This window comes from Pseudophryne corroboree, chromosome 10 (genome assembly GCF_028390025.1).
Source record: "Pseudophryne corroboree isolate aPseCor3 chromosome 10, aPseCor3.hap2, whole genome shotgun sequence".
In the NCBI taxonomy this organism is placed as follows: domain Eukaryota; kingdom Metazoa; phylum Chordata; class Amphibia; order Anura; family Myobatrachidae; genus Pseudophryne; species Pseudophryne corroboree.
This window is the reverse complement of record NC_086453.1, coordinates 316,111,853-316,256,031: the sequence shown is the minus strand read 5'-3', so window position 1 is coordinate 316,256,031 and position 144,179 is coordinate 316,111,853. Positions and strand designations below refer to the sequence as shown.

At 45.3% G+C, this 144,179-nt stretch overlaps 1 protein-coding gene across 2 annotated transcripts; it reads right to left on the bottom strand.

Annotated features, from left to right (window-relative positions):
- Positions 1-24,454: 24,454 nt before the first annotated feature.
- Positions 24,455-127,503, bottom strand: TRIM29 (tripartite motif containing 29). Of its 2 annotated transcripts, XM_063943508.1 has the most exons (10): positions 126,690-127,503; positions 99,785-99,880; positions 69,474-69,707; positions 61,633-61,819; positions 43,946-44,038; positions 38,297-38,383; positions 35,601-35,684; positions 32,798-32,890; positions 30,470-30,546; positions 24,456-27,218 (listed from the first exon to the last, which is right to left on the bottom strand). In XM_063943508.1, the coding sequence occupies exons 1-10, from the start codon at positions 127,290-127,292 to the stop codon at positions 27,159-27,161; spliced, it is 1,614 nt and encodes a 537-aa protein (XP_063799578.1). In that variant the 5' UTR covers positions 127,293-127,503; the 3' UTR covers positions 24,456-27,158. The 2 variants fall into 2 exon arrangements, with proteins under 2 accessions (XP_063799579.1, XP_063799578.1); XM_063943509.1 differs by lacking the exon at positions 35,601-35,684 and having other exon boundaries at positions 24,455-27,218.
- Positions 127,504-144,179: the final 16,676 nt, after the last annotated feature.

The following is a 144,179-nucleotide window of genomic DNA, read 5'->3' as shown; positions in this document are numbered from 1 at the left end:
ATTACTGCAGAGCCAACTAGAGACTTGTTGGAGGTACTGTGTCCCCGGTACCAAATACCATCTAGGTTCCATTTCTCTAGGCAGGCGATACCGAAAATGTACACAGACCTCAGAAAAAGAGTCACCAGTGTCCTAAAAAATGCAGCTGTACCCAATGTCCACTTAACCACGGACATGTGGACAAGTGGAGCAGGGCAGGGTCAGGACTATATGACTGTGACAGCCCACTGGGTAGATGTATGGACTCCCGCCGCAAGAACAGCAGCGGCGGCACCAGTAGCAGCATCTCGCAAACGCCAACTCTTTCCTAGGCAGGCTACGCTTTGTATCACCGGTTTCCAGAATACGCACACAGCTGAAAACCTCTTACGGCAACTGAGGAAGATCATCGCGGAATGGCTTACCCCAATTGGACTCTCCTGTGGATTTGTGGCATCGGACAACGCCAGCAATATTGTGTGTGCATTAAATATGGGCAAATTCCAGCACGTCCCATGTTTTGCACATACCTTGAATTTGGTGGTGCAGAATTTTTTAAAAAACGACAGGGGCGTGCAAGAGATGCTCTCGGTGGCCAGAAGAATTGCGGGACACTTTCGGCGTACAGGCACCACGTACAGAAGACTGGAGCTCCACCAAAAACTACTGAACCTGCCCTGCCATCATCTGAAGCAAGAAGTGGTAACGAGGTGGAATTCAACCCTCTATATGCTTCAGAGGTTGGAGGAGCAGCAAAAGGCCATTCAAGCCTATACAATTGAGCACGATATAGTAGGTGGAATGCACCTGTCTCAAGCGCAGTGGAGAATGATTTCAACGTTGTGCAAGGTTCTGATGCCCTTTGAACTTGCCACACGTGAAGTCAGTTCAGACACTGCCAGCCTGAGTCAGGTCATTCCCCTCATCAGGCTTTTGCAGAAGAAGCTGGAGACATTGAAGGAGGAGCTAACACGGAGCGATTCCGCTAGGCATGTGGGACTTGTGGATGGAGCCCTTAATTCGCTTAACAAGGATTCACGGGTGGTCAATCTGTTGAAATCAGAGCACTACATTTTGGCCACCGTGCTCGATCCTAGATTTAAAGCCTACCTTGGATCTCTCTTTCCGGCAGACACAAGTCTGCTGGGGTTGAAAGACCTGCTGGTGACAAAATTGTCAAGTCAAGCGGAACGCGACCTGTCAACATCTCCTCCTTCACATTCTCCCGCAACTGGGGGTGCGAGGAAAAGGCTCAGAATTCCGAGCCACCCGCTGGCGGTGATGCAGGGCAGTCTGGAGCGACTGCTGATGCTGACATCTGGTCCGGACTGAAGGACCTGACAACGATTACGGACATGTCGTCTACTGTCACTGCATATGATTCTCTCAACATTGATAGAATGGTGGAGGATTATATGAGTGACCGCATCCAAGTAGGCACGTCACACAGTCCGTACTTATACTGGCAGGAAAAAGAGGCAATTTGGAGGCCCTTGCACAAACTGGCTTTATTCTACCTAAGTTGCCCTCCCACAAGTGTGTACTCCGAAAGAGTGTTTAGTGCCGCCGCTCACCTTGTCAGCAATCGGCGTACGAGGTTACATCCAGAAAATGTGGAGAAGATGATGTTCATTAAAATGAATTATAATCAATTCCTCCGCGGAGACATTGACCAGCAGCAATTGCCTCCACAAAGTACACAGGGAGCTGAGATGGTGGATTCCAGTGGGGACGAATTGATAATCTGTGAGGAGGGGGATGTACACGGTGATATATCGGAGGGTGAAGATGAGGTGGACATCTTGCCTCTGTAGAGCCAGTTTGTGCAAGGAGAGATTAATTGCTTCTTTTTTGGGGGGGGTCCAAACCAACCCGTCATATCAGTCACAGTCGTGTGGCAGACCCTGTCACTGAAATGATGGGTTGGTTAAAGTGTGCATGTCCTGTTTTGTTTATACAACATAAGGGTGGGTGGGAGGGCCCAAGGACAATTCCATCTTGCACCTCTTTTTTCTTTTCTTTTTCTTTGCATCATGTGCTGATTGGGGAGGGTTTTTTGGAAGGGACATCCTGCGTGACACTGCAGTGCCACTCCTAAATGGGCCCGGTGTTTGTGTCGGCCACTAGGGTCGCTAATCTTACTCACACAGTCAGCTACCTCATTGCGCCTCTTTTTTTCTTTGCGTCATGTGCTGTTTGGGGAGGGTTTTTTGGAAGGGACATCCTGCGTGACACTGCAGTGCCACTCCTAGATGGGCCCGGTGTTTGTGTCGGCCACTAGGGTCGCTAATCTTACTCACACAGCTACCTCATTGCGCCTCTTTTTTTCTTTGCGTCATGTGCTGTTTGGGGAGGGTTTTTTGGAAGGGACATCCTGCGTGACACTGCAGTGCCACTCCTAGATGGGCCCGGTGTTTGTGTCGGCCACTAGGGTCGCTAATCTTACTCACACAGCTACCTCATTGCGCCTCTTTTTTTCTTTGCGTCATGTGCTGTTTGGGGAGGGTTTTTTGGAAGGGCCATCCTGCGTGACACTGCAGTGCCACTCCTAGATGGGCCCGGTGTTTGTGTCGGCCACTAGGGTCGCTAATCTTACTCACACAGCTACCTCATTGCGCCTCTTTTTTTCTTTGCGTCATGTGCTGTTTGGGGAGGGTTTTTTGGAAGGGACATCCTGCGTGACACTGCAGTGCCACTCCTAGATGGGCCCGGTGTTTGTGTCGGCCACTAGGGTCGCTTATCTTACTCACACAGCGACCTCGGTGCAAATTTTAGGACTAAAAATAATATTGTGAGGTGTGAGGTATTCAGAATAGACTGAAAATGAGTGTAAATTATGGTTTTTGAGGTTAATAATACTTTGGGATCAAAATGACCCCCAAATTCTATGATTTAAGCTGTTTTTTAGTGTTTTTTGAAAAAAACACCCGAATCCAAAACACACCCGAATCCGACAAAAAAAATTCGGTGAGGTTTTGCCAAAACGCGTTCGAACCCAAAACACGGCCGCGGAACCGAACCCAAAACCAAAACACAAAACCCGAAAAATTTCAGGCGCTCATCTCTATTGGAAACCTGATCATTCAAATTGTAATGTCACTCAGGTGCTAAAAGGGAGGGGTAATTCTGAGTAAGAAAAAACATTTTGCTATCCCTAATGCACACTGAGTGAAAAATAACACTACATAATATCAGATAATACAGAGATCTTGGTTGCATATATCTGCAGATATAGGGCTAAGCCCCCAGGCCGAACGGCAAGGTGTCTCTGTCACTGGGGGTCCCCAATACTAGGTATGGGTCCAGGGCGTTGGACCCCATCATGTCAGCACAGGCTGGCCACCCCAGGGCAGCACACAGGTGAAAATTAGTAAGGGTAATAAGAAGCACATAAGTGCTATGTAAGTGAGAACTGTGATTAAAATAATACAAAAATAAATAAAATGTGATAGTGCAGGGCCATAACTAACTGTGTGCAGATGGTACTTTGCCCACAGCATATTTGCCCTCTGGGCGCACCTTCCACATACACCCCGACTGGCCGTCTGTTAACTCTGCAGTATCCACCATCTAACGCCCACAGTCCCAAGCTCCCACTGACAGAGCCGGAAGCCTACGCCCAATGTTTGCCGCAGCTCGCTGTACAGTATATACAGATGGGTCCAATTACATCTTTGTTATTTTGCTCATTTTGGCACAACATGCAAAACACGGCTAAGCTGTTTTTCACGAGTAGCGAGTGGATGGATTTTAAAAATTTTGTTTGCCGTAATAGAATATGTATAAAGTAACATACCGTATTAAAGAAGCAAATTAAGAAAAATCACAAGGCATGGCAAAATTTCTGAGTCTATGGCATGCAAAACCGTGCCATACATGGCGGGATATAGCAAAGATGTATGTGGACACATATGTAATAGAACAGTCAGTGCTGGGCAGTGTTGGTGGCCAAGTCTCTCCCCTGTGTGCTGCAGTCCTGCCCCCTCTCTTGTCCCGCAGTATACAGAGGGATTTCCGGGTCAGGAGCCGGCAGCAGAAGGGAGAAATAATGTAAGTGTCTAACACACTACACTACACTACAGTACACCCTAAGGGTAGGGGGGATGTAAGCGGATCTACCTGGCATAATGTGTATAGGGGGCTCTGCCTGGCATAATGTGTATAAGGGGCTCTACCTGGTTAATGTGTATATGGGCTCTACCTGGTGTAATGTGTATAACATGCTTTACCTGGCATAAGGTGTATAAGGTGCTCTACCTGGAGTAATATGTGTAAGGTGCTCTATCTGGCATAACATGTATAAGAGGCTCTGATGGTGTAATGTGTGTAAGGGTCTCTACCTGGTGTAATGTGGATAAGAGGCTCTACCTGATGTAATGTGTATTAGAGGCCCTGCTTGGCATAATGTGTGTAAGGGGCTATGCTTGATGTAATGGGTGTAAGGGGCTTACTTTGTGTAATGTGTATAACATCCTATACCTGGTGTAATGTGTATAAGGGCTCTACCTGATGTAATGTGTGTAGGGGGCTCTACCTGGCATAATGTGTATAAGGGCTCTGCCTGATGTAATGTGTGTAAGGGGCTCTACCTGATGTAATGTGTATAAGGGCTCTACCTAATGTAATGTGTATAAGGTGCTCTACCTGGTGTAATATGTATAAGTGGCTTTACCTGGTGTAATGTGTATAAGGGCCTCTACCTGGCAAAATGTGTATAACATGCTCTAACTGGTGTAAAATGTGTGTAAGGGACTTTAACTGGCATAATGTGTATAAACTGCTCTACCTAGAGTAATGTGTATAAGGGTCTCCACCTGGCATAATGTGTGTAAAGGGCTCTACCTGGCATAATGTGTATAATGTGCTCTACATGGCATAATGTGTGTAAGGGGCTCTACCTGGCAAAATGTGTATAAGGGGATCTACCTGGTGTAACATGTAATAGGGGATCTACCTCATGTAACATGTATAAGGATCTCTACCTGGCATAATGTGTATAAGGGTATCTACCTGGTGTAACATGTATAAGAGTCTCTACTTGGCATAACATGTATAAGGGGATCTACCTGGCATAACATGTATAAGGGGATCTACCTGGCGTAACATGTATAAGGGCCTCTACCTTGTGTAAAATGTGTGTAAGGGGCTCTAACTTGCATAATGTGTATAAACTTATCTACCTAGAGTAATGTGTGTAAGGGGCTCTACCTGGCATAATGTGTATAAGGGTCTCCACCTGGCATAATGTGTGTAAGGGGCTTTACCTGGCGTAACGTGTATAAGGGGCTCTATGTGACATAACGTGTATAAGGGGCTCTACCTGGCATAATGTGTATAAAGGGATCTACCTAGCATAACATGTATAAAGGGTTCTACCTGGTGAAAATTATATAAGAGTCTCTACCATGGCATATTGTGTGTAAGGGGCTCTACCTGGTGTAATGTGGATAAGGGGCTCTACCTGGCATAATGTGTGAAAGGGGCTCTACCTGGCATAATTTGTGTAAGGGGCTCCTCTGGTGTAATGTGTATAAGTGGCACTACTGTGGGGTGTGATTTGAATAATGGACACTACTGTGGGGTGTAATGTGCAGTGGTACTACTCTTTGTCCTTGCGCCTTCCCCAGCGTGGCTGCGGCTGGTTCGAGCAGTTGTGACAGTCTGTGATTGGCCACAGACTACAGTGACATCATGACGCCGGCCATGGATATCCAGATAGCAGATACCCGACCTGTATATATATATATATATATATATATATGTGTGTGTTCAGTTTTTAGTGCTAGTAAAGCCTAGTAGAGGATAAGTTTAAACTAATCAAGCATTTTAAAGAATATCAATCCATAATCACTAGTAAGAAAATAGAGTTCATTTCAAATAAGATCATGGCAGCAAACAAAAGGCCAGCTCAGCATTTCCATACAGTGGAGATGCTTTGCAAACCAGCATGCTTGCAGACTGATGAAAACCACTCCCAGTGAAGATGGAACGAGTTTGCAAACAACTTTGCAGATGAAGCACCCTCCATCTGGGCTGAAATCCCTACATTGCCATCAAAGGAGTGGCAAATTTCCAAGCCTGCCAATGTAAGCTACATGTCTTCATGGACCAGCTTTGACCCGATGGATATAAAAGACATTGCTGAAATGACCCAAATGTTGTGTCCCACCGCCTGTGATCTGGTCCTTGCCTCAGCCAAGCTTCTAATAGGGTGCATGGACATAATTGGCACTGCATTTGCAAAATAGCTCAGTGCTTGTTGCAGACAGGCATTTTTCCTGAACCACAAAAGGTAGCAATTGTTAGACCTCTTCGTGATAAACCTAATTTAGATCCTGACTGCATGACCAACTACAGACCAGTATTAAACCTTGCTTGTCTAGAAGGTTTTTGAGAAAGTGATTGCAAGTCAACTAGAAACCCATCTTTTTACCCATGATATTTATGATCCATTCCATTCAGGATTTAGGAGAATACATACTGTAGCACTGAAACAGACCTGACATTTGTGCTTTATTATCTTCTCATGGCAAGAAACAGAGGTGAGATTCTGATTCTGTGCACTGGATGGCACAGTCCATAGCTGGTTCAAATCACATCTCATTCCCAGGTCACAGGGAGTTTCTTCTGGAGTATACTCATTGGCACCAGTACCATGATGTGTTCCACAGGGTTCTACACAATCTCCCTTTGCAGTATACAAACTGCCACTGGGTATAATATTCAGACGTCATGCCCTGGTCTGCCACTGCTATGCACATGATACAAATTATACTTGTCCTTTGCTCCGGTTACTGAGAGCCCAATAACAACATTAAACAGATGTCTTGAGGAGCTCCAGGAGTGCCAGCTTGCTGCGACTGAATTCTGATAAAACAGAGGTCCTTATGATAGGCCAAAGGACAATGCTCTAGCATAGCCAACAAACTTGACTTACGCATGGAGGTTCAGAAATACAAAACACTGATCATGTTCAGAATCTTGGCATTGTCCTGGATGGTGGCTTGACACTAAAACATCAGTTATCAGCCACAATCAAATCCTCATTCTTTCATCTGAAGAACATGGCCAGAATCAAGCAATTAATTCCCTCAGAAGATCTGCATAAAGTCATACATGCATTTGTATCACTACATTTAGACTACTGCAATGACCTCTACCTGGGTCTCCCAGCAAAAGAATTACACAGCTTGCAGCTGGTTCAAAATCCAGCTGTCAGGCTTTTAATAAACCAGCCCCATTCAAGCCGCATAACTCCCATTCTTTACTGCCTCCACTGGCTGCCTGTAAGATGATACATCTATTTTAAACAAATAAAGTATATCCGCGCTATGGGGGTCATTCCGAGTTGATCGCTCGTTGCCGATTTTTGCAACGGAGCGATTAAGGTAAAAATGCGCATGCGCATGGTACGCAGTGCGCATGCGCTAAGTATTTTAACACAAAACTTAGTAGATTTACTCACGTCCGAATGAAGAATTTTCATCATTGAAGTGATCGGAGTGTGATTGACAGGAAGTGGGTGCTTCTGGGCGGAAACTGGCCGTTTTCTGGGAGTCTGCGGAAAAACGCAGGCGTGTCAGGGAAAAACACGGGAGTGTCTGGAGAAACGGGGGAGTGGCTGGCCGAACGCAGGGCGTGTTTGTGACGTCAAACCAGGAACGAAACGGCCTGAGCTGATCGCAATCTGTGAGTAGGTCTGGAGCTACTCAGAAACTGCTAAGAATTTTCTATTCGCAATTCTGCTAATCTTTCGTTCGCTATTCTGCTAAGCTAAAATACACTCCCAGAGGGCAGCAGCCTAGCGTGTGCAATGCTGCTAAAATCTGCTAGCGAGCGAACAACTCGGAATGACCCCCTATATGTGGTGTTAAGCAGCTCAATATTGTATAGCGTAAATTATAGATATATAGTGAACGCTATTTGTAAATTAATGTAAAAACCTGGCACCTGTAAAAAAAAGATATAGGTTAGTATATATGTTTGCAGCTCCTTTTAGGAAAACACAGTGGTTAGTGGATGATGCTATTGTCCTGCACAGTTTTTCTGCTTGCCTTCACTCTCCTTACCTTAGATCTTTTAGCGCAAGAGATTCCAAGGATGAGTCTGGTGTGCAGCCCTGGTCTGGCTGGTGTGTCAGGTTCCCAATACACATGGTGCCAGTGCTGTATACAGCAGCGGCGGCCTCCAGCTGATGACAACACTCCAGCGGGCAGCACAAGTCCAGTCGGAGGACGCCATGGCTGTAGCGTACATAAATTGACAAGGCGGCACCAGGAGTCGAGCAGCTATGAGGAAGGTAAGTCACCTCCTTCACTGGGTGGAGGAATAAGCGGTGGCAATATCAGCAACATTCATTCCTGGCGGAGACAATTGGGAGGCTGACTACCTAAGTGGTCAGGACATACATCCCAGGGAGAGGGCTCTCCATCCTTATGTGTTTTGACATCTGGTCAATAGGTGGGGCCTTCCACAAGTTGACCTCATGGTGTCCAGATAAAAATATCAACTGCTGCTGTATTGTTCTTGAATAAGGGACCTGGCAGCTGTGGCGGTAAATGCACTCACGACATCCTGGTGGTTCTGGTTTATCTACCTGTTTCCGCCATTTCCTCTGCTGCCTTGTCTTCTTCAACGCATGTAGAGAGAAAAGGCCATGCAGAGCTTGGTATACCAGGCTTCGGCCGCTTCTGATTGATGATCTGTGGCCTCTACTGATGCGACAGGATCTGCTACAACAGGGGCCTTTCATCTGTCCAGACTTAAGGCGGCTTTGTTTGGCGGCATGGCTGTTGAAAGGGCAATCCTAAGGCAAAGAGAGATTCCGATGGCAGTCATCCCTAATATGCTTGGAACCGGGAGGAAGTTACTTCCAGTTAATACCACTGCATCTGGAACGCTTACACATCCTGGTGTGAACGCCTTGGAATATTTCCCACTACCTTCAAGATGTCACGGCTCCTCCTTTTTTCCTACAAGCAGGTTTCTCAGCTACATTATGTCTAGGATGGTGCAAGTGTCTAGTCACAGTGGGTCCTGAAGATTGTCGTTTCGTTCTTACAGTCCTCTCTGTTCGCACGATTGGAGAAGGTGGAATTGAAGTATCTATCATGGAAAATGGTTCATCTACTCGCACAAGCCAGAAAAATGTTTGAGCTCTGAGCTCTACCTTGTTGCCCTCCATTTTTGATCTTCCAGGAAGATAGGGCTGAACTCCGCAAGGAAATATCAATCCTTTCAAGGGCGGTCTCGGCTTTCCACATTAACCAACCTCTTGTGGTACCGGTTCTTCCAGAAGACTCTCCTGCTTTCAGATCTCCGGACATTTTCAGGGCTCTCAGGCTCTACAGTATATGGACAGGGCCACTTCTCTGAGGAAATCAGAGTAATTGCTTATCCTGCATAATGCCACCCGGCCTAGTTGGCCGGCATCAAAGCAGATGCTTGCATGTTGAATACGTCTGCCCATCAGACAGGCCTATGTGGCCTTATCCAGGTAGCCTCCCACTTCCATTACAGAGCATTCACTCTCGGTGGGTCCCTCATGGGTGGTTGCCTGCAGGGTTTCCATGGATCAACTTTGCTGAGCAGGTACTGGGTCTGGCTGGCATACTTTTGTCTGGTTTTACCGGTTCTACAGGTTCGTGGCCTCTGTTTTGCAATACAGCCATGCTGTTTTGAAGGGTTCTCAGTGCTCTCCCGCCCATGATTGGAGCTTTGGGATCTCCCCATTGTAAAGAGCACTCCAGTATCCCCTAGTGGATGGAGGAGAAAACAGATTTTGGTAATTACCAGTAAATCCCTTTTTCCAATTCCACAGGGGACACTGGATGCCCACCCTGCACTGTTCCTTCCTGCCATGGTTATTGACATTATGTGTTTAACTGTTTTCAGTTCTTCTTATGTTTCCCACCTGTTGTGCGTTGTGTTTGTTGTGTGTACTTGTTTCACTCCTCCTCTGAAGCTTATTCTTCTAGCTTTCCTCGGGCACAGTTTACTAAGAATGGCTTGTGGGAGGGGTATAGAGGGGGAGGAGCTAGTCACACTTCTAAATTCTTAAAGTTCCACTCTATACCCATTGTAAAGAGCGATCCAGTGTCTCCTGTAGAATTAGAGAAAGGGATTTACCGGTAAGTACCAAAATCCTCCTTTCTTATCACTTGAGAAAACATGACATATATTTGGAATGTTTTTAGTTGAAGTCACAAATAAAGATAAAAGCACTGAATGAGAGGTGCTAAGTAACTGAGTGTTATTGCTTACCTAGTACCTGCACAAATTATAAGTATATGAGAATTTTCTTGTAAATATGTACTATTTACTAATATACTGCAAGTCTATCACCAACAACTCAAGCCAGGATGTGGTCCAACTGCCAGCCCATCACCAAGAGATCAAGGCCTCGATGTGGGCCAACTGCCAGTCCATCACCATCAACTCAAGTCCTAGATGTGGTCCAACTGCCAGCCCATCACCAACACCTCAAGGCCTAGATGTGGTCAAACTGCCAGCCCATCACCAACAGCTCAAGACCTAGATGTGGTCCAACTGCCAGCCCATCACCAAGAGCTCAAGGCCTAGATGTGGGCCAACTGCCAGCCCGTCACCATCAACTCAAGCAATAGATGGAGGCTAACGGACTGCTCATCACCAATAACTCAAGCAATAGATGGGGGCTAACAGTCAGTCCATCACCAACAACTCAAGGTATCCAAACTCCCCTCCCAATCACACAAGAAAGGTTCACTTGGAGTGGTGGTGCCACTGACATCAGTAGGGTAAAATAAGTCTAACCCATATATTCGCAGTGAAAGCAGATGGCCACTGCTACCCTTTTTTCCTGCACACACAGCAAAAGGCAATAACTAAAACATAGTGGGAGGGAGGGAATTTCCATTGGAAAGAGAGTCAGAAACCTTATCGCAAAAGATAGATAAATAAAAATCCCCACCCATAACCCCACTACCCAACTAATACCCACTAACAAATCTGCCCAGAAACCTAGAAAGAACTGCTGCAAAGTGCATCCTGAGCAAGCCTTTTAGTTTAAAGTAAACCCCACCATGCATATACAATGCCTTATATAATTATATAGCATTATCAGTTTTTGTGGTCATACTTCGATAACAGCCATACTACTTTCAATATTTTCTGAAGTTTGCTATTAAAGTTTTTTATAATTAATAAAAAATATTGTTTAAAAATCCCACATTTTTGGGTCCCCTACTGAGATAATGAAATATGTATTACAGAATATACATTATCTATAAATATATATATTTATAAATAATATATATAATATATATAATAGTTATGTTATTATCTCAGTAGGGGACCTACAAATTTGGGATGTTGGATAAGGGATACTCAACCTGTATATATTTTATTTGCTGGGAGCAGAAAAGTGCCTTAAGACGTGTTGCCAAGCACCTGTCCAGACTGTAGAGTCCTGTTCCACTACACTAGCCTGAGAATGCTGCAACTAGGGCAGGAACCTTGCTGAACCCTCAGCCATGTGCTCTGGGAGGTGGCACCAGTCGGACTTTTACATGTATATGGTCAGTTAGATGCTTGCGAAAATTGGTTCAGCTCAATAAAGAAACATTTGCGCCAGACATATCAGGCATACAAGTGTGTATACATTACTTATACCCCACAGTTGCATAGACAAAGGGCCTAATTCAGATTGAAGAAAAAACGCACATCTTCGATCAGACTCTCTGACATGCGGGGGGGGGGGACGCCCAGCACAGGACTATTCTGCCCCGCATGCCAGACCCTACCCCCCTTCAGAGGTGCAAAAGCATCACATAGCGGCGATGCTTTCACACCTGGGGAGTAGCTCCCTGCCTATGCAGCCTAGCAGCGGAGGCAGGTGGCTACCCGCCATGTTTTTGGCCACAGCGGCTGCGTGTAATCTCACGCAGCCATCCGCAACCCGCCCCAGCAACTGTCCAGACACGCCTGCATTGTCCGCACTGCACCTCCCCCCCCAATGCCATCCGAACACCGCTGGTATGCCCCCTCCCGCTCAGCGGCCATCTCTGCCTGTCAATTAGGCCCGGTTCTGGGGCTCTGTGCGCCCCGGGTGCCAATAGGAGGCGTGGCTTCGTACAGGGGGCGTGGTCATTTACGCCCCCTGTACAGACTACTGTAGCGCTGAAATGTGCGGTGCGCGATGACGTCATTGCGCACCGCACAGTAAAGGACCTCTCCACGAAGGGAAACTAGACGCGTACGCGTCTAGTTTCCCTTCACAGCGGCCAGCGGGGGGCACAGCAGCAGCGGATCTTGTCCTGGTGCGGCGCCCTCCGGGAGGCGGCGCCCAGGGCAAAAGTCCTGCTTGCCCGTGGCAAGATCCGCTACTGCTGTCAATCAGGCAGAGGGGATGACACCAGTGAGATGCTTTCGCAGAATAGTCTCTGAACAGTCATTAATCAATGTGAGCATCATGTAATTAAAGACAAACACAAATACAAACTAAATTAATTACATTTAAACATCTGTTGTTTTCCCATTGTTTCTTCCAGTAGTCCAAAAGTCAATTAATACATTTGAATAGACAACTGCACCTTGATACAATATCGCTGTAACACTAATGATTTAGGTACTCGCTGGAGGTGTCGATACAGGAGCGCCGGGATAGTGCAGTAAATACTGTAGACATCATCTTAATTTTGTATTGTTGCATCTGTTCTCTAGAACCCCTAAGAAGTACGCTTCCTCAAAGACACAGACCCTGTCTTATTGTGTCACTTTAACGTGCACATGTTCTTATTATACAATGAATTCCTTTGTCCAGCCTCATTCAGCCTCACCAAACATAAACAGATGCAATATATGGACACACGCATCTTATGCAAAACAACTGTTTTCACTGCTAAATGGGTTCTTTATATTTACTCGTCATCATAATAGAAAACCAGCCATTTGCAACTAAAATGATAACAAACTTTTCTTAAAACAAACAAAAGTGCAACATATAAAGTAGTCCAACATAAAACATCAAAATTACGGCAAAAGTTACAGTACAAAGCTTTTTGTTGTTTGAATTACCTTAAAGAAAATTATGAACTTCTAATACAAATAGTTAATATTTTGCCTGGCTTTCCCTGTAAATAAACATTTTATCTAAACGCTGTCCCCTATTAAAGTGACAACTTAATGACAAACATCAATGCAAAAAGCTCCGTAGAGAATAACAACTAAGTTAAATCATTTTATATTTTTGAATTCCTTTTATTTACTTTTCTCCAATTTAAAATATATATTCTTTTTTTTTACATTTTTAACACAAAGTCTACTTTAATGGAAAAACAACCTAAATATAATAAATCCATTCCTCCAAATGAAGATTTGTTTGATAGACCCTGCCATGCAAGGGTTATCCACTGTATGTCTCCGAGGATTAATTTTCTTCCATCAGTCCAAAAAGTAAACTCAGCTGACAAAAATTAATTGCTCTGAGATTGCGGTCAAACTTCTCACAACAGGGACACGGGACCTCTGCGGATTTACTAGTTCAGAGGAACTCTGCAAATATTACATATGTATTCTGTAAGATTTTCTGGTATTTACCCAAATAAGCCAGTACTGTACCTCTTCCAAATACAGAAGAGAAAATGTGTTAGGATGCTATTCTACTGTATGTTCATATTCAATATTCATAGGCAAACGCAGGGGGGTTTCTGGTTGCCCCAAAACCTTCCTCCTCTTGGCAAGTGTCTCAATTTATGACAATAGCAATGGTATATAGGCCCTCATTCGGCTTGGATCGCAGATCACCGAAAATTGCAAACAAGCACCCTCAATCAGTGCACTGGACCAGAGAGTAGCTAGCAGGAAGAAGAGACAGGAGCCTTACCATAATGTGGGAGAATGTGATCTTAGAAAGTGCAGTACTGGTTCTATTATATTTCTGTATTTATTTATTTATTATGGTATGTTTAACCTTTTCCTGACCACTTATATTTATATGATTTAAATATGTTTGATACAGCCTATACTATAGACAATATATAGTGTAAAATATTAATACTGTATTCAATACAATATCCAGTGTATAAAAAGACCATTGTTTACATTAATGTCCAGGGTTGGTACTAGATTCTTTTACCGCTCCCCCAGACTCCCGCACTTGCTACAGTGTTCCGCAGAGTGGGAGATTGTGGATTGCATTTGGAAACCCTCCTCTAGAAATTCTGCATTTGCCATTGATATTATAACTAAAGATGGTAGAAGGACATCCCATGTGACCAAAGGAAATTGATGGCTGTCATGGAAAATATAAATTGAATTAGATCTTAATACATAAATCACACAGACGGATGTAATCAGGTACAGTATAATATTCTTGCTGGGAGGTTAGCTCAGCAAACAAACTGTTCTACCAGCAGCTCTAGGGGATAAAGCAGACATCCAAAAAAACCTGCTTATAGCATGCATCCATGTTCCATTCTAATTACTTTGGGCTTATTCTTTTATTAGTGCTGTGTGCTGGAGATGTGGAGATGAGCAAGTAGCTTGCCTCTGATTTAAATAGCATTATTCAATCCCTCTGTTCCTTCCCATCTTTAACGGCTAGTAAATTGGAATTTCTTTATTATTTCAGTGGAGTCTTAGAGAAGCCGCATTTCAGGATCCTACTGACGCCGCTGCTAAGATTATGTTTGATTGTTTTTTAATCACAGTAATAACTGTAATGCATTCAGCCGGTTGAACCGCTATACACTTTTTGGTAGAGACAGTGCACTCTGCTGCATTAATTTAGAGATAAAAATAGTTATTGTACTGAGTGCGTACACCAATATAATATAGCAATATTATGTTGTATCAGATGTCTAAAATCCTTTCCAAACAATAATCTATGTTAGCAATAAGTACCTATAAAATACATAAAAAAAAATCTCTTGTGTTCTGTTAATTTCTTTTACTGGCAATTTATAGTCGTATACAGATCTGAGGTTGAAACAGAGCTTTGACATAATGGGGTCTATTCAATTCAAGCTGGAATTGCCGTCAAGTCGAAAAGACAGCACTTTTTTAGGTTGAATCTGGATTTGACCTATTCAAATAAGTTGCCATTTTTCCGACTTGTCGGAAAACACGTTGATCGGCGGATTAGCCACGGATCCACGTGTTTTGCAGAATTTGCATGCATTTTCAACAGAATTTTGGCCCGCTTTCGACAATGCCAGTTCGACTTTAAAAAAAAATCGGATCGGCATTGTCGAAAACAGGCTATACCTGCCGGAAATGCCCAGAAATTGAATAGTGTAGTGTCGGATCCTCTCCGTTGGAGAGGATCCGACACCAATTAAATAGACCCCACTGTATCCTAGCCTGCATCCTCATGTTTGCTGGACTTTTGCACTATGCAGACCAACGTCAATATACAGCGGGTTTGCCGATATTACTAATATAGCAGATCATGAGGATTTGGCCATCTGTCATAATGAACACATCTTAGATGCACACACATGTAAATGCAATCCATAGTGAATTGGGCCCTGTATACTGAGAAATGCCACTTGGTAAGCAACTCAGTACAAACAGTTTTTGAGGGCATTTTGGCTTCTGGTCTTTCAGCTTGTCTGCAAAGTAGGCATCATTTTCTTTTGGATTACACGTGATTATGTGACAGTTTCCCAGTACACTATTAATGATACTAACCATGGGAGTCATTCCGAGTTGAACGCACGCTGACGATTTTCACTGCGCTGTGATCAGGTCTCTACTGTGCATGCGTATGCACCGCAATGTGCACGCACGTCGTACGGGTACAATGCCTATCGTTGCTGAGCTATGGATTTAATGAAGAATCCATACGCACAGCCGATTGCAAGAAGATTGACAGAAAATGGGTGTCAACTGACCGTTTTCTGGGAGTGGTGTGGAAAACGCAGGCGTGTCCAAGTGTTTGGAGGGCGGGTGTGTGACGTCAATTCCGGCACCAAAAAGACTGAAGTGATCGCAAGGACTGAGTAAGTTCAGACCTACTCTGAAACTGCACAAAATGTTTTTGCAGAGCTCGGCTGCACAGGCATTCGCACACTTGCAAAGCAAAAATACACTCCTCCGTGGGTGGCGACTATGCGTTTGCACAGCTGCTAAAAACAGCTAGCGAGCGATCAACTCGGAATGAGGGCCCATATTCGTAAATGACACATTTACATCCCTTAAATTAGAATTATAGAAAACCCTGAAGAAGCTAATATTTGCTGAAGAGAAACGTGACTGATCTAGGAATATGGGGTTATACTGTATATATAATGGCAAGGGAATATTGTAAAGCAGAAAAGGAAGATTGGTTGTAGAGATTGGTAATAGGGGGATATGTACAGGGGCGTTTTAACAGAGGAGGAGGCCCGTGTTCAGCCTCCTCCGTTCGGGCCCCCTCCTCTCTGACCGGAGCGCTGTAGAGTCTGAGCTCTAGAGGGCTCAGACTCTACTGCGCATGCGCAGATCTCCGGGAAAATGGCGCGGCAACCATTTTTCCTGAGATTTCTCTACTGCGCATGCGCTGAACTCCGTGAAAATGGGCGCAGAGCCATTTTCACTGTGTTCTAAGAGCGCTGCGGATGCCGACGCTGGACTTCGGAGGGGGGGGGTATTTTAAAAATGGATGCAATGTGTGCGGTGGGGGCCCCATCTGGACTCAGGGGCCCGTGTGCACCGCAAACACTGCACCCATTATAGAAACGCTAGTGGATATGTATCAAAGCCTTAAGAGAGATAAAGTGGAGATGTTGGCCCTTGCAACTAATCAGTTGCTGTCATTTTATAAACTGTGCTAGATTAATGAGAGCTACAAGCTGATTGGTTCATCCAAAGTGAGGTTTTGTATGGTGAAAATAGGAGGAGCTTTCTCAGCTGGTAGTGTGTGGAGATATCATCTACATGTATTATTGCATTTTGTGGGTGAATCATTTCAGTATGGATGGTGCTGAAGAAGTGCGGCCCCAACTGCAGGTGAAAGCCAAGGTGTGAGGAGTCAGTGGGTCCGTCAACATGTGCTTGTTAGTAAAGACCCCGGGAGCATATTTATACTTAATTTGGTATGGTGATGGGGCTCAAATGAAGAAAAAAAGGGACGAGGTCAGGATCTCTGTGCGAGAATGGAGATTGCCTGGCCCTTAGTAGCTCCTGTGGTGGTCAGCTTGAGCGACCCCGTTAATCACGCAGCTGGCCGATGGTGCCGCAGATGATCCAATACTAAGTTTGTGGCGCCCCCTGCTGCATTACCAAATTAGTGCTATCGCTGCTGCTTCTATGCACATTTCAAGGAGGAAGCCCTCTGCACGGCCACAACATCGGCCGCAACACGAGCAGAATAAACACCTGCTGCACCTGAAGTCGGGATCAACATCACGCCAGCGTACAGCCCGCAGGACATAGCGGGACACACAAGCGCTGCCAGCCCAGGACACAGCGGGACACGTAAGCGCTGCCAGTCCCGCCAACAACCAACAGCCGCAGAGGAAAACCATCAGAGCCGCAGTGCTCCCAGCGGCTCTCAGCGGCTCTCCCAGCGGCTCTTAGCGGTCTCAGCGCTCAGTGCTCTCAGCGGCCCCAGAGCAAAGCATAGGGAAAGGTAGGAAACCACGGCAATTCAGGACAATTAAAGTGTTGCTGGCTACCTCCTTCACCACATCCACTCAAAAGAGTGTAAACATTGTATCACTAATAATAATTTTTCTTTTTTACAGGTACCGCTTTTTATAATTTAATCACTATACACCTAATGCACACATTTAATTAACATCCACAGCGCTTTCTTTTAAACATCACATCTATGTAAGCAGCATCGATAGCACCTCCAGCCACATGTGAATCAGGCCCAATGTATACTTGTCTTTGATGGTTCTCTTCCAATGTCTGCATGATTTGTTGTGATTGACTCCGCCAGCTTTGGCCCACCTACTTTTTCTTTCCACACGTTTAGCATGAGCAAACATACTGTAGCGCCGCAACTTCGCAGTGTTGGTGCTATTTGCAATTATTCTGACTGCAGGTTGGGTCACATCAGTCAGGTGACCCAATTTTATATGTGTATATCTTCTATAAGGTCCTAAGGTCCGGGGGGAAGATGTATCACAACTTGAAGAGAGATCAAGTGGAGAGAGATAAAGTACCAGCCAAACAGCTTTTAACTGTCATTTTTCAAACACAGCCTGTAAAACGACATTTAGAAACTGATGGAAGGTGCTTTGTCTCTCAAAACACTACCCATTAATAAATCAATCATTTCTGGAATCTAGAAGCTTTTAGTAATTTGGCTTTCTGTATGACACTGACTGTTTTCTTATAACTAGATTTTTCCTTGGCCAAATGTCATAGACACAGCTGGGAATAGGTAGGACCTACATTTTTGGGGCCGGAGAGGGAGAGAAGAGTCCCCCCCCCTCATACTGCCGGGTCCTGGCATCCATGCAATTAATCTAACAAGTGCCTGGACCTGCACAAGCGGCTGCTTGAGTGCACATGCACAAGCCCCGGCTTCTATGGACTGCATCAGCTGCAGCCTATAGAAGCCGGAACGAGCTGACGATCAGGCATGCGGAGACTGGAAGCCAGCTGTCTGCTAACCGCAGCCCGGTATGGTAGTCCCGAAGGGAGGAGACACCTCCCAATAGGAAGTCACTGCCAGTCACAGGGAAGCCACTGAGCTAGTGCAGTCACACAGACTGCAACTGGATGTACTGCATTATTCAATATATATGTTCACGTATGATAAACACACAAAAGTATGACCATTCATCGATGAATATATATGAAATAGGATTAATACTAACTGATGAGCCCAAGTTAGGTCAGTACAGAATGTACAGAATGTGGGGAACACAAGTTCATACCTAACAACAGTTGAAAAGGTGTATTCAGGGCAGGGGCGCGCCTACCACACCAGGGTGGGAGTGTGCATGTTGTATATGGCAAGGCCACAAAACCAAAGTAAAAAAATGTAATTGTATTACTACTGTATATGTGGCAGGTGAATACTGTCCAACCCCTCCCCTGCACATAAAATAGGACAAATGTCCCCTCAGATTGGAACTGTCCTGACAAAAACTGTAATGTTAGGAGGCATGTAATCTTACATTTAAAAGGCAATAGACATAGGGTGTCATTCCGAGTTGAACGCTCGCTAGCTACTTTTTGCAGCTGTGCAAATGCATAATCGCCGCCCACTGGGGAGTGTATATTTGCTGTGCAAGGGTGCGATCGCATGTGCAGCCGAGCGGTACAAAAATCGTTTGTGCAGTTTCTGAGTAGCTCAGAACTTACAAAAAATGGTGAGCTGCTCAATCAGATAGTGATGTCACTCAGGTGCTAAAAGGGAGGGGTAATTCTGTGTAGGAAAAAACAATGGTTCCCTAATGCACACCGAGTGAAAAATATTACTACATAATAGTCAGATTATACGGAGATCTTGGTTGCGTATATCTGCAGATATAGGGTTAAGCCCCCAGGCCGATCGACAAGGCCTCTCCGTCACTGGGGGTCCCTAATACTAGGTATGGGTCCGGGGTGCAGGACCCCATCATGTCGGCACAGGCTGGCTACCCCAGGTCAGCACACAGGTGAAAATTAATAAGGGTTGATAGGAAGCACAGTAGTGCTATGTAAGTGGTGTGATTAAAATAATACAAAAATATATACAAAGTGATAGGGAAAATCATAAGTGTTAATAAAGTGTTAGGGTGTGCCGACCTGAAGCAGCCCAGCCACACCGACACAGGGGCCACCACACCCCACACCCACCCCATAAATAATTACAAATATGTCTGGGTTGAATTCCCAGTGTAAGGCCACATGGTAATGGCTCCTACAGCATCTGAGAGCCAGCTCACCTGGAGATACTCCTAGCTTCTCCTATGGCAGTCTAGAGTCAGCAATCCCTCCTAATGCTGACCCTTCCATGCCTCTCAATACAATACAAAAAATGGTGAGCTGCTCAATCAGATAGTGATGTCACTCAGGTGCTAAAAGGGAGGGGTAATTCTGTGTAGGAAAAAACAATGGTTCCCTAATGCACACCGAGTGAAAAATATTACTACATAATAGTCAGATTATACGGGGATCTTGGTTGCGTATATCTGCAGATATAGGGTTAAGCCCCCAGGCCGATCGACAAGGCCTCTCCGTCACTGGGGGTCCCTAATACTAGGTATGGGTCCGGGGTGCAGGACCCCATCATGTCGGCACAGGCCGGCTACCCCAGGTCAGCACACAGGTGAAAATTAATAAGGGTTAATAGGAAGCACAGAAGTGCTATGTAAGTGGTGTGATTAGAATAATACAAAAATATATACAAAGTGATAGGGAAAATCATAAGTGTTAATAAAGTGTTATCACTTTGTATATATTTTTGTATTATTTTAATCACACCACTTACATAGCACTTCTGTGCTTCCTATTAACCCTTATTAATTTTCACCTGTGTGCTGACCTGGGGTAGCCGGCCTGTGCCGACATGATGGGGTCCTGCACCCGGACCCATACCTAGTATTAGGGACCCCCAGTGACGGAGAGGCCTTGTCGATCGGCCTGGGGGCTTAACCCTATATCTGCAGATATATGCAACCAAGATCTCCGTATAATCTGACTATTATGTAGTAATATTTTTCACTCGGTGTGCATTAGGGAACCATTGTTTTTTCCTACACAGAATTACCCCTCCCTTAGCACCTGAGTGACATCACTATCTGATTGAGCAGCTCACCATTTTTTGTATTGTATTGAGAGGCATGGAAGGGTCAGCATTAGGAGGGATTGCTGACTCTAGACTGCCATAGGAGAAGCTAGGGGTATCTCCAGGTGAGCTGGCTCTCAGATGCTGTAGGAGCCATTACCATGTGGCCTTACACTGGGAATTCAACCCAGACATATTTGTAATTATTTATGGGGTGGGTGTGGGGTGTGGTGGCCCCTGTGTCGGTGTGGCTGGGCTGCTTCAGGTCGGCACACCCTAACACTTTATTAACACTTATGATTTTCCCTATCACTTTGTATATATTTTTGTATTATTTTAATCACACCACTTACATAGCACTTCTGTGCTTCCTATTAACCCTTATTAATTTTCACCTGTGTGCTGACCTGGGGTAGCCGGCCTGTGCCGACATGATGGGGTCCTGCACCCCGGACCCATACCTAGTATTAGGGACCCCCAGTGACGGAGAGGCCTTGTCGATCGGCCTGGGGGCTTAACCCTATATCTGCAGATATACGCAACCAAGATCTCCGTATAATCTGACTATTATGTAGTAATATTTTTCACTCGGTGTGCATTAGGGAACCATTGTTTTTTCCTACACAGAATTACCCCTCCCTTTTAGCACCTGAGTGACATCACTATCTGATTGAGCAGCTCACCATTTTTTGTATTGTATTGAGAGGCATGGAAGGGTCAGCATTAGGAGGGATTGCTGACTCTAGACTGCCATAGGAGAAGCTAGGGGTATCTCCAGGTGAGCTGGCTCTCAGATGCTGTAGGAGCCATTACCATGTGGCCTTACACTGGGAATTCAACCCAGACATATTTGTAATTATTTATGGGGTGGGTGTGGGGTGTGGTGGCCCCTGTGTCGGTGTGGCTGGGCTGCTTCAGGTCGGCACACCCTAACACTTTATTAACACTTATGATTTTCCCTATCACTTTGTATATATTTTTGTATTATTTTAATCACACCACTTACATAGCACTTCTGTGCTTCCTATTAACCCTTATTAATTCTCACCTGTGTGCTGACCTGGGGTAGCCGGCCTGTGCCGACATGATGGGGTCCTGCACCCCGGACCCATACCTAGTATTAGGGACCCCCAGTGACGGAGAGGCCTTGTCGATCGGCCTGGGGGCTTAACCCTATATCTGCAGATATACGCAACCAAGATCTCCGTATAATCTGACTATTATGTAGTAATATTTTTCACTCGGTGTGCATTAGGGAACCATTGTTTTTTCCTACACAGAATTACCCCTCCCTTTTAGCACCTGAGTGACATCACTATCTGATTGAGCAGCTCACCATTTTTTGTATTGTATTGAGAGGCATGGAAGGGTCAGCATTAGGAGGGATTGCTGACTCTAGACTGCCATAGGAGAAGCTAGGGGTATCTCCAGGTGAGCTGGCTCTCAGATGCTGTAGGAGCCATTACCATGTGGCCTTACACTGTGAATTCAACCCAGACATATTTGTAATTATTTATGGGGTGGGTGTGGGGTGTGGTGGCCCCTGTGTCGGTGTGGCTGGGCTGCTTCAGGTCGGCACACCCTAACACTTTATTAACACTTATGATTTTCCCTATCACTTTGTATATATTTTTGTATTATTTTAATCACACCACTTACATAGCACTTCTGTGCTTCCTATTAACCCTTATTAATTCTCACCTGTGTGCTGACCTGGGGTAGCCGGCCTGTGCCGACATGATGGGGTCCTGCACCCCGGACCCATACCTAGTATTAGGGACCCCCAGTGACGGAGAGGCCTTGTCGATCGGCCTGGGGGCTTAACCCTATATCTGCAGATATACGCAACCAAGATCTCCGTATAATCTGACTATTATGTAGTAATATTTTTCACTCGGTGTGCATTAGGGAACCATTGTTTTTTCCTAGCTCAGAACTTACTTAGCCCTTGCGATCACTTCAGCCTGTCCGGTCCCGGAATTGATGTCAGACACCCACCCTGCAAACGCTAGGATATGCCTGCATTTTTCAAAACACTCCCAGAAAATGGTCAGTTGACACCCACAAACGCCCTCTTCCTGTCAATCTCCTTGAGATCGGCTGTGCAAATGGATTCTTTGTTAAATCCATCGCACAGCACCGATCCGCTTTGTACCCGTACGACGCGCCTGCGCATTGCAGTGCATATGAATGTGCAGTAGTGACCTGACCACTGCACTGCGAAAAACTGCTGCGTGCGATCAGGTTGGAATGACCCCCATAGTCCTGCAGCTCCAAGCTATCAATAGTCAATAACTTAATTTGTCTTTGGTTTCATGACTGCCTGGGAGAATCAGTTCTAACTTTCATCTCTTTAGAAAAGCAGGTATTTAATCCTTGAATACAGTGATTGTATCTCCTAAGAGTTAATCTTGCACATGACAAAACCTGATTTGCTTCATTTTTTACCCAAAAGAAAGTATGCTGTGGCTTTAAGGGCTTTCTGCAATTGTGTCTTAAGCATGCCATCATTCTGGATTTTGGAATGTCCTCTAGTAAAAATGCTCTGCGTGACCTTATCGGGCTTGCAGCTCATAGTGGAAATGTATATGCAGGAAAATACAAAGTCCAGCTAACTGACAGTATAGAACGGCCTATGTCATTCGTTTCATGGTTAACATTTTCTCATGTATCACTCCTCATGTTGGCTTCATGTATGTCCTTAATAATGTTGGTACAGTATGTATGTGCTATTAGTGGTGGTGGGATGCAGGCTGTAATAGCAACACAAGCGGAGACTAGATACAATAAACAGCTGAAGTACTTAACCAGGTGCTTGTCTTATTTGAAGTGTAGCAGAAGTAGTTCGTACAGCCGTACTCACTGTTATACACTCAAGTATCAGCCGGTGATGTATGAGGGTAGCGGTACAACAACACAGCTCTTGGGAAGCAGGATCCAGCAGGATACTTGTAGGATCTTTGGAATTAAGTGGAACATGTCCGTGTCCCCCTGTGGCGCTCTGACACAGATCCAAGATGGCGCTGCATATGTGCAGAAGACTGTATGGCAGACTTCTTATAAAAGGTGAATGCTCCAGTAAAGGAGCATTCCTTTCCTTTATCTTTTTATAGATATGTACTGATATTTCTTACAAGGTCCCTAGCAGAAACAAAGGGATGCATTTAGCATACCAATGGACGGGATGCCAGTGGTCATGTACATGACCAACACCGGAATCCCGACACCACTCGGGAGACCGGTACCGGAACACCGACAGCTGACAACCCAAAGGTAAGTATCGGGGTAACTGTTAGGGTTAGGGCTGGGTGGGATTAGGGTTAGGCACTAGAGGAGGTTAGGGTTAGGCACTATGGGGGTTTAGCACTAGCCGCCACCCCCCGAGGGTTAGTCCTAGCCGCCACCCCCGAAGGGTTAGGGATGGTGGGAGGGGATAAAAACACTTACCCCCTCCGACATTGGGATCTTCAATGTCTGGATGCTGGTATCAGTCATGTGACCGCCAACATCCCAACGAGCGGTATTTCATACCGAACCCAAAACAAGAAATGGATCAAAATCAGTAAGATTAACTCCTAACTAGTACAGTATATTATCCTTCAATTTCTAATACAAATTAGCGTATTATAGGAAAACTATTGGTGTCGTTTCTATTATATTAAGCAAAGTACAGAACCAATGTGCTATAATATATGTGACATTTATTTAGGTGAATCATTATCTGCTGCAGAACAATAAAACAAATCACACAACATTTGTCTTTATTTACTATAGAACTTTAATTTGAATAGACCAACACTGCAAAATTGGAGTTATCACAAAACATGTTCAGGAAAATTGTTTAGACAACATTTTCTTTAGAAGAAAATATTTTTGCAATTCCGTGTACAGTAAAACACAATTTAAAGTTGCAATTTATCTCATATTACATTATATTGCAATATTTATGACGTTTATCGTTAATTAGTTAAGACTAATTCTTTTCTAAGCCTTATTTTACTGTTGGTACCATCAAGACTGTAACTAAAAACTTTCCAAAGATGGTAACACAAAAGAGGTCGAACATCCAGACACAATTCTACGTAGAATAAAAACACAGTTATTGTAATTAAATAAATTGCAGTATTTGAAGGCTTGTTTATTACACACATTAAACAACTGTATTCTAATGACAGAGATTAGTGGAACATGTAACCTGAACAAATTAAGTTTCGCCATTAACAACTGTAATAAGAATTAAGTTTTCCGGAAACTTTTTTGTTATATTTTACATATGTAGGTTAATGTGGTTTTGTACCTATTTCTGTTTTGGCTTTTAAAAAATACAAAGTTTACTTAGAGAAAAAAGTATATATATATTTTTTTGCCCCTTAGTACCAATAACAATATACAGTATAATTTACATTTTATTTAAATCTGATTATTTTGACCAATGATACAGTATGTAGGAGCTAAATAGAAAAAAAGAAAATAATTCTAGAATAACTTGTGTAATGTCTGTGGAAGCAGGAATTCTGGGGCATGTGGCATTCATACACTCTTAATATGAGTGTAGATTATATTGTCCTGGAGGAAGGGGAGATCATGTACTTATACGTAGGTGTGGCTTTAAAGACCAGAAAGTAGTGTCAATACTACCCCAAGCACATGGGGAGTACATCATTTTTTTTTATATCTCTGTACATTATTGATTGCAGAAATAGAATATCATATATGTATATATATATATATATATATATATAAGATAGATCGATAGATAGATAGATAGATAGATAGATAGATAGATAGATAGATAGATAGATAGATAGATAGAAAGAAAGATAGACAGACCAGATTTAGCTATTCAGATACGGTACTGCTGAATATTATGTTTCTTTCTACCGTTCTTCTGCATTTAGTGTAAAATTGTATTCTTCCCTTAATGAGTATTAGTAGTGCTCAGTGGACAGCATTGTACATGGATTCACAGACTAACAAATAAATACACCACTCAAACACTGCATCTACTGTATATAAATAACATATCAATGCAATATCAATCTAAAAGCAAGGTTCTGTTATTCCCACAATCAGTGTTTTGATTCACAGTTATTGTGCAAGAGTGGGATCGTTTGATCTGGATTCATATGTGATTTTCTTTGTGGTGTCAGCCTCTTACCAGACATTCTGGACTCTCTGCCCCAGGCTGGGACATAGTTCCTAAATTGATAATTACTAAGTTGATAATGTTGACACTGAGACAGTTTGGCCTGTTCTGATGTTCCAAGTATATACCTACATATACCTTTAGGTTCATGATGGGGCATTTTAGCAGACTAAGCCTCTTAACAAAGAAAACTTTTGTATATTTGTGCATTTAGTATGACGCACAGGAACACCAGAGCATTCTGGGACAATATCTGCCCAGACACGTCGCCTGGTTCCCTGTTTCACTAATAGTTTCTGACCGCAGGCATTTGATTGGGGCAAAGAGCCCTTTACTGTATTATGTCTAAGTCAGAAAATGCCATGAAGGAATGATTCAGAAGACGTGACGTTAATATGCCTCTAAAATGTAATAAAAAATTAATACTTCGGAGCTGACCGATTCTAGCTTGCCATTCATAATCCCAGAAAAGATTGGCTAAAATGAAGGTGGTTCAGCACCATGCTGTCTATTAGCCAAAGGAATAGAGGCATGCAGCGAGGCAAAATACTAAAGTTTATTTCATTCAAGAATGCAGGAGATAAATCTTGCATTAGCTGAAATTGATTTTTAGAATGGTACAAAGCCTGGGATAGAAAGGAAGCAGAAGGGAATATCTGAGCTGTGAAGATTACACTGGAAGGCAGCTGTGAAAATGGAGACGGTGCTGCCCACTGAGCTTACACTGCTGCTTAATGCTCAAACCAGACAAATTGAAGGGGTGCTGTGCAAATTGCTAGAGGTGTACTCAGAAAGAATTAAGTGAAATAAGGGCGATTGAAAGGTATATAAAGTATAATCTCTGAACTAATTCAGGTGGTCTCAAGCCATGTACGTAGGTGAACACATATCCAATGCAGAACTATCTGAAAATGTTTAAAACAGAAAAAAAAAATCAAGATTATCGGTGCTGTAGGCAATGGTTCAGGGCGACAGGTGAGGATTTGTATCGTTAAGTATTTCATAACCTAGACCTCAGACATTATAATAGTCATATTTTGTAAATAAAAACATAATACTTTCTACAAAGGCACAGTAAAGAGTTAAGTTGAGATACATAGATATGAGTTTCATTCCAGCCCCGACCAACCCAGGAATTCCAGTGAGTGGTTATTGCCGTTGGCTAGAATAAAACCTGTTTTGTTTTTTTCCTCCCAGACAAATCCAGTTATAACACATTGACTGCAATAGCAGTGAAAGAATAAGGCAGCGTTCCCCACCCTACGTCTGCCCATATATCCCACACATCCATAGCTTTGGTAAGAAAAGAAGAACATTTTAGGCATCTATAGTCCCAGCGATTTATGGGGATTCGTTGTTGGCGGTATTTCCTTTATTCACATAGAAAGGGCGCTGTTGGGTCTGTGGGAAACATAACATAAATGTTAGTTACTTTCATTCTTCTATGTATTCTAAAGCAGAAGAAACAGTAGGCATTGTTTGTGTGAGCATTGCTTGCTTGTGTTATACCTAATACCCGCTGCCGCAATAACTCAGGTGATTCCCGGTTCATGGCTCAGTATAAAAGGGTTCCTGAAATATAACCTGGGTCCAGAGACCCGGGAATTCATCCCAGACAGTGAGCAAAGTTGGACCTGGCAAAGACCTGGGTAACAGAGCAGTGTAAACGGGTGACCCAGGTCATCTGACCTGGGTCCCAATTTCAAGTCTATGGAAAGCTGGCTCACCAGCGCTCAGAGATGATGTCATCTCCATGCGCTGGGAGAGGGGAGCCCAGGTAATAACCTGAGTCCAGCATGCAGTGTAAATGGGGTTTCAAGCCACCATGAACTGGCTTGAAGTTGAAACCCATGTTCTGTGATTTGGGCTGGACCCAGGTTGGCGGTGTAAAAGGGGTGGGTATGGACTTAGGTTGGCAGTATAAAAGGGGATGCAACATAGTCCATCAAAGATTATCATGCTATGGCCGATCCTGTGGAATGCGTTGGCCTGCTACGCCCATTTACACTCATTGATCAGTTTGTAAATCAAAGGCTAAGTCCACATCTTACTGCAATGATTAGAGGTAGGTTAGGTATAAGACACACTCTTTTGGCTCTTTTGCTCATTTTAAGTAAAATAAAAACTCCACAAACTGGACTTATCTTGTAATATAAATTGTATTCAATTTATCTGATAAAACTCTATTTTTCTACTTATTGAACACGGTAAATAAGCTGAAAGCAATGGCAATGGGTTAAATCTAATTTGAGTTATTGATGGTTGGCATACACTATACAATGAAGTGCCCGATCCACCAGATAATTGTACAGTGTATGCGCACAACATATCCAAAAATACTGATTGGTCAGACATGCCGGATCATCCAGAGTGTCTGTCCAATGCGATATTTTGAAGTTGGAAATTGGGCGCGTTTGCGTGTATGTGTTGCTACAGCCAGCAGTTGTAAATTTTGCCGGGTGCTTCACAGCGGAGAAATGGAAAAAGTCTCCTCCCCAGGGGAGGAACTCAGAGATTGTGGCCATATACTGTGAGATATCTCACACTGTATGCCCATGATATCTGCTGGGTGCCGGGTCTGACAGGCATTTTATTTGACCGTGTATGCCCAGCTTAATACCCAGGGATGGACTGGCCCACAGGGGTACAGGGGAAACCACCGGTGGGCCCCAATGCCTCCGCTAGTGATCAGGTTCCAGACTGTGTTCTTGAATTATACATTATACATATGTTACCTTATACTGCACAGGACTATGATGTATTCTCTACAGTGCATTGCCAATATTTATCTTGTACATTATCATGCACGCACTAGCAGTATTTATATATTTGTCAAGGGGTCCATCCCATGCACTCACTAATGGTTAGGCAAACCAATGTAATGGCTGGCCACACCCCCTATGGAGACTGACCACACCCCTAAACATGGCCCCCTACCACTGCATTCCCCGGTGGGCCCTTCATACCCCAGTCCAACACTGTTAATACCAATATCAAATTCAATGATTTACAGTCTCTAATGGCCATAAAACCAAAATGTTGCTTCTTTATGCCTGATATATAGGAAGAAATAGCAATACCGTATAAAACAACACACTAATTATTCTTTACAAAAAAAAAAAAAAACACCTAAAGGAAAAAGATTTTGAAATAATTGTATTTAAACACTCTACCCTATAAAAAGATCTTAATTTATCTACATTTTTAAGCAAATTTACAAAAATGTGAAATTAAGTTCACCGCTGATTCCGGCAAAAACAAAATATTCTACATAAAGTGAATTTCACGGCTTGACGTTGCTTATATAGCCAATTTGACATATTTCATATAATTGTCACATGCAATGTATTATACATGGATGGGCATGTCAATCTCACAGTGTTGTCATGGTAACTTGCTGGAATATTAATCATACACAGGCAAAAATGAGATGACAGCTGGAGGCCATAGGACCAGCAATTAGAGAGAGAGAGGTGTGGGCACAATGATCTGAGATGGATACTGATAACATCGAATTAGTTATTGGGGTCAGCTAATTAGCTATAGTATAAGCAATATGGTGACATTGTGATAATCATTGTTTTTGTCATTAACAATAATTACATATCTTTAATTCTTGCGGCTATAGCTGGCACTATGGGAAAGCTACTTTAAAGACAAATAGATGCGAGACACATCTACATTTTCTTTTCGCAATAATGAAAGGAGAAACCTTTTCCCTTTTCATCAAAACCCATATAAGTCCTCTTTCTTATTGCAAAATGCCATCTGGAGAAGGTTCTGTGAGGTAACTTTATGCAGCAACTTTACTTCAGTAAACTCTGTTAGTGTCACATGAGCATATTAGAAAGTATGGGCCCGATTCAGACCTGACCGCCGCTGTGCGTTTTCGCACAGTGGGCGATTATCGATTGACTGCGCATGTGTATGCACCACAATGCGCACGTGCGTCGGCAAACAACAACAGCCATCGCCAAACAGCAACAAGCTGGTGATAAAATTTCGATCGCACAGCCGTTCGCATGCTGATTAACAGGAAGAGGCCGTTTAGGGGTGGTAACTGGGCGTTTTCTGGGAGTGTCAGGAAAAACGCAGGCGTGGCCAAGCGGTTTCTGGGAGGGTGTGTGACGTCAGCTCCGGATCCGATCAGCCTGTTCTTTTTGCACTGTAGGAGTAAGTCCTGGGCTGCGCACACTGGAAAACTCATTAGATGGTGAGTGAGCTGCAAACGGATTTGCAGCTGTCCGCTGACTGAGGGATATTTTCACACGGCGTACACATGCGATTGCACACTTGCACGGGGCGAATTTACACTCCCTCTCGGGCGGCAACTATCTGATCGCAGGACAACAAAATTAGCAGCACAGTGATTAGGTCTGAATTAAGCCCCATATTTCAGCCAGAAGAGTGTGGAGTCCCCAACCCAGAGGCATCCTTAGTAACAGTGAATGGGTAACAACACTTCTTTGTCACACAGGAAACACTTTAGAACGCTTCAGTTGTTATAACATTTTGGACAGGTTGACTCGGCTCCAGCTAAAACAAAACAGATTATCTGAAGCCATTTTAGGCACTCCATGGTGATTTTTCCCTTCATGTAAATAATACTAAACACAACATCCCTGTTTAATCCCTGTATATACAGAACTCACCAGCAGACTTTGCTTTGAAGATTTCCATGTTTGTGGCAAGGCTTTTGTTGGCTGGTGTCTCGTCATCATCGGATACACTGCAGGGAGTTATTACAAAATTGTTTGTTACAGTAAAAGGAAATAAAAAAACAAATGTGATTATTATATATTCAGAGAAGAGAATCAGTGTGGAGTCAAGATTTATCAAAGCTTGGAAAGAGGTTAAGTACCAACCAATCCCCTTCTAACTCATTTTACAGGCTGTGTTTGGAAAATAACGGGAACTGATTAGTTGGTACATTATCTCTCTCCAATCTTTGATGTATCCCCCCCCCTCCCCCTCCCCCTTGGTCACAATGGCCACTGACATTATTTGTCAATTATGTTAGCCTTAATGTCAGGGGTCAAACCAGAGGTGGTTTAATAGAGGAGGAGGCCATGTGCAATCTCTATGCGTGCCCCCTCCTCTACCTCTATGCGAGCAGAGTCTACCACTGTGCCAGAGTTTACTGCACATGAGCAGGTCTCCAGAAACATGGCATCCACACCATGTTCCCAGTGGTTTCTCCACTGCGCATGTGCAATTCTCCAGGAAAATGGAGGTTGCTCCATTTTTCAAGTGATTTCTGCAGCTCAGATGCCAGCCTCCAGAGAGGTGAGTATAATGTATAGGTGTGTGATGTGCCCCCCCCCCCTACCCAGACCCAGTTACCCGTGTGCATAGCAAAGCCTGCACCCATTGTAAATATTTAGGCAAACTCAGATCTATCCTTCGCTTTTACGTTTAAGAAAATGTTGCCCTTATGTGCTGGTTGGTACATGGCTTTTATTTGCCCGTATACTACATAATCTAAAAAATAATATCTCTCCCATACTCTCTTACCATGGTCACAGCAGTAAATGACACCATGGGCGGGATGTATTAAGATACATCGCGTGCCCCTCGCCGTGCATCGCAGCGATGTTGATCGCATATGTACTAACATATGCAATCAATATCGCAATGCGGTGATGGAGGCCCCCTGCGATACCTGTGAGGTGGTCTGCGGGGGGTCTCTGTCATCTCCCTCGGCTCTCCAGACTCCTCCCACACTGGGAAGCAGCAGCAGGCTGCTCCCGGCGCCTCCTCCTCTCCCCTGCAGCCGGAAGGACCTCCGGCTGCGTTGCTAGGGGGAGGAGGAGACTACCTTCTGGGACCAGGGCTGCCTGAAGGAAGGTATGCCGGGGGGAGGGGGGTCTGCGGCGGGGGCGGCGGTTGGCGATAAGAAGCCTATAGGCTTCTATAGGGTACAGCCATCCAGAGATGGCGATACCCTGGACGGCGAAAAACCGGCGGTTGGGTCTTAGTACATTTGAAAATGCGGTAAAACCCCCAAAAATGGGTGTTTAACCGCTTTTTCCTTTAGTACATCCCGCCCCATGTACAGTATATAACATCTTATAAGGCACCAACAGCTTTCACACTACCATGAAATAAGTGTAGCGAGCAGTTTGCTAAGCAATTAGTTATAGCAGAATGGCAATAGCGGTGTTGACCAGAGGCTCCTATGTTTGTGACATAGGAGTCTATGTACTGCCTTGGAGAGAGATAAAGTGGGCGGAGATAACGTACCAACCAACCAACTACTGTCCTTTTTCAAATGCAGCCTGTAACATAGCAGTTAGGAGCTGTGTGGTTGGTACTTTAACCCTGTCCACTTTCTCTACTGTATCTCTGAGGCATAATACCTAGTCCTAGACCCCTATATCACATATTGTAGTATAGGGTTTAATGAAGCACTGCTATTAAAACAGCCGTACATTACACATAGTGTATGGATGCTAAGTGGCGCAACGCACTACAAAAGGGGGATATCTGTTCCCCTTAGCAGCCGTGGCCCACTCCAACAGGTGTGAGTAATTAGTACCTGTCCCCCCCCCCTTCCTCTCTGCACCCCTGTCATCTTCCCCACTTTATATCTGTTAAAGGTTTCATACATCTGCACCTATGCGATTCAGCCATTATGCATGTGCAGGCTGACTCACTGAGCAGGCAGATAAACATTGTGAGGACTTTTGTTCTGTGAATGGATTATGAAGTGGGACACAGATGCTGCTTTTATCATCCATGTGAGTTTATAAAAAAAACTGGTTCACAGACACGGAGAGATGAAAAGAGGGAAATGTACAGTGGTAGAGGCAACAGGCATGGTAGACAATGGTAAATAAGTGGTCTTAATTCCAATGCATTGAAAAGATCTCTTTGTAAATCAAGACATTAGAAAAAAAAAAGACCACTTATCTTGTGCTGGCGGTAACAATACTGTGTGTGACACATACTGTAGCATAATGAAGTCAATTAAAGCATACCATTCATGTTATATGGATTGTTTTCTTGCTGACTGGTGGTCTCTGTGGCTGTTACATTGGATTGAAATTGGTAGGATGGTAATTGGGTGGAGGCTGGGAAAAAAAGGAAAAAGAAGCATTTCAATACATTATGGCTAGGAGGTGCAGAACAGGTCTTATGATTACACTGCAGCTGGACCAGAGGAACAGGAAAATAGACTTTTCATTTAGTTAACATTTCAAATGACAGAGGTGAAAGAGAGCGAGGAAAAGGAGAAACGGCAGGTGTCATTTTCCATGGAAGATTTTGGAACATTTTGACAGTATTTTTAATCTCAAAATGTTACCCGGATCTCCCGTTGCAATGGTACCATGTGTGACCATGACCATTAACCACCATGTGTGACCATGACCATTAACCACCATGTGTGACCATGACCATTAACCACCATGTGTGACCATGACCATTAACCACCATGTGTGACCATGACCATTAACCACCATGTGTGACCATGAACATTAACCACCATGTGTGACCATGACCATTAACCACCATGTGTGACCATGACCATTAACCACCATGTGTGACCATGACCATTAACCACCATGTGTGACCATGACCATTAACCATCATGTGCGACTAGTTAATAGTAGATTATGCAGAGTTTAGCCAATCAAAAAAGTAGTAGACTAGGATAACTAATGCCTCAAAATCACTTTTTGAAATTGATCCATGATCAGGGATTATGTGTCATTGTATGGAAATGAAGCTGTTGTGTTCTTATAAATCTGAGTCTCTACAGTGCCAGCCTTCCTCATGTGTACCAGCCCTTACCACGGGTATACTGTGGTTCTGGAGCAGGGATAGGCTGCTGCTCACATGGGCTGTTGAGAATATTGGGGGTCATTCCGAGTTGATCGCTAGCTGCCGTGAAAAAAATGGCTAATCTGTACATGCGTATGCACCGCAGGCATGGCCGGGCGGGTATCTGACATCATTACCGTGTCACTCGTCGCAGCAATCATCGCACACGATAAGTAACTACAAGGCTGGTCTTGTTTTGCACAAAATGCGTTTGCAGGCGCTCTGCTGCACAGGCGTTCGCACTCCTGCAAAGTGAAAATACACTCCCCCGTGGGCAGTGACTATGTGTTTGCACGGCTGCTAAAAACTGCTAGCGAGCAATCATCTCGGAATGACCCCCATTGGATTCACTACAATGTGGTCCTTCTCCTGGCTGAACAGGAGAGAAGGTGAATTTGTTTTAACTAAGCAGTCATGTATAAATGCTCAATAGTTAAGTCCCTCTGTATACGTAAGTTTGGATTAAAAAACAAACATTATTTAACAGACAGATGAACACTGATGAAGACTCACACTGACTGCTACACGGACTTGCATTAAGACTCACATTGACAGCGACAAGCAGACAGGCAGACAGGCAGACAGGCAGAAGCCCCCACTGCACCTCTCTGTTGGACAGACTATACCCCTCCTGCCCATCCTCCTGTCACGGGCACAGCTTTACTTGTGGTAAGGATGTGCCCTACAGGAAAATGTGATTACTAATAAATATTATTGCTACTTATATAATACAGGATGGTAGAATCTCCTATTTTAGGGAAAATTAGCAGCAAATGGTAATAATGAGGCAATGGCACATTGATAAATACAAGTTCGATGGGCCATTTCCTTACCTCAGTCCAGTATCTTTGATTTCAGCCATTAGGGACAGTACACTGTCGGCTGAGTGGAGAGCAGTGTGGGGATTTGACTAGCTTACCGCATATATCATTATCCCTTATTTAAACAACGTTTCCCTTTGTAGCTAGACATACAGTATGCATTGTGATTGATGGCTGAAAAGTTGTAAATGGCCCTTTGAAATTGATTTGGCCACTATAAATTGTGGATATTCAGGGGGAGATGTATCAAAGCTTGGAGAGTGTTAATGTTGAGAGAGATAAAGTACCGGGATGCGGTTAAGATGGTGGCTGTTTGGTTCCCAGCAGCCGGAATACCGACGCCAGAATCCCGACACTAGTCAGAATGGCGATGCCGGAATCCCGACAGGGCCAGGAGAGCGGCGCCGGAATCCCAACTGTAAGTATAGTGCGAGTGTTAAGGCCGTGGTGGGGGGAGTTAGGTTTAGGTGCCACCAGGGGAAGGGGTGTTAGAGTAAAGTTTCGGGGAGGGGGGTTATGTTTAGCCACCACCACATTGAGGTTAGGATTAGGCAATAAGGGGGGAGGTTAGGGTTAGGCTGCGGGAAGGGAGGGTTAGTGTTAGGGAGTAGGGGACGGGGTGGACATACCTACCTCACCCCTGTCGGGATTTCAATGACCAGGATGCCGGCATTGGTATTGTGACTGCTGGCATCCCGTCAATCATACTGAAGCCAAAGTACCAACCAATCAGTTCCCAACTGACACAGACCATAAAATGACAGGTAGAAGCTGATTGGTTTGCACTTTATCTCTCTCCAAGCTTTGCTAAATCTCCCCCTCAATGTGAAATAAGAGGACAAATCTACTTTTCTGAAACCTGCGCTATAATAAGGCTCATTCTCAAATTTCAACGATAACAAGAATGATTTCTTAAAGAGTTTATGAATGAAAGATTTTCTTCGGAAGCACTAGTTGCAGAACGTTATCTATAGAACGGAGAACACACCAGTGAGGAAGAGATACCTATTACAAGCTAGAGAAGAACTGGAAAGCGGGAGTAGTGATCACACTATGGAGCATCCCAATAGATAATTGTCAGTCTGATTTAAAGTGCGATAGCAGTGACTGGAATTAGCACCAGAACCAGCAGGAATACCTTTCTGAGTAAAGGTCGTGGCTGAATAGCTGGAAGTGTCGTCTTGGGCCGGGAGGGGAGAAGCGTCCCACATCCTGTAAGATCCTATAAGAAAAGTTGCTAACTTTTCAGTATTAATCTACAGACAAAACCTAAACTGTTATTTAATTAATATCTCTACAGATTTGCATTTCATTAAGATTTTGTTGCACTAATTTATTCTTAAATATTAATTACATTAAGATGTACACTCAATATCATGTGGTTACCTACATTCTGTACATAATAATATACAGGTTTTTTTCATATATAGCATTTTATTGTTGTCAAGTTTTCTTTATCATAAATTATCAAATTGAAATACTAAAGGGGATTTACTATTAAGGGGCCTACACACTGGGCATTTTCGCCGAGGTGCCCGACAGCCGATACGGCCAGCGGGCGGCTCGGCAGCGAGCGGGGGGGGGGGGGGGGGTGCTGGGGGGAGTGAAGTTTAGTTTCTTCACTCCCCCCCGTCACCCGGCCCCATAGCAATACATACTAATATGGACGAGATTGTCCATATTGGCCTGCATGTATAAACGACCCGGCACCAACAATGAACGAGCGCGGGGCCGCACATTGTTCATCGTTGGTGCCTACACACTGAAAGATATGAACGAGTTCTCGTTCATTAATGAACAGGATCGTTCATATCGTTCAGTGTAATCGCTAAGTGTGTAGGGCCCATTACTGTATGCTGTTTGAGCAGGAAGAAAGGTTAGTACACAAATACATACATTAAAAGCTAGTTAATTAATTATGAACAGTTCGTGCAGATCCTATAATGACACCGTACGGCACAAATAGCTAATTACAGCATGCAGTTATTTTGTGAATTGAGCAATGGACAATATAACGCACAGACAATACTCTTAACGCACAGACAGAAAAATATAAGTATTTTATAAATATATATTGATTTCCTGCAATCATAAATGACATTTTTCTAAATAAATACCCACATTAACAATACATTTACAAACACAGTATTTGTGGCAACTACTGCACTCAGGGCAGATCTGTGTGTATATCCAGAGTTCATAAATTGACTGATGTATTTGGTTAATATGTTGAAACTGACTCCAAGGGGTATAATTACTGAAGTGTGGGCTTTTTAGAAGTGGAGATGTTGCCCCTAGCAACCTATCAGATTATGGGGTCTATTCATGAAGCAGTGAAAAGTGTGGAGAAGTGAGCCTGCGGAGAAATTGCCCATGGCAACCAATCAGCTGCTCCGTATATTTGCATAGTATGCAAATTATAAATGTAACTTCAATGCTGATTGGTTGCCACTGGCACAATTCTCCACACTTTTCACTGCTCCATGAATAGACCCCTATAGCTGTTATCTTTTAGAAGCAGCTAGATACATGTAAAAGATAAAAGTAGATCTGATTGGTTGCTATGGGCAACCCCTCCACTTGACTGTTTTAGAAGCTTTAGTAAATCTACCCTATTTAAGATTAATAAAAGGAAAGACTTTGAGGGGGCAAGTAAATTGTTTTTACCCGCAGCTGACACTAGATGGCGCCCGATCAGGTGCGAGTGCCACAGGGGGGTGAGGGGATATTTCTTCTTGCAGCCTCCTGACGTGGTCAGAAGAAATGTGCACAAAGTAACCAGGACTTTAGACGGGTTTAGCCGCTATACACAGCTAAACCTGGTCTATTTGGGTGCGACAAGCACGATAATTAATGTATGGCCATAAGAACTGAATTCCCCTATGATATATTGTAAAAAAAAAAAAAAAAAAAAGATAAGACAAGGCATAAAGCTGAGTACACACCTTTGCTATCCTCAGCTGATCAGGTTAAACACTCCTGATCAGCCGACTGGTGTGTCCAGCCGTGACCCCCTCTGACCTCTTGTATGAGTGGGGGCAGCAGCGAGGGAGGGAGCAGCTCCTCTATGGGGATCGGGAGGTCACTGTGCAGCACATGAGGTGTGATCTACTGGTCCCAACCATTGAAGTAGCATTAGAAGCCGTCTACCAGCTAAAGCTCCTGCGTCGGCACTGCATACACACCTATACAATCAACGGCCATTCACCCGATATTGGGAGAATGGGCCGATGATAGTATAGGTGTGTACTCAGCTTAAGGATGTACTTGGAACATATTAATAATATCCCTAGGGGCTACTTCATAAACATCTACAGACAACAGATATAATAGGCAAATAATTAAATACATAAAGGGTATTTAGTAAATGTATTTAGTTATCAGGAGTTTCTATGTGAAAATGAGACCTGCTCTACATGGCAAAATATTTTTTTTCACAGTTTTCATTTTAATTGAAGTTTATTAGTTTTTAAGACATTTATGCCCTTATTTATCAATGAGTGATAAATTTCACTGTGAGTGATAAATTGCACCAGCCAATGAGCTCCTAACTTCCATGTCACAGGCCGGGTTTGAAAAATGACAGGAGCGGATTGGCTGGTACAATTTATCACTCATTGTGAAATTTATCACTCATTGATAAATAAGGGCATTCATTCTAATTGACTATGGCATCCTTGATCATCTGGCTCTGCCTCCATAGTAAGTACGCTCTATGAATCGGTCTTGAGGTGATTGATGTCCTATATGTAAAGGCAAATCATGCCTCTTATAAGTACAGAATAAAAATAAGCGTTCTACCAATAAACCTTGTAGCCAGCTGTTACACCGTACCTTTGTTTCCATAGATGCTGTTTAGGCTTGAGGCAGGGCTCTCAGATAAAGAACGCACGGGAGAGGCCTGGTAAGACTGGCGACCTCCTGATGGAGAGAATAAGGAGCAGGTGTTCAGTGAGGAAATTACAAATCATTTCCCACCCAGGAAAATGAATGAACAGAGATACGCATAAATTACTTATCTGTCTCAGATCACTTTTTTTTTTTAAATATACATAACAAGTTTTAATGTCAGCAGTTAATCTTCATGAAGAGAATGGCATTTTCTAAACATTTACTCAATAATATACCAATATTTAAGCGATTAGCCTTTAAATGACAATGACAAACTATTGCAATAAGATCTATCATGGTAATTAAACAAAAATCAATGTAATCTAGTCTTTAGTTAGCATATTTAATCATGTAAATAGATAGATAGATAGATAGATAGATAGATAGATAGATAGATAGATAGATAGATAGATAGATAGATAGATAGATAGTTGGAGGGTATGTGTGTTTTTCCTGTAATGTTTACCTGCACTGATTGCACACCTTTCCATTGTGCCCTACATACAGGGTACATCATACTACTACATAAGCATCAGTCTTCCCATATATGAACTTGGCCCTTGTATGGCTCACCTCCCATAGTGTAACCTTCAAAGTGCGCCCAACATGGCTGCCCCATATGGTACACTTGTGGATGGGATGAAAAATACATAGGCCTGATGGTTTTAATGGAACCCTACTCTGAACTGTAGGACTCTGAAATCACCCCCATTTTGTGTCATCTCTTCTAGGGGTGGACTATTCCACCCTGGGTAATCCTACGCTGAGCGCCCAAGATGGCTGCCGCACCTGGTACCTTGTGAGGGTGGAATACACAACCCTTGGAAGTTATTACCCAAAATGCCTACACCAATCCTGCATTATGCTTTCTGTGTGCTTAAGGTTTTCTTTTATGTCTGTGTTGCTTGTCTATTGTTGTACTACTCAAATCCTCTGTATCATGTGCATTGTTTTTGATATCTGTAAAGCGCCATGAGTCCTGTTGGAGAAAGAGCGCTATATAAATTAAATTATTATTATTATTATTATTATGATAGATTAGATAGATAGATAGATAGATAGATAGATAGATAGATAGATAGATAGACTCACACACAAAACGACAAAAACACACACACAGGGTCGGACTGGCCCACAGGGCTACAGGGGAAACTCCCAGTGGGACCCACATCTAGGGAAGGGGAATATATGCATTATATTATATACTGTATTTGTTACATTATACTGCACAGGACTATGTCTACTTTCTACAGTGTTTGCTGTTGCTAATCTGGTACATTACCATGCATGAACTAACAGTATTTACTATATATATTTGTAAAGGGGCCCAGACCATATACTCTAATGGTTAACAACAGCAATATACTGTAGAAAATACACCATAGCCCTGTGCAGTATAAAGCCTCTTTGGGTGCTGGCCACACCCTCACACCCATAAGCATAGGCGCCTGCTACTGATTCTCCTGGTGGGATTTTCATGCCCCTATCCGACATTAGACACACACACACACACACACACATCCATATGTACTCAAATTAAAGTTTAAACACATTTTCAGATTAAAAGAAAGCATTATATAAAAGGGAGCTATCATGTGACATAACTATACAAATATTTAGCTGATATAAGAGCACTGTTAGCCGATGCTGGAGGCTGTAATGTTTGCATAGTCCTGGCCTCCTAATTATAATACCCTACCATGACCTCTGCTTGCATTTTGCTGTTGTGATATATGACCCCTTGCAGAATCCATGACTGTAAATGCTAATTACAATAAAGTAAGGGACAGCTAACATAGACTGCACCTGCACAACATGCCCTATGTCAGATGTAGGTAGGGTCTCTGGTGACTGTACCTTCCTATACTGTAATGAGGAGAGATCACCGCCATAGTTCTAGAAGATCTCATATATCAATATTATACACAAGCAGAGGTCAGGAGATGGAGCTTTAATTGGAGTCTAAGAATATGCGAATATAAAATTTGACAGCCTCACCTCTCATGATTACAGTATTCTAATATAGGCTCTGTGATACATCTCTTCAATGCAATATTTGACTTTCTTTCCTGAATATTTGGAGAATTATATATATCATAAATGTTCATTGAGGTTTTTTGTGTTTTTTTAATCGTGATAAATTTACTTTACATTATTAAAACAGGACAATAAAGTTTTGTCATTCACAGCATGGCTGCACGGATGGTGTAATGGTTAGCAGTATGCATGTGGTAGGGAATATAGATTGTAAGCTCCACTGGGGCAGGGACTGATGTGAATGGCCAAATATTTTCTGTAAAGAGCTGCGGAATATGTGTGTGCTATATAAATAACTGGTAATAAATAATTGCTAAATAATTAATAGAGCCACTATTCATAGTAATCAATCAATGGGGGCTATCCAATTATCCGCAGTAATTTACAGATAATGGATTTACTAGGGGCAATCCAATTAGCCCCGATGCCGCCGCTTATCCCCCGATGACGGCAAGAAGCATAAACTGCGATAAGTACCCCCATTTTATCTGTAATAAGTGCCGTGAAAATACATAGGTTCACGGCTTTTCACAGAGACAATGTATTTTCGCATAAAATAGTTTTTTTGTGAAAGTTAATCGGATAGGGGTGATAAACAAATGTGAAAATCCCTGTTTTTTGCCCCCGCAGCACTATTGCAGGTAATTGGATACCCCCCAATGTGATATGTTATGCTACTGGCCAATATTTGCGAGTTGCTGGTTCCATGGGAAACTATGGGCCACATTTGCCTACTTGTTCAGCCCACAAAATGACTGCCTCCACTGTTTACTTGTGACAGACGCACTTTAAACATCATTTGTATATTCATGGGTCATGTCCTAAGTGATCTTCTTGCCCATTTTTCATGGGAGCCGGGAGTGCCACCAAATTTTCAGGAGCCTCCCGGCCGTTCCAGGACAGTAGGCAAGTATCCATCAACCTCTAAATGCAAAGTTTGTCTGTGGAAGAGAGATTAGTACTTTTGCAATGCTTTTGTAATGCCGTAACATTTAATAAAATGCTTAATTATATCATAGGTCTACGTATTGTTGCCTACAAAATATTTCAGTATAATTTTTACAATATTTTCCTGTCATAAAATAGACATTTTGAATAAAGAGTACACTCTGATATCAAAGGGAATGTTGTTATTCCTGTCACCATTTTTGAAAGACGTTTCTTTAATTCTCTGATATTTACTAGCAAAGTAATTAGATCGGGGCTGTGGGGAGTAACAATTTGGTTAGAAGGAGCGCTCAATGAAAGTATCTCATTAGTCTGCAAAGCTCCAGATAAACAAGGGTAGGATCTATTTTTTTTTTTTATAAAAGCACAAATTAAATTACATCAATTGAAATAGAATGAAGTCTAGATGATGTGCAAGCAGAGAATAAAAAGTATATTTTCACCCTGCAATTAAGCATCCAGTGCTATGAAATTATGAAAGTCTTTGGGTTTAATAATAGAGGTGCAAATGTACTTTGTGTTAACACATATTGTATATAATCTGCAGTTGTGTAGTGAAAACAAGTGTTCCAAACCCAAGCTGTAATTTGCACATTATATCATGGCAAGTGGTTCTGGCAGCAAAACAATTCTCCATCTATCCCATTACGGCTTGGGGATGATTTATTAACAAAAATGGTTGCCACATGCTTGTCTTAAATGGTGTCCAATCAACTGTAATTTTGTACAAAACATAATTTCATTTAATTAATTTAAAATATTTTTTTACATACGATTTGTAATTATAATTTAATTGTTAGATTCATTGTGCTTTTTCATATATTTATTTATTGAACATAAGCAGCTAAACATCATAGCATCTTAAGTTGGGTACACACCAGGCTGACCAGTTGGCCATCCGTCCTATCTGATGATTGGTAACTGCATACACACTTGACGATCGTCAGCCTGATATGTTGTGCCTGACCTCGCAACCGGGCGTGCATTTACATGTGCCCGCCCAGTTGTGCAGTCAGTCACCGGTGGCGATAATATATCTTATCGGCCATTGGCTGTGCTGCAGGGTCAATGTGATATGTCTGTGAATGACGTCTTTCACAGACCTATTTGAGGTAAACACCCTTCGACACCCACGATATATCAATTGAACAACCAATGTATCGGCCAGTTTGTACCCAGCATAAGGCTTTCAATTACTCATTTTCTACTGTTAACCCAAATAGTAGTAAAATAGTGTAGAAATATTAGCAGAATGATCATCAAAATAGGAGATTTATCAAAGCTGAGAGCGATAAGATAAAGTGAAGAGAGATAGAACAACCAATCACTTCCTAACTGTACTTTTTGAAAAATGACAGAAGCTGATCGGTTGGTACTTTATCTCTCTCCACTTTATCTCTCCCACTGCTTTGATAAATCCCCCCTTTTGTATGTAAATCTTGACACACATGGGCAAATCCTGCCACAAGTATATCTGGCAACAGGGTCATTGCCTAATTAGGAGACACATACAGATAGCCAAAGGGGATGATAATATATATCTGTCTGTGGTATTTCTTCTTCTTCATCATCTTTTATTATTCTTATTCTTATTATTCTTTTTTTTTTTTTTTTCCTCTTTTACTTGAAGCCCGAGATGCGTGGCTTCTTCACCCAGTGTCTGTGACCAAACGTGCTGGGGGCATAGGTTCTTGGACCCTCTCCAAAAGGAGAAGGGTCCCGTTACTCCCCTACCCCTCAGAGCCAAAAGGCCTACTGAGGGGAAAAAGGTACTGTGGGTCTCCCCTTGCCGAAGCCCCGAGGGACCCTCGTATATCCCCAAGGTTGGCCGAAGCTTTCCCCTGGGGATCGGAAACAGCCTGTGGCCCTCCCCAAAAGGAGAGGGCCTCAGCAACTAGGGAAGAGGGTGGCCCATAAGGGTCTCACATAAAACCCCAAACAAAAAACCGTGACAGTGACAAACTAAAACATAAATAAGTGCTAGAGTTGTTCAAGTGCAAAACACGTGCATAAATAAATAAAAAATTATCCTTGCCCTTGCCAGAAAGCCAGGGCAAAGGACAAAGGTGCAACAGAAGTAGGGGAAGTGAGAGTGCAAAGTGCCATACTTGTGCAAAGGTGGGCAGACATCACCAGTGCAGGTTCAGGTACCCCTGGCTCTTCCAGCACCAGGGGCACATATCACCTCGAGCTTCTAGTTGCTCCCGACCTCTCAGCCAGACCAAGCTTCATACCCACTCTGTGCCAGGGTCAACCCCCAATACGAGAGTAGATACTAGACCAGGCCGTTCCTGCTCCACGTAAGGGGTCCTATTTCAACCCCTAAATAGGCAGCGGATACTAAGCCCGGTTTTTCTCCTCTCTCGACCAGAGGCATTGCCACACCCCGGCATGGTACTCCACAAGGTGTTTCTCCATTCCACATCTAGGAACCTCTCACGCTCCTAGTGTAAGAACAGGTACTCCACCAAGTATTTCCCTCGAGCAGGTACTACACTTGATCTTAGCCAAAAGGTATTATTATTATTATTATTATTATTATATGCATAAACTGAATAAGAACATAAATAAAAAAAATTGCAGAGCACTGTGGAAAGCGGCAATTACCTTTCACATTAAAGAGAGAGCCGAATCTGCCAAATGAGTCATTAGGTTGATGCCAGTCAGATGCAAGATCTTTCATCATGTATCTGTTTTCCACTAGAAGAGAAGAATAAAGACATTTAGCACACTAATAACGACAAAGTTTTAACAATGTTCAGCAATTATAGAGCAAGTCAAGTTACTATGTAACATTGGGTGCCACATGCCATTGGTCCGGAACCAAATCAAGTTTATGTATGATCCATGTGATTGGTGAACACAGCTCTGGTTGTGCCTATCATAAAATATGTTGACAAACAGAACCACAGCCCTGTCCTCAGCCACATAACTAACCCTAAGGATGACAGGTACGCAATATTTACTTCATTTAAGAATTGTTGCAGAATTTCTCAGTAAGATACTTTTAGTCTAGAGTTGCTGCAAAAATTTTTACTCATATAGGGGGTCATTCCGACCCGTTCATACGCTGCAGTTTGTCGCAGACATCACCGGGCAGCGGAGAGATTGCAGCGGCGATAGCAAGAAGACTGAAAGGCAGGAGGCGTTCCGGGGCGTAACTGACCATTGGAGGGTAGCAGCGGTCGAGATGCAGGAGTGGGGATTGTGAGTATTAATTTATTTTATTTTATTTATTTTATTTTTTAAGCGGCACAACTAGGGGGCACAACTCTACAGGGGGCACAGTACCGGGGGGCACGGCGCAACTAGGGGGAACAACTCTACAGGGGGCACAGTACTGGGGGCATGGCGCAACTAGGGGGAACAACTCTACAGGGGGCACAGTACTGGGGGCATGGCGCAACTAGGGGGCACAACTCTACTGGGGGCACAACTCTACAAGGGGCATAACTGACCATGCCCCTTCTCCGTGAAGCCATGCCCCTATTTTTTCGCCCAAGGCGCCACAAAGTCTAGATACGGCCCTGTATGTAGTCATGCATTGCAGAAAGCTTTACATTTGCGCACTGGTAAAAAATACTTCAAGGTGGGAAAAAAACAGGAAAATAATCCAGAGAACGTGAAAAGCTCTATCAGAAATAAGAAGTACTGTAAGTGCCTCTTAAGCTAGGTACACACTATACAATTATTAGACCGATTTGCCAATAATCGCCTGATTTATCGTATAGTGTGTACAAACGATCGTGTCAGCGTTTCGGCAACATTTCTGTAAAATCTTGCACACAGACCCAAATGATCGATTTTCCGATCAATCGGCCCAGACCAAAAATATCTGCCACAATCTCCAGATATTGAGCAGTGTGTGTGCGTTCTCAATAATATGCCCATATTTCCTATGTTTTCCTGCCACTACATCATCCTACTTGTGGGCCGACATTTGCAAATGCAGTGTGACGTGGCAGAAAATTGGTAACTGAAAAAAAAAAATCTTACCAGATATCGGTGCATACAATATCCCGAAAAATCGTCCAATTGTTGGTCCGACCAAAAAAAATCTGCCAGTGTGTACCTAGCTTTACTGGTTGTAAAAATAATGCCATGGTCCTGATGATAAGTACCGCCCCTTTTCCTTTAAGACACACCCCTTTTTAAAACTGTTTGCATGGAATTTTAGATTCTGCTGCAAATTCTGCTATATATATGACGCTCTACTGATTGTCATAATTGTGAATGATTTAAATAGTACACCCATTGTATTTCTGACACTTAACTGCCATAAATAAGGGAAAGCAGCCGTGATCTCACATACGATGTATATGGATGCTTTTTAGATGATGTATTAAAACAATAGTTTGTTTATGAATATGTACTTTTATCTAACATGTAATGAGCTCATTTATAATTGTTCCCATAACACCCCAGGTTACTAGGCTTGCTATAAAAACATTCAGCTCCACCTTTGGCCTTTGTTCTGTGCAATATAATCAATGAAATCACCATGTATCTTAGTCACATAATGCTTTTTACAACTTGACAAAGAATAACTATACTAAAGTACGAACGGTTTAACTTCTCGTAAGCTTAGAAACGGAATGTCGAGACCTGGAAGAAACCAAAGCTTTACATCTATAATCTATTTATATGTAGATATTACAAGTTAGAACTAATACCCCTTTTTCCACTAGCGTAGCACGGGTCGCAGCCGTGTCGCCTGACACGGCTGCGACCCGTGCTACAGCCCCCTGCAGACAGCGCTCACCAACCCGGCAATTGCCGGGTTGGTGACGCGCTAGTGACGCGGCAGGGGCAGCGCTGGGAGATCACATGATCTCCCAGCGCCGCCCTCCCTATGCACTGTGAACGGGAGCCGTGTCGCCTCGACACGGCTCCCGTTCACACTAGACAGCTAGCCGGGTTGAACACGTGTTCAACCCGGCTAGCTACCAGGGTAGGATTCCCGAATCACTTGATCCGGGAATTTGCCGGGGGACCCGTTTCCACTAGGGAAAAACACGGGTAAATGCGCGCCCCCGCGCATTTACCCGTGTTTAAAAATGCTAGTGGAAAAGGGGTATAAGTAACACAACCTAGTGGCTCATGTAGGATGGGCTTTGTTTTGAGTGCCCCCCTCCCTCCCCCCCCTACTTCCCAGCGGACCTCACAGTGTAATAAGTTTGGCAACATCCTCTACCTATTCCACGAATCACGGCACTATGATACAAGGGGGCAGAGCCTCATAATGTAAATGGTCTGGCTCCGCCCCCATCTGTGACCTGCTGCTGCATTTCCCCCTCTCAAAGTAATTGTAAATGTGTGTGTGTTTCTACAAGGTGACCGGAGCCAGGTGCTGGACGTAATATTAAAATGCAGCACCCGGCTTCTGTAACTGAGCAGGAGCCAGCATTTTGGTGTCACCCCTCAGCGGGTGACACCCGGGTGCGGCCCGCAACCCCTGCACCCCTGTTATAATGCCACTGTGTGTGTTATATATAATATATGCATATGTGTGCAACTGTACATACATAATGGGGGTCATTCCGAGATGTTCGCTCGCAAGCTGCTTTTAGCAGCTTTGCACACGCTAAGCCGCCGCCTACTGGGAGTGAATCTTAGCTTATCAAAATTGCGAATGAAAGATTAGCAAAATAGCGAATAGACACCTCTTAGCAGTTTCTGAGTAGCTCCACACTTACTCGGCATCTGCGATCAGTTCAGTGCTTGTCGTTCCTGGTTTGACGTCACAAACACACCCAGCGTTCGCCCAGACACTCCTCCGTTTCTCCAGCCACTCCCGCGTTTTTCCCAGAAACGGTAGCGTTTTTTCGCACACACCCATAAAACGGCCTGTTTCCGCCCAGTAACACCCACTTCCTGTCAATCACATTACGATCACCAGAACGAAGAAAAAACCTTGTAATGCCGTGAGTAAAATACCTAACTGCATACCAAATTTACTTGGCGCAGTCGCACTGCGGACATTGCGCATGCGCATTAGCGACTAATCGCTCCGTTGCGAGAAAAAAAATACAGAGCGAACAACTCGGAATGACCCCCAATATGTATGTGTGCACTACATATGTGTGTGCACACATACAAACTAAAAATAGGAGCAAATTGTAAATCGTACCTTAGCAAAACCATGTTGCACTGCAGGTGTGGTAGAGTTAATTAAAATGCTAAAAAATGTATAATTGGGACAGGAGTGTCCTATCTCAACTGTAAATTACTGTGTAAAAGCAACGCGGGCCAGTATTTGTTTGCCAGTTTTTTCCATGCATGCAAAAAATAAATGCACATTGGCGGTAATTCAGATCTGATAGCTGGGCTGCATTTTTTGCTGCCCTGCGATCAGATAGTCGCCGCATAGATGGGGAGGGGAAAAGCGATGTTCAAGTGTGCGATCGCTTTGTTAGCAGAGCTGCGCAAAAATCAGTGTGTGCAGTCTCTGCACAGCCCAGGACTTACTCAGCTGCTGCGATTGAATCCTCCTGATCAGGGCCGGAGCTGACGTCAGATGCCCTCCCTCAAAACGCCTGAACCCGTCTGCGTTTTTCCAGACACTCCCGGAAAACGGTCAGTTGCCACCCACAAACAGCCTCTTCCTGTCAATCTCCTTGCAAAAGCCTGTGCGACTGGATCCTTCACACCATCCCGTCGCAGGGCGCCGATCCCCATAGCAGCTTTCGGTCACGCTGGCGCAGTGCAACTCAGAAGCATGCGCAGTTCAGATCTGCACAGCAGCAATCAGATCTGAATTACCCCCATTGTTCGGTGTTTGCTCTTTTTTTTTGGTTTGCTCCCAACTCCGAATCAGGCCCCCTATACTGTATATGTAATCGCAGCTGCTGATAATTTAGTAATAAGTTCTCAACCCAAAAGTGTGTATGCAGCAAGATTTTGTTATCAAGCAATGATACTGTATAATTTCTATAGAACACGTGTTTTGTTAGCCTAGGGGATTCTCAGTATATAAAGCCACCTTGTTTCAACATGTAAAACTCTTAACCAACACATTCTGTAGTATCAAGCATAAAGTGTTATACTGTTACATTCACATTTGAAACTTGCAGCTTTGCTGTAGACGTCTTACTAAGCTGCTGTTTTTGAATGCTTATAAGACACAGGGGGAGATGTACTAAGCAGTGAAAAGAGTGAAGTGAGACAGTGGAGACGTTGCCCATGGCAACCAATCAGCATTGAAGTAACATTTATAATTTGCATAATATAAAATTATACAGAGTAGCTGATTGGTTGTCATGGGCAACTTCTCCAGTGGCTCACTTCTCCACTCTTTTCACTGCTTAGTACATCACAGGGTTCTATTTATAAAGAAATGGTAACCCCTTTCTCTGGAGGTTTTGCCGGAGAAAGGGGTTACCATCACTTTCTCCAGAAAGACTTAAGGCCCATATAGACGGGCCGATGCGGGAGAGATGTGTGCTGAGCGAACCACTCAGCACACATCTCTCACGCCACTCAGCACAGCGCGATCTGTACTGAGCGTGCGGGGGGAGATGGGGGAGGGGGGCGCTCATTTCACCCAGCGGTTGAAGTGTGCGACCCGCTAGATTGGCCTGCATGCAGGCGAATCTAGCACCAGTGATAGCGATGCGTGGAGCTGCGCATCGCTATCGCTGTAGGGGGTACACACGGAGCGGTGATTCTATCAGCATCTATAGAACCCTTTTGGGTTGTGCTGATGCCTCTAATTTTTGTGCTGACAATTATTATGTATAATAATAATAATAATAATAATTATTATTATTATTATTATTATTATTATTATTAGATGTATAATTAATTATTATTAAATGCTTATTGATAAAGGTGTTTTATAAAAAAAAAAAAAGTAAGAATCTATGTCATAGCTGGGACTGTAGAATGAATGAAATGAAGTGTCACAACAGGAATCCTGTACTTAGAAGGTCGGACAGTTTACTATTAATATGGTAATGAGGGTTCTACCAGTACTGGCTCTACGAGAAATACCTGGCCTGTACTAGATATCTTCACCAGTTACAGTTGTCACTAGTCACTGCCTGCTTCAACTGACATAGCATTAGTTAGTCAAATAAGGGCGTTGCTTAAAATAGAATAAAATGATAATATATTATGTTCATAAAGTTTAAGAAATATTTCAAAAATTAGCATCTCACAGAAGCCACAGGTTTTTAGGCGATCTGTCACATGTCCATTGTTTGGGTGTAATGGATAATGGCCCTCATTCCGAATTGTTCGCTCGCAAGCTGCTTTTAGCAGCTTTGCACACGCTAAGCCGCCGCCTACTGGGAGTGAATCTTAGCTTATCAAAATTGCGAACGAAAGATTAGCAGAATTGCGAATAGACATTTCTTAGCAGTTTCTGAGTAGCTCCACACTTACTCGGCATCTGCGATCAGTTCAGTCAGTTTCGTTCCTGGTTTGACGTCACAAACACACCCAGCGTTCGCCCAGACACTCCCCCGTTTCTCCAGCCACTCCCGCGTTTTTCCCAGAAACGGTAGCGTTTTTTCGCACACTCCCATAAAACGGCCAGTTTCCGCCCAGAAACACCCACTTCCTGTCAATCACATTACGATCACCAGAACGAAGAAAAAACCTCGTAATGCCGTGAGTAAAATACCTAACTGCATAGCAAATTTACTTGGCGCAGTCGCACTGCGGACATTGCGCATGCGCATTAGCGACTAATCGCTCCGTTGCGACAAAAAAATAACGAGCTAACAATTCGGAATGACCCCCAATGTGGATAACCTTACAGAAGGCAATAGTTTTATAAATGATTTACAATTTCAGGGCCTGATAAAAGATAAAGTTGCTGTCAAACAGCACTTTCTCCATCATGTGTTTTTGTGCAGGTGCACCTTAGGGGGGTTTCCTGTAGCATAGAAATACTACTACACGCCCGTATTCAGAAGGTGAATATTCTGATAATGGACTGCTAATGCGACTTTACACATGTCATCATGCATACGCATCGCACCGCCTCACTATTTCCATTCTCAGACACAGCTGCCATCAGTGGTATCAAAACTTACATCTATGCTATGCTGGGTCCAAACAAATTCCTCCTCTAGGTATATGCAGAACTCAGAACAAAGGGACAGCTCTGGCTAAAGGCTTATAACACTCACGAGACCCTCAAATTGTTACAGGCCAGCTGCCACCCAAAAATGCCCATCTAGCAGCTGCAGAGAAATGGACGAGATACATCCAACTCAGAATTGCCCAAAGATGTGCAAAGATGCATACGTTTGCAGAGCACGCGCTGTTTGCTAAATTGCGCTTGGTGCAGCCGCATACAGGACTGCTTGTGATTCAGAATCGGGCTCAGGGCCGGATTGCCCATCTGACACTTCTGGCAAATGCCAGAAGCACTGATGAGCCTGTCCAGCCACAAAGAGATTGGGCGGGGCATGCCATGAGGCCAGGCCCCTGTGACTCATGGCACTCCCATGTGAGCCATAACCACGCCCCCTTTTCGAGCACACACTTAAATGCCCGGTCTGACTAACAGCCCCAGTTCATCCCTGATCAGGCTACTATTGTTAAATGTTAGCCACACACAGGGTTGGACTGGCCCATAGGGTTACAGGGGAAACCACCGGTGGGCCCCACTGCCTGTGGGCCCACATCCTCCTCTATGTAGCAGGTTCCAGACTATGCACTTGAGTTCTACATTACACATGTGTTACATTATACTGCACAAGACTATGGTGTAATTTTTACAGTGCATTCCTGTTACTACTCTGGTACATTATCAGGCAAGCACTAGCAGTATTTACTATATATATATTACTCAAAGGGCCCAGACCATGCAGTTTCTAGTGATTAGACAAATCTCTGTGGTGGCTGGCCATAGCCCTAAGCATGGGCCCCTACAACTGCATTCTCCCGGTGGACCCTTCATGTCCCAGTCCGACACTGGCCACACATATATAAGCCCTGCCACTGTCAGACTGGGGCATGATGGGCCCACCGGGGGAATGCAGTGATAGGGGCCCATACTTAGGGGTGTGGCCAGCCTACAAAGGGGGAGTGGCCAGCCTCCACAGAGGCTTGAAATACACAATAGTTTAGTGCAGTGTAATGCAACATATATACCATGTATAATACAAGTGCACAGTCTGGAACCTAATCCCTAGAGGAAGGAGTGGGCACTCAGGCAGTGGGGCCTACCAGTGTTTCCCTGGTACCCCTGTGGGCCAGTCCGACCCTGAGCCCTGCAGTATTAGTCTTGTGCTTGCCCATGCTGGGAATGTGGCTTTAGGTTATCTTGTCCCCACCTATCTCTGCTACATACAGACTAACAGGAGATGAATTATGATTTTAAAAAAAAGATGCTCAGACACCAATCAAACACCAAAACTATAAAAAAGTAACTTAGCACGGCCCTAAAATCTCAAGAATAATAATGAAATTGTTACTATAAAATCTGATTAATATTCATTCTATTTAAGGAAAGAAAGTAACGTGGTTTATATAAAGTAGATAAATAGCAAGTAATATTACTGCAGACATCAACATGAACTCAGAAAAGCAATTAAGCTAATCCACGAGCACCTTATGTTCTGCACAACATCCTGGGAAATAAAGAGTGGCAGATTAATATGACTTCCCTTCCTAGAAAAGAATATTCATACCACGTACTGTAAGTAAATTATTCAGAGTTTACTGGGTAGATGTATTTAGAAGTGAATTGGCATCTCCTGAAATATTGAAATATGCCAGTTAGTGAGCTGCTTTATTCATTTATTGCGTATAATAATGACTACTGGATTCCGTAACCTAGAAGAGGATAAGTTTATACTGTTACTGGGATAAACGCTCCACCGTACCGTCAGAAAGGAAGGTTCATTTAATGCTGTCTCTGTGGACAGATATTTTAGTTATACTTGCTGATTTCACCTAACTGGCTAATCAGTAAATGAGATTGATGAGGTTTGTGCCACGTGCTGGGCCCTTTCCAGCATGTGGAATACCAATAACCGTTGATGGTCAGGTACATCCCATCTTGTCAGCATTGTATTATCTGCTTGGTAGCTTTTCACCAAATGCCTCAGGGTTGCCAAATCCCTGGAATGGTTCCAGTCTAGAAATATGACCATGAATTCAGTTTAATGACATGGCTTCACCAGTCAACAGATCTCCTTCCATTTGACAACGGCAGCCATGAGCAGACGAACATTCTGTGCCTGCCATAAGTAGGTGCGTTTTACAATGGTCCGTCTGAAGGTGCGCTGATAGTGCGTCTTTGTAAGCATACCAGAAAAATTGCACCGCTCATTAGGATGCCCAGGGTCGGACTGGCCCACAGGGGTACCAGGGAAACCACCGGTAGGCCCCATAGCCTGAGAGCCCACTCCTTCCTCTAGGGATCAGGTTCCAGACTATGCACTTGTATTATACATGGTAGATATGTGGCATTACACTGCACTAAAATATTATGTATTTCAAGCCTCTGTGGATGCTGGCCACACCCCCTTTGTAGACAGGCCACACCTCTAAGTATGGGCCCCTATCACTGCATTCCCCCGGTGGGCCCATCATGCCCCAGTCCAACACTGAGGATGCCGATAAGATGCAGCCACTACTGATAATGCATCCACCTCTGTATACACCAAAGTGTACCTAGAGTATAATATTGTTCATTACAGGTGGCCCACTGGTGCCAGCAAGCCTGCCAGGGCATGATAGCATTAGGAGAACCATAAGTGCCAGCATGCATGGGCATCAGGTGTACAGTATGTAACAGCTGTAATAAGTGGGAAAAAGTGGGGTTCGAGGGTATTTCATATGATTTTTTTTAATAAAAAACTTTTAAGATGCAGTGTATGTGTGTACTGTCTTTTACTTAATATTTTTTTTACAGTAGGACTACAGGTGCCAGCTGGGCTTTAATGCCCCGGCATGCTGGCACTTGTGGTTCGCCAAGTTTTATTGTGGCCTTGATGGCTTGCTTGGACCAGTACTCTACCTCTAAAGAATAATATTAATATTTAGAAATTAATAATAATTATTTATCGCCTTTGTACTCACAGCACCATGGGTATGCAGAAGAGCCCTGGGTTGACCAGTCTAGGGCTGGTTGACATTATAGCAGGGGGACCCCACACTGCCACAATGGTCTGGTTCAACCCATTATTAATCAGTGAGGAAAAGTGGTCTCCCCAGACCCCACCATTCTCACCCCCCCCCCCCACCCTTCTCCCCATCTTCTTATTTTTTACTACGTGCCTAGGCTTAGAGCTGGTTATAATTTTGTTGTGGCCCATCTGTTAAAAAGCAGTGTACTGTACTCCTACACTCCACACTGTGCATACACGCTGGACACTAGGACCCAGTGAGGTCTGCCCACCAATCTGATGTATTACTGCACATGTGCTCCAGCCATTCTTTAGTACTGTAAGTGTGTGTGCAGTACTGTAGTAGTGTGACATGGTAGAGACATAAGTCTCCCGCTTAGCTCCAGAGAGACCCCAGTGATTACTTGTATGAAGGTATTACCGCGGGTGGTATTCATGTGACCGCCGGTCAGCTGACCGACAGTCACATGACCTCCTCCACCAGCCCGACGGGTCACTGTCCCGATGGTCGGCATGCCGACCAACAGGGACTATTTCCACTCGTGGGTGTCCACGACACCCATAGAGTGGGAATAGAACCCGTGGCGACTGCAGGTCGCACTGAGCCCACAGCGTGGCGAGCGCAGCGAGCCCGCTAGGGGGTTGCTGCACTCGCCTCTCCCCGCCGGGATCCCGGCGTCGGTATGCTGCCGGGATCCTGGCGCCGGTCAGCCGTACTACACCCATTACCGCAACCCTGCACTGCTACCCATTAGTAGCATAAACTCACCAGCCTAACCCTAACCTTCCCCGGGGGTGCCTAACGCTCCCTCTCCACAGTCTACACCTCCGCCTCACCCCCACCCCCATGATGACTGGATCCCAGTGTTATATTATTTCCAGTGGTGGTCCTACCTAAGGTAACACCAGATGTGGGTATACGTTCTGTTCGTGTGCTGAAGGCATGTGCCAGCAAAAAATAAGATTTTACTTACCGATAAATCTATTTCTCGTAGTCCGTAGTGGATGCTGGGGACTCCGTCAGGACCATGGGGATTAGCGGCTCCGCAGGAGACAGGGCACAAAAATAAAGCTTTAGGATCAGGTGGTGTGCACTGGCTCCTCCCCCTATGACCCTCCTCCAAGCCTCAGTTAGGATACTGTGCCCGGACGAGCGTACACAATAAGGAAGGATTTTGAATCCCGGGTAAGACTCATACCAGCCACACCAATCACACCGTACAACTTGTGATCTGAACCCAGTTAACAGTATGACAACGTAGGAGCCTCTGAACAGACGGCTCACAACAATAACAACCCGATTTTTTTGTAACAATAACTATGTACAAGTATTGCAGACAATCCGCACTTGGGATGGGCGCCCAGCATCCACTACGGACTACGAGAAATAGATTTATCGGTAAGTAAAATCTTATTTTCTCTAACGTCCTAGTGGATGCTGGGGACTCCGTCAGGACCATGGGGATTATACCAAAGCTCCCAAACAGGCGGGAGAGTGCGGATGACTCTGCAGCACCGAATGAGAGAACTCCAGGTCCTCTTTAGCCAGGGTATCAAATTTGTAGAATTTTACAAACGTGTTCTCCCCCCGACCACGTAGTTGCTCGGCAGAGTTGTAATGCCGAGACCCCTCGGGCAGCCGCCCAGGATGAGCCCACCTTCCTTGTGGAATGGGCATTTACATATTTTGGCTGTGGCAGGCCTGCCACATAATGTGCAAGCTGAATTGTACTACACATCCAACTAGCAATCGTCTGCTTAGAAGCAAGAGCACCCAGTTTGTTGGGTGCATACAGGATAACAGCAAGTCAGTTTTCCTGACTCCAGCCGTCCTGGAAACCGATATTTTCAGGGCCCTGACAACATCTAGCAACTTGGAGTCCTCCAAGTCCCTAGTAGCCGCAGGTACCACAATAAGCTGGTTCAGGTGAAACGCTGACACCACCTTAGGGAGAGACTGGGGACGAGTCCGCAGCTCTGCCCTGTCCGAATGGACAATCAGATATGGGCTTTTGTGAGACAAAGCCGCCAATTCTGACACTCGCCTGGCCGAGGCCAGGGCCAACATCATGGTCACTTTCCATGTGAGATATTACAAATCCACAGATTTGAGCGGTTTAAACCAATGTGATTTGAGGAATCCCAGCACTACGTAGAGATCCCACAGTGCCACTGGAGGCACAAAAGGGGGTTGTATATGCAGTACTCCCTTGACAAACTTCTGGACTTCAGGAACTGAAGCCAATTCTTTCTGGAAGAAAATCGACAGGGCCGAAATTTGAACCTTAATGGACCCCAATCTGAGGCCCATATACACTCCTGTTTGCAGGAAATGCAGGAATCGACCGAGTTGAAATTTCTTCGTGGAGCCTTCCTGGCCTCACACCACGCAACATATTTTCGCCACATGTGGTGATAATGTTGTGCGGTCACGTCCTTCCTGGCTTTGACCATGGTAGGAAAGACCTCTTCCGGAATGCCTTTTTCCCTTAGGATCCGGCGTTCAACCGCCATGCCGTCAAACGCAGCCGCGGTAAGTCTTGGAACAGACATGGTACGTGCTGAAGCAAGTCCCTTCTTAGCGGCAGAGGTCATGAGTCCTCTGTGAGTATCTCTTGAAGTTCCGGGTACCAAGTCCTTCTTGGCCAATCCGGAGCCACGAGTATAGTTCTTACTCCTCTACGTCTTATAATTCTCAATACCTTGGGTATGAGAAGCAGAGGAGGAAACACATACACCGACTGGTACGCCCACGGTGTTACCAGAACGTCCACAGCTATTGCCTGAAAGTCTCTTGACCTGGCGCAATACCTGTCCAGTTTTTTGTTCAGGCTGGACGCCATCATGTACACCTTTGGTCTTTCCCAACGGTTAACAATCATGTGGAAAACTTCCCGATGAAGTCCCCACTCTCCCGGGTGGAGGTCGTGCCTGCTGAGGAAGTCTGCTTCCCAGTTGTCCACTCCCGGAATGAACACTGCTGACAGTGCTATCACATGATTTTCCGCCCAGCGAAAAATCCTTGCAGTTTTTGCCATTGCCCTCCTGCTTCTTGTGCCGCCCTGTCTGTTTACGTGGGCGACTGCCGTGATGTTGTCCCACTGGATCAATACCGGCTGACCTTGAAGCAGAGGTCTTGCTAAGCTTAGAGCATCATAAATTGCCCTTAGCTCCAGTATATTTATGTGGAGAAAAGTCTCCAGACTTGATCACACTCCCTGGAAATTTTTTCCCTGTGTGACTGCTCCCCAGCCTCTCAGGCTGGCCTCCGTGGTCACCAGCATCCAATCCTGAATGCCGAATCTGCGGCCCTCTAGAAGATGAGCACTCTGTAACCACCACAGGAGAGACACCCTTGTCCTTGGAGATAGGGTTATCCGCCGATGCATCTGAAGATGCGATCCGGACCATTTGTCCAGCAGATACCACTGAAAAGTTCTTGCGTGGAATCTGCCGAATGGAATCGCTTCGTAATAAGCCACCATTTTTCCCAGGACTCTTGTGCAATGATGCACTGACACTTTTCCTGGTTTTAGGAGGTTCCTGACTAGCTCGGATAACTCCCTGGCTTTCTCCTCCGGGAGAAACACCTTTTTCTGGACTGTGTCCAGAATCATCCCTAGGAACAGCAGACGTGTCGTCGGAAACAACTGCGGTTTTGGAATATTTAGAATCCACCCGTGCTGTCGTAAAACTACTTGAGATAGTGCTACTCCTACCTCCAACTGTTCTCTGGACCTTGCTCTTATCAGGAGGTCGTCCATTTTCTTCGAAGAAGAATCATCATTTCGGGCATTACCTTGGTAAAGACCCGGAGTGCCGTGGACAATCCAAACGGCAGCGTCTGAAACTGATAGTGACAGTTCTGTACCACGAACCTGAGATACCCTTGGTGAGAAGGGCAAATTGGGACATGGAGGTAAGCATCCCTGATGTCCCGGGACACCATATAGTCCCCTTCTTCCTGGTTCGCTATCACTGCTCTGAGTGACTCCATCTTGATTTGAACCTTTGTAAGTGTTCAAATATTTCAGATTTAGAATAGGTCTCACCGAGCCTTCTGGTTTCAGTACCACAATATAGTGTGGAATAATACCCCTTTCCTTGTTGTAGGAGGGGTACTTTGATTATCACCTGCTGGGAATACAGCTTGTGAATTGTTTCCAATACTGGCTCCCTGTCGGAGGGAGACGTTGGTAAAGCAGACTTCAGGAACCTGCGAGGGGAAACGTCTCGACTTTCCAATCTGTACCCCTGGGATACTACTTGTAGGATCCAGGGGTCCTGTACGGCTCCAGCGTCATGCTGAGAACTTGGCAGAAGCGGTGGAAGGCTTCTGTTCCTGGGAATGGGCTGCCTGCTGCAGTCTTCTTCCCTTTCCTCTATCCCTGGGCAGATATGCTTATGGGGACGAAAGGACTGAGGCTGAAAAGACGGTGTCTTTTTCTGCATAGATGTGACTTAGGGTAAAAACGGTGGATTTCCCAGCAGTTGCCGTGGCCACCAGGTCCGATGGACCGACCCCAAATAACTCCTCCCCTTTATACGGCAATACATCTTTGTGCCGTTTGGAATCTGCATCACCTGACCACTGTCGTGTCCATAAACATCTTTTGGCAGATATTGACATCGCACTTACTCTTGATGCCAAAGTGCAAATATCCCTCTGTGCATCTCGCATATATAGAAATGCATTCTTTAAATGCTCTATAATAAATAAAATACTGTCCCTGTCAAGGGTATCAATATTTTCAGTCAGGGAATCCGACCAAGCCACCCCCGCGCTGCACATCCAGGCTGAGGCGATCGCTGTGTGTATATACTTTTTAGGATATTTTCCAGCCTCCTATCAGCTGGCTCCTTGAGGGCGGCCGTATCTGGAGACGGTACCGCCACTTGTTTTGATAAGCGTGTGAGCGCCTTATCCACCCTAAGGGGTGTTTCCCAACGCGCCCTAACTTCTGGCGGGAAAGGGTATACCGCCAATAATTTTCTATCGGGGGAACCCCGCGCCTCATCACACACTTCATTTAATTTATCTGATTCAGGAAAAACTATAGGTAGTTTTTCCACACCCCACATAATACGCTTTTTTGTGGTACTTGTAGTATCAGAAATATGTAACACCTCCTTCATTGCCCTTAACAAGTAACGTGTGGCCCTAAAGGAAAATACGTTTGTTTCTTCACCGTCGACACTGGAGTCAGTGTCCGTGTCTGTGTCTGTGTCGACCGACTGAGGTAAAATGGGCATTATAACGTCCCTGACGGTGTTTTAGACGCCTGGACAGATACTAATATGTTTGCCGGCCGTCTCATGTCGTCAATCGACTTGCAGCGTGTTGACATTATCACGTAATTCCTTAAATAAGCCATCTATTCCGGTGTCGACTCCCTAGAGAGTGACATCACCATTACAGGCAATTTGCTCCGCCTCCCAACATCGTCCTCATACATGTCGACACACACGTACCGACACACAGCACACACACAGGGAATGCTCTGATAGAGGACAGGACCCACTAGCCCTTTGGGGAGACAGAGGGAGAGTTTGCCAGCACACACCAAAAACGCTATAATTATACAGGGACAACCTTTATATAAGTGCTTTTCCCTTATAGCATTTTAATATATGTAGTCATATCGCCAAATCAGTGCCCCCCCCTCTCTGTTTTAACCCTGTTTCTGTAGTGCAGTGCAGGGGAGAGCCTGGGAGCCTTCCCACCAGCATTTCTGTGAGGGAAAATGGCGCTGTGTGCTGAGGAGAATAGGCCCCGCCCCCTTTTCGGCGGGCTTCTTCTCCCGTTTTTCTGAGACCTGGCAGGGGTTAAATACATCCATATAGCCCCCAGGGGCTATATGTGATGTATTTTTAGCCATAAAAAAGGTATTATACATTGCTGCCCAGGGCGCCCCCCCAGCGCCCTGCACCCTCCGTGACCGCTGTGTGAAGTGTGCTGACAACAATGGCGCACAGCTGCAGTGCTGTGCGCTACCTCAGGAAGACTGAAAAGTCTTCTGCCGCCTGCTTCTGGACCTCTTCCATCTTCGGCATCTGCAAGGGGGGTCGGCGGCGCGGCTCCGGGACGAACCCCAGGGTGAGACCTGTGTTCCGACTCCCTCTGGAGCTAATGGTGTCCAGTAGCCTAAGAAGCCAATCCATCCTGCACGCAGGTGAGTTCACTTCTCTCCCCTAAGTCCCTCGATGCAGTGAGCCTGTTGCCAGCAGGACTCACTGAAAATAAATAACCTAAAAACTTTTTCTAAGCAGCTCTTTAGGAGAGCCACCTAGATTGCACCCTGCTCGGACGGGCACAAAAACCTAACTGAGGCTTGGAGGAGGGTCATAGGGGGAGGAGCCAGTGCACACCACCTGATCCTAAAGCTTTATTTTTGTGCCCTGTCTCCTGCGGAGCCGCTAATCCCCATGGTCCTGACGGAGTCCCCAGCATCCACTAGGACGTTAGAGAAAAGGGGTGTGACCATGGGGGTAGGGGGTGTGGCCTTGCAGCCCGGTCCCCAATTTTCATCACTACGGGGGTCCTGGAGATGTGGGCTGCCCCGGGGGCCAGTCTGTGTGCAGTGCCAGCTCCTACACTGTGGCAGGACGGGTGCCGCACATAATGTTACAGTGCAGCACCCGGCTGTCACTGAACAGGAGTTGGCACTTTAGTGTCTCCCCTCAGCAGGTGACACTCGGGTGCGGCCCGCAGCCCTTTTTTGACAACACTGATTATTTCCACAGTACTTAAAATTCAGTGTATCACTTAAATATTCATAAAAATACATGTAAAAGATTCAGGGGCAGATGCATACCTCCCAACTGTCCCGATTTTGGCGGGACAGTCCAGTTTTTCACGGTCTGTCCCGCTGTCCCACCCGCGGGTCGCAGTGTCCCGCAGGTGGGGGGGCAGTTGGGAGATCCCCCCCTGTCACTCGTTGCTCTGAGCAGAGCAGCGGTGAATAGATGCTGTGCGCATGCGCACAGTGTCTATTCACGGCAGAGAGGGACAGTGGGCATGACCAGCAGCTCTCACAGTGCTGTTCATGCCCCCATAATGATGGAAACGGGGGCGTGGCTTGCGATCGTGGCACTTGTCGCGAGGCCACACACCCTTTCCGATAGGCCACGCCCCCTAATTTTGGGGGCGCCTTCGGCGTGCGAAAGTGTCCCTCCTTGCTGCACTCCAATGTTGGGAGGTATGCAGATGTATTAATCTGGAGACGGCATAAGGAAGTGATAAACCAGTGATAAATGCAAGGTGATAAACGCACCAGCCAGTCAGCTCCTAACTGTCAATTTGCATGTTGAAGCTGATTGGCTGGTGCCTTTATCACCTTGCACTTATTACTGGTTTATCGCTTCCTTATGCCTTCTCCAGGTTAATACATCTGTCCCACAGTAGCTTAGAGTACTGTTTTACATAGTAAAGTGTGTATGTATTTTAAACACTCCAAGTCCAACAAGGTACATATAGAGACAATTTTAGATATTATGCTATTGGTTAATTAATGTAGTAGAGTGGCACCCAGGGGTGCTGCAGGGGGGATGTAGTTACACTGCCGGCAGTCAAGATCCCAGCGGTCAGGATACCAATGCCGGAATCCCGACCACTGACAATGCCGCCAGCTGGAATTTCCGGGCTAACAAGGGCTATTCCCACTTGCGGGTGTCCATGACACCCATAGAGTGGGAATAGAACATGTGGACCGTGGTGAGCACAGCGGCTTCGTTGCGCTCGCTCCCCTGACAGCATTCTAGCAGCCGGGAGCCTGGCGTCAGTATGCTGATCGACGGAATTCCGGCTGCCGGCATCCCATACCCAAAGGTTGGTGGTCCAGGACCAAATCACATTTATTGAGGGAGGCAAACCAGTGCTCGCGGCTGTTTATCATCAAATAAATGGACAAACAGAAGCACAGCCATGCCCACCACCAAATATTCTACCCTAGAATGTCAAGTAAGCTCAATTTACTTAATTTAATACTTTTTTTTTTATAAATTTCTCTATAAGAACCTTTTGGCCTAGCGGTGACATACCAAATTCTGATACTCCTTGGTGCCGTAACTAAGGAAAGTTTGGAAACCACTGATTACTTATATAATAACATAAATCCAGCTCATGTGTTATCTAGAATTGCTTTATTGCCCCCTATTATACTTTATTACACTTCAACTTTAGCATCTGTTCCATATCTTACTTACTATTCTTTTCAACCAGATTCCGACTGGCCTCTATTTTACTGAACTTGTCCACATTCTTCTTGCAGGAGGTTAGTAGTTCTTCTCTAATGCCAGCCATAGCCTGCGCCAGTCTTTCTCCCTCCATAGTCACTGTGTAGGTAGGTAGCGGTGGTATCGGAGGAGCATTTCTTATGACTATCTGAAACTCCTGTAGAAATACAGTATGCAGGCATTGGAGGAGAGGAGTTAGACATTATGCACTGTCTTTAAATAATTTGATGCATATAACACAATCTATAAAAACATGTACAGATTATTTAGATGGAAAATAACATAAAAGTTAAATAGCCTGGAGCACTGGAGGGCAGACACAGGCATGCCTGATTATCCATGCTCCCTGTCATTATATACCCTTAGGAGGAGATTTATCAAAACTTGGAGAGAGAGAAAGGACTAGCCAAAGGGGAGAGATAAAGTACTAGCCAAACAGCGCCTCTCATTTACAGGCTGTGTTTGAAAAAGAACAGGAACTGATTGGTTGATACTTTGGGATCTATTTACTAAGCCTTGGATGGAGATAAAGTGCCAGCCAATCAGCTCCTTACTGTCATGTCACAGGCTGTGTTTGAAAAATGACAGGAGCTGGGTGACTGGTAAATCTCCATCCACTTTATCTCTCTCCAAGGCTTAGTACATAGATCCCTATAGCTCTCTCCACTTTATCTCTCTCCAAACTTTGATAAATCTCTCCCTCATACCACTCACTAGCTTTACACATGTTTATTGTTAGACAGCTTTTATTGTACAGCAGAGGAACTACCTTTTACTTCTGCAAGTTTCCCCACCTCCTAATTAAAATCAGGCGTTAGAGCTTACTGTACCTTCCCATAATTAAGCAACAATATAAAGAGCACACATTACGTAACAAGCAGAGAAACATTAGCATAAGCAAGTAATAATATTGTCCTAGCGTCAGTCTTTTCGTTAAGTCTGACTGGAGCAACCATGTATAGTCACATTTCCTTGTGGCTTTGGACACATTGGGGTCCCATTAATTAAGAGACAATTGTGGGTAATGTGCCTTTGGAATGGCATTAGAACATAAGCAATGGTATCCTTTGTCACCTTAAATCATGATTAATTCACCTAGAAATCACTCATTAAAGTCAGCAACGCAATAGGGGTGCGTAATACACATAGCCAGCTCCCTCTCACATGCATATACCCAGCCCTGAACCAGACACCTCCCTCTCACACATTTATACCCCAGTCACCTCCCTCTTACACACATATACCCCAGTCACCTCCCTCTAACACACATATACCTCAGTCACCGCACTCTCACACACATATACCCTAGCCAGTTCCCCCTCACATGCATATACCCCAGCCCTGCACCAGACACCTCCCCCTCACACACATATACCCCAGACACCTACCTCTTACACACATATGCCCCAGACACCTCCCTCTTACACACATATGCCCCAGACACCTCCCTCTTACACACATATACCTCAGTCACCGCACTCTCACACACATATACCCTAGCCAGCTCCCTCTCACATGCATATACCCAGCCCTGAACCAGACACCTCCCTCTCACACATTTATACTCCAGTCACCTCCCTCTTACACACATATACCCCAGCCACCTCCCTCTAACACACATATACCTCAGTCACCGCACTCTCACACACATATACCCTAGCCAGTTCCCCCTCACATGCATATACCCCAGCCCTGAACCAGACACCTCCCCCTCACACACATATACCCCAGACACCTCCCTCTTACACACATATGCCCCAGACACCTCCCTCTTACACACATATGCCCCAGACACCTCCCTCTTACACACATATACCCCAGCCACCTCCCTCTCACACATATACCCCAGCCACCTACCTCTCACACACCTATACCCCAGACACCTCCCTCTCACACACATATGCCCCTGACACCTCCCTCTCACACACATATGCCCCAGACACCTCCCTCTTACACACATACGCTCCAGACACCTCCTTCTCACAGACATATGCCCCAGACACCTCCCTCTCACACACATATATCCAGGGATGGACTGGTCTTCGAAATCAGCCCTTGCATGTGCGTGCATGGGGGCGCGCGGGCACTAAAGTCAGGGGCGTGCCGCGAGTCAGGGGGACGTGGACTTGCGGCATGCCCCCGTTTCCATGGAGATTGAAGGGCAGGGGCGCGCAATCAGCACATGGAGGCATGCCGCGAGTCATGGGGGCATGGACTCACGGCACGCCTTCATTTCTATGGAGATGAGAGGGGAGGCGGGGGAGCGAGCAGAGCAGAGAGACAGAGGCTGCGCTGCGTGCGGCCTTCCCGGCTCTCTGCCTGACAGGACTGGCCCACAAGCCCATCGGCCCTTGTGGCATTTGCCAGAAGTGCCAGATGGGCAGTCTGGCCTAAATATACTCCAGACACCTCTCTCTCACACACATATACCCTAACCAGCTCCCTCTCACACACATATGCCCCAAACACCTCCCTCTCACTCACATATACCCCAGTCTCCTCCCTTTCACACACATATACCCCAGCCACCTCCGTCTCACACACATATATCCCAGCCACCTCCCTCTCACACACATATATCCCAGCCACCTCCCTCTCACACGCATATACTTCAGCCACCTCCCTCACACACATATACCCCAGACACATCCCTTTCACACACATATACCCCAGCCACCTCCCTCTCACACACATATATCCCAGCCACCTCCCTCTCACACACATATATCCCAGCCACCTCCCTCTCACACGCATATAGTCCAGCCACCTCCCTCACACACATATACCCCAGACACATCCCTTTCACACACATATACCCCAGCCACCTCCCTCTCACACACATATATCCCAGCCACCTCCCTCTCACACACATATATCCCAGCCACCTCCCTCTCACACATATATACTCCAGCCACCTACCTCTCACACACATATATCCCAGTCACCTACCTCTCACACACATATACCCCATACACATCCCTCATACATACATATACCCCATCCACCTACCTCTCACACACATATACCCCAGTCACCTCCTTCTCACACCCATATACCCAAACCAGCTCCCTCTCACATGCATATACCCAGCCCTGAACAAGACACCTCCCTCTCACACACATATGCCCCAGACACCTCCCTCTCACACACGTATACCCCAGCCACCTACCTCTCACACACATATACCCCAGTCACACCCCTCTCACACACATATACCCTAACCAGCTCCCTCCCACATGCATATAACCCAGCCACCTACCTCTCACACACATATACCCCAGCCTCCTACCTTTCAAACACATATACTCCAGCCACCTATCTCTCACACACATATTTCCCAGTCACTTATCTTTCACACATACTTTATATGCTACTGCACCAGACACCTCCCTCTCACACACAAATACCCCAGCCACCTACCTCTCACACACATATACCCCAGCCACCTACCTTTCAAACACATATACTCGAGCCACCTACCTCTCACACACATATATCCCAGTCACTTATCTTTCACACATACTGTATATGCTACTGCCCCAGCTACCTCCCTCTCACACACAAATACCCCAGCCACCTACCTCTCACACACATATACCCCAGCCACCTACCTTTCAAACACATATACTCGAGCCACCTCCCTCTCACACACACATATTCCAGCCACCTCCCTCTCACACACATATATCCCAGCCACCTCCCTCTCACACATATATACTCCAGCCACCTACCTCTCACACACATATATCCCAGTCACCTCCCTCTCACACACATATACCCAAACCAGCTCCCTCTCGCATGCATATACCCAGCCCTGAACCAGACACAAATATGCCCCAGACACCTCCTTCTCACACACATATACCCCAGCCACCTCCCTCTCACACACATATACCCCATACACATCCCTCATACATACATACATATACCCCATCCACCTACCTCTCACACACATATACCCCAGTCACCTCCCTCTCACACACATATACCCAAACCAGCTCCCTCTCACATGCATATACCCAGCCCTGAACAAGACACCTCCCTCTCACACACATATGCCCCAGACACCTCCCTCTCACACACGTATACCCCAGCCACCTACCTCTCACACACATATACCCCAGTCACTCCCCTCTCACACACATATACCCTAACCAGCTCCCTCCCACATGCATATAACCCAGCCACCTACCTCTCACACACATATACCCCAGCCTCCTACCTTTCAAACACATATACTCCAGCCACCTATCTCTCACACACATATTTCCCAGTCACTTATCTTTCACACATACTTTATATGCTACTGCACCAGACACCTCCCTCTCACACACAAATACCCCAGCCACCTACCTCTCACACACATATACCCCAGCCACCTACCTTTCAAACACATATACTCGAGCCACCTACCTCTCACACACATATATCCCAGTCACTTATCTTTCACACATACTGTATATGCTACTGCCCCAGCTACCTCCCTCTCACACACAATTACCCCAGCCACCTACCTCTCACACACATATACCCCAGCCACCTACCTTTCAAACACATATACTCGAGCCACCTCCCTCTCACACACATATATCCCAGCCACCTCCCTCTCACACACATATATCCCAGCCACCTCCCTCTCACACATATATACTCCAGCCACCTACCTCTCACACACATATATCCCAGTCACCTCCCTCTCACACACATATACCCAAACCAGCTCCCTCTCGCATGCATATACCCAGCCCTGAACCAGACACAAATATGCCCCAGACACCTCCTTCTCACACACATATACCCCAGCCACCTCCCTCTCACACACATATACCCCATACACATCCCTCATACATACATATACCCCATCCACCTACCTCTCACACACATATACCCCAGTCACCTCCCTCTCACACATATATACCCAAACCAGCTCCCTCTCACATGCATATACCCAGCCCTGAACAAGACATCTCCCTCTCACACACATATACCCCAGACACCTCCCTCTCACACACGTATACCCCAGCCACCTACCTCTCACACACATATACCCCAGTCACTCCCCTCTCACACACATATACCCTAACCAGCTCCCTCCCACATGCATATAACCCAGCCACCTACCTCTCACACACATATACCCCAGCCTCCTACCTTTCAAACACATATACTCCAGCCACCTATCTCTCACACACATATTTCCCAGTCACTTATCTTTCACACATACTTTATATGCTACTGCACCAGACACCTCCCTCTCACACACAAATACCCCAGCCACCTACCTCTCACACATATACCCCAGCCACCTACCTTTCAAACACATATATCCCAGTCACTTATCTTTCACACATACTGTATATGCTACTGCCCCAGCCACCTCCCTCTCACACACATAGATACCCTAGCTCTGCCTCAGCCTGCTCAGTATGATGTATAATACCCCCATGGCAGCTCCACCTCACTCACACACACACACACACACACACACACACACACACACACATACATACCCTAAACACCTCAGTCACACACACATATACCCAGCCCTGCCCCATCCGCCTCCTTCTCACAAACATATACCTAGCCCTTCCTCCTAAACTTGCCTCTCACGCACATATAGACCCTGCCACATCCACCTCCCTCTCACATATACTCTAGCCCTGCCCCATCCATCGACCTCTCACCTCCCTCTTACACATATATACCTAGGGATGGCCATCAACCATCGATGTCCCAAAACCATCAAAGGTCTATGGCTAATGTTGAATACTTTGGCCATCGATGGCATATAATCAGTTCGTTTTCCGCTATCAATGGTAGCGGCATGTCCGATATCCCCCCCCAATATTTTCAGGGCTGCTGCACAGGGCTGCTAGGATGTTTGTCAGCAGCCCTGCTCTAGCCCCAGCTTGAATTCGATGTCACGCTATTACAGGCTGAGCTGTCATTCACAGCTAAGCCCCGCCCCCAGCTCTCACATAGAAGCAGTGCCAGCCACCACGCATGTGAATAAAGAACGATGGTTAAACAACTGATGGCAACACAAAGAATAGTTTCATGCCGTTAATGGTTTGTGTCACAGTGGTCACCATCACCATTGATGGTAACCATCGATAAAGGCACCACCAATGGTCATCACTACATATACCTCAGCCACCTTCCTCTCACAGATACAGTATATACCCTTACCCTAGCCATGCCTCACCGCTGTCAGTTGAAGTTTCCCAGTGTGCTAGTTGGTCTGCCACAATCCTGCAGACATAATGTTGCCTTCTCTCTGACTTCTGATATACGTGATGCTTCTTTGTGTTCCCATGTATTTGCTAATCCATATTGTCGGTTGTTTTGTCTCCTCCACGGTGGCACCCATTTTGTTGAGGACATTTCTATACAGATATATTCTCGTCTGCAGCTGCAAAGGTGGGCCCTCTCTCTGCCCCATCCCGAGACAGCAATCCAGGAAGTCCCCTCTGATGGCATCCTTGATTCTTCGCATTGTAAGGACTTCCTGGTTTATGACCCGGGAGGTCAATTGTGCTCGCACGGCCTTTGGCCTGTGCTGCGCATGTGCAAGCAACAGGTTGGTCAGAGAGGGATCATTCGGCTCTGTGTGGAAAAGAGCCCGTAGGTCTCTCTAGGGCAATGCCTACCAGGTACAAGTGAAACTTTCCGGAGCTTGATACATATAGATAGGACTCTAATTTACCTTTAGTACAGTACATCCCATCTATAATCTGCTGTGATTTTGGGCCATTGTGTTACAAATTATTCTGTGTAAATTTTCATTGCAATTATGTAAACTATAACTTTAACAGCAAAAAATGTTACGAGAAAAACACACCCTTCTTTCTGAAAATGAAACTTTGCTCTGCCTGGAAATTCCACAGATTTTATTACAAACCTTTATGACCACTGGTTTGTGCAAGCAAAAATATGCAGCGTATTCAAGCACTGCATTTCTGAAATGTTTTGAAAAACAGTATGACGTACTGATTCACATCCATGAGCCACTGAGACTTTGGACTAGCCGAGATGCTGGGAGACTGAGAGTGTGGAGGTGACGTGCCTATACCCACTGAATGTCTAGATCACAGGTTCTCAAACTTCAACTGTGTGGGGTCCTGAGGACCGAGATTGAGAACCACTGGTCTAGATGCTTATGGTGCTTGCCGCCCCTTAGTCCAACCAACTGGGAGTGTGGTCCTGGAATCACATGGGGCATGGAATGCCTTCCGTGCAATCCTAGGCCACACAAAGGTACTATACCCTCAAAAACGCCCACGTTCATCTTGCATTAATTATGGTCTTTGTGATAATGTGACAGCTGCTCCTGTAACCACCTGTACTGGTACTAATACCAACTCTGACCACAGCGGCAATAGACTTCAGTGCCTGATACTTTGCAGTCAGTTCTCCTCATTAGATCAAAAGAGTACGTAGGATCATAAGGATCTGAAGGTACATGGAGCTTGTTAAATTGCACATACAGTAAATACAAGTTATTCAGATGGAAATTGCCATTTCCGTATGAAAAAGAAAGGAAGAGAAAGGGTTCGAAATGCCCTATGGTGGTGCACCACCATAGGGCATTTTGAACCCTTTCTCTTCCTTTCTTTTGCAGATTTATTTTGCCTGTGGTAGCACCCCCCAAATGGTTAGGAATAACATTGACGTGTTCTTGATAATAAAAATGGGGGTCATTTACTCAATATGAATTAACCTGTGCGACCAGTACTACAGCCATTTCCGTATGAAGGTTGGGGGAAAAGGGCTTTTAATAACTAGTCCCCAAAGTCTTTAAATGAACTCACCTGTAGGAAAAGTACGGCATCGGTGGTATGTAACAGCTTATCTCCATCATGTTGCCTATCCTGAAGTTGATCTCTTTTCACTTGTAAATCACCTATAATCTGCTCGATAAGGTCTACAGCGGCCCGTTCCTTGTTCTCTAATTGTGCTTTCACTTCTTCCTGCTGTCTCTGGAGTTCTCGGATGAGATCCTTGAAGCTGTGGTCCACAGTTGACTTCTGGTTGGTTGTGAAATTCTGCAAATAGGAAATATTCAAACATAAAAATTGTATTCACTGTTAGGCAACATAGTCACCGTATTGTACATGTCAGCAAAAGTGCCAATAGTGTACACATAACCCTGTCATACTGTGTCACCGAGCGCTTTCTCATTGTGACTAATCTATTCATTCTCAGCACAATTTACAGTTGTTTTATGCGTATACACTTTTAAAGCTATAACTTGGATGAATATGGATATAGCAAATAATAGGATCCAGTCAAGATCCTTTCGGTCGGGATTCCAGCAGTCAGAATACCGATGCCGGATTCCCAAAACTACTCAGAATGCTGACGCTGGCGTCCTGAATAGGGTGCCCAGGCAGGAGGTTAGGTTTAGGCTGCAGGAAGGGGGGGGGGGGGGGGGGGGTTAGGTTTATGCTGTGGGGAGGGGGTGTAGATTCAGGCACCTCCAGGGAGAGTTAGGCTGCAGGATTAGGTATCCCCAGGAGGGTTAGGTTTAGGCTGCGCGAGAGAGGGGGTTAGGTTTTGGTAACCCCAGGGAGGGTTAGGGTTAGGCTGCGTTGTCCGGACCACGTCTCCCAATAGGAGCATCGATGTCCAGAAAATGCGGCATCACCGCCACCCCAACCCCCACCCGCCAGCTCTTAAACCGTTATAGCGTGCAATTGCAGCTTAAGACCACACGTATGCACGCACCAAACAGCGATTTCCGCACTTCTGAGAGGCTAGCTGAATTAGCCCTTATATACAATTATTAATATTATTATGATATCGCCATCTGCATTAACACTGTTCACAGGAGTGGTTCAATGGTTGTTTAGTATAATAACATAATGGGATAGATGCAATTATTTAATAAAGGGTATTTGCTATTACATTTTTATAAACCTAGAATTGTTTCTACAACGTTGCAAACTGTTTCATTAATTTTATTTTAATTACCACTTTATACACAGAGCAAAATGCCAAGCTTTTATTTTATATTTGTGTCTTATTTATCTTGTATTCACAGTGAGGCCACACCCCCTGCCGTATTCCGAGCCTCTGACAGGCAGAGGTGGTCGCTGGGCGGGAGGGGGTGGATCGGCGGCGTTTGGCCGCCGTTTAGTGGGCGCAGTCCGGGCAATGCAGGCATGCCCGGACCGTTGCGGGGCGGACAGGCCGCGGCGGCTGCGTGATGTCACACGCAGCCGCTGCAACACGGGCTGCGACGAGTAGCTCCCTGCCAGCGCGTAGGAGATGCGCTGGCTGGGAGCTACTCTTACAGTACAAAAGCATCGCCGCTGTGCGATGCTTTTGTACTTATGCGACGGGGTAGGGCCTGACATGCAGGGCGGACTAGCCCTGTGCTGGGCGTCCCCCCGCATGTCAGTGTGCCTGATCGTAGCTGTGCTAACTTTAGCACAGCTACGATCAACTCTGAATCACCCCCTCAGTGTGAAAAGGAGCTTGGTCAGTATTTTTGATGTTAATCTTTAATGCTTTTTTTTAAGAGGTGTGGTGGGAGGTGGGATTAGGTTTATACTGACATCCAGAACATGAACATGTTTAAAACAAACTGGACAATTATTATACCATTCAGAATACGGGTGACAGAAATGAAAGGAAACATCAGGGTACACACAGTTGCCAGATACACAGCCATAATGTGAGCAATATGCAAACATATGAAAATCTAAGTTGACTGTTTGGATATTTATAACAGGATTTGCCTGAACACGTCTTCCTGTGAGTGACCTGCTTTGTTGTCAGGTGGAGTAAGATGGAGACCCTTTCAGTGCTAGGAACATGGGGCCTAATTCAGACCTGATTGCTAGCAAGTGATTTTTGCACTGCTGCGATCAGATAGTCGCCGCCTACAGGGGAAGTGTATTTCAGCTGTGTAAGTGTGCGAACGCATGTGTAGCAGAGCTGTACAAGCAGATCTTGTGCAGTCTCTGCGCAGCCCAGGACTTACTCAGCCGCTGCGATCACTTCAGCCTGTTCGGGACCAGAACTGACGTCCGGAACCCTCCCTGCAAACGCTTGGACACGTCTGCGTTTTTCCAACCACTCCCTGAAAACGGTCAGTTGCCACCCACAAACGCCCTCTTCCTGTCAATCTCCTTGCAATCGTCTGTGCGAATGGATTCTTCGCACAAACCCATTGCTGGGCGGCGATCCGCTTAGTACCCGTGCTATGTGCCTGCGCATTGCGGTGCATACGCATGCGCAGTTTAGACCTAATCGCAGGCTGTGAGAAAACGCAGCCTAGCGATCAGGTCTGAATTGCCCCCATAGATTCTACTGTCCTAGCAGTGATATGGGTATCAGAGCAACAGTGGTGTGCGGTGAGGTCAGTAGTTTGTGAGGCACTGCATCCATAATGTATGCCGAGGCCCGACATTGACCCTCTACCACCACCGAGCTGATGCCCTCTACCGCCCCACAAACTGATGCCCACTATCGCCACAGACGCCAATGTACTACAAAATTGCCACCATCAACCAACCCGGCACCTTTGCCACTAATTTGCATCTCGGTCCGATGCAGCCACCGCCAATGCCCGCAGCCTGCCTGATTAAACTTGCGAAGAGCAGGCAGCTAATATATTGTCAATTTTATAAAATAAAAAATAAATATTATGGAGAGGGTGACGCCAGGGAGAGGAGGACAGCAGTGGGTGACAGAGAGAGGTTGACAGCAGTGGGTGACAGACTGAGGGTGACAGGTAGAGGATGACAATGACAGCATTGGGTGACAGAGAGAGGTTGATGCTGGGGAGAGGGTGACAGAGAGAGGTTGACGCTGGGGAGAGGGTGACAGAGAGAGGTTGACGCTGGGGAGAGGGTGACAGAGAGGGAGTGACACTGACAGCATTGGGTGACAGGGAGAGGGTGACGCCAGGGAGAGGGTGACAGAGAAAAGGTGGCACTGACAGTATTGGATGACAGGGAGAGGGTGACACCAGGGATAGGGTGACACTGACAGCATTGGGTAACAGGGAGATGGTGATGCCAGGGAGAAAGTGTCAGAGAGAGGGTGACACTGACAGCATTGGGTGACAGGGAGATGGTGACGCTTGGTAGAAGGTGACAGAGAGAGGGTGATGTCAGGGAGAGGGTGACAGAGAGAAGGTGACACTGACAGTATTGGGTGACAGGGAGAGGTTGACGCCAGGGAGAGGGTTACACTGACAGCATTGGGTAACAGGGAGAGGGTACTAGGGCATACTTGCCTACATGACCCTCTCCATGAGGGAGAAAATGCTCTGTTGCTGCTCTTTCCTGGTAATGTATGATTGCCATCACCTGTGGTGAGCCAGTTAATTGATAAGAAAGGTGTTTCACCACAGGTGATGGCAACAGAGGCGGAACTACCGGCAGTGCAAGCAGTGCGTTGCACTGGGGCCCGCCTCTGTTCAGGGGCCCAAGCATGTAATGAGTCAAACTTACTCATTACATGCCGCTGTGCGCTGTGGGCAACCGCTGCCCGCAGCGCACAGCCGCCCGGAGAGAGAGGAGAGGAGCGGCGCGCACTGCAGCGGTACGGGGTAAGGTGGAGGACGGAGGTGAAGGAGGGAGCCGCAGCAGCGCTTTGTTACTGGTGGAGGCGCTGCTGCTGCTGCTCCTCTGCTTCACTATAGGCTGTCTCTGAGAACAGCCTATAGTGAAGCAGAGGGGCAGCAGCAGCAGCGCCTCCACCAATAACACAGCGCTGCTGCGGCTCCCTCCTCCACCTCCCTCCTCCTTCTTCTCTACTGCCCGGGAAGCTGCACAAGGAGCCTGAGCCAACAGAGAGGGTAAGTATATATTTTTTTTCTTTCTTTCTTTCTTTCTTTCTTTCTTTCTCTTTCTTTTTTATTTGTTGGGACTGCCTGCCGCAATGTGTAAAAAGGGGGAATCAGCCTGCCGCAATGTGTAAAAAGGGGGGACTGCCTGCCGCTATGTATAAAAATGGGGAATCTGCCTGCCGCTATGTATAAAAATGGGGAATCTGCCTGCCGCAATGTGTAAAAAGGGGGAATCTGCCTGCCGCAATGTAAAAATGGGGAATCTGCCTGCCGCAATGTGTAAAAAGGGGGAATCAGCCTGCCGCAATGTGTAAAAATGGGGAATCTGCCTGCCGCTATGTATAAAAATGGGGAATCTGCCTGCCGCTATGTGTAAAAAGGTAGAATCTGCCTGCCGTAATGTGTAAAAAGGGCACGCTGTCTGCCGTTATGTGTAAAAAGTGTATGCTGTCTGCCGTAATGTGTAAAATGGGGATGCTGTCTGCCGTTATGTGTAAAAAGTGTATGCTGTCTGCCGTAATGTGTAAAATGAGGACGCTGTCTGCCGTAATGTGTAAAAAGTGCACGCTGTCTGCCGCTATGTGTAACGAGGGCACGCTGTCTGCCGCTATGTGTAACGAGGGCACGCTGTCTGCCATTATGTGTAAAAAGTGTATGCTGCCTGCCGTAATGCGTAAAAAGGGGATGCTGTCTGCCGCTATGTGTAACGAGGGCACGCTGTCTGCCATTATGTGTAAAAAGTGTATGCTGTCTGCCGTAATGTGTAAAATGGGGACGCTGTCTGCCGTAATGTGTAAAAAGTGCACGCTGTCTGCCGCTATGTGTAATGAGGGCGCGCTGTCTGCCGCTATGTGTAACGAGGGCACGCTGTCTGCCATTATGTGTAAAAAGTGTATGCTGTCTGCCGATAGTGTAAAAAGGGGATGCTGTCTGCCGCTATGTGTAACGAGGGCACGCTGTCTGCCATTATGTGTAAAAAGTGTATGCTGTCTGCCGTAATGTGTAAAATGGGGACGCTGTCTGCCGTAATGTGTAAAAAGTGCACGCTGTCTGCCGCTATGTGTAACGAGGGCACGCTGTCTGCCGTTATGTGTAAAAAGTGCACGCTGTCTGCCGTTATGTGTAAAAAGGGGAATCTGTTCGCTGTAAGGTGTAAAAGGGTCTCTACCTGGTGTAGTGGTGCTACTGTGCGGCGTAATTTGAAGAATGGAGACTACTGTGCACCGTTTTATGAATTGGTATTATTTTGTGGACACACCCCTTCCCCACGAAGCCACGCCACTATGTATTTTTGCGCGCGCCTACGGCGCGCACTGCCCATGGGGTGGACTTGGATGGGATGGGGGGGGGGGCCAAAGCATTTTGTCGCACCTGGGCCCACCGCTTGCTTGTTCCGCCACTGGATGGCAATCATACATTACCAGGAAAGTCCAGAAACAGAGCATTTTCTCCCTCATGGAGAGGGTCAGGTAGGCAAGTATGTACTAGGGAGAGCACATTAAAATACAACATAAACAGTACAGCCTGGGTCCGCAGAACAGCATGAGTGAGCTAACATCATCATGTCACACTGAAGTCACTCTCCCCTGCCAACCCGCGCCCACCGCCACAGCCGGTAAGAGAAGCGGAAACAACAAACCTGCTGTGTTCAGTGGGTCTCCTCCTCCAGCACTTTATAGCTAAGCTGCTTCGCCTGTACTGCACTGGCCGGTGAGTGCCCCGCAAGCTGTGGTGATGTAGGCCGCAACAGGGATCCCAAAAGTGGGGCCGGAGCAATTGGGAGAGGAGAGGGGATCGCAGCACTTTCTCCCCCTCGGGTCGGACTGCAATTACTCAATTTGTCAGCAGCTGCGAGCTCAGCCTGTCAGCTGCCGTGCATTGCTGCTGGACGGGCTGGGGGACGGGTGGGTGCGTACAATTTAATATAAATAATAAATACAAATATTTCTAGATGACAGGGTGGGCATTACCTTGGTGTCCACCCCCGCCCCCCGGAATCCGACTCTGCCCAATCACATCAGTCTCAGTGACATGGGCATGCTTTCATATGGGCTGACAGCACGCCCCTGTCAAACAGGCACTTCTTTAGGTGCCGCTTATAGGGCTTTTTTTAATGGGATTCTGCTGCCTGATGCTTGGCCCCGGCCCCCATTTCCGGCCCTTTTACATTGACAACAGGAGGCACCGAAAGCTGTGCCTCCAAACACATTTAAAACAGAGGTAAAAATGATTCAAATAATACAAAGGCTAAAGTATATTGTTTTATTTTAATAATTAATGACAGGGGAGGCACTGCCTCCACTGCCTCCCCTGACCACACGTCCCTGCAGAGCAACACTCCGAAACAATGTTACCTGGGGTAGGCAGGAGTGGGGTGTAGGGGCAATGGCTCTAATTGCTTCCCCTGGTACCCCCAATGAAGCCATGGGCCCATTTGTTACAACCTCAGGTGTATAACTGTATATATACATGAAAGCCTAATGTTGGAACAACCGTTAGAAGACTTTGGCTTGCAATGGACCCTTGTTCAGATAAGGCTGACACTGTGATCCCTGATTCATTATTTCTAATATCCATATTGTGAGAAGCATTATTATACACATGGTTAATACAACGTAAAGTTTCAGGGCCTGATTCGCCGTCTGTGTTTGCATTTTCTGCCTGTGGCATGTTAGTGACTGAATTTGTAAGAACTGAGAAGCCCACTTAGAGCATCTCCAGACACTGCAATTGTGTTTGGTGCACCTTTAGACGAAACCATTGATCGCACCTTAGCTCAATATATTAGCGTCTGGAACAACTACTGGGATTCTGTGCACACACAATCAGGATACAGGCATGGTACAACTTGGATGCATGCCATACTTGCCTAGGCCCTCATTCAGAGTTGTTCGCTCGTAAGCGGATTTTAGCAGATTTGCTCATGCTAAGCCGCCGCCTACTGGGAGTGAATCTTAGCATCTTAAAATTGCGAACGATGTATTCGCAATATTGCGATTACACACCCCGTAGCAGTTTCTGAGTAGCTTCAGACTTACTCGGTATCTGCGATCAGTTCAGTGCTTGTCGTTCCTGGTTTGACGTCACAAACACACCCAGCGTTCGCCCAGACACTCCCCCGTTTCTCCAGCCACTCCTGCGTTTTTTCCGGAAACGGTAGCGTTTTTTCCCACACGCCCATAAAACGGCCAGTTTCCGCCCAGTAACACCCACTTCCTGTCAATCACACTCCGATCGCCAGAACGATGAAAAAGCTGTGAGTAAAATTCCTAACTGCATAGCAAATTTACTTGGCGCAGTCGCAGTGCGAACATTGCGCAAGCGCACTAAGCGGAAAATCGCTGCGATGCGAAGATTTTTTCCGAGCGAACAACTCGGAATGACCCCCCTTAGCTCAATATATTAGCGTCTGGAACAACTACTGTGATTCTGTGCACACACAATCAGGATACAGGCATGGTACAACTTGGATGCATGCTCAGTACAAAAAAAATCTATATTGCTGATCATGTGACCTTTCTCTGCGGGGGTACATTCCAATCATTCAGCAAAAAAATTCTGCCAGTAAAATAATCTGTCTAGCAAGAATGAATAACTATTTTAACTAGGGATGTGCGCCGGCTCATATCTCGGGTTTTGGGTTCTTGTTTTGGATCTGTATCTCCTTCCTGTTTTGAATCCAGTGGCGTATCTATAATGGGTGCAGTGTGCACACGGCCCCTACATCCAGTGGGGGCCCACACCGCACACACTGCACCCATTTCTTCTGTATACTTACCTTTCTGGTGTCCGGGTGTGGGTCCCCTCCTCTCCCAAGTCCCCTAGCCGGCAGCTGCAGCAGCGCTGTTAGCGCTCTGTCTGAGCACTAGAGACTCTGGCACAGCGCCAGAGTCTACAACGCATGCTTAGTTCTCCGAAAAAAATGGCTGCCGCACCATTTTTTAGGAGACTTGCGCATGCGCTGTAGACTCTGGCGCTGTGCCAGAGTCTCTAGTGCTCAGACAGAGCGCTAACAGCGCTGCTGCCGGCTACGGGATTGGAGAGGAGGGGGCCCACACCCGGAGACTGGACACGGGTCCCCTCCTCTCTAGATACGCCCCTGTTTAGATCTGTATTTGTTTTGCCAAAACTTCCCTTGCGAGTTTTGGATCTGTATTTTACATTTTTTTGTACATCATAAAAACAGCTAAAATCACAGAATTTGTTCCTGTTTTTGTTCCTACAGTATTATTAACCTCAATAACATTCATTTCCAGGCAATTTTGACCACCTCACAGCTCACAATATTGTTTTCATCCATCTCTTCTCAACATGCATACCTTTTGCCTTGCCCAGTAAAACATAGGGGGTAATTCAGAGTTGATCGCAGCAGCCAATTTGTTAGCAGTTAGGCAAAACCATGGGGGTCATTCCGACCCGTTCGCTCGCTGAATTTTATCGCAGCCGAGCGAACGGGTACCCACTGCGCATGCGCTGGCGCCATAGTGCGCCGGCGCATGTCAGACGGCCTAAGGCCGTAGCTGGGCTGCGATCGCCTCTGCCTGTCGCTGGACGGGAGGGGGCGGAAAGGCGAGTTTGGCCACCGTTTCGTGGGCACGGTTCAGCCAACACAGGCGTGGCCGGTCCGTGCGGGGAGTGGCAACGAGTAGCTCCCAGCCAGCACGCTAAAGCTGCGCTAGTTGGGAGCTACTCTTGAAGTGCAAAGGCATCACCGCTGTGTGATGCCTTTGCACTTCTGCGGGGAGGGGACGGACTGACATGCGGACTAGCCCTGTGTTGGGCGTCCCCCCATATGTCAGTGTGATTGATCGTAGCTGTGCTAAATTTAGCACAGCGTGCGATCATCTCGGAATGAGGGCCCATGTGCACTGCAGGTGTGGCAGGTATAACATGTGCAGAGAGAGTTATATTTGGGTGGGTTATATTGGTTCTGTGCAGGGTAAAACTAAATACTGGCTGCTTTATCTTTACACTGCAATTTAGATTTCAGTTTGAACACACCCCACCCAAATCTAACTCTCTCTGCACATGTTACATCTGCCCACCCCCCCACCCCCACCCCCCTGCAGTGCACATGGTTTTGCCCAACTGCTAACAAATTTGCTGCTAGGATCAGGTCTTAATTACCCTCCATAGGAGGTACCAAAAGCCAGGGGATGGCAGACATTCAGGAATTCAGTCAAAATCCATACACCTGAGATTGAAGACTGCCCCCATGACATTATTTATGCTCAGAATGAGAATGTTTCTGATGAGGAAATTTCTAATGCAAAGAATGTCTACTGGGTACCTGCTAATTGTGAAGGAGGGGTTGGTGGGTACACACTGACTAATGACAAGGATCTCACATGTATTACACATACACAGATTTGTAACTTATTTAGTGGCAAAGTCGCAGATTTTGTGTGTGGCAATGTAGTTTGAATCTCTGTGTATGTCCTGTCAAAACCTTAGCAGTCCATTGGTTTGAAACAGCTGGAAGACACACAGTTGCCAATAACAACAGCGGAGATACAGTATTGTGCTAAGCAGCACCGAAACAGACTGTGATAAATGGACGATGTTACACACAAGAAAAGAAATGTATGAAAGGTCAAGACTTCTACTGTATGTGTTAGCTGATGTCTCATAGGGAGGCCAATCCCAGGCCATTTTTTTCAATCCCGGGTATAGGGATTGAAAAATGGTCAATCCTGGGATTCCCGGGATACCTAGGATTGGCTTTCTGCTCGTGTGTCCATCCGGCCGACCCAGCCCCGCACATAAATCAACTCACCAAACTGCTGGAGCGGGTGGGAGGGAAACTTCCATCAGCCGCGGTGACTGCAGGGGGAGCTGGGAGGTGGCGCTGGGTGACGCCGCCTTACCTACGGCCACAGCGGCAGGTGACTGTGCAGCATGCCCTCACAGGCACAGGTCACGCTGCACCGGAGGAGCCGGGAGGAGGGAGCCGGGCAGCGTTGAGCATCCTGAGGACGCTCAACGCTGCCCGGCATTAAAGGGCCGCCTGATCCCGCAATCCCCGGGATTGGAGCTTCCAATCTCGAGATTGAATCCCAGCCTATTTTTGGTAAAAATCCCGGGATCCCACTTGTTTTGTTCATATGTTTGTAAATCCAGTCATAAGGACACAGAGACATGTGAGTTCACTGCTGTGCTGTTTATTCCATCACCAACTCCAGGCACACTGCACACTGGACCACCCACTTCCCAGCATCCCCCTGGTCCCAGGGACCATCACTGAAGATTCAGGCTTATACATATTAGTAAGGGAGTGTCTACAAATATTAAGCATTCTAATACACTAACATCACACCACTGATCCCGATCCCAGGATTGGCCACCCTAGTCTCACATCTACAAGCTGGATTTATGAAGTTTAAACTAATATGGGCAGAGACACCAGAACCACGTGAATTGGATTTCTCTATGAGCAAAGTTCAGGTGTGGGAAGATTTCCAAGACAGAGGACAGTATTGGATAATGGACAAAAGACTTTTGATGACTTTTGCTGTAGCAATGCAGCCATCTGTCAGACATCAGACAGGAGCCATTGCAAAGAATGAAGACCCAGTTCATCTTTGTACTGCAAAATGGACATATGGCATGAAGCCTAAATGGACTGCTGTCCAACACTGGAAAAAAAACATAAGAAATGATGATGTACACATTGATTGTGTGCAACCAACTGTGCTGAGTTCACAACCTGGTGTGCTCTGATAGCACGGATTTTGCTAGGACATTGTATGAGAGAATGATGAAGCTGATGCTACATTCCAGGAAGCGCATGTTGAAGGGATTGATGAAGAAAACTGGTATATTACCCAACAGCTGAAAATGTGGTCTACCTTGCTTGCCACTGGAGAAGGCCTTATGTACTGTGAGATAATAACTGCACCAGACCCAGCTGCTAGGAGCACACAATGGGAAAGATTACCTTTGAGGCATCTGAATTACTAACCCCTGCAAATGGGGAAAGTTTCAGTGATTGTTGCAGAAATATATTAAAAGCTGGATAAAGATCAGAAGACACTGGTTTGGACTCATTAGGGCAGATGTATTAAGCCTGGAGAAGTGATGAAGCAGTGATAAGTGGAAGGTGATAACACACCAGCCAATCATTATGGGTTTGAAAAATGACAAAAGCCACTTGGCTGGTGCGTTATCACCTTCTACTTATCACTTTTTTATCACCACTTTATCACTTCTCCAGGATTAATACATCTGCCCCATTGTGTGAAAAAGATCATCTTGAATGAATAAGTGAATGCTCACATTGGACTTTTACAACATGATATTGCAAATCATCTGACCCAAGTGTCCATTATGAAATTGTCACCACAAGAACTGTTACATTTGGGACACTGGTCACATGATGGCAAGTTGATTTAATAGCTTGCTACCAAGGAGATGGAGAAGAGTGCTGTACTGAACAGCTTCAGAATGCTGTTATTCCGGAGTGAAGTTGTCTCAAGCAGAGCCTTACAAGCCAAGAGACTGTTCTGAAATAGTGACCAATTTCAAGACTTGTTGATATTATGGAATGTCCAAAAGGATTCCAGCAAAGACACCCATGTTACAGAAAGGATATGGAGTAGACTGGGTTTTCTATTCATCCTACCATTCACAAAACGGACATCAGTGTGGCTGCATCAATGGAAGTGTTGTTTATGAAACAGAGGGGTTCATGTATACAAAAGTTGGGTTTTTAGAGGAGGTTGTACATATTAGTTTCTTAATCAGAGGGTGGTAAAAGGTTGAACTTTTAGGTATATCCAGTGCACTTCCCCAACCCCAACATCCCCAACCTCATCTCCCAACACAGTTCCTTTTACACCCACCCCTCTGACAACCACCTCACTGACTCCTCCCTGATCACCTATTCCTACTGTCTGCACTTTTCCTGTGCTACTCCTATTCCCATGCTCAATAAAACTTTAACCCAGCTTCCTTTAACTGTGCCCTATTAACTATAAACTTGCACCCTTCCTCCTAACTCTCCAGAATCTGCACCATACTGCAATGCTCCCTACTCCAACTGTGCTCCTAACTCCCTTTCTAATTAGGATATATACAGTACATTCATGCTAGCTATGGTAGGCCCTCTCTCCTTCTGGCTTTGCTACGTAATTATGTAATTTGTGGCATAGAATTTTATAATTATGGGGGGAGATTTAACAAAGTTTGGAGAGAGATAAAGTGGAGAGAAATAAAGTACTAAGCAATCAGCTCAACTGTCATGTTTTAGGCTGTGTTTGAAAAATGACAGCAGCTGATTGGTTGGTACTTTGGTGGTCATTCCGAGTTGATCGCTCGCTAGCAGTTTTTAGCAGCCGTGCAAACGCTATGCCGCCGCCCTCTGGGAGTGTATCTTAGCTTAGCAGAAGTGCAAATGAAAGGATCGCAGAGCGGCTACAAAGTTTTTTTGTGCAGTTTCAGAGTAGCTCAAAATTTACTCAGCGCTTGCGATCACTTCAGGCTGTTCAGTTCCTGTTTTGATGTCACAAACCCGCCCAGCGTTCGCCCAGCCACGCCTACGTTTTTCCTGGCACGCCTGCGTTTTTCTGAACACTCCCTGAAAACGGTCAGTTGACACCCACTTGATGTCAATCACACTGCGGCCACCAGTGCGAATGAAATGCTTCGCTAGACCCTGTGCAAAACTACATCGTTCTTTGTGCTTGTACGACGTGCGTGCGCATTGCGCCGCATACGCATGTGCAGAACAGCCGTTTTTAAGCCTGATCGCTGCGCTGCGAACAACTGCAGCTAGCGATCAACTAGGAATGACCACCTTTATCTATCTCCAGTTTATCTCTCTCAAAACTTTGATCAATGTCCCACTATATATTTATATTCATTTGTATACTTCTCTATATCGGTCTAAATTGTTCTCTTTATATCCATTCAATCTTTTAAGTTCTGGTAACTTAAAGATTTACAAATGTCACAGTTTTAAGTGCCATGTACTCAGACCACACAGTTAGATATTGGAAATTACCGGCACATTGGAGGTCATTCCGAGTTGTTCGCTCGCAAGGCGATTTTAGCAGTATTGCACACGCTAAGCCGCCGCCTACTGGGAGTGAATCTTAGCATCTTAAAATTGCGAACGACGTATTCGCAATATTGTGATTACACATCTCGTAGCAGTTTCTGAGTAGCTTCAGACTTACTCGGCATCTGCGATCATTTCAGTGCTTGACGTTCCTGGTTTGACGTCACAAACACACCCAGCGTTCGCCCAGGCAGACACTCCTCCGTTTCTCCAGCCACTCCTGCGTTTTTTCCGGAAACGGTAGCGTTTTTTCCCACACGCCCATAAAACGGCCTGTTTCCGCCCAGTAACACCCATTTCCTGTCAATCACACTACGATCGCCTGAGCGAAGAAAAAGCCGTGAGTAAAAATCCAAACTTCATAGCAAATTTACTTGGCGCAGTCGCAGTGCGGACATTGCGCATGCGCACTAAGCGGAAAATCGCTGCGATGCGAAGATTTTTACCGAGCGAACAACTCGGAATGAGGGCCCTTGTAACAATACATTTTCTGCAACTTAATCATTCACTAGTAATAATCATAATTTATTACATGAACAGTTTTGAGAATCAAAATGATTCTTTGACTCACAAAGCTTGTCATTATAATCTGGAGATTATCGGTTTCTTAAAAATTGATTTAACACATAGAAAACAAATATAATTATGTTGGATTTTCTTATTGTTGACATGGAATAATGTGCTATGTGAAGCCAAAGCCCATGTAATCTGACTAGATTGCTTAGAAGTTAAGCCCGGATCTTTCCGTGTGTATGCCCCACAGCGATAGCGATGCGCGGCCCCGCTCATCACTATCGCTGGTGCTAGATTGGCCTGCATGCAGGCACAATCTAGCACATCGCGCATTTCACCGATGGGAGAAATGAGCAGCCCCACGTCCTTCCTCCCCCTCGCTCAGCACATCGCGCTGTGTGCTGAACAGGGGAGAGATGTGTGCTGAGCGTTCATGCTAAATCGCTCAGCACACATCTCTGGGGAAATATCCCCGTGTGTACTGGCCTAGCTTTACTTTATCATTTGATATGTATATAATGGCCTTGCGAGTCTGGTTCATGTGACCCAATTTATTATGGTGACTGTTAAGTGTGATAAACTCTGAAACCTTTAGTAGAATGACCTAAAGGGGAGGTTCTGACGGGAGAGATGTGTGCTGAGCGATCTTAACACAGACCGCTCAGCACACATCTCTCCCCCCGCTCAGTGCAACGCGATGTGCTGAGCGAGGGGACGGACTGATGGGGGGCCGCTCACTTCACAAAGCGCTGAAGTGAGCGACCCGCTAGATTGAGCCTGCGTGCAGGCTCAATCTAGCACCGGCGATAGCGATGCACAGCTATCGCTGGGGGGCATACACACGACAGATCCCTGCTTAAAATCTAAGCAATCTAGTCAGATTGCTTAGATTTTAAACACAGATCTCTCCGTGTGTACCCCGCTTAACACTTATCAGGGTCCTTGATATTATCTCAGTGCATGTAACTTACAGTGCAGTATGTGCATGGTAACAAATGCCAGGAGACTTCCAAACAAAATATGTTAACTAGATGGATCTGATATTATGGAATCTTGGCTTGATGGAAATGGTAACTGGCCAGGGCATTTGGAAGGCTACTGCATGTTGAAGCTGGAATAAGGAAAGGTATTCAAGGTGGAAGTGTAGTGTGTAAACATGTTTAGGATCTGCCTAGCTGGAGGCTGGTGTGATGGCAATAACATGTAGAGTCCATATGGGAAGATTTAAATAAAGGAATAGGCAAAGTTTAAGTACTGACAGCAAATAATAATGGGTGATTTAAACTTTCCAGATGAAAATGTAATGCAGAATTTGTGATTTTTTGGCCATTTGTCAGAGAATATGAATGATAACTCACAAACTTTTCTTTCACTCATGGTTAGTGGTTGGGTGAAGCCATTTATTGTCAAACAACTGTGTTTACTCTTTTTAAATCGGGGAGCACTGGGCACGCCCCCAAAATGCCAAAGATGGGTCTGTGACGCTCGACTACGCCCACTCAGCTGAGGTCACGCCCCCTACGCACTAAGTCACGCCCCATTTTTGGGTCGCGCACGGCTTCACCACACAGGAGTCCCTCTTCCTCCCTCGTCAAAGTTGGGAGGTATGATATACCTAACCTAGTGCCGGGGTCATGATGTGGAGTATGTAGACAAATTAGAAAAGTCTATGGCCCATATTTATCAAGCCTTGGAGAGTGATACATTGCACGGTGATAAAGTACCAGCCAACTAGCTCCTAACTGCCATGTTACAGGCTGTGTTTGAAAAATGACAGTTATGAGCTGATTGGTTGCTACTTTATCACTCTCCAAGGCTTGATAAATCTGGGCCTGAGTAATTCTATATACAGTAGTTCTAAAACTATGTTTATCAAGATAGGGCATTTCTGCTTTTTTGTGTGTTACAGAGAAAGGTAAAATAGAATTCCCCTTTTAACCCCACCCTCACAAAATTTCTGTACCAAACCAAACGCAAAACCTTATAATGAATACATTTGGGCATCCTCTTCGAGCAATATTTAATTAATAACAGATAAGAAAGTCATTTATAATTTGAATTGCGAGAGTGTAGGGAGTTTGGCTGCATCCAATCTAACAGAATAACATTAAACATCATGACTCTTAACAACTTTCGTTCTCTTTTAGTTGGTATTAAATCTTCTAAAAAGCTTAGGAGCCATAATGCAGGGCAGCTACTTGTCAGTAACCCTGATTTGTTGTGTAGTTATTGCACTTTATCATCGCGGTAATCCTGCATATGCATTCATTCCTCTGGCATTCTAACTACATCATTTACATGTGTACAAACTACCCTGAGCTCAGAAGGAGTGTATTCCAATTATTTACCCCTCCATTGGATCACATAACCTGAATATCCAGAAAGAGATTTGCATTTCAGCACCCACTGTGAGATCTTCCCATCAACCCTGTAACGTGAGAGGAACTAATACTGTGTTCTTAAGACAGCACCTAAATTAATTTTAATGACACCTCATAGAGCCAGGCATCAGCATCTCCTGCCTACTGGAGTTTCCTTTCCACTATTACTAATTACTCATTTGGGTTGGAAATTACAGGGCCGTGCATGGATTTATGCAGCAAGCTATCCAGCTATATTTATATATGGGAGAAAGGACCTCTCCCTACTTAATAATCCTGTTAGCCAGCAACAGTGATCCTAGAGAAATCAGCCCTGTGCTGGGCAGGCGGGGCTGCGTCCTGATATGACCGGGTGACCCCACGATCTAGGTTCCCTGTTATCAGGGCCGGATTACGCCTGGTGGGGGCCCCGGGTAATGAAGTTGTGGGGGCCCCCACTACAGTAGATGACAGACCCCTGAGTCCCCCCTTACACACACACACACTAGAGATGAGCGCCTGAAATTTTTCGGGTTTTGTGTTTTGGTTTTGGGTTCGGTTCCGCGGCCGTGTTTTGGGTTCGACCGCGTTTTGGCAAAACCTCACCGAATTTTTTTTGTCGGATTCGGGTGTGTTTTGGATTCGGGTGTTTTTTTTAAAAAACACTAAAAAACAGCTTAAATCATAGAATTTGGGGGTCATTTTGATCCCATATTATTATTAACCTCAAAAACCATAATTTCCACTCATTTTCAGTCTATTCTGAATACCTCACACCTCACAATATTATTTTTAGTCCTAAAATTTGCACCAAGGTCGCTGGATGACTAAGCTAAGCGACACTAGTGGCCGACACAAACACCTGGCCCATCTAGGAGTGGCACTGCAGTGTCACGCAGGATGTCCCTTCCAAAAAACCCTCCCCAATCAGCACATGACGCAAAGAAAAAAAGAGGCGCAATGAGGTAGCTGACTGTGTGAGTAAGATAAGCGACCCTAGTGGCCGACACAAACACCGGGCCCATTTAGGAGTGGCACTGCAGTGTCACGCAGGATGTCCCTTCCAAAAAACCCTCCCCAATCAGCACATGACGCAAAGAAAAAAAGAGGCGCAATGAGGTAGCTGACTGTGTGAGTAAGATTAGCGACCCTAGTGGCCGACACAAACACCGGGCCCATTTAGGAGTGGCACTGCAGTGTCACGCAGGATGTCCCTTCCAAAAAACCCTCCCCAATCAGCACATGACGCAAAGAAAAAAAGAGGCGCAATGAGGTAGCTGACTGTGTGAGTAAGATTAGCGACCCTAGTGGCCGACACAAACACCGGGCCCATTTAGGAGTGGCACTGCAGTGTCACGCAGGATGTCCCTTCCAAAAAACCCTCCCCAATCAGCACATGACGCAAAGAAAAAAAGAGGCGCAATGAGGTAGCTGACTGTGTGAGTAAGATTAGCGACCCTAGTGGCCGACACAAACACCGGGCCCATTTAGGAGTGGCACTGCAGTGTCACGCAGGATGTCCCTTCCAAAAAACCCTCCCCAATCAGCACATGACGCAAAGAAAAAAAGAGGCGCAATGAGGTAGCTGACTGTGTGAGTAAGATTAGCGACCCTAGTGGCCGACACAAACACCGGGCCCATTTAGGAGTGGCACTGCAGTGTCACGCAGGATGTCCCTTCCAAAAAACCCTCCCCAATCAGCACATGACGCAAAGAAAAAAAGAGGCGCAATGAGGTAGCTGACTGTGTGAGTAAGATTAGCGACCCTAGTGGCCGACACAAACACCGGGCCCATTTAGGAGTGGCACTGCAGTGTCACGCAGGATGTCCCTTCCAAAAAACCCTCCCCAAACAGCACATGACGCAAAGAAAAATAAAAGAAAAAAGAGGTGCAAGATGGAATTGTCCTTGGGCCCTCCCACCCACCCTTATGTTGTATAAACAAAACAGGACATGCACACTTTAACCAACCCATCATTTCAGTGACAGGGTCTGCCACACGACTGTGACTGATATGACGGGTTGGTTTGGACCCCCCCCAAAAAAGAAGCAATTAATCTCTCCTTGCACAAACTGGCTCTACAGAGGCAAGATGTCCACCTCATCATCACCCTCCGATATATCACCGTGTACATCCCCCTCCTCACAGATTATCAATTCGTCCCCACTGGAATCCACCATCTCAGCTCCCTGTGTACTTTGTGGAGGCAATTGCTGCTGGTCAATGTCTCCGCGGAGGAATTGATTATAATTCATTTTAATGAACATCATCTTCTCCACATTTTCTGGATGTAACCTCGTACGCCGATTGCTGACAAGGTGAGCGGCGGCACTAAACACTCTTTCGGAGTACACACTTGTGGGAGGGCAACTTAGGTAGAATAAAGCCAGTTTGTGCAATGGCCTCCAAATTGCCTCTTTTTCCTGCCAGTATAAGTATGGACTGTGTGACGTGCCTACTTGGATGCGGTCACTCATATAATCCTCCACCATTCTTTCAATGGTGAGAGAATCATATGCAGTGACAGTAGACGACATGTCCGTAATCGTTGTCAGGTCCTTCAGTCCGGACCAGATGTCAGCATCAGCAGTCGCTCCAGACTGCCCTGCATCACCGCCAGCGGGTGGGCTCGGAATTCTGAGCCTTTTCCTCGCACCCCCAGTTGCGGGAGAATGTGAAGGAGGAGATGTTGACAGGTCGCGTTCCGCTTGACTTGACAATTTTCTCACCAGCAGGTCTTTCAACCCCAGCAGACTTGTGTCTGCCGGAAAGAGAGATCCAAGGTAGGCTTTAAATCTAGGATCGAGCACGGTGGCCAAAATGTAGTGCTCTGATTTCAACAGATTGACCACCCGTGAATCCTTGTTAAGCAAATTAAGGGCTCCATCCACAAGTCCCACATGCCTAGCGGAATCGCTCTGTGTTAGCTCCTCCTTCAATGTCTCCAGCTTCTTCTGCAAAAGCCTGATGAGGGGAATGACCTGACTCAGGCTGGCAGTGTCTGAACTGACTTCACGTGTGGCAAGTTCAAAGGGCATCAGAACCTTGCACAACGTTGAAATCATTCTCCACTGCGCTTGAGACAGGTGCATTCCACCTCCTATATCGTGCTCAATTGTATAGGCTTGAATGGCCTTTTGCTGCTCCTCCAACCTCTGAAGCATATAGAGGGTTGAATTCCACCTCGTTACCACTTCTTGCTTCAGATGATGGCAGGGCAGGTTCAGTAGTTTTTGGTGGTGCTCCAGTCTTCTGTACGTGGTGCCTGTACGCCGAAAGTGTCCCGCAATTTTTCTGGCCACCGACAGCATCTCTTGCACGCCCCTGTCGTTTTTTAAATAATTCTGCACCACCAAATTCAAGGTATGTGCAAAACATGGGACGTGCTGGAATTTGCCCATATTTAATGCACACACAATATTGCTGGCGTTGTCCGATGCCACAAATCCACAGGAGAGTCCAATTGGGGTAAGCCATTCCGCGATGATCTTCCTCAGTTGCCGTAAGAGGTTTTCAGCTGTGTGCGTATTCTGGAAACCGGTGATACAAAGCGTAGCCTGCCTAGGAAAGAGTTGGCGTTTGCGAGATGCTGCTACTGGTGCCGCCGCTGCTGTTCTTGCGGCGGGAGTCCATACATCTACCCAGTGGGCTGTCACAGTCATATAGTCCTGACCCTGCCCTGCTCCACTTGTCCACATGTCCGTGGTTAAGTGGACATTGGGTACAACTGCATTTTTTAGGACACTGGTGAGTCTTTTTCTGACGTCCGTGTACATTCTCGGTATCGCCTGCCTAGAGAAGTGGAACCTAGATGGTATTTGGTAACGGGGGCACACTGCCTCAATAAATTGTCTAGTTCCCTGTGAACTAACGGCGGATACCGGACGCACGTCTAACACCAACATAGTTGTCAAGGCCTCAGTTATCCGCTTTGCAGCAGGATGACTGCTGTGATATTTCATCTTCCTCGCAAAGGACTGTTGAACAGTCAATTGCTTACTGGAAGTAGTACAAGTGGGCTTACTACTTCCCCTCTGGGATGACCATCGACTCCCAGCAGCAACAACAGCAGCGCCAGCAGCAGTAGGCGTTACACGCAAGGATGCATCGGAGGAATCCCAGGCAGGAGAGGACTCGTCAGAATTGCCAGTGACATTGCCTGCAGGACTATTGGCATTCCTGGGGAAGGAGGAAATTGACACTGAGGGAGTTGGTGGGGTGGTTTGCGTGAGCTTGGTTACAAGAGGAAGGGATTTACTGGTCAGTGGACTGCTTCCGCTGTCACCCAAAGTTTTTGAACTTGTCACTGACTTATTATGAATGCGCTGCAGGTGACGTATAAGGGAGGATGTTCCGAGGTGGTTAACGTCCTTACCCCTACTTATTACAGCTTGACAAAGGGAACACACGGCTTGACACCTGTTGTCCGCATTTCTGTTGAAATAGTTCCACACCGAAGAGCTGATTTTTTGGGTATTTTCACCAGGCATGTCAACGGCCATATTCCTCCCACGGACAACAGGTGTCTCCCCGGGTGCCTGACTTAAACAAACCACCTCACCATCAGAATCCTCCTGGTCAATTTCCTCCCCAGCGCCAGCAACACCCATATCCTCCTCATCCTGGTGTACTTCAACACTGACATCTTCAATCTGACTATCAGGAACTGGACTGCGGGTGCTCCTTCCAGCACTTGCAGGGGGCGTGCAAATGGTGGAAGGCGCATGCTCTTCACGTCCAGTGTTGGGAAGGTCAGGCATCGCAACCGACACAATTGGACTCTCCTTGTGGATTTGGGATTTCGAAGAACGCACAGTTCTTTGCGGTGCTACTGCTTTTGCCAGCTTGAGTCTTTTCATTTTTCTAGCGAGAGGCTGAGTGCCTCCATCCTCATGTGAAGCTGAACCACTAGCCATGAACATAGGCCAGGGCCTCAGCCGTTCCTTGCCACTCCGTGTGGTAAATGGCATATTGGCAAGTTTACGCTTCTCCTCCGACAATTTTATTTTAGGTTTTGGAGTCCTTTTTTTACTGATATTTGGTGTTTTGGATTTGACATGCTCTGTACTATGACATTGGGCATCGGCCTTGGCAGACGACGTTGCTGGCATTTCATCGTCTCGGCCATGACTAGTGGCAGCAGCTTCAGCACGAGGTGGAAGTGGATCTTGATCTTTCCCTAATTTTGGAACCTCAACATTTTTGTTCTCCATATTTTAATAGGCACAACTAAAAGGCACCTCAGGTAAACAATGGAGATGGATGGATACTAGTATACAATTATGGACGGACTGCCGAGTGCCGACACAGAGGTAGCTACAGCCGTGAACTACCGTACTGTGTCTGCTGCTAATATAGACTGGTTGATAAAGAGATGTCGTAGTATGTATGTATGAAGAAGAAAGAAAAAAAAACCACGGTTAGGTGGTATACAATTATGGACGGACTGCCGAGTGCCGACACAGAGGTAGCCACAGCCGTGAACTACCGTACTGTACTGTGTCTGCTGCTAATATAGACTGGTTGATAAAGAGATGTCGTAGTATGTATGTATGAAGAAGAAAGAAAAAAAAACCACGGGTAGGTGGTATACAATTATGGACGGACTGCCGAGTGCTGACACAGAGGTAGCCACAGCCGTGAACTACCGTACTGTACTGTGTCTGCTGCTAATATAGACTGGTTGATAAAGAGATGTAGTAGTATGTATGTATAAAGAAGAAAGAAAAAAAAAACCACGGGTAGGTGGTATACAATTATGGACGGACTGCCGAGTGCCGACACAGAGGTAGCCACAGCCGTGAACTACCGTACTGTACTGTGTCTGCTGCTAATATAGACTGGTTGATAAAGAGATGTCGTAGTATGTATGTATGAAGAAGAAAGAAAAAAAAACCACGGTTAGGTGGTATACAATTATGGACGGACTGCCGAGTGCCGACACAGAGGTAGCCATAGCCGTGAACTACCGTACTGTACTGTGTCTGCTGCTAATATAGACTGGTTGATAAAGAGATGTCGTAGTATGTATGTATGAAGAAGAAAGAAAAAAAAACCACGGTTAGGTGGTATACAATTATGGACGGACTGCCGAGTGCCGACACAGAGGTAGCCACAGCCGTGAACTACCGTACTGTACTGTGTCTGCTGCTAATATAGACTGGTTGATAAAGAGATGTAGTAGTATGTATGTATAAAGAAGAAAGAAAAAAAAACCACGGGTAGGTGGTATACAATTATGGATGGACTGCCGAGTGCCGACACAGAGGTAGCTACAGCCGTGAACTACCGTACTGTGTCTGCTGCGACTGGATGATAAATAATGATATAAAAAATATATATATATCACTACTGCAGCCGGACAGGTATATATATTATATAATGACGGACCTGCTGGACACTGTCTGTCAGCAGAATGAGTTTTTTATAGAATAAAAAAAAAAACACCACACAAGTGAAGTCACACGACGAGTGTTTAACTTTTTCAGGCAATCACAATATAGTATACTACTAACTATACTGGTGGTCAGTGTGGTCAGGTCACTGGTCAGTCACACTGGCAGTGGCACTCCTGCAGCAAAAGTGTGCACTGTTTAATTTTAATATAATATGTACTCCTGGCTCCTGCTATAACCTATAACTGGCACTGCAGTGCTCCCCAGTCTCCCCCACAATTATAAGCTGTGTGAGCTGAGCACAGTCAGATATATAATATATACATAGATGATGCAGCACACTGGGCTGAGCAGTGCACACAGATATGGTATGTGACTGTCTTGTACTCCTGGCTCCTGCTATAACCTATAACTGGCACTGCAGTGCTCCCCAGTCTCCCCCACAATTATAAGCTGTGTGAGCTGAGCACAGTCAGATATATAATATATACATAGATGATGCAGGCATGCAGCACACTGGGCTGAGCAGTGCACACAGATATGGTATGTGACTGAGTCACTGTGTGTACCGTTTTTTTCAGGCAGAGAACGGATATATTAAATAAAACAACTGCACTGCTGGTGGTCACTGTGGTCAGTCACTAAACTCTGCACTCTCTTCTACAGTATCAGCCTCAGGTCAATCTCTCTCTCTCTCTCCTAATCTAAATGGAGAGGACGCCAGCCACGTCCTCTCCCTATCAATCTCAATGCACGTGTGAAAATGGCGGCGACGCGCGGCTCCTTATATAGAATCCGAGTCTCGCGAGAATCCGACAGCGTCATGATGACGTTCGGGCGCGCTCGGGTTAACCGAGCAAGGCGGGAAGATCCGAGTCGCTCGGACCCGTGAAAAAAAACAAGTTCGTGCGGGTTCGGATTCAGAGAAACCGAACCCGCTCATCTCTAACACACACACACACACACACACACACATATATTACACCCATGCTACACACAACACACACAGACGTACACAGATACATGCGCTCATGCTACCTGTCCACCCAATGGTGCAGCGGATGCCGGAGTCAGGGCCCCCACACCCAGGAGCGTAGTAGTCTCCCCCCTCCCGACGGCTCAGCTGTTCATTAACAGTGCCGCCGAGGAGGTGTTCCTTGCACAGCATTTCATAGTCTCACGGGATGCTGCATTGAAATCCGGCAATATTACAAGATGCTGTGCAAGGAACACCTCCTCGGCGGCACTGTTAATGAATAGCTGAGCTGAGCCGCCAGGAGGGGGGAGACTACTACGCTCCTGGGTGTGGGGGCCTCAAATGTGTGACAGCCCCGGGACGACCGCCCCTTTCTCCCCTCCCCTAATCCGGCCCTGCCTGTTATAGTGCGACCTGCTTGCCATATGCTGTTATAGCTGTTGTTGGACAATCCCATGCTATTCTCCTCTGTTCTGCAGCAATCTGCACAAGTGATCTGTACTAGCATGGTTTACTACACGCTGTCATCATCGGTGAATACTGTACATGCACCTGTTCTATGTTAGGTGCAGAGGATACTCCTTCCGAACAGGCGTATGTGGGTATACAGTATGTGCCAGTCTTCATGGGCCTCATGTGCATGAAAACGCTCGTACTGAATATTACTACAGTGAAAACACCCCTCATACCCCTGTTCTGTCAGTAAGGTCATAAGCGTAGTTGCCATCAGAATGTGGTTGACTGCATTCTCGTACAGGCGTGCGCTCATTATCTGAGCGTGCTCAGAGAGAATTCACACAATATGCATTCAGCTCTGCATCAGCTCCAATGTGTACACATAAAAGAATAATGCTCAGATTTATCAAGCCTTGGAGAGTGATAAATATCACGGTGATAAAATACCATCCATCCAGCTCCTAACTGTCATTTTTCAAACTCAGCGTCTGACATGGCAGTTAGGAGATGATTGGTTGGTATTTTATCACTGTGCTATTTATCACTCTCCAAGGCTTGATAAATGAGCCCCTAAATGGCATATGTACAAGCCGTGGAGAGAGATAAAGTGGAAGGAGATAAGTACCAGCCAATCAGCTCCTAACTTCCATGTTACAGGCTGTGTTTGGAAAAAATGGCAGTTAGGAGGGGATTTGTTGGTACTTTATGTCCCCCCACTTTATCTCTCTCCAAAACCTTAGTACATCTGCCCCTTAACTATTTTAGTGACCATTATAGTTGTTATGGTAACATTGCAAATCTCCTTTCTCCTCTTGGAGCATAGCGTTGTACTGGTCTGTAGGGTCCAAATGTAATATATTTTATTCACAATTGCCAAAACTCACAATCCAAGATGTTTCATTTGAAATATTGCCCAACGTGTCCAGTATACTATGTCAACAGCGGCCATGTCAACATTCATACTGATGACTTGACCCCAACTCTAATGTTACCCCTAACGCTAATGCTAACCCTGACCCCTATCCCATACTTGCCTACTTTCATGCTGCACCCTCAGGGAGGGGGCAGCCAGGACTGAACATCGGGTAGTGTTTTGGTGGGGCGTGGCTTAATAAAAGGGGCAGCACAGGAGTGTGACACTGTAAAGGGGGATGTGCAGTGGGGCGTGGCTGTGGGATCGCACCATCATAGTCATGCGAGATTACCGGCATTGTACAGTGGGGCGAGGAGCTACGATGATGCAGTTAAGTGGGAATCACGTCAGCCCACTGTTGCGGAGGCTGGAGGGGGGTGCCGGGAGTTGCGGATGGTGGAAGCCAGATCCGGAAGACTTGCCCACTCTTTGACATAGATTATTTAAAGATCAGAAATCAGTAAAGTGGTAAACAGGGCTGTCTTTTCGTATGGGCTCAATGGGCTCTTGCCCAAGGGCCCCAGGAGTATAAGGGCCCTAGACTGATAGCTGAGGGTCCCCTCTTTCCAGGGGTACCAGATTTTTGAAAATCGACCCTGGGGAACCAGAGATATCAGACTTGAAAACAGTGGTCCCCATCCGAGCCTGTTAATTGCTCTTGCCAGTCAGATATCTCGGGTTCTGTTTGACTGAGTTTTTCTGAGGTATAAGCCAAAAGCTGTGACTCTCCCCTTTTGGTGGACACTGGCAGCTTGTTTCTACTATGCCCAGAACCAGAGATATCAGCCTTCCAGCAGCTGGTCCCTACTTCAGCTCCACACGCCTAATATGCAGTTTTAGATTTTTACTGGTGCATTGCTCTGGCTCCTGAACTCTGGTCCCCAAGTCTCCAGAACCTTCTGAAAGGTGGGACTCTCTAGTTTTTTTTATCCCATTCAAAGCTAAGAAATATATTTTCAGGAACTTGAGATATCTGCAGTCAAGCAAGCTGCCCTCCCACTGGAAAATGCTAAATATTAAGCCCACACCACTATCCACCCCTCCCCTACATATTAAATACCCCTACCACCCCTGAAGTCATGAACCGGGGCTTCTTCATTCAGCCAAGTCATCCCTTCTACAGTTTAGCCCCATCTGTGCAGTAAAGGAGTAATTAGCAGAAATTACTGCTCCAAGGGCCTAATTCAGACCTGATCGTAGCAGCAACTTTGTTAGCAGTTGGGCAAAACCAAGGGGGTCATTCCGACCTGCTCGCACACTGCCGTTTTTCGCAGTGCAGCGATCAGGTCACTACTGCGCATGCATATGCACCGCAATGCGCAGACGCGTCCTATGGGTACAAAGCGGATCGGTGCTGGGCGATGGATTTAACAAAGAATCCATTCGCACAGCCGATTGCAAGGAGATTGACAGGAAAAAGGCATTTGTGTGTGGCAACTGACCATTTTTTGGGAAAACGTAGGCGTGTCCAAGCGTTTGCAGGGTGGGTGTCTGATGTCAATTCCGGGACCGGACAGGCTGAAGTGATCGCAGCGGCTGAGTAAGTTCTGAGCTACTCAGAAATTGCACAAACTATTTTTGTGCCGCTCGGCTGCACATGCGATCGCATCCTTGCACAACAAATATACACTCCCCAGTGGGCGGCGACTATGAGTTCACACGGCTGCAAAAAGTAGCTAGCGAGCAATCAACTCGGAATGACCCCCCATATGCACTGCAGGTGTGGCAGATATAACATGTGCAGAGAGAGTTAGATTTGGGTGGGTTATATTGTTTTTGTGCAGGGTAAATGCTGGCTGCTTTATTTTTACACTGCAATTTAGATTTCAGATTGAACACACCCCACCCAAATCTAACTCTCATGTTATATCTTCCCCCCCTGCAGTGCACATGGGTGGTCATTCCGAGTTGTTCGCCAGCTGCATTTGTTCGCAGCGCTGCGATCAGGCTAAAAACGGCAGTTCTGCACATGCATATTACGCAACGTACGGGCACAACGAACGATGCAGGCACAACGAACGATGCAGATTTGCACAGGGTCTAGCGATGCATTTCAGTCGCACTGGTTGCCGCAGAGTGATTGACATGAAGCGGGCATTTCTGAGTGGCAACTGACCGTTTTCAGGAAGTGTTCAGAAAAGCGCAGGCATGCCAGGGAAAATGCAAGAGTGGCTGGGCAAACGCTGGGCGTGTGTGTGACGTCAAATCCGGAACTGAACAGTCTGAAGTGATCGCAAGCGCTGAGTAGGTTTTCAGCTACTCTGAAACTACACAAAAAAGTTTTGCAGGCGCTCTGCTATAAAAACGTTCGCACTTCTGCTAAGCTAAAATACACTCCCAGTGGGCGGCGGCATAGCGTTTGCACGGCTGCTAAAAACTGCCAGCGAGCGATCAACTCGGAATGACCCCCATGGTTTTGCCCAACTGCTAACAAATTTCCTGCTGCAATCAACTCTGAATTACCCACCAGGTCCTACATGGAGAGCGGAAGCTAGAACACCCTCTACCGCCCGCGGGACATCAAAGCTGTCGCTGATAGTACCGCCCACCCCTACCGCTAGAGGATGGGTAGGGGGCCCAGTGCATTGCTGTGCCCAGGGGCCTGCACTGCTGTTAAGACGGCCCTGGTGGTAAAGTCTCATGTATCAGGCAAAAAAGCCCATAAAGGTTAATTACCAATTCTTGTAAATATTTTCAGCCAATACTATAACTGTACTGACAGGCAGCAGTTTACTGACACGCTGGGGTAAATTTACTAAGATGGGAATTCTATTTAAGATGGGATGTTGCCCATAGCAACCAATCAGATTGTACTTCTCATTTATCTAGCACCTTCTAGAAGAAAATACCTGGAATCTGATTGGTTGCTATGGGCAACATCCCATCTTAAACAGAACTCCCATCTTAGTAAATTTACCCCTCTCTGACTCTATATTTAGGGGAGTAGCATAGCATCACTGGGGCTCACAGCAACAGTTGGGAGAGGATGCGGTGATACTGGTAATATCCGCACTCTTTTCTTTGTGACTTCGGTGAGCATGAGACATAACAGATTATCCTGCCAACAGGCACAAGGACCATCTGCATAATCATCACATAGAGTGGCTACTTATATATTCTTCCCATCATCCATCTGTGACAGGGTGGAAAAACGTATTTTACATATGGAGTCATTTTAGACTTTAATACGATTTGTTGTGATTCATCATTTATGTAGCAAGTTATGAATGCTAAGCAACTTGGTGTCATTTCACCCACAGAACCAAAAAAATGTCTTCATGAGTGATACAAAATAATAGTACATGGCAATTAAGCCAGACAGGTGTGCGCCTGAAGCTCAACAGTGAAAACATACATTTACTGTACCTGTTATTTATTTATGTGCAGGAAGCGAGACGCATACGTTAATGGACATACCTTCTTCATACCTTTGTAAATACAGTACAACTGAATAAATCAAGAGTGCTTGAAATTTTTTTATACTACAGAATGAGCGCTGATAAATGAGTAGAAAATAGCATAGCTTTATAATTAGTTATTGCCTGATATACGAGTATAGCAGCTTGTAGGAGAACCCAGTTCCTACTCATTTAGATACAGTCAGTGGTGGTTTCCCCAGTAGGCAGTGGTGGATTCCCCAGTAGGCAGTGGTGGATTCCCCAGTAGGCATTGGTGGATTCCTACTTCATGTCAATTGGAGAAAAGGGACTGAGGGGTTGTTGCAAAGATCAGAGCCGGCCATAGGCATAGGCAAACTAGGCAATTTCCTAGGGCATTTGATATGCCTAGGGGCATCAGCAGCTTCTGCTGATTAAAATGATATGCGGCATGCCTATATTCTGTATGTAGCATTTCATATGCAGATACAGCCACAGTCTCACACAGTATATAGGCATGCTGCATATCAGTTTAATCAGAAGAAGCTGCTTGTGCATCCTAGCCACATAGCAATGCAAATAAGATGCATTTTCATTCAAAAAAAGGTGCCCGACGTTAGCATTGATGCAAGATTTGTGAGGACACATCTGTATCCAAGCAGAGGCAGAGGTCACAGTGTTAGTGGCAGTGTGAGTGCTGTGTGCATGTGAGTGGGTTGGTTGTGCAGTAGTGTTCAGAATATGTGTAAGGAGCATTATGTGTGTCATGTAAAAATGCATTAATAATGTGCAGCAAATGTGTAGGGGGTACTATGTGTGTCATTATGTGTATAAGGGCATTACTAATGTGTGGCATTATGGGTATAAGGTGCTTTACTATGTGGCGTTGCATATAGAAAGGGCACTACTGTGTCGTCTAATGTGAATAAAGAGCAATAAGGTGTGGTGTAATGTGAATAAGGAGCAATTCAGTGTGATGTAATGTGAATAAGGGGCTCTACTGTGAGGAGTAACGTTTATAAGGTAAAGTGATACTACTGTGGGATGTAATATGAATTATGGACACTATCGCAAGATAAAATGTGAATAAAGTTGCAGTACTGTGTGGCGTAATTGGAATTGGGGTTACTATTGTGTGGCCATGCCCCTTCCCAGCAAGAAGATGCCCATTTTTGGCTGTGCGTCAAATGTGCGAACTGTTCCTACTTAAAATATAGGGGGTACAAGGACTGCTATGGGTGAGGGGTGATGGTGCTGGGAGAGAGGTGCAAGGTCAGAGGCAGAACCAGCGGTGGTGCTAGGGGCCACCAGCCAAAATCTTGCCTAGGGCATCATATTGGTTAGGGCCGGCTCTGGCAAAGATGAATGGATGCCTGGTGGCACCAGTAGCTGGGGAAGCACTGCAGACCCCCTGCACTGCCCCCAATTCAGCCGTGGCTATTTGTACATAGGAACGTTGGCTGTAACAAGACTACATCCCTGATTGTGCATCGGTGGAGTCTCAGGAGTGGACACTTGCACAGTATCAGGAGTGGTACTTTATCTCTCTCCACTTTATCACTCTCCAAGGCTTAGTACACCCCCCCTCATGTCTTAAATACTGTAGGTGTACATACCCACCCACGGACAGCATGCCAAAGTTGCCACTCTGCTTTTCAGCAGTCTGTCTCCAACAGCAGAACCAGGTTATTTTTGGTAAGAATAGTTATGACTGGTTCTACTGCCTCAAGCGAAGCAACATTTGATTCAGCTATGGGATACTGTAACCCAGGAAATTGCATCAAGCTATGGGGCAAATGTATTAACCTGGAGAAGGTATAAAGAAGTGATAAAGCAGTGATAAGTGCAAGGTGATAGTGCACCAGCCAATCAGCTCCAATATGTAAATACACAGTTAAGAGCTGAGTGGCTGGTGCGTTATCACCTTGCACTTATCACTGCTTTATCTTAATACAAAAGCCCCTATGTTCTTTAAGTGGTTGGACCCCTTTCCACAACTACAGAAACACTGAGGTCCATCTGCAAGATGTAAGCTCCCATGCTTTATAAGACAATATAAGTATCTTGATTCTACAGTGTGAGACCGAAATACCACCCTCTGACATTATCTTAGATGTGCCTGATATAAGAAAAATAATAATCTACATAAAACTAACTTTTGTATGGAAACAGCTGGAGACTCGTCCGAGCTCTTAAACTGACGGTCGCATAAAATATAAAAAAAGGAAAAAAAAATCAAAGCTCGAAAAGAAAATGTTTTTTTTCCTTACCCGGATGCGGTCTTTCTCTTTGTGCCATCTCTCCACTTCATCATCCACATCAAGCAGCTGGAGATGAAGCTGTTCCTGGATTTCAGACAGCTCTGACTTTAATGGAGAAAGCAAAGAAAAATTGCTATGATTTATTATGATCAAGTTCTGTATGTACAACTCTCTTCACAACAGAATCTACATATTAAATATATTTGAGGTCTACGGCTGACAATTTGCAGTCATTGGATGGATCATTTTGTAGGTAAATTACAGTATTTATTTAGAGAATGCAATGCAAAAATACTTCTGTATAATAACGCCAGAACCAATTATTTCTGTATTAAGATTTTATTGTTGGAAGAAGTTGCAATGTGGAACCCTATGACAAGCAGTGAAATGTATCCTCCTGCAAGACAAACATCCACATACTCATTATTTCACCTAAAGTATTTTGGTGACACGTGAAGTCTGAGTGACATCTGACGCCTGATTTTCCTGATGCTGCTCAATTTCTAAACACTCTTTTCCCTACTCAGAAGATATGGCTCAGCTTTTATATATTAGTCATCAAATATGGCTCAGTCTATCTATGCCAGTCATTAGATTTGTTGAGTCAGCAGAAATGACTCAGCTTATTTATACTAACCCTCAGATGTTTCAGCCTCTATACCAGTCATCTGATATGTCTAGTTCATACTTGCCTACCTGAACCTCTCCTTGAGGGAGAAAATGCTCTGTTCCTGGACTTTCCTGGTAATGTATGATTGCCATCACCTGTGGTGAGCTAGTTAATTGATAAGAAAGGTGTTTCACCACAGGTGATGGCAATCATACATTACCAGGAAAGTCCAAGAACAGAGCATTTTCTCCCTCATGGAGAGGGTCAGGTAGGCAAGTATGGTCTAGTTATCAGATACAGTATGTCCCTGTCTCTACACTAGTCATCATATATGTCTAGTTATCAGATATGTCTCTGTCTCTATAGTAGTCATCAGATATGTCTAGTTACAGGTTGAGTATCCCTTATCCAAAATGCTTGGGACCAGAGGTATTTTGGATATGGGATTTTTCCGTATTTTGGAATAATTGCATACCATAATGAGATATCATAGTGATGGGACCTAAATCTAAGCACAGAATACATTTATGTTACATATACACCTTATACACACAGCCTGAAGGTAATTTTAGCCAATATTTTTTTATAACTTTGTGCATTAAACAAAGTGTATCTACATTCACACAATTCATTTATGTTTCATATACACCTTATACACACAGCCTGAAGGTCATTTAATTCAATATTTTTAATAAATTTGTGTATTAAACAAAGTTTGTGCACATTGAGCCATCAAAAAACAAAGGTTTCACTATCTCACTCTCACTCAAAAAAGTCTGTATTTTGGAATATTTGGATATGGGATACACAACCTGTATCAGATATTTCTCTGTCTCTATACTAGTCATCAGATATGTCTAGTTATCAGATATGTCTCTGTCTCTATACTAGTCATCAGACATGTCTGGTCATCAGATAATACCCAGCTTAAATACTTAGAGTACCAAGGCCATTTCTATTATTGAACCCACATTAATATTATTGTGTATACCACTCTCAGTGCGGAGGACTTCACAGTTGACTCTAGTATTCTTGTTTCATTCAGTGAAGACTAGTCAATCTTTATAATTCCAAAATTGTTATAGGGTGACTATACTAGTACTAAAAAAAGAATATAATCTCTACTTTATAATAATAACAACATTATTATCTGCAGCAGATGATCAGACTATGGGGGTAATTCCAAGTTGATCGCAGCAGGATTTTTTTTTAGCAGTTGGGCAAAACCATGTGCACTGCAGGGGAGGCAGATATAACATGTGCAGAGAGAGTTAGATTAGGGTGGGTTATTTTATTTCTGTGCAGGGTGAATACTGGCTGCTTTATTTTTACACTGCAAATTAGATTGCAGATTGAACACACCACACCCAAATCTAACTCTCTCTGCACATGTTATATCTGCCTCCCCTGCAGTGCACATGGTTTTGCCCAACTGCTAAAAAAAATCCTGCTGCGATCAACTTGGAATTACCCCCTATGGGCACAATTCAATTATATGTGAGCTGTTTTGCACATCATATTAATGGGATGTGGTACACAAGATCTACATTAAGTAGGTCTATAGTCATTAGGTAAACCCCATATTGTCAACAGGCACAAGGATGACATGGACAAAAGGCTGACATATGAAAGGTCGACACAGGAAAAGGTCGACATGGTCAAAATGTCGCCACACTTTGGGCGCGGTATCTCCCTTCGCTCGCCACAAGGTTACTAAAGGATGTGACATGGATAGTCAAGGATGGAAAAAAGTCCAAAAACCTGAAAAAAACACAAAAAAGTGTTGACCATACGTGTGTCGACCATTGTCATGTCAACCATATGAACATGTTGAAATTTTGAACATGTCAACTTTTTCCAGTGTCGACCTTTCATATGTCGACCTCGGTCTATGTCGACCTTTTGTCCATGTCAATCATATGGGGTCGACCTAATGTATGTCGACCTATAGTCTGGATCACTTGTGCCCTATCTATCTGCTAAAATAATGTTTTGGTATGTTACAGTATAATGGGGGTCATTCCGAGTTGTTCGCTAGCTGCCGCTGTTCGCTGCGTACCGATCAGTGAAAAAAAATGGCTAATCTGCGCATGCGTATGCACCGCAATGCGCACACACGTTGCACGGGTAAAAAGTCCTTTGTGGTTTTGCACTGGTTCTAGCAACGATTCCAAACGCACAGCAGATCACAAGGAGATTGACATGAAGTGGGCGTTTCTGGGTGGCAACTGACCGTTTTCAGGGAGTGTTTGGCAAAATGCAGGTGTGGCTGAAAAAACGCAGGCATGGCTGGGCGTTCGCTGCGCGGGTGTGTGACGTCAAAAGCCGTCCCTCCGTCATTAGAATCAACGCACACAAAGAGTAACTACCGGGCTGGTCTTGTTTTGCACAAAAAGATTTTGTAGGCGCTCTGCTGCACAGGCGTTCGCACTTTTGCAAAGCAAAAATACACTCCCCAGTGGGCGGCGACAATGCATTTGCACGACTGCTAAAAAACTGCTAGCGAGCGATCAACTCGGAATGACCCCCTAAATCCTTACAGTGATTCATGTAGTAGATGTTATATTATTAATGACATTTGTGCAACTGAAAGACTATGTGAAATTTTAGCACAAATTAAATTGCTCTAAATGGGGTCTCATTTGTGAACAGGAAAAACAGAAAAGTGCATCATATATTTTGGTGCATCTATTCATCTGCCATGCACTTACACAGGTGCGTAGCCCTCTTACATTTGTAGCCACGCCACCACTTCTTCATGATGGTCTGTATGATTGTGGCAGTCTATCAGCAACAGTAAAAAATATCACTTCATAATTCTCCTATAATGTTGCTCTTTTGGAGCCTAGTCAACTGTATGTCGTAGGGTTGTTATGAGGGTAAAGGGACATTTGGGCTTTCTGTATATAGTGTGCCATAATTATTCTTTTGAATGGTCCATTTTGGCATATAAATGTCCTTTCACACTAAAATGTGCTTAGAAAGTGCCAGAGGTATCCTTGGGAAAGTAATGATAAGTGTCTGATTACTGCCAGGAGTGTGTAAACATGAAGTTCGTTAGAATAACGAGATCTTCATTTTGCCCTTGGGTGAAATATGTAAGTGCATTACTGCCTTTAGCCTGAATTCCTCACCATGATCCGCCCCACCCTTCTAAAGAAGGGTGTGCTAAAACATGAATTTAGTGTTTTCAGTCATTTCATGTCCTGATAGTTTTCCTTCTCTAATCTGTACAATGTTCAACATGTTTCTGTATTACTATTGCAAATCTGTGTCTCACAATATGAAACTACGCTGTATTAGGTCTTATCGTGAGCAAAACTTCCAACCCAAGTCATCACGGTTCCTCATATTCATGCAAGAACCCAAGTCATCATGGTTCCTCATATTCCTGCAAGAACCCAAGTCATCACGGTTCCTCATATTCCTGCAAAAACCCAAGTCATCATGGTTCCTCATATTCCTGCAAGAACCTAAGTCATCACGGTTCCTCATATTCCTGCAAGAACCCAAGTCATCATGGTTCCTCATATTCCTGCAAGAACCCAAGTCATCATGGTTCCTCATATTACTGCAAGAACCCAAGTCATCATGGTTCCTCAGATTCCTGCAAGAACCCAAGTCATCATGGTTCCTTATATTCCTGCAAGAACCCAAGTCATCATGGTTCCTCATATTCCTGCAAGAACCCAAGTCATTATGGCTCCTCATATTCCTGCAAGAACTCAAGTCATCAGGGTTCCTTATATTCCTGCAAGAACTCAGGACCTGTAACGTGGGATGCAAGCTTTATTGTTTTAACTGACGATTTTCCCTCCAGAGCTTAGTTGTTGTTGTTGGGTTTTTTTTTTATCATTTCTTTATTCATCAGAGCATATACATGATATATCATATGGTAGAACAAAGATCAAATGTAATAAGTATATAAATACTTTAAGGGCAGCAACAAGTCAAAAGAAGAACCACATAAACCATTTGAGAAATAATACTGTGCAGATGCTATAAAGCAGTATTTTTTATTTTTACATATTTTATTTAATATAGTTTAAGAAGTATTTTTGCAAATATTTAAATATTATACAGATTTCCTTATCAAAAACTGGGGCATGAAGGGCCCACCGGGGGAATGTAGTAGTAGTAGTAGTAGTAGTAGTAGTAGTAGTAGTAGTAGGGGCCCATGTTTAGGGGTGTGGCCAGTCTCCAGAGGGGGTGTGGCCAGCTGCCACATAGGTTTGGCTAACCATTAGAGAGTGCATGGTCTGGGCCCCTTGATAAATATGTATAGTAAATATTGCTAGTGCATGCATGATAATGTACCAGATTAATAACAGCAGTGTACTGTAGAATATACAGCATAGTCCTGTGCAGTGTAATGTAACTCAGACGTCTCCAGGAACAAAGTAAGTATGTGAGTGAAATGGAGAGGGAGGGAGGGTGGCAGTACAGCACGGGGGCAGCGGGAGGATGAGCAAGGAGCAATCAGAGTGGGGGGGCATGGCATGAAAAGAGGGGGTGGGGCTAGACAGAGCTGGAGGCAGGGCGGACTGTAGTATAACTAGTATTAATATACAAAGCATACCAGAGATAGGCTAATTCCATCTGAAATTATACACGGCGCTGGTAAACTCACATTCTGCAATGCCATCTTGGGTGCTAATATTACGCCCAGATCACACTGGAAATGCAATTTTTGATAAATGCCCTCCCTAAACACAGACTTTTGCCACGCGTTGTGCAGATAGCTGTACAGAGATGACAAAACTAAGCGTACAGTAGGTCTAGATTTATTTTGTGATAAAGGTGTAGTTTCTTCTGTATTCTCCTGTGAACACGTCAGCATGAACATATAGTGGATATTATCTTGTCAGCCATGAATATTTATGAGTATTAATGAGCGTGTCCACAGCCCATGTACTGGCAGGAACACCTCATCGTGCTCCTGAGGAACAACCTGTGACATCATCGGTCGTCAAGCTTCCAGTACATGCTCATAAAATCAGTATGCCTGGAGCACAGTCAGATAGGGCAGCACATCGTAACAGCTCATTTCAATAATGACTAAGACACGTATGACACAGTTAGGGAGGTGCACAGTTTTATAGTTATAGTGGTATGTGTGGTAAATACCGTGCAATACAACCGTCTTTGTACGCAAGTTGTACTATAAATGTTTAATCCTTCAAAACTGCATTGCACGTATGCTATAAGAAGGATAATCCTATGTGGTAATATAAAATGTTGGTTTCTCAAATCAATGTAATGGTCCTTCACAGGCGCATGAAAGGGAGGGGTTAATCTAGACATGAATTTGCATAAATTAACTATGTAATTAGAAGACCCAGAGTGGGAGCTATTATCACGTAGTGTTAGGGACTGACAGAACAGAGAGGTCTAGAAGCGGCCTGGTCGCTTACACATATCTTTGCAAATATATGCAAACAATATATCTGTATGGGATGTAGTTATGTGACTGCTGGTCACATTACCTCCCCCTACATCCCGCCCCCTCACAATCCCGACGGTCGGCATGCCGACCAGCAGGGACTATTCCCCCTCGTGGGTGTCCACGACACCCACAGAGTGGGAATGTCGCCACCGAGCCCGCAGAGTAGTATTCAGATTTCATTGCTGGTGGTTTGCAGTGTGCTGGGGAATATTGTTCCTTTTAATCATTTAAGAACTAGTCCATAATATGGTTGCACTCATTACAGACATGCATGCCTACGTTTCCTATTCATCTATTAGGAGATGTGATACACATTTCTATCATGAGTGCAATGTAGGTGTCCCGGAGGACCCACACTGTGCACCCTGCACCCATGTTTAATCACCTCTCCAGAGTCCCACGTCGGCGCTGCTGTAGGAGAAATCACTCAGAAAATGGCACATCAGCCATTTTCCTGGTGATTTATGAATGCGCAGTACAGATCTGTCTCCGGGAACATGGGCACCATGTTTTGAGAAACCCGTGCATGTGCACTAGAAGTTAGTCTCCGGGAACACTGCGAGCGCCAGGTTCCCGGAGACCTGCTCAGAGTCTACAGCACCGCAGATTGGAGGGGGCCCACACAGAGATTATTATGCTTTCTCTATAAATTATGCCCTGACTTTGAAAGGCCATTATAGTGAACTCAGTGGGTGAGCACAGATTATCACTACTACAAACAAACCTTACACAAAGTAATAAAATATATGAAACTTCAATCCCGATGTACCACACAAGTAAAATTAATCGGTATATTTGTGCTCATAACCTTGATAGGGCATGGTACATGAGGGCAGGGGGGGAGGGGACATGTAGATAAGTTGCCCATAACCATACTGATGTAAATAGCAAATAAAGGCAGTATTTCTCACCGAAGGCGGGATGTACTAAAGGAAAAATGCGGTAAAACCCCCGAAAACGGGGGTTTTATCGCATTTTCAAATGTACTATGACCCTACCGCCAGTATTTCGCTGTCCAGGGTATCTCCATCTCTGGATGGCGATACCCTTTAGAAGCCTATGGGCTTCTTATCGCCGACCGCCGCAACCCGCCGCCTCCTCCGCCCCCGCCACAGATGCCTCCCCCCCTGGTATACCTTCCTCCAGGCAGCCCTGGTACTGGAAGGTAGTCTCCTCCTCCCCCCTAGCAACGCCGCCAGAGGTCCTTCCGGCTGCAGGGGGGAGGAGGAGGTGCCGGGGGCAGCCTGTTGCTGCTTCCCGGCGTGGGAGAAGTGCGGAGACCCCTAGGAGGTGACGGAGACCCCCCACAGACCACCTCACAGGTATCGCGGGGTGTCTCCGTCACCGCATTGCGATATTGACCGCATATGTTAGTACATATGCGACCAACATCGCTGCGGTAGGTGGCGAGGAGCGGCGATGTATCTTAATACATCCCGCCCTAATACAGATCAATTTGTTAATTGCTGGACAGAACAATGTACTTTAGTAAAATGTACAATAAAACACAATATATCTGCAAGTGGGTTGCCATGTTAGGAGAACGGTCTAAACCGGCAGAGTATGAGTTTCAGGCTTGCACACACGGCACACTACTAGAGTCATACACATGGGGAAGGGACAGAAATATAAAAGCAACTTTAACTGTCTTTTGTGTTTTGATATTCAGTTACACTGGCCAATAGTGTATATTTATTTTCATGTTTCATATATAACTTAGGGCGGGATGCACTATCCTCAAATTTACAGACAAAATTTCCAAAAATGCAGTTTTCAGATGTTTGACCGCATTCTCCAAATGCATCAGCTCTAGAAAGTAAGACTTTTCGGTTCTTGTTCCCGATAGGCAATGTCAGCTATAGACAGCATAGAAGCCTGTGGACTTCTTACCGCCAACTTCCCTGATGGCTTCTGCATGCACTGTCCTTTGTGGTTTAATAACAATTGTACATGCATTTGACATTACTATACGCCACTATGCATGCAATCAGTGGCGGGATGCATTGCATTCAAAATGCGATGTGTGAAGCATCCTGCCCTTATTAATTATTCAATATTTAGGTTTAGTAGCCCATTCAGCATTTGATCTGAAATTACATTCACATTCTCAGCCTAATTGTGCTGTCCTGTTTAGCATATTTTATATACTCCAGATATTTATGAAATATTTCTCACCATTATGTAAATGGTAAGATTTGCCTGCTCTCAATTCCGCCCAAAAGCATTACTCTACCCTTAATTGTTATCATAATTAGCCTACAGCATCTTAGTTAGCATTCAGAATTGGTATGAAGGGCCTGCCAAGGATAAGGAGTAAATCTCAGGATAAGTTACATCCTGTTACTCATTACTGGCTTAATGCCACTGCTGAAAGAAATTGTATAGAGAAACTTATATAGTCTCTAATTTGATCTGAATGTCAAGATATTAAGTAGGAGCACAAATTAAAGAAAGAACATGAATTTATTTTACAAACACAAGCAGAGACAGGAGACAGGAACTAGATTTAGTTAGTTAATGCTGAGTGTGGAACTCAGTTAATTAAGAAGAGATCGATTAACTAGTAGAAATGTACAATAGCAGCAATTTGTGTCATAGATTAGCACATGTTCTTTTCTACCTAACTATACAAACAATAAACCACTAAGGTAAGTAGTTTCAGGAGTCTCTACCTACCTGGAAAGATATGTAGCTATTATGTAGTGAGACATAAATTAAGGGGGATATTTATCAAAGGTTGGCGAGAAATAAACTACCAACCAGTCAGCTCCTATCTGTCATTTTTAAACCACAGCTTGTAAAATGACAAGAGCTGATTGATTGGTACTTTATCTCTCTCCAAACTTTGATAACTCTCCCCTCTAAGTATGAAAATTGTCATAATGTAGTTATAAAACGTGACATTATAAAATAACAAAATGTGTTTGTTCAAGTGATGTTTTATTCTTTTAAACGCATCTTAATTCAAATTGGTAAGACACATTTTAATACATAAAATATTAATTTGACCTAAGGGGAGGAATGTATAAACCTTGGCGAGAGATAAAGTGGGGAAGTTGCCCTAAGCTACTGTACCAATCATCTCCTGTCATTTTAAAAACTGTGCTACAGTAGATAAATGACAATTGACAGAAGCTGATGCCTGCTATTGACCACCTATCCATTTAATATCTCTTGCAGATTTGGCATATCTCCAAATATGTTTTATGCTGGCCATACATTAGTACGACAAGCATCCCATCCGATTTCCCTTCAATCCCCCTGGGAGCCCCTGGCATACAATTTTTTATTTTTTTTACATATGAAGAGACATACGATCTATGCCACTCAATCACTGCCACTCAATAGGACGCTGATCATATGCTCCATCGTACGATGCATCGTACGTGCATACGACCACGACGGATAAAATGGGCTGCACATACAGTATGATCTAAGGATGCAACATTCAACCCACGGGGCTGCGCATCGCATCTTAATCATATGTAAAACACATACGATGTGCATACGATCTAGTCAGATTGCTTAGATTTTAAGCATGAATCTCTCCGTGAGTACCCCCCTTTAATCTGCAGTCCTTACTGAAAGAATAGTAATATGACACCTAGTGAGTGTCAGGTAATCTCCCCGTCAGTGTGGCGTCTCTTAAAGGCGTCACTAGTTTGCTATGCCAGGGAATTCCCTATTGTCACTCCAAAAGTGACGGATCAGTAAAGTTCCATTAGTGACTTTGCAGTTGTCCAGTGCTCCTTATAGCACAATAAACCATGGGGGGGTCTAATGCTCTAAAAGTAATAAACAGACAAACTGAAAACACAATGTGAAAGTTGAACCGTGTGCCCTCTAAAGGGGGTTACACATGGAGCGATGTTTAGCTCATTTCTAAGCAATCTGACTAGATTGCTTAGAACATCGGTCCGTGTGTAGGGGTGCCGGCAACAGCGATGCGCGGTCCCGCGCGTCGCTATCGCCGGTGCTAGATTGGCCTGCATGCAGGCACAATCTAGCAGGTCGCTCTTTTTACCGCTGGGTGAAATGAGCGGCCCCCGTGTACGTCCCCTCCTCACTCAGCACATCGCGCTGTGCTGAGTGGGGGGAGAGATGTGTGCTGAGCGGTCTGTGCTAGACCGCTCAGCACACATCTCTGGAGAAATCTCCCCGTCAGTATGGCCCTTAAGAGTGAGATGTGCTTGGAGAGGGGGAAGGGGGCTAGGTTGAAGATTCTAGTAACCATGTATCCTAGAAACCAGTGACACTTCCTCTATAATATATGATGAGTACACCATGTGGGCAATAATAGTTAGTGCTGTGTGTACTAAAGTATAAGGTTGTGTGTCTGATTTACAAGTGATATGACCTAGAAAATGTATTTTAGGATACTGGAGCAAAGACCTACAAAGGAAGGCAACTGAGATGTTGAGCGTCTCTGATGAATGGGTGAAAAAAAAGTTTAGAATAAAAATTTGGTTGGACTTTTATTTTTAACTTTACCCCTCCAATGTGCCAGAATATATTTGCAGTTAACCTTTAAGGCTTGCCCCATCTCTAACATGCATGTGAGTGGGAGTTGGGGCACCTTCCACAAGCACACGCTGTCCATCCAATGACTCTCACTACAGACCCTAGTCTGAGAAGATGAAGTGCCTGCTGGTCACCATGAATGGGTTAGTAGACAGCCGTGGGAGGGAGGAAGAGGGGGGGACAGAAAGAGACGGCCCAGGGTGGGATTTATCAGGGGGCAGGCGATATTCCAGATCTATTTTTTAGTGCGATAATAATTACTTAATGTGAAAAAAGTCTTGAAAGCTACATTTTGGGTTAACATTGCATACTGTTTTATAGAATCTTGTCTGTTTTACATAAATAAATTATCTTGTTTAAATTAGTCTAATTTGGACAATCTTTCCCCATTTTAATTTTCTGCTCTAGTTCTTCATACTTCTAATCTACAGCGCATTTCAGCTAAAGTATGATCCAACACATAATGGGGGCAATTCTGAGTTGATCGCAGCAGGATCTTTGTTAGCAGTTGGGCAAAACCATGTGCACTGCAGGGGAGGCAGATATAACATGTGCAGAGAGAGTTAGATTTGGGTGGGGTGTGTTCAATCTGCAATCTAAATTGCAGTGTAAAAATAAAGCAGCCAGTATTTACCCTGCACAGAAACAATATAACCCACCCAAATCTAACTCTCTCTGCACATGTTATATCTGCCTCCCCTGCAGTGCACATGGTTTTGCCCAACTGCTAACAAAGTTCCTGATGCGATCAACTCAGAATTACCCGCAATATGCGGACATGTTTTTGTTTGAGTCTGTCACCAATGACTCTGTCAACTTTTTTGGTTATAACAACTTTTTAATTTTAAAATGATTTCCCATTAATGCTACACCAAGGTAGTTCCAAGAATATTCCATAATTATCAACCTCAGAATAGAAAAGAACAAGGAGGTAACTTATGAATTGCAAAACCAGCTGTGTAATCTCAATTTCTGCGGGCGCACCTAACATTCGGACAAGGATCATGAGTAGATATCCTTTTGTAGAGCGAGAATACTGAAGTCAGATGATGGGGTGGAGACGACGCTTCATCCTATACTGTTAATGGGGCTCATTTTGCACCTTTTGCACATTGGTATAGAAACTCCATCTTCTATTTTTCTAGCACAGGCTGTAAATGACAATTAGAACCAGATTGCTTTGAATGGACAATTTCTCCATTTTATCTCTCTCTACAATTTGATAAATCTCCCCCTAAATCATATAACACTGAATCTAGCACTCTCTAAAGGTGTCAAGTGGTGTATCTGGCCATCATGTAGGTGCGGTGGTTGGTTGCCGTGCAGAACAGTGTGCATGGCAACCTCACTTCCTGCCACATGCATTGTGCAGCCACCTCACAAAGTGCCAGCATGTCCGTAAATGGAAATAGAGGGCAGCCCGCTGGTAAAAGTTATTGTCAGGTTGCTATGGAAATCCCATTGGGGGTTTTAAGCACATTCACCACACACATTCATTTAGAAGCTTGTCACTAGGAGAAAACAACCTTTATGCAGGGCCGAAACTAGGGGGGGGCTAGGGGGGCAGGCGACCTGGGCGCCGGATTGGAGGGGGCGCCGAGACCCCCTAACACCCGCCGCGGCACTTTTATAACGTTGAAACCCCCTTCTCCCGAGTGCCCAGCTCGGGGGGCGGGGTTTCGCGGAATGACGCGATTGCGTCGTGACGTCACGGCGCAAACGCGTCATTCCACGAAACCCCGCCGGAGGAGGGAGAAGGGGGAGCCGCGCAGACCGGACGAGGAGGGAGAGGCGGCTGAAGAGCGGCGAGAACCGCTTCAAATGTAAGTCAGCCCCTCTCCCTTCCTCTCTCTCTCTCTCCCTCCACCACCGTCCTGCCGCAATGTGTAAAATGGGGACCTGTGCCTGCCGCAATGTGTAAAATGGGGACCTGTGCCTGCCTCAATGTGTAAAATGGGGACACTTTTTCCTGCCACAATGTGTAAAATGGGGACACTTGCCAGCGTACTGTGTAAAATGGGGACCTGTGCCTGCCGCAATGTGTAAAATGGGGACACTTGCCAGCGTACTGTGTAAAATGGGGACCTGTGCCTGCCGCAATGTGTAAAATGGGGACACTTTTTCCTGCCACAATGTGTAAAATGGGGACACTTTTTCCTGCCGCAATGTGTAAAATGGGGACACCTGTCTGCCGCAATGTGTAAAATGGGGACACTTGCCAGCGTACTGTGTAAAATGGGGACCTGTGCCTGCCGCAATGTGTAAAATGGGGACACTTTTTCCTGCCGCAATGTGTAAAATGGGGACTTGTGCCTGCCGCAATGTGTAAAATGGGGACACTTTTTCCTGCCGCAATGTGTAAAATGGGGACACTTTTTCCTGCCGCAATGTGTAAAATGGTGACACTTTTTCCTGCCGCAATGTGTAAAATGGGGACACTTTTTCCTGCCGCAATGTGTAAAATGGTGACACTTTTTCCTGCCGCAATGTGTAAAATGGTGACACTTTTTCCTGCCGCAATGTGTAAAATGGGGACACTTGCCAGCGTACTGTGTAAAATGGGGACCTGTGCCTGCCGCAATGTGTAAAATGGGGACACTTTTTCCTGCCACAATGTGTAAAATGGGGACACTTTTTCCTGCCGCAATGTGTAAAATGGGGACACCTGTCTGCCGCAATGTGTAAAATGGGGACACTTGCCAGCGTACTGTGTAAAATGGGGACCTGTGCCTGCCGCAATGTGTAAAATGGGGACACTTTTTCCTGCCGCAATGTGTAAAATGGGGACTTGTGCCTGCCGCAATGTGTAAAATGGGGACACTTTTTCCTGCCGCAATGTGTAAAATGGGGACACTTTTTCCTGCCGCAATGTGTAAAATGGTGACACTTTTTCCTGCCGCAATGTGTAAAATGGGGACACTTTCCTGCCGCAATGTGTAAAATGGGGACACTTGCCAGCGTACTGTGTAAAATGCGGACACGTGCCTGCCGCAATGTGTCAAATGGGGACACTTTTTCCTGCCGCAATGTGTAAAATGGGGACACTTGCCAGCGTACTGTGTAAAATGGGGACACGTGCCTGCCGCAATGTGTAAAATGGGGACACTTTTTCCTGCCGCAATGTGTAAAATGGGGACACCTGTCTGCCGCAATGTGTAAAATGGGGTCACCTGTCTGCCGCAATGTGTAAAATGGGGACACTTTTTCCTGCCGCAATGTGTAAAATGGGGACACCTGTCTGCCGCAATGTGTAAAATGGGGTCACCTGTCTGCCGCAATGTGTAAAATGGGGAATGGGGACACTTGCCTGTCGTACTGTGTAAAATGGGGACACTTTTTCCTGGATATGAAATTCATGTTAGAAAAGGCAATTTTTCAGGTAAAAAAGTTCTGAAAGAGATAGATATATATATACATATATATATATATATATATATATATAATATTTTTATTCATGTATTTATTTATTTTAATTTTTTTTATTATTATTTATATTTATTTATTGTAAAAGAATTTTTTTTTTTTTTTGCCGGGGGGGGGGGGGGGGGGTGTCAAATGACTACCTTGCCCCGGGTGACAAAAATCCTAGTTTCGGCCCTGCTTTATGTACAATACACTGTAATTACATGAATGTAGCAGAACTTGTTTTACTATGGTAAGAAACAATGATAATGGTTGAGCTTTAGAAGCATGTGAACATGCCCTGTATGTATGTTAGCTGTTCATTTTATACGATATAAAGTATTGTATGGATCTCTGAATCTCACATGAAGGTCTAGTTACTAAGCCTTGGATGGAGATAAAATGGACAAAGTACCAACCAACCAGCTCCTAACCGTCATTTTTCAAACCCAGCCTGTGACATGTTAGTTAGCAGCTGATTGTCTGGTAATTTATCTCTGTCTAAGGCTTAGTAAATAGATCCCTATATTACAGGCATAAAAGTGGGTCTGTTAAGCTGGGTACACACGGGCCTATATATTGGCTGTCAACTGAACGGCCGTTAGATCGTCAACATGAGAGCGGGTGTTTATAAGCGAAACGTCTGCGAACGACGTCATTCACAGACATATCGCGCCGGCTGTGCAACACAGACGATGCCTGATATATCTGCAGATACATCACCGCTGTCACGATCCGGGTAACTAAACACACTTATGTGCTGCTGAGACTGTCCCTGCGCTCCAAGCCTGGATTCCATCTGCACGGCATCTCCACAATCTCTCCTCAGTGATCCCAGCGAAGCTGACATGACAGCTATCCAGCATGTCCATCCTGTCCTAGCGGATGACGTCTCCTACTATCCGCGGCCTCTGCCGCCGCCGCCATTACTACAAGCTTCCGCATGCTGTTTACAAACAGACTTTTCTCTCCAGAGCAAAACATGGGTGCAGCCATGTTTGGGTTAATCACATGACTCTCCACAGCCAATCTGCTGTACACAGAATCCTCTCTGATTGATCAGCCCCACTGCTTCCCTGCAGATATAAGTATCCTGAACCAAGGCTTCCTGTTGTCAGTGCTATGGTTGTCTAACCCAGTGTTGGATGTCTCTACATTCTGTGGTTGTTCCTGCTTGCTGTCTTCAGGTATTCCAGCTCCTGTGACCTTGCTCCTCTTAAAGAGACCTGCATCAGATTCCACCCTGCTGTGCTGCCTGACTCCAGCTGTGTTTTCACATTGCCTCCTGTTATCAGCAGTGTTCCTTCACCGTCTCCAGTTCTCAGCGGTGTTCCTACATCTCCTTCAGATCACCATCCTTGCTCCAACATCGAACTCTGTCATCATCGGTGTCTCAGCACCGAGCTCTGTCACCATCGGTGAGTCCACTGTATTCTCACCATCTGTGCCAGTTCACCCAGCATCCTCTGCAGTCCTCCAGCTCTCAGCCTACCTCGGTGCTCTGCCATTGACTCCTGCTTCCAGTGTGTCATCCTGTGGTCAGTATCAGTTCATCTTGTCAGTACAGTGGTTACTGTTAACATTTATGGACAATACCATCTCGGTGTCTTCCAAGACTGTGCCATATTGATATCAAATTACTCCAAACAGCATACCTGTTACTACCGTATCTGAGGAACTGTGCTGCTATATATACTGTGAATTCTACTGCTGAACATTGGTTCTGTCACCAAGCTGCCATTGTGATGATTGAACTGTGTGCACAAGAACTTGACTTTTACACCTCTGTCGTCATGGTCACTCACTCGAGCGTCTGTGCTAATGGTACCCTGTATGTCCAGGAATCCCACACTGCCACCCAGGTTCACATACACGTCAGCCCCTGCGCCTGAGGCTTCCCCAGGTCAGCCTCAACCCTCAGGCGTGACAACCGCATTGTGCTGTGTACTGTTGCTGCAGAGGCCGCCAGACACTGACATCACAACTGGGCGGGCACATGTAAATTCCCGCCCAGTTGTGACATAAGGCACGACAAAACAGGCCGATGATTGGTGTGTATGCACTTACAAATCATCAGGTAGGCCGGCGGATCACGTGGATGGCTGATCCATCTTCCTAGTGTGTACCCAGTATTATATGTCGTAGGACAACATTAATGTGTTGCATGCATAAACTTAGGGGAGTGGTGAAATCTGATAATCATAATTTTCTCTAACGTCCTAGTGGATGCTGGGGACTCCGTCAGGACCATGGGGAATAGCGGCTCCGCAGGAGACAGGGCACAAAAAGTAAGCTTTTAGGATCACATGGTGTGTACTGGCCCCTCCCCCTATGACCCTCCTCCAAGCCTCAGTTAGGTTTTTGTGCCCGTCCGAGCAGGGTGCAATCTAGGTGGCTCTCATAAAGAGCTGCTTAGAAAAAGTTTTTTAGGTTTCTTATTTTCAGTGAGTCCTGCTGGCAACAGGCTCACTGCTACGAGGGACTTAGGGGAGAGAAGTGAACTCACCTGCGTGCAGGATGGATTTGCTTCTTAGGCTACTGGACACCATTAGCTCCAGAGGGATCGAACACAGGCCCAGCCATGGAGTCCGGTCCCGGAGCCGTGCCGCCGACCCCCCTTGCAGATGCCGAAGTTGAAGAGGTCCAGAGGTCCGGAAACAGGCGGCAGAAGACTTTCAGTCTTCATAAGGTAGCGCACAGCACTGCAGCTGTGCGCCATTGTTGTCGGCACACTTCACACCAGCGGTCACTGAGGGTGCAGGGCGCTGGGGGGGGCGCCCTGGGCAGCAATGTATAATACCTTTTTCTATGGCTAAAATACATCACATATAGCCCTTGAGGCTATATGGATGTATTTAACCCCTGCCATATATCGCAAACTCCGGGAGAAGAGCCCGCCGTTTTAGGGGGCGGGGCCTATTCTCCTCAGCACACAGCGCCATTTTCCTGCTCAGCTCCGCTGTGAGGAAGGCTCCCAGGACTCTCCCCTGCACTGCACTACAGAAACAGGGTAAAACAGAGAAGGGGGGCATATTTTGGCGATATTTTTATATATTAAGCGCATATAAAACAACACCTTTTAGGGTTGTTTATATACATTTTTATAGCGCTTTGGTGTGTGCTGGCAAACTCTCCCTCTGTCTCCCCAAAGGGCTAGTGGGGTCCTGTCTTCGATAAGAGCATTCCCTGTGTGTCTGCTGTGTGTCGGTACGTGTGTGTCGACATGTATGAGGACGATGTTGGTGTGGAGGCGGAGCAATTGCCGGTAATGGTGATGTCACCCCCTAGGGAGTCGACACCGGAATGGATGGCTTTAATTATGGAATTACGTGATAATGTTAGCACGCTGCAAAAGTCAGTTGACGACATGAGACGGCCGGAAAACCAGTTGGTACCTGTCCAGGCGTCTCAGGCACCGTCAGGGGCTGTAAAACGTCCCTTACCTCAGTCAGTCGACACAGGTACCGACACAGATGAATCTAGTGTCGACGGTGAAGAAAGAAACGTATTTTCCAATAGGGCCACACGTTATATGATCACGGCAATGAAGGAGGCTTTGCATATCTCTGATACTGCAGGTACCTCAAAGGGGGGTATTATGTGGGGTGTGAAAAAACTACCTGTAGCTTTTCCAGAATCAGAGGAATTGAATGACGTGTGTGATGAAGCGTGGGTTAACCCCGATAGAAAACTGCTAATTTCAAAGAAGTTATTGGCATTATACCCTTTCCCACCAGAGGTTAGGGCGCGCTGGGAAACACCCCCTAGGGTGGATAAGGCGCTCACACGCTTATCAAAACAAGTGGCGTTACCGTCTCCTGATACGGCCGCTCTCAAGGATCCAGCTGATAGGAGGCTGGAAACTACCCTGAAGAGTATATACACACATACTGGTGTTATACTGCGACCAGCAATAGCCTCAGCCTGGATGTGCAGTGCTGGGGTGGTGTGGTCGGATTCCCTGACTGAAAATATTGATACCCTGGATAGGGACAGTATTTTATTGACTATAGAGCAATTAAAGGATGCTTTTCTTTATATGCGAGATGCTCAGAGGGATATTTGCACTCTGGCATCGAGAGTAAGTGCGATGTCCATATCTGCCAGAAAAAGTTTATGGACGCGACAGTGGTCAGGTGATGCGGATTCCAAACGGCATATGGAAGTATTGCCGTATAAAGGAGAGGAATTATTTGGGGTCGGTCTATCGGATCTGGTGGCCACGGCAACAGCCGGAAAATCCACTTTTTTACCTCAGGTCACCTCCCAACAGAAAAAGACACCGTCTTTTCAGCCGCAGTCCTTTCGTTCCTATAAGAACAAGCGGGCAAAAGGACAGTCATATTTGCCCAGAGGCAAAGGAAGGGGTAAGAGGGTGCAGCAAGCAACTACTTCCCACGAACAGAAGCCCTCCCCGGCTTCTACAAAGCCCTCAGCATGACGCTGGGGCTGTGCAAGCGGACTCAGGGGCGGTGGGGGGTCGACTAAAGATTTTCAGCACACAGTGGGCGCGCTCACAGGTGGACCCTTGGATCCTGCAGGTAGTATCTCAGGGTTACAAGTTGGAATTCGAAAAGTCTCCCCCTCGCCGGTTCCTAAAGTCTGCTTTACCAACGTCTCCCTCAGAAAGGGCGACGGTATTGGAAGCCATTCACAAGCTGTATTCTCAGCAGGTGATAGTCAAGGTACCCCTCCTACAACAGGGAAAGGGGTATTATTCCACACTATTTGTGGTACCGAAGCCGGACGGTTCGGTAAGACCTATTCTAAATCTGAAATCCTTGAACCTGTACATACAGAAATTCAAGTTCAAGATGGAGTCACTCAGAGCAGTGATAGCGAATCTGGAAGAAGGGGACTTCATGGTGTCCCTGGACATAAAAGATGCTTATCTGCATGTCCCAATTTACCCTTCACACCAAGGGTATCTCAGGTTCGTGATACAAAACTGTCATTATCAGTTTCAAACGCTGCCGTTTGGTTTGTCCACGGCACCTCGGGTCTTTACCAAGGTAATGGCCGAAATGATGGTTCGTCTACGAAGAAAAGGCGTATTAATTATCCCTTACTTGGACGATCTCCTGATAAGGGCAAGGTCCAGAGAACAGCTGGAAGTCGGAGTAGCACTAACCCAAGTAGTGCTTCAACAACACGGGTGGATTCTGAATCTTCCAAAATCTCAATTGACCCCGACGACACGTCTGCTGTTCCTGGGAATGATTCTGGACACTGTTCAGAAAAAGGTGTTTCTCCCGGAGGAGAAAGCAAGGGAGTTATCCGAACTTGTCAGGAACCTCCTAAAACCAGGAAATGTCAAATGTGTCAGTACATCAATGCACAAGAGTCCTGGGAAAGATGGTGGCTTCTTACGAAGCAATTCCATTCGGCAGATTCCACGCACGAATATTTCAGTGGGATCTGCTGGACAAATGGTCCGGATCGCATCTGCACATGCATCAGCGGATAACACTGTCACCAAGAACAAGGGTGTCTCTTCTGTGGTGGTTGCAGAGTGCCCATCTGTTAGAGGGCCGCAGATTCGGCATACAGGACTGGGTCCTGGTGACTACGGATGCCAGCCTACGAGGCTGGGGAGCAGTCACACAGGGAAGAAACTTCCAGGGCGTGTGGTCAAACCTGGAGACGTCTCTTCACATAAATATACTGGAGCTAAGAGCGATTTACAATGCTCTAAGCCTGGCAAAACCGCTGCTTCAGGGTCAGCCGGTGTTGATCCAGTCGGACAACATCACGGCAGTCGCCCACGTAAACAGACAGGGCGGCACGAGAAGCAGAAGAGCAATGACAGAAGCTGCAAGGATTCTTCGCTGGGCGGAAAATCATGTCATAGCACTGTCAGCAGTGTTCATTCCGGGAGTGGACAACTGGGAAGCAGACTTCCTCAGCAGACACGACCTCCACCCGGGAGAGTGGGGACTTCATCCAGAAGTCTTCCACATGATTGTGAACCGTTGGGAAAAACCAAAGGTGGACATGATGGCGTCCCGCCTCAACAAGAAACTGGACAGATATTGCGCCAGGTCAAGAGACCCTCAGGCAATAGCTGTGGACGCTCTGGTAACACCGTGGGTGTACCAGTCCGTGTATGTGTTTCCTCCTCTGCCTCTCATACCAAAGGTACTGAGAATTATACGGCTACGGGGAGTAAGAACAATACTCGTGGCTCCGGATTGGCCGAGAAGGACTTGGTACCCGGAACTTCAAGAGATGCTCACGGAAGAGCCGTGGCCTCTACCGTTAAGAAGGGATCTGCTTCAGCAGGGACCTTGTATGTTCCAAGACTTACCGCGACTGCGTTTGACGGCATGGCGGTTGAACGCCGGATTCTAAAAGAAAAGGGCATTCCAGAGGAAGTTATTCCTACCTTGATTAAAGCCAGGAAGGAAGTGACCGCACAACATTATCACCGCATTTGGAGAAAATATGTTGCGTGGTGTGAGGCCAAGAAGGCCCCAACGGAGGAATTTCAATTGGGTCGATTCCTACATTTCCTGCAGGCAGGATTGTCTATGGGCCTCAAATTGGGGTCTATTAAGGTTCAAATTTCGGCCTTATCGATTTTCTTCCAGAAAGAATTGGCTTCAGTGCCTGAAGTACAAACCTTTGTCAAAGGTGTACTACATATACAGCCCCCGATTGTGCCTCCAGTGGCACCGTGGGATCTCAACGTAGTTTTGGATTTTCTCAAATCCCATTGGTTTGAGCCGCTCAAATCGGTAGATTTGAAGTATCTTACATGGAAAGTAACCATGCTACTGGCCCTGGCTTCAGCCAGGAGAGTATCAGAGTTGGCGGCTTTATCGTACAAAAGCCCATATCTGATTTTCCATTCGGACAGGGCAGAACTGCGGACGCGTCCTCAGTTTCTGCCTAAGGTGGTTTCGGCTTTTCACTTGAACCAGCCTATTGTGGTGCCTGCGGCTACTAGCGACTTGGAGGACTCCAAGTTGCTGGACGTTGTCAGAGCATTGAAAATATATATTTCAAGGACGGCTCGCTGTTTATCCTGTATGCACCCAACAAGATGGGTGCTCCTGCGTCTAAGCAGACGATTGCTCGTTGGATCTGTAGCACAATCCAACTTGCACATTCTGTGGCAGGCCTGCCACAGCCTAAATCTGTAAATGCCCACTCCACAAGGAAGGTGGGCTCATCTTGGGCGGCTGCCCGAGGGGTCTCGGCATTACAACTTTGCCGAGCAGCTACGTGGTCAGGGGAGAACACGTTTGTAAAATTTTACAAATTTGATACTCTGGCTGAGGAGGACCTGGAGTTCTCTCATTCGGTGCTGCAGAGTCATCCGCACTCTCCCGCCCGTTTGGGAGCTTTGGTATAATCCCCATGGTCCTGACGGAGTCCCCAGCATCCACTAGGACGTTAGAGAAAATAAGAATTTACTTACCGATAATTCTATTTCTCATAGTCCGTAGTGGATGCTGGGCGCCCATCCCAAGTGCGGATTGTCTGCAATACTTGAACATAGTTATTGTTACAAAAATCGGGTTATTATTGTTGTGAGCCATCTTTTCAGAGGCTTCTTCGTTGTTATCATACTGTTAACTGGGTTCAGATCACAAGTTGTACGGTGTGATTGGTGTGGCTGGTATGAGTCTTACCCGGGATTCAAGATCCTTCCTTATTGTGTACGCTCGTCCGGGCACAGTATCCTAACTGAGGCTTGGAGCAGGGTCATAGGGGGAGGGGCCAGTACACACCATGTGATCCTAAAAGCTTTCTTTTTGTGCCCTGTCTCCTGCGGAGCCGCTATTCCCCATGGTCCTGACGGAGTCCCCAGCATCCACTACGGACTATGAGAAATAGAATTATCGGTAAGTAAATTCTTATTATTACTACTTAGCTGCCATTGGGCCTATTACAGAGATGTATGCAAAGCCAATGGTCTACGCAAATCGACGATGTTTGTTGATCTGCGCAGTCACAGATTTTGTATCGCTCACGTGCAGATCTGAGTCCCCAATGGCAGTCGCAGTGCCCACTAAGCTGCCCCGTTTGGGGGTGGGAAGGGGTGGCAATGGCCAGCATTACAGAAAATGGGAACGTGTCAACCCATTTTGTGGGCGTTGGGGACAGTAGCTGCATATTTGGTCGCAGCTTCACTGGCCCTGTCAGCGTAAAAACACCGCCCATCCAACTCAGTGATACTCAGGTGACTGATGATCGAGTAGATGATCCAGTGCTGCATCTTCGGAGGCAGCAGCCAATCACAGCAGCCAACAGGAGGCGTCTACTTACACAAGACACCTCCTGCAGCCGTAGCATATTGTAGCACAGCTGCTGCATACAAAGACGCAGCTGCTGTGGCTTCTGTGTCCTTTTGTGAATCAGGGCCCTTTGTTGCTATTGACATAATGCAAATCTGCAAGCAGTACGGCAGCTGTGGCTTTATAAACGAATATATGAAAGGACGCAATTTGCTTTTTGACTTGCTGATTTCACAATAGCTATTATCTATGGTGTGAGTTATATATAAAATATATAGAAATAAAATATACAGCATGTTCTGTACAGTATATAGCTTATTACAGATGTGCATGGGATTTGGGAACAGCCAGAACAGACAACACTAGATGTAAATGGCAATTTTCCTCTTCCATTAGCTACAGGGCTGTTTCTGGCTTCAGCTGGAGTATATAAAAATCACTGCAAAATTACCCTGTCTGATGTTCTTATGTGTGTCAAACAAGGGCCAATATTTACTAAGAATTCGAGTTTGTCCGATTTGTGTTTTTTTTTCTAAGTCCCAATCCGGGAATTCACTAAGCACCAATCTCGGCAGTGTTTGGACTATTCGTAATGGTTTGGTTATCAAAGTTCAGAAATACGAATGAATAGACCATCAGTCAAACACGGCTGTTATTTCATACAATACGGGCATTCACTATTCATTCGTATTTGGGTGTTAGTTTCTGAGTGCTCAAGTGCGGGTCTGGTTTTTTTTTTTTTTTTTTGAATCGTTAAAAAAAGCAGCAAAAAAATAGACCTGCTTTTTCCAGTCGAGTTTGGATAATCATACACGGATCAGTGAGATCTGTGCATGGTTATCTATGGGAAAGGGTCTGTTTAGTGTAAAAACTGAAAAAAAAATTGCGTGGGGTCCCCCCTCCTAAGCATAACCAGCCCCGGGCTCTTTGAGCCGATCCTGGTTGAAAAAATATGGGGGAAAAAATTACAGGGGTTCCCCCATATTTAATCAACCAGCACCGGGCTCTGCGCCTGGTCCTGGTTCCAAAAATACGGGGGACAAAAAGCGTAGGGGTCCCCCGTATTTTTGAAACCAGCACCGGGCTCCACTAGCCAGGTACATAATGCCACAGCCGGGGGACACTTTTATACTGGTCACGACAGCAGATACACGACACAGACACAGATACAAAGTAGCGCCAATGCGCTCCATTGTAGCCAATGGTGGGAACTTTGCAGTCAGCGGTGAGGTTACTTTCGGTCAACCGCTGACCGCAAAGTTCCCATCATTGGATACAATGAAGCGCATAGGCGCTACATTGTATCTCTGCCGTGTGCAGCCTGACAGACACTACAGGAGCACACAGCCAATCAGGAGAGTGCCATGACGTGGCGCGCCCTGATTGGCTGAAGGGACCCTCTTTGACAGGAGTCAGGGGGGGTCCTGGCAGTCGGGGAACGGGGTTCCATGTGTAAACATGGGACCCCTTTCAGTGCGTGGTCGGGTTTCCGTTTTATTATTTTGCCAAGTACGTGGATTATACAAAGGTCTGATTCTACACTGGATTATGTGAGTATAATTTTTTTCACAGGTACCCCAAGGATTCTACATGGAGAAGAGGACCGAGCCTCGTGGGAACATAGGTAAGTATATATGTATGGAGGTGTGCATGTATGTAATAAACTTAAACTTTCACGGTGTGTGTGTCCTGTTTTTTTGGGGGGGATTTTTTTGTAGTAGTACTACAGGTACCAGCGGGCCCGGTTTTCCACCGCATGCTGGTACTTGTGGTTCTCCAAGTATCAGCTTGCGGGGGAGGCTTGTTGGGACTTGTAGTACTGCTACTAAAAACAATATTCACATTTTTTTTAAAGGCTATCAGCCCCCCATCCGCCGCCCTTGGATGGGGGGGACAGCCTTGGGCTTCACCCCTGGCCCTTGGGTGGCTGGAGGGGGGGACCCCTTGATTTAAGGGGTTCCCACTCCTCCAGGGTACCCCGGCCAGGGGTGACTAGTTGGGTATGTAATGCCAGGGCCGCAGGGACCAGTATAAAAGTGTCCTCCGGCTGTAGCATTATGTACCTGGCTAGTGGAGCCCGGTGCTGGTTTCAAAAATACGGGGGACCCCTACGCTTTTTATCCCCCGTATTTTTGGAACCAGGACCAGGCGCAGAGCCCGGTGCTGGTTGATTAAATATGGGGGAACCCCTGTCATTTTTCCCCCCATATTTTTTCAACCTGGACCGGCTCAAAGAGCCCGAGGCTGGTTGTGCTTAGGAGGGGGGACCCCACGCAATTTTTTTCAGATTTTTTAAGACTTTAAACAACTTTTTAAGGTACACAATGACGCCCTGCACGGATCTCACAGATCCGGCCGGGATTCCTTGTGTTTTGTCAGGCAGTGTTTTACTCATTACTCCCGTAAAACACTGCCTAATATTACGAATCACATCGACATCGGAAAAAACGATTGTGCAAAACTCGGCAGCTTAGTGAATGATCGTATCAGGATTCAAAAAGTTGCAGTAAAATGCACCCGATACCATTCGAGTTCAAACACCCTTCAAAACGGCAAAAACACGAATCTTTGTAAATATACCCCAAGATCTGGATCCATCTGGCTTTAATGTCCAGAGACCATTACGGGGGAAAAAGCCACAGAGAATCTGCCTTAGCGGTTGCAACTTTACAAGGTGTCACTTATCTATTCCTCAGGTGGGGTTAGAGTGATGTCAGTGTGCGTAACGCACAGTATTAGGCTGCAGGCAAGTGCCTTGTCTGCCTAATGCTCAGACACACCCAGGGTGGGTCTGCAACACAGCCATAGGTTTTATTTAATATACAGAGGCATTCATGAAATGTCACAATATAGGAGACGCCCTCAGTCTGCGTTCTGTTCAGACAGGTCCATAGCATAGCCTTCCGTCATTTAACTACTTCCAAACTCGGCATTCCCCAATAGAACTTTACAATGATCACTAAATAATTAGTATCCAGTTCTACTAATTTACAGTTGACAGTATTTTCTGTTTCAATATTAGCAAGAGCACAAAAGTGTATGATAAATTGCAAACAAAAGCACATATGTGATTCAGTAAGTTTAAAAACCCTGTCTAATTACACATATTTACAGTATGTATTGATTATTAAAACAATATGACATTATTTTTATATTTTTATATTTATATTGTATTTGTTTAGAAATATTTAAGAACAATGTATACTGTTCATCTTATTGAATGATTTAGGATGAATTTATCATATTGATCAATTCTATAAAATGGCAGAATGAATTACTGTAGTTCTAAAGACTTGACATCAATATTGGCATGGAAATATCAAATAATACACTTAAAGATATTGAATATGGGGATATTCTAATGAATTATCTAAAAGATATATGATATAATGATAAGACTCTCATATAAAACAGGTTAATGGGGGTTGTCGTATTCTTTCTGAATGGTTAGCTTATAATAAGGAAGTGTAAGTTCCTCTCGTAAAATATTTTTTTATATACGTCAATAAAAGATCAAAGACACATACTTTATATATTATACTGAAGACATAGGGGGACATTTACTAAGCAGTGATAAGAGCGGAGAAGTGAGCCAGTGGAGAAGTTGCCCCATCAACCAATCAGCAGCTCTGTATAATTTTATAGTATGCAAATTAGAGATGTTACTTCAGTGCTGATTGGTTGTCATGGGCACTTCTCCACTGGCTCACTTCTCCGCTCTTATCACTGCTTAGTAAATGTCCCCCTTAGTGTCAGTGTTTAACACCGCACTTTGGAATGTACAATACCAGATATTAATAAGATCAAATCATTGTCTAATCATTTACTTACAGTATATGTGTGACTAATTTCTGTTTGTGACTATATCCCCCCCACACACTTATACACACACACACACACACACACACACACACACACACACACACCTTTGTTTTACCATCTCTTTTATCTTCTGTACCCTTATACACTTCATAGAGAATATTAAGTCATTCTCATATGTCCCTGCCACAGTGGACGATATTATCTATATCCCCTAGCACAAATACACACACATACACTTGGATGAAGTTTTTATTTTTTTGTCAGACTCCATTTAATCTACCAGTATATTCTTGGAGAGTGGAAGGATACTGGAGCACCTGGGGAAAACCCACACAAACATGGGAAGGACATACAAACTCCACACAATTTGGTGGGAATTGAACCCAAGACCTCAGTACTGTGTAGCAGTATTGCTTAACACAATGTTACACGTGAATTATTAAAAATGTATATATATATATATATATATATATATATATATTATCTAGAAACAGGTACATTGTAAAACAATGATCTTACTACTGTGTATTGATTTATCTCTTAAAAAGTTATCTCTTAAAAACTAATAAGATCTCTGTTTGTATTTCCCCTGTAACGAAAGCAATGTTTAAAACATTTTTAGTCATTAGCAAAGCAGGGACAGTCCGGCTAATGTCGTTATTCTACAATGACTTAGCCATAACTAGCAAGTTTTGTTAATGTTTATTTTTACTAAGTTATTTTTCTAGCACCGGTATATATCCCAGTGCCCCAAAACATTTGTTTTTTACATGGTTCATGATTATTATTATATATGACAACGATAATACGTCTTTAGGCTGTCTTAAGCCAAAACAAATGATTATCTCATTAGCTAAAAGTGGCACTCACCTCCTTCACATATTTCTCAGCCTCCACGGTCACCGTATTGTGGTTCTTATGCTCCTGGAACATACACAGGTAGCAGATGCATGTTTGGTCAGACTGGCAAAACAGCTCCATGGTTTTGCTGTGCAGTGGGCATTTTCTGGCCTCAAAGTCTCTGATAGGATCCAGCAGCTTGTGGTCTCGGAAGGCAGCTCCCTCCAGATGGGGCTTCAGGTGGGGTTCACAAAAGGAAGTCTGGCAGACCAAGCAGGACTTAACGGCTTTCTTCTTGCCATCAATGCAAGAATCGCAGAGAACATCATCGGAATCTATGATAGATCCAGTGCTTACACGAGCAGACCTTCGAGCTTCTGAATTGTCAGTAGTAGGACTTCCAGCTGCCTTCACATCAGACGCACTAAAAAGATTCAGCCTGCCAATTTTAAGACCCCCTGATACAGGACTAGGTTTTGGTACTGTTGCCTTCACACCTCCAAGGTCTGGGCCAGGGCTGTTTGGTACCTCTTGATTCTCATCCATACTTGAGTTTGCAGAATCCTTGTGTAGACTGTCGTTAGCATCTTCACAATGCGAGCCATTGGCTGTCTTTGTCTCCTGACCTTCCATTGTCTACCTGACTTACTGGCTTAACGCTATAGGTGCTTTGTGCTGGCAAATCTGTTGAGATGCTTGAGATCAGAGAGGGGACAATGAAAGTACTCTGATAAATAACTAACTTAACTGTGACTCACACCTGCTCTGAAGAAGAAACCTGATTCTTGTCGATGAAGAAGATAGGAAGAAGAGATGAGACAGCTAAGGTTACACAACCTCATCCACACCCAGGAAGCTTTGAGAACATTCCTGCCCTGCCCTCTTTTACAGAAAGAAAAAAAACTTTTTTTTTTTTAATTATTTTCTCACTGGCTGCAACGTGCCCGAGCTAGAAGTTGCGGACAATTATTTTCTGGCTGTTGAACCTGCTGATTAAGTACATTGTAATCTGATAGTGTCCTACATAAAACTGCAATTTAGATTTTGACTGTTAATTGCATACAACACTCTACCTAAAGGCAAGCCATATAAACACACTAAATAGTTGTGAAAAGCGAAAATATAAACAACTGCACAAACTTAAAAAAATATTATATATTTATTTAAACAAATATTATTCAACGTTTATAATAATAAGATTTTACTTACCGATAAATCTATTTCTCGTAGTCCGTAGTGGATGCTGGGGACTCCGTCAGGACCATGGGGATTAGCGGCTCCGCAGGAGACAGGGCACAAAAATAAAGCTTTAGGATCAGGTGGTGTGCACTGGCTCCTCCCCCTATGACCCTCCTCCAAGCCTCAGTTAGGATACTGTGCCCGGACGAGCGTACACAATAAGAAAGGATTTTGAATCCCGGGTAAGACTCATACCAGCCACACCAATCGCACCGTACAACTTGTGATCTGAACCCAGTTAACAGTATGACAAACGTAAGAGCCTCTGAACAGACGGCTCACAACAATAACAACCCGATTTTTTTGTAACAATAACTATGTACAAGTATTGCAGACAATCCGCACTTGGGATGGGCGCCCAGCATCCACTACGGACTACGAGAAATAGATTTATCGGTAAGTAAAATCTTATTTTCTCTGACGTCCTAGTGGATGCTGGGGACTCCGTCAGGACCATGGGGATTATACCAAAGCTCCCAAATGGGCGGGAGAGTGCGGATGACTCTGCAGCACCGAATGAGAGAACTCCAGGTCCTCTTTAGCCAGGGTATCAAATTTGTAGAATTTTACAAACGTGTTCTCCCCCGACCACGTAGCTGCTCGGCAGAGTTGTAATGCCGAGACCCCTCGGGCAGCCGCCCAGGATGAGCCCACCTTCCTTGTGGAATGGGCCTTGACAGATTTAGGCTGTGGCAGGCCTGCCACAGAATGTGCAAGTTGAATTGTGCTACAAATCCAACGAGCAATCGTCTGCTTAGAAGCAGGAGCACCCAGCTTGTTGGGTGCATACAGTATAAACAGCGAGTCAGATTTTCTGACTCCAGCCGTCCTTGAAAAATATATTTTCAATGCCCTGACAACGTCCAGCAACTTGGAATCCTCCAAATCGCTAGTAGCCGCAGGCACCACAATAGGCTGGTTCAGGTGAAACGCTGACACCACCTTAGGCAGAAACTGAGGACGCTTCCGCAGTTCTGCCCTGTCCGAATGGAAAATCAGATATGGGCTTTTATACGATAAAGCCGCCAATTCTGACACTCTCCTGGCTGAAGCCAGGGCCAGTAGCATGGTTACTTTCCATGTAAGATATTTCAAATCCACCGATTTGAGTGGCTCAAACCAATGGGATTTGAGAAAATCTAAAACTACATTAAGGTCCCACGGAGCCACTGGGGGCACAACCGGGGCTGTATATGTAGTACTCCTTTTACAAAAGTCTGGACTTCAGGAACTGAAGCCAATTCTTTCTGGAAGAAAATCGACAGGGCCGAAATTTGAACCTTAATGGACCCCAATTTGAGGCCCATAGACAATCCTGTTTGCAGGAAATGTAGGAATCGACCCAATTGAAATTCCTCCTTGGGGGCCTTCCTGGCCTCACACCACGCAACATATTTTCTCCAAATGCGGTGATAATGTTGTGCAGTCACCTCCTTCCTGGCTTTTACCAGTGTAGGAATGACCTCTTCCGGAATGCCTTTTTCCCTTAGAATTCGGCGTTCAACCGCCATGCCGTCAAACGCAGCCGCGGTAAGTCTTGGAATAGACACGGTCCCTGCTGAAGCAGGTCCCGTCTTAGAGGTAGAGGCCACGGATCTTCCGTGAGCATCTCCTGAAGTTCCGGGTACCAAGTTCTTCTTGGCCAATCCGGAGCCACGAGTATCGTTCTTACTCCCCTTTGCCGTATAATTCTCAGTACTTTTGGTATGAGAGGCAGAGGAGGAAACACATACACTGACTGGAACACCCACGGTGTTACCAGAGCGTCCACAGCTATTGCCTGAGGGTCTCTTGACCTGGCGCAATACCTGTCCAGTTTTTTGTTGAGGCGAGACGCCATCATATCCACCTTTGGTTTTTCCCAACGGTTCACAATCATGTAGAAGACTTCTGGATGAAGTCCCCACTCTCCCGGGTGCAGATCGTGTCTGCTGAGGAAGTCTGCTTCCCAGTTGTCCACTCCCGGAATGAACACTGCTGACAGTGCTATCACATGATCTTCCGCCCAGCGAAGAATCCTTGCAGCTTCTGCCATTGCTCTCCTGCTTCTTGTGCCGCCCTGTCTGTTTACGTGGGCGACTGCCGTGATGTTGTCCGACTGGATCAACACCGGCTGACCCTGAAGCAGGGGTTTTGCCAGGCTTAGAGCATTGTAAATCGCTCTTAGCTCCAGTATATTTATGTGAAGAGACATCTCCAGGCTTGACCATACTCCCTGGAAGTTTCTTCCCTGTGTGACCGCTCCCCAGCCTCTCAGACTGGCATCCGTGGTCACCAGGACCCAGTCCTGTATGCCGAATCTGCGGCCCTCTAACAGATGAGCACTCTGCAACCACCACAGAAGAGACACCCTTGTCCGTGGCGATAAGGTTATCCGCTGATGCATCTGCAGATGCGATCCGGACCATTTGTCCAGCAGATCCCACTGAAAAGTTCTTGCGTGAAATCTGCCGAATGGAATCGCTTCGTAAGAAGCCACCATTTTTCCCAGGACCCTTGTGCAATGATGCACTGACACTTTTCCTGGTTTTAGGAGGTTCCTGACTAGCTCGGATAACTCCCTGGCTTTCTTCTCCGGGAGAAACACCTTTTTTTGGACTGTGTCCAGAATCATCCCTAGGAACAGCAGACGTGTCGTCGAAACAGCTGCGGTTTTGGAATATTTAGAATCCACCCGTGCTGTCGTAGAGCTACTTGAGATAGTGCTACTCCGACCTCCAACTGTTCTCTGGACCTTGCCCTTATCAGGAGATCGTCCATTTTCTTTGAAGAAGAATCATCATTTCGGCCATTACCTTGGTAAGGACCCGGGGTGCCGTGGACAATCCAACCGGCAGCGTCTGAAACTGATAGTGACAGTTCTGTACCACGAACCTGAGGTACCCTTGGTGAGAAGGGCAAATTGGGACATGGAGGTAAGCATCTGTCCCGGGACACCATATAGTCCCCTTTTTCCTGGTTCGCTATCACTGCTCTGAGTGACCCCATCTTGATTTGAACCTTTTTATGTAAGTGTTCAAATATTTCAGATTTAGAATAGGTCTCACCGAGCCGTCTGGCTTCAGTACCACAATATAGTGTGGAATAATACCCCTTTCCTTGTTGTAGGAGGGGTACTTTGATTATCACCTGCTGGGAATACAGCTTGTGAATTGTTTCCACTACTGCCTCCCTGTCGGAGGGAGACGTTGGTAAAGCAGACTTCAGGAACCTGCGAGGGGGAGACGTCTCGAACTTCCAATCTGTACCCCTGGGATACTACTTGTAGGATCCAGGGGTCCACTTGCGAGTGAGCCCACTGCGTGCTGAAACTCTTGAGACGACCCCCCACCGCACCTGAGTCCGCTTGTACGGCCCCAGCGTCATGCTGAGGACTTGGCAGAAGCGGTGGAGGGCTTCTGTTCCTGGGAATGGGCTGCCTGCTGCAGTCTTCTTCCCTTTCCTCTATCCCATGGCAGATATGACTGGCCTTTTGACCGCTTGCCCTTATGGGGACGAAAGGACTGAGGCTGAAAAGACGTTGTCTTTTTCTCCTTTATACGGCAATACTTCCATGTGCCGTTTGGAATCTGCATCACCTGACCACTGTCGTGTCCATAAACAACTTCTGGCAGATATGGACATCGCACTTACTCTTGATGCCAGAGTGCAAATATCCCTCTGTGCATCTCGCATATATAGAAATGCATCCTTTAAATGCTCTATAGTCAGTAAAATACTGTCCCTGTCAAGGGTATCAATATTTTCAGTCAGGGAATCCGACCAAGCCACCCCAGCGCTGCACATCCAGGCTGAGGCGATCGCTGGTCGCAGTATAACACCAGTATGTGTGTATATACTTTTTAGGATATTTTCCAGCCTCCTATCAGCTGGCTCCTTGAGGGCGGCCCTATCTGGAGACGGTACCGCCACTTGTTTTGATAAGCGTGTGAGCGCCTTATCCACCCTAAGGGGTGTTTCCCAACGCGCCCTAACTTCTGGCGGGAAAGGGTATACCGCCAATAATTTTCTATCGGGGGAAACCCACGCATCATCACACACTTCATTTAATTTATCTGATTCAGGAAAAACTACAGGTAGTTTTTTCACACTCCACAAAATACCCTTTTTTGTGGTACTTGTAGTATCAGAAATATGTAACACCTCCTTCATTGCCCTTAACAAGTAACGTGTGGCCCTAAAAGAAAAATACGTTTGTTTCTTCACCGTCGACACTGGAGTCAGTGTCCGTGTCTGTGTCTGTGTCGACCGACTGAGGTAAAAAGACGTTTTAACGCCCCTGACGGTGTTTGAGACGCCTGGACAGGTACTAATTGGTTTGCCGGCCGTCTCATGTCGTCAACCGACCTTGCAGCGTGTTGACATTATCACGTAATTCCTTAAATAAGCCATCCATTCCAGTGTCGACTCCCTAGAGAGTGACATCACCATTACAGGCAATTGCTCCGCCTCCTCACCAACATCGTCCTCATACATGTCGACACACACGTACCGACACACAGCACACACACAGGGAATGCTCTGATAGAGGACAGGACCCCACTAGCCCATTGGAGAGACAGAGGGAGAGTTTGCCAGCACACACCAAAACGCTATAATTATACAGGGACAACCTTTATATAAGTGTTTTTCCCTTATAGCATCTTAATATATATAATCATATCGCCAAATAAGTGCCCCCCCTCTCTGTTTTAACCCTGTTTCTGCAGTGCAGTGCAGGGGAGAGCCTGGGAGCCTTCCCACCAGCATTTCTGTGAGGGAAAATGGCGCTGTGTGCTGAGGAGAATAGGCCCCGCCCCCTTTTCGGCGGGCTTCTTCTCCCGTTTTTCTGAGACCTGGCAGGGGTTAAATACATCCATATAGCCCCAGGGGCTATATGTGATGTATCTTTTAGCCAGTATAGGTATTTCATTGCTGCCCAGGGCGCCCCCCACAGCGCCCTGCACCCTCAGTGACCGCTGGTGTGAAGTGTGTGACAACAATGGCGCACAGCTGCAGTGCGCTACCTCATGAAGACTGAAAAGTCTTCTGCCGCCGGTTTCTGGACCTCTTCACTTTTCGGCATCTGCAAGGGGGTCGGCGGCGCGGCTCCGGGACCGGACTCCATGGCTGGGCCTGTGTTCGATCCCTCTGGAGCTAATGGTGTCCAGTAGCCTAAGAAGCCAATCCATCCTGCACGCAGGTGAGTTCACTTCTTCTCCCCTAAGTCCCTCGTTGCAGTGAGCCTGTTGCCAGCAGGACTCACTGTAAAATAAAAAACCTAAAAACTTTTTCTAAGCAGCTCTTTAGGAGAGCCACCTAGATTGCACCCTGCTCGGACGGGCACAAAAACCTAACTGAGGCTTGGAGGAGGGTCATAGGGGGAGGAGCCAGTGCACACCACCTGATCCTAAAGCTTTATTTTTGTGCCCTGTCTCCTGCGGAGCCGCTAATCCCCATGGTCCTGACGGAGTCCCCAGCATCCACTAGGACGTCAGAGAAAAAAAAATTACTAAGAAATAACGTGTATTTATACCTCATTGAAACATTTGTCAAAAATTTGAAGGTGACATGGGATGGTTAACCCTTTAGTTGTTTATGAAGCAAATTCTCCTGTTGACTGGTGAAGTGTAATTACTGTATGTGTCAAAGGTTAATACAAGAATGCTGATAAAAGATGGTTATGTAATACAGTTTTATTGACGATATTTACAGCTCTGAATAAACACAAGGAAACCTGGCCAGTCCGACACATTCAAGGAAACCTGACTAAGTGATTTCATGTGCGATCATTCGTCATTGAGGAATTCTAAACCATGCTTATGAACATAGGGGCTAATTCAGACCTGATCGGTGCTGTGCATTTCGCACTGCAGTGTTCAGGTCTGAGTTGTGCATGCACCGGTGCCGCAGTGCGCCGGCACATGCTAAACAGCCAACGGCTGACTTAGCCCTGCGATTGCCTCTGCCTGATTGACAGGCAGAGGCGGACGCTGGGCAGGAGGGGGCGGTCCGGCGGCGTTCAGCCGCCATTTAGGGGGCGTGGTCTGGGCAACGCAGGCGTGCCCGTGACATCACACGCAGCCGATGCGACCCTCACAGCGACGAGTAGCACCTGCCAGCGCACAGGAGCTGCATTGACTGGGAGCTACTCTTCCAGTACAAAAGCATCACCGCTGTGTGATGCTTTTGTACTTGTGCGGGAGGGGGGGTCTGGCCTGACATGCGGGGCAGACTAGCCCTGTGCTGGGCGTCCCCCCGCATATCAGTGTGCCTGATCCGCATGTCAGTGTGCCTGATCGTAGATGTGCTAAATTTAGCACATCTACGATCAGGTCTGAATTAGACCCATGGTGCAAATAAAGTATTCAGTAAAGAAAGATATTTGTTTGGCATAATCGTCTTCTTTTTTCCCAAATTGCTGCATCACCACCTCATCGACTGCTATTGGGGTTCATGTAGACTTTGAAGTAGGTGATTTGTTTACATTTCCATAACGCACATGTGCGCAGAAAATGCATACGCATACGTTCCTATGCTGGCACAGCCGCATATTACTCTTTCGGCTCCTTGGGCCTAAAGAGGAAGAGGAGGAGGAATGAGGGAGGGACAGGGCAGGTCAGCGTAGGAAAGTACAATAAGGACATGCCTGTGTAACAATCAGAGGTGTTAGCAATTACAGATACACCTCTACCAGAAGGCTGTTCTGGGTTCTCGACCACTATGAATCATCTAACATATAAAAATGAAAATGTGTCTGTCCTTCTGTCTTTCTATACAAATCCACAGTTTACAAGTGAAGATCGTGAAATTTTACAGACAAGCGTATTAAAACATGGCGGAGGCAACTAAAGCAATTAGAAATCCCTAGCACCCCTAGGGGGCAGTCAGCAGCACAGAGTATATCAGGAGACACCATAACTCCGGAATTGCTGGAGCAATGTACTAAAAAATTGGTACACATATGCCTTACAATCTGGCAACAAACACTGTGGAAGGAAGACACCCCTAGCACCCCTAGGGGTGGGACAGCAGCACAGAGTATGTCAGCAGACAGCAAAACTGTGGAAGGCATGGAGCAATTTACACCAAACTTGGTACACATCTGACTTACACTCTGTGAACAAACTCTGTGGGGGTTAGACACCTCTAGTGCCCCTAGGGGTGGGACAGCAGCACAGGGTATTTCAGGAGACAGCATAAGTCCTGATTGGCTACACCAATTTACATCAAACTTGGTACACATATGACTTACACTCGGGAAACAAACACTGTGGGGGTCAGACACCCCTAGCACCCCTAGGGGTGGGACAGCAGCACAGAGTATGTCAGCAGACAGCAAAACTGTGGAAGGCCTGGAGCAATTTACAACAAACTTGGTACACATCTGACTTAAAATCTGGGAACAAACTCTGTGGGGGTTAGACACCCCTAGCACCCATAGGGGTGGGACAGCAGCACAGAGTATTTCAGGAGACAGCAAAACTGTTGAAGGCCTGGAGCAATTTACACCAAACTTGCTACACATATTACTTACAATCTGGGAACAAACTCGGTAGGGGTTAGACACCCCTAGTGCCCCTAGGGGGGTGGGACAGCAGCACAGAGTATTTCAGGAGACAGCATAACTCCCAAATGGCTAGACCAATTTACAACAAACTTGGTATATATATGACTTACACTCGGGAAACAAATACTGTGGTGGTCAGACACCCCTAGGGATGGGACAGCAGCACAGAGTATTTCAGGAGACAGCACAACTCCAGAATGCCTAGACCAATTTACAACAAACTTGGTACACATATGACTTACAAGCTGGGAACAAACACTGTGGGGGTCAGGCACCCCTAGCACCCCTAGGGGTGAGGCAGCAGCACAGAGTTTTTCAGAAGACAGCATAACTATGGAATGCCTGGAGCAATTTACACCAAACTTGCTATACATATTACTTATACTCTGGGAACAAACACTGTGGGGGTAACACACTACTAGCACCCCTAGGGGTGGGCCAGCAGCACAGACTATATCAGGACATGCATGATATGTCAGTGATGACAGGGCTGCATGTGACAGGGGCAGAGACATGATGTGAGAAGGAGAATGGAGGTAGCACGAACCCACACACTGAGAGTTATATAGTGGAAGTAGCACGGTCCCCCAGCAGCACAGAGTATATCAGGAGATACATAATTTGCTGCGCTAGATAAGAAACTGTAAATAAATTGATAATTTCACAGGGGCCCTGACATGATGTGAGGAGGGGAATGGAGGCAGCAGGAGCCCACAGACTGAGAGTTGTATAGTGGGAAGAGAAGGGTCCCTTGGGGGGCCAAAAGGGGTCCGGCCACTACACAAAGTGCGTCAGGGAAGCAAGATATGCCTATATACTAGATCTCCAACCAATGTAAATTAACAAACAACTATCATTCTAATTTACCATCGAAGCATGGGTATTCAGCTATCTACACTGTTATTTATACTGTGTGTTTAATATTTAAATTTATTTTTGTAAACAGACATTCTTAAAATCCCAGGCATCGCCGGGTACTCCAGCTAGTTTAAAAAAAAAAAAACATAGACAGTGTTAATTTACTCCCTCACTCCTCATAATGAATAATTGGTGGAGGGGACTGTCAGCATTAAACAACACAGAGCAACTTTCATTTTAACTGGTAAGAGCAGAGGAGTCACTGGGGGGGAGAAGGGTGAGGGGGGGGGGGTGCAGACTGCATTTAGGTGTCACCCTTCCAGGTGCTGCACTGTGACAATCTCATACAGTACCTGGCTCCTGTCACTGAGTAACCAGCAGTGCGGGCAAAGTCTCCAGGGGCAGCCCAGCATCACCAGTAATGCTGGACCCGCCCCCCCTTGAATGATGTCAATTGGGGGTACCCTGTGGGGCAACCCCCTGGAATGATGTAAACAGTGGCTTTCCCCAGAGGACACAACACTTTCCACTGGGCCATGCCTCTTTTTGGTCATATGCACCTTAGGCGCACAGCAATTTAGGCTATTCACTGCACCTGGTGACACCGACCCCGGTGCCGCTGCTGGGTAAGAGCAATGTTTTCCAACTCCATTTCTCTGGGAATCCTAACAGTACATGTTTTCCAGGTCTCCTCACAGAATCATAAGTGAATTAGCACCACCTAGTGATCTTTTTAAATGTGTCAGTCAGTAATGAACACACCTGTGCCATACTTGCCTACCTGACCCTCTCCATGAGGGAGAAAATGCTCTGTTCCTGGACTTTCCTGGTAATGTGTGATTGCCATCACCTGTGGTGATCTAGGTAATTGATAAGAAAGGTGTGTCACCACAGGTGATAGCAATCATACATTACCAGGAAAGTCAAGGAACAGAGCATTTTCTCCCTCATGGAGAGGGTCAGGTAGGCAAGTATGACCTGTGCTCCAGCACAAAGTATGGAAGACGTGCACTGTAAAGGGCCCTACACATTTAAAGATCCGCCGCCAAGCTGCCTGACGGCAGATACGGCCGACGGGCGACCCGGCGGCGGGGGGCAGTGACGGGGGAGTGAATTTTCTTCACTCCCCCGTCACCCGGCTCCATAGAAGTGCAGGCAAATATGGAAGAGATCGTCCATATTGGCCTGCATTCACAGCCGACGGAGCATCAGCGATGAACAAGCACGGGGCCGCGCATCGTTCATCGCTGGTGACTCCACACTCAAAGATATGAACGTTATCTCGTTCAATAATGAACGAGATCGTTCATATCTTTGAGTGATATCGCCCAGTGTGTAGGGCCCATAAGGGTGCCCTGCAGTCTAATGAGGATATCATTAAAGCCATAAAGGCATACCTCCCAACATGACCCTCTCCAGGAGGGACACAATGCTCTGCTTCTGGACTTTTCTATTAAAGTATGATTGTCTGCACCTGTTTTGAACAGGTTAATGGATAAGAAAGGTGTTTCAGCACAGGTGAGGCAATCATAAATTAAGAGGGACGTCCAGGAACAGAGCATTTTGTCCCTCCTGGAAAGGGTCATGTTGGGAGGTATGATAAAGGGCATTGTGTTTAGACCCTCACATTCCTGGCTAGATCAGTTTTGTGTGTGGGGCAGGACATTTTTTGTTTCAAAGTTTATTTGATTGAGATATATATATATATATATATATATATATTTAATCTCTCTTATGACCCTCCATACTAAGATAAGCTAAAACCCTTATTAAAACATTTGTTCCTCTTAAAAATTGATTTGATATTTGTACTTTTATATATATATTTTATATTTTTTTATGTAAAAATCCCTTTTTTTAGTGATTTTTTACTGTCCTCCACCAATAAATGTTATTTTAGTTACAACCCATCCTGTTTTTATACCAGAGGTTATGGTTTTCTAAAAAAAATATTTATATATAAAAAAAAACACAGCTGGTCGCTTGGACCCTTATTCCCCACATAGTGTGTATGTATGTATATATATATATATATATATATATATATATATACACAGAAAGTCACTCCTCTGTAAAAGTGATGAAGCTGCGGTGCCCTCCCAAAGGTGTTACCTCATATGCATGTAGAAAGAATAGAGGCGGCACTCACGCAGACTTTTGCAGGTGAAAAAAGGTCAGTTTATTGTACCGACATGTTTCGGGGACTAGCCCGGGTTAAGGCCCTGAGGACAGGGCTAGTCCCCGAAACATGTCGGTACAATAAACTGACCTTTTTTCACCTGCAAAAGTCTGCGTGAGTGCCGCCTCTATTCTTTCTACATATATATATATATATATATATATGTCCAGCAGTATTCCGGCACTCACCCATGCATGAATTATAAGTGCAATAAGCTCCGGTGCCCTCAGTGACACACTCTGTAAAGGCAGTGTTACCAACACAAACTCACACTGCTACGGCACTCAGAAATAAGAAAAACAAAAGGCAGGTCTCCTGGTCAACGTTTCAATGTTCACAGTCACATATATAGACACTGGTTGTGACCTGAAGCTATTGTAGCTACTGGTAAGGTTACACACGCATATGAAATTGTGGTAGACCTGTGTATTTGAACTTGTTATCCAAATCCCTGAATCATAAGGTCGCATACCTATATGAACTTGCGTTCAGGCCTATGCGTTTGAACTTGTTATTCAAGCACTTAACCATAAGGCTTAATCTAACTTTCACCTGTGTACCTCACCGGTGTGTGGTTTTTTCAAGTATCCAGAATACGTAATTGCCATTTCATTGATGCACTAACAGTATTTATCAAGCACTAGAGACATACCCCTGATGAAGTCTTAGAGTAAGACGAAACGCGTCGGGTTATTTGTTCATAAACATCAAATCTCCGAATTGTCAAAGGAGAAGGAGGAATCTATCAAAGTTATTTCAACTGGTCCTCTGTACTATATGGTGTTATCTGCAAGAAGAGATACTATACCGTTTTGTATCATTGCTTTTATGTTGTAATAAATTTTTACATGGAACATGTTAAATGTGGTTTTATGCTCACGAATTAGGAGTAAATATCTTAGGGAGACTGCTGTTTTTCCCCATTGAATATTGGATGGAAAAACAACCCAAGTGCGCCCATTCCTCTACTGGCACATATTTGTATCTTTTTAGTCCCTCCTAACAAGGGACTTAGTGGAATTTGGCAGCCCAAACCCAATCCTTTCTCACTTTCTGTTTAATAGCGCAAAAGGGAGAGTATCTGTTTTGTCTATATATATATATATATATATATATAGAAACCAGAAAAATTGAGCACTCACCAGTCTTTATCCTTAAACATATATCAGTTTATTCTATGGACATCATAATGTCAACTGCATGTTGCAGCCAGCAAGTTTTCCTCAAACGTTTTCGGCCACATACAGACCATCATCAGGAGATTCCAACAGATCTATAGCAGAAGCTGTCTTATCCATATTCCAAACCATCAGCAATGGAATATGGAATATGGATAAGACAGCTTCTGCTATAGATCTGTTGGAATCTCCTGATGATGGTCTGTATGTGACCAAAAACGTTTGAGGAAAACTTGCTGGCTGCAACATGCAGTTGACATTATGCTGTCCATAGAATAAACTGATATATGTTTAAGGATAAAGACTGGTGAGTGCTACATTTTTCTGGTTTCTATAAGTGGATGCCTATGAGCATTTGTGGCTGACACCCCAGCGGATGATTTTCGTTATACGTGAGTGCGACCTAATCTCATATATATATATATATATATATATATATATGTGCCAGTAGAGGAATGGGCGCACTTGGGTTATCTTTCCACCCAATATTCAATGGGGAAAAACAGCAGTTTCCCTAAGATATTTACTCCACATTTGTGAGCATAAAATCACATCTAACATGTTCCATATAAAATGTATTACAACATAAGCAATGATACAAAACGGTATAGTATCTCTTCTTGCAGATAACATCAAATAGTACAGAGGACCAGTTGAAATAACTTTGATAGATTCCTCCTTCTTCTTATGACAATTCGGAGATCAGATGTTTATGAACAAATAACCCGACGCGTTTCGTCTTACTCTAAGACTTCATCAGGGGTATGTCTAAAAATATATGTAAAATATTATATCAGAATATTACCCTGATTAAAACAATAATATGTGGGAACATGTCAATAAACGAGAAAATATGCAAGACAGAACTTAAAACATGGGCACAATATACACATATACATATGTGAAGAAAAAATATACATACACATATGGTACAATATACAAGGAGGATGATTTTTAAACACACCCGTGGAGAACAATTATGCGGTACAATCTTAGGTCAAAGACTTTATAGTTATACCAAAGAGAAAGGCACATAGAAAGGAGTTCATCATCATAAGAACATGATAATTACATCCGGCATACCTCTAGTGCTCGGTAAATACTGTTAATGCATCAATGAAATGGCAATTACGTATTCAGGATACTTGAAAAACCACACACCGGTAGGGTACACAGGTGAAAGTTAGATTAAGCCTAGTTGAGAAAATATGTATTTTTAGTATTTAAAACAATTAATTGCATAATCTACATGATACTGGGCTCAATAATGATAAAGAATATATCAGTGCATTGAACACATACCTTATGACTAAGAGCTTGAATAACCGATTCAAACGTATAGGCCTGAACGCAAGTTCATATAGGTATGCGACCTAACAAAAATGTATTATTAATATCCACTAATTAGAGACGCGTAACATAACAGCCTTTATATAAATTGGTTAATGTGTTAATAAATTGGAACCCATACCTTATAGTTCAAGAATTTGGATAGCAAGTTCAAATACACAGGTCTACCACAATTTCATATGCGTTTGTGTAACCTGGTAAATTAGAAGAATATGATTCTTGAGACAAAGAACTTGCTCATAAGTGTGAGACAAAGAACTTGCTCATAAGTGTGAAAAGTTTAATTTAATAAACTCCCTTTTGAAAAAAGGGGAAGAAGGGTGCACTAGTGTTGGGGATTCATTCATTCGATTAAGTTCCATGTGAAATTAGTTCCCAATGGGGGTATAAAATGTAAAGAATACCGATAACCATATGTTATCCTTGGAATTCAGAACGTTAAGTTAATTCTCATCATCCCCTAAGATAATATTAATACACTTTCATATTATTCATAGCAGTCATAATAACACCCCCTATTTACAAAATAAACAGGACATAATGAAAACAAGGGATTCCATTCACATAAAGTGCTAAATGGAGCCATATTTAAAAACAGTGCTCACAAATAATAAATAAATAAATAAAGAATCTTACCCTCCAGTGGCTACAATAGCTTCAGGTCACAACCAGTGTAATGAGGCTGTGTGCTAGGGCTTTCCCTTAAATAGGAAAACAGAAGTGACCTCACTTCCCCTAATGCAGTGATTGGGGTATTAAAAACCTTAAATAATGTTATAATAAATCCTATGTTACTACTACTTTAAAGTGAGAAAATTGATGGCCTTAAAGTGAACTTTTGTGATACACTATAAAAGATAAAAAACCTTAATTGTAAATGCGTCCCATAATGCATCTGGTCGTTACAGACCAAACTGACATGATTGACAGGGCTATTCACCAATAATATTGGTTCAGTGAAAACAGACCTAATCTCTATCATTATGAGAATAAGAATGTTAATCTCATCTGTGCATTATAAACAAAAAAGTAAAAAAAGCTATCCAGGTGTGAATTATAAACACCTCAGAATTGAGGAAACTAATCTCTTAAAACGGTGTTATCGTGATACAACTAATCCCGCCGCACTGGGACTAGAACTCTGCTGTGTCGGCGTCAATAAGGCCAGTGTCCCACAGAGCTACTAGTATCTACATCGCGCCGCTGAGTAACACGGCTTGCGTTCCAACGGCGCCATTGTTTGCGTTCCACAGCGCTGGGATGGTGTCACGTGACTGTATCACCTGACACTCGGACACATGATCTAAACGGCCAATATGTGCTGAACCGGGTGGCTAGTATTCGGTGACGCGGACGTTAATACTCCACGTAGTTGTGTCTCACCACATGACCACCCCACGTGATAATTGGACATGTGATTTGGCCGGCCAATACACGGATCAAACTAGGTGACCTAGGAGACCACTATGCAATCGCTACCAAGAATAACATTCGTTAGTGTATAATACAATGTGTATATGCACATGGTAATGAATAATGTGACAAAGACGATACTCTACCAACATCTATTAACTAACTACAACATTATTAGCTACATATATATGATAAATGAGAAAATAAATAATTAATTAATTAACCACCTACATTCACAGCACCGCTCATAAAAAATGGCTCCACTTTTACAAATAGCATATTAAATACTACCAAGTGCCCCCTAATAGGAATACACATGATCATCCTTTTAAACACAAAACTCCATTACTTATAACATAATGAATGTTACTAAATATGCCTATATAAGGAATAAAAAATCATATTCCAAGGTATAAACAAGAAATATCTCGAGGTGTGAAAAAACAATACTACAGGAACGCTACCATATCTATAGTTTTATTTAAACCAAACGGGATAAGGGTGTTCAGTGAGTAGATCCAATAGGATTCTCGCTGAGCTAGCAGTCTATCTCTATCTCCTCCTCTTTTATCTATCATAATATGCTCGATAACCGTAAATGAAAGACCCAGGACTTGAGAGTTACCGTATTTTTCGGACCATAAGACGCGCCGGACCATAAGACGCACCTAGTTTTTAGAGTAAGTAAACTGGAAAAAAAAGAGCCAGCATACACAGACAGACAGACACACACACATACACACACACACACACACACACACACACACACACACACACACACACATCAGAGCCAGCATACACATACACAGACACACAGACACACACACACACACATCAGAGCCAGCATACACAGACACACACACACACACACACACACACATATATTGTAGACAGTACCAGTGGTTCCCCGCGTCCAGGCTCTCAGCTAACGCTTGCCCCGGGTGCACTCCTGAGGACCAAGGAGGTGTGGGGTAGATGCCGGGCTCTGCTGCTGGGCTCTGAGATGCGCCGCGCTCTGCTGATGACGGCGCAGCAGCAGCATCCAGGACCCGCCGGTTCCCCCATGTCCAGGCACTCAGCTAACGCTGCCTGCAGGGAAACTCCTGAGGAGGGAGGAGGTGTGGGGGAGCGGGGGGGAGTCACATGATGCCGGGCTCTGCTGCTGGGCTCTGAGATGCGCCGCGCTCTGCTGATGACGGCTCAGCAGCAGCATCCAGGACCCGCCGCTACACGCGAACTCCATCTGTATCTGCTCTTATTCGCTCCATAAGACGCACATACTTTTTCCCCCAGGTTTTTGGGGAGAAAAAGTGCGTCTTATGGTCCGAAAAATACGGTATGTTTCTCCTGAAAATGTCGAGGTAAACTGTGGTTTTGGACCTTGTTAGTAATATTTCGTAAGTGCTCCTGTATTCTTAACTTGAGACACCTTTTGGTTTTACCAATGTAAGAAAGATTACAACCGCAGTCAATTTTATAGATTACGTAGTTACTAGTATCGCAGGTAACAATGGTTCTCAGTTTAAAGACTCGTTTGCTGTCATCTTTCCAGCAAAAGCCTTTTTTTATCAATAAAGCGGCAACATTTACATTTATTACAGGGGAAGAGCCCTGATCTCTTCATAACAGGATGTTCGTTAAGAGTCTCACCCTTGTTTTTGTCATTCTGAAGTTGGCTAGGAGCAAGAATGTTCTTAAGGTTCCTGGATTTTCTAAATACTATGTTAGGCTTGGTAGGTAAGTGTGGTCCCAGT

What these genes read in the sequence shown, in the direction of transcription:
- TRIM29 (XM_063943508.1), bottom strand. Translation starts at nt 127,292, where the DNA reads ATGGAAGGTCAGGAGACAAAGACAGCCAATGGCTCGCATTGTGAAGAT. An exon ending in ATGCCGTACTTTTCCTACAG is followed by an intron (nt 61,820 to 69,473) that starts GTGAGTTCATTT and finishes GTATTTCTACAG; the next exon opens with GAGTTTCAGATAGTCATAAG. An exon ending in CTTCAAAGCAAAGTCTGCTG is followed by an intron (nt 27,219 to 30,469) that starts GTGAGTTCTGTA and finishes TGTTTCCCACAG; the next exon opens with ACCCAACAGCGCCCTTTCTA.